At 52.8% G+C, this 107,763-nt stretch overlaps 4 protein-coding genes across 21 annotated transcripts; 1 reads left to right on the top strand and 3 right to left on the bottom strand.

Annotated features, from left to right (window-relative positions):
* Nucleotides 1–298: 298 nt before the first annotated feature.
* On the bottom strand, nt 299–12,727 carry C10H16orf71 (chromosome 10 C16orf71 homolog). 4 transcript variants are annotated; one of them, XM_027611737.2, is made up of 9 exons: nt 12,609–12,727; nt 10,288–10,460; nt 9,474–9,602; nt 7,037–7,549; nt 5,216–5,330; nt 3,835–3,973; nt 2,136–2,279; nt 1,680–1,793; nt 299–924 (listed from the first exon to the last, which is right to left on the bottom strand). In XM_027611737.2, exons 2-9 carry the CDS (start codon nt 10,408–10,410, stop codon nt 642–644), a joined length of 1,560 nt encoding a protein of 519 aa, XP_027467538.1. In that variant the 5' UTR covers nt 10,411–10,460; nt 12,609–12,727; the 3' UTR covers nt 299–641. The 4 variants fall into 4 exon arrangements, with proteins under 4 accessions (XP_027467538.1, XP_027467537.1, XP_027467536.1 ...); XM_027611736.2 differs by having other exon boundaries at nt 12,604–12,707; XM_027611735.1 differs by having other exon boundaries at nt 12,404–12,644.
* Nucleotides 12,728–12,785: 58 nt separating this feature from the next.
* On the top strand, nt 12,786–46,029 carry ANKS3 (ankyrin repeat and sterile alpha motif domain containing 3). 8 transcript variants are annotated; one of them, XR_003523088.2, is made up of 18 exons: nt 12,786–12,992; nt 15,943–16,111; nt 18,287–18,485; nt 18,684–18,805; nt 20,005–20,086; nt 30,656–30,791; nt 35,657–35,815; nt 37,565–37,702; nt 38,222–38,331; nt 38,622–38,798; nt 41,632–41,756; nt 42,219–42,360; nt 42,768–42,940; nt 43,292–43,377; nt 43,845–43,928; nt 44,129–44,220; nt 44,294–44,501; nt 45,548–46,029. XR_003523088.2 is itself a non-coding variant. In XM_027611721.2 (17 exons), the coding sequence occupies exons 2-16, from the start codon at nt 15,945–15,947 to the stop codon at nt 44,206–44,208; spliced, it is 1,977 nt and encodes a 658-aa protein (XP_027467522.1). In that variant the 5' UTR covers nt 12,786–12,992; nt 15,943–15,944; the 3' UTR covers nt 44,209–44,220; nt 44,294–44,760. The 8 variants fall into 8 exon arrangements, 7 of the variants coding, with proteins under 7 accessions (XP_027467522.1, XP_027467521.1, XP_027467520.1 ...); XM_027611721.2 differs by lacking the exon at nt 45,548–46,029 and having other exon boundaries at nt 38,225–38,331; nt 44,294–44,760; XM_027611720.2 differs by lacking the exon at nt 45,548–46,029 and having other exon boundaries at nt 44,314–44,760.
* On the bottom strand, nt 44,909–47,602 carry NUDT16L1 (nudix hydrolase 16 like 1). Of its 4 annotated transcripts, none has more exons than XM_027611738.1 (4): nt 47,326–47,602; nt 46,984–47,244; nt 46,036–46,258; nt 44,909–45,187 (listed from the first exon to the last, which is right to left on the bottom strand). In XM_027611738.1, exons 1-3 carry the CDS (start codon nt 47,473–47,475, stop codon nt 46,037–46,039), a joined length of 633 nt encoding a protein of 210 aa, XP_027467539.1. In that variant the 5' UTR covers nt 47,476–47,602; the 3' UTR covers nt 44,909–45,187; nt 46,036. The 4 variants fall into 4 exon arrangements, with proteins under 4 accessions (XP_027467539.1, XP_027467540.1, XP_027467541.1 ...); XM_027611739.1 differs by having other exon boundaries at nt 44,909–45,182; XM_027611740.1 differs by having other exon boundaries at nt 47,011–47,244.
* A 619-nt stretch (nt 47,603–48,221) lies between these two features.
* Nucleotides 48,222–105,250, bottom strand: MGRN1 (mahogunin ring finger 1). 5 transcript variants are annotated; one of them, XM_027611731.2, is made up of 18 exons: nt 104,950–105,240; nt 83,459–83,577; nt 81,898–81,986; nt 81,098–81,244; nt 78,511–78,628; nt 70,369–70,435; nt 69,596–69,645; nt 67,326–67,373; nt 66,608–66,676; nt 64,787–64,946; nt 63,083–63,192; nt 60,872–60,937; nt 59,013–59,239; nt 57,458–57,575; nt 57,136–57,181; nt 55,972–56,070; nt 53,685–53,729; nt 50,127–51,934 (listed from the first exon to the last, which is right to left on the bottom strand). In XM_027611731.2, the coding sequence occupies exons 1-17, from the start codon at nt 105,035–105,037 to the stop codon at nt 53,689–53,691; spliced, it is 1,662 nt and encodes a 553-aa protein (XP_027467532.1). In that variant the 5' UTR covers nt 105,038–105,240; the 3' UTR covers nt 50,127–51,934; nt 53,685–53,688. The 5 variants fall into 5 exon arrangements, with proteins under 5 accessions (XP_027467530.1, XP_027467532.1, XP_027467529.1 ...); XM_027611729.2 differs by lacking the exons at nt 50,127–51,934; nt 53,685–53,729 and adding an exon at nt 48,222–48,459 and having other exon boundaries at nt 104,950–105,250; XM_027611728.2 differs by lacking the exon at nt 53,685–53,729 and having other exon boundaries at nt 104,950–105,244.
* Between the last annotated feature and the right edge of the window lie 2,513 nt (nt 105,251–107,763).

Below are 107,763 nucleotides of genomic sequence, written 5' to 3'. Positions count from 1 at the left end.
GGCCGGGCGCCGCTCTGTTCCCTGGGGACCGTTTGGGTGTCAGGACACTCAGTACTCTTATCTCTGTGGAAAGGTCAACTCCACCCATAGTTTGGAAGGACCCTAAAACGTGTGCCTTTGTATCTTGGTTAAAGAAAAAAACCTTCAGTCTTCCCCCATTTATCAAAGAGTCCATTTCGTGTGTGAGAGAGAGCGGGTGGTGTGTTCATTTCGGCACATAAATAGCAAGCAGCCAGGGACCCAGATCAGGCTCAATTCTCCTCCAAGACCCTTTCTCTAAACCCTGAAATTCTCTGAATATGTTTTACTTGAGTTTTAGCTTTAGAAAAAGCTTGCATGATGACAATAACAGAGAAGAGTGCAGACATGAGAGAGAAAACACCCGACAGTCCCCCTGTTGGCACGGACCGTGCTCTCCGTGGGGTCTGCTTCCAAGGCGCTATTGTCCTGCTCTGTGTACAACTGTGTTCTCGCATCTTTGCTCTAAGTACATAGAATGATCTGCCCCGCAGCCTGAGGGTCCCCGTGCTGCAGAAGAAGCACCTTCTCACAGAAACAAGGGAGAGCCAGGGGCCCAGGCATGTGGATGGAGAGTGGAATCATCCCGCCCAGCTCCTTCTCCCATCTGGTCCAGGACGCAGCTACAGTTGGTCCAGGGGAGGCACCAGGGCCTCCCTGGCTGTCCCTGGCCCAGGAGCGTCCCCTAGCGCCCTGGGACCTCCCCCTGGGCATCTGGCCTGGGTGCTCTGCTGCTCGGCCCCGGCTGGTATATGTTGCTTTCTCCCAGTTGCGGAGCTGGCTGGATCTTCAGGGACCTGAGCCTTCTGGCCACTGGGACCTCCCGTGGCAAGCAAATTGGGCTGAGCCGTCCCCTTCCGAAATGCCCTGAGCTGTTGGAGAAGCTGACTCTTCCCGGTGCAGTCCCTGTGACACAAGAGACGATCAATCAACACCAAGTGGAGCCAGACCTCCCCACAAGAAGGGGCCAGAGTGCTTCCAGAAGCGTGTTCCCTGGTTCTCAAGACGGTAAGTGAGAGATTTTGGCCTCTCAGCCCGTGCTCAGTCACAGGGCATGTTAGCATGTTTAAGGCTTCTGGGAGCCCACTCGTGTGATGCTTCTCAACTCAGATTTTTCTCCTTTTTTCCTATATGCCTAATCATGTACCACTTTAGGGGAAAAGCTGCATTTGACTGATCTTCCCAGAGGATAGGATCCACAGGCTTTGCAATTTCAAAAAGTGGCCTTAGGACCACCATGTGGGGCCTCTGCATGGTGGGGAGCTGGACTTCTCTGAATGGGACACTGCTTCCTTCACCCAGGCCTTTCATTTCTAGCCAACAACCATCACTTCATTCCATCCCAACAACTTCATTTCCAGTGCTGTCAGGAGTAGGGAGCAAATAAATTTGGGCAGCTGTTTTTCAGAAGGCAAGTACTTATCCCTTCTCAGGAATGAACTAAGGTGTCCTTGGTGATGTCGGGAGGACAGCATTCCAGGCTGGGCCTCAAGTGGGCTCCCATGGGCCACCTCCTAGACCCCCCACCAGACCCGCACGTGCTGGCCTTATGGGTGCAAGACAGAGCTGAAAGCACAAATGTTCAGTGTGCCAGCCTGAGGGCTTGCTGTGGAAAGCAGGGATGGGACGTCCCCAGGTGATGGGAGCCCCTTGGTGGTTACCGTAGGCGGCAGGAGGAAGGACTCTCCTGCTTGGCTGGGCCCTGCTGGTCTCTGAGGGCCACTGTAGCCTCCTCTTCTTCCTCGCTGTCGGAGGAGCTGGAGCTGAGGCTGGAGCTGGAGGAGAGGAAAGCTGGCTTCACGGAATGTGCCCCAGGCTACCCAGGCCACTGGGATTTCCTGCCAAGAGGTGGAGGGACACACCCCAGGGCCATGTACCAAAGCCCAGACTCTGTTTGCTTAGAGCTCCACCTGGGTTCTTCCCTCCCTGCAGGGGGAGCCTGCTGATGGGACCAAGTGGGATTGTCGGCCAGGCTCAGCTCCTGGCTAACAGCACTTCTCCACTGAGCAGTGCTCTGGGGCTAGCCCACACCAGTGTGACTCCCACCTGTATGAGCACCTGCTCCTCCTGAGGCCAGTGGGAACAGTGCAAAGCAGGGCTGTCACCACTCCCAGTACCTTTCCACCGACCCGGGGTCTGATGGCTCCGAGGGCCGCAGATCGATGAAGATGGTGGGAGGCTCTGCGGGGCTCCTTAGCTGCCTGCTCTCGGCCAGTGTCAGGCCCAGCTCAGCCTGGAAGCCTGGCTCCCTCGGAGCAGATCTGAGATGAGAGAGCAGGGTTTCTGAGTCACTTCTGCGTGATTATGGTGTGACCTGATCTAGGCCCTGTAAATGCACCTGCTCTTTTGCTCTTCAGAACCCTCAAGATTTGGCTAGCACTGTCCAACGGGACTGTCCCTGGTGACTGAAATGTTCTATATTTGTGCTTCCCAGTGTGGTAGCCATTTGCCACAAGTAGCTTTTTAAATTTACTTGTAAGCTAATTAAAATTAAATTTAAAAATAAAATAAATTTGGGCTACCTGGGTGGCTCAGTTGGTTAAGTGTCTGCCTTCAGCTCAGGTCATGATCCCAGGGTCCTGGGATCGAGCCCCACGTTGGGCTCCCTGCTCAGTGGAGAGTCTGCTTCTCCCTCTCCCTCTGCCTGCCTCTCTGCCTACTTGTGCTCTCTATCTCTCTGTCAAATAAATAAATAAAATCTTTAAAAAAAATAAATTTAAAAAATTCATTTCCTCAGTTGCACCAGCCACATTTCAAGGGTTCAGTAGCCACATGTGGCCAGTGGTTACCAATTGGACAGTACGAGTCTAGATAGTGCTTTTTTTCTTTTTTTCTTTTTTAAGATTTTATTTATTTATTTGACAGAGAGAGACACAGCAAGAGAAGGAACACAAGCAGGGGGAGTGGGAGAGGGAGAAGCAGGCTTCCCGTGGAGCAGGGAGCCCGATGTGGGGCTCAATCCCAGGACCCTGGGATCATGACCTGAGCCGAAGGCAGACACTTAATGACTGAGCCACCCAGGCGCCCTTCCTTTTTTTTTTTTTTTTAAGACTTTTTATTTATTTGAAAGAGACAGAGCGCAAGCGGGGGCGGGAGGAGCAGTGGGAGAGGGAGAAGGGAAGCACACTCCCCTCTGAATGTGGAACCTGAGATCATGACCTGAGTCAAAACCAAGAGTTGGTCACTCAACCGACTGAGCCACCCAGAGACCCCTAGATATTTCTATTTGTCACTGGGTTGCCAGGAACAGAAGACCACTCCAAATGGCTTGAGTGAAAAGGAGAATTCATTGGCTCTCAGATTCCTAAAAAAGAGTGAGAAGCTAGGTTTTCAGGGATCCTAGTGCCCTGCGCCCACCTCTGCCCCTCAGCTTCAGTGTTTCTCACTACAGCTGGCCTTTCTCTGCCCTCCCACCCCCACCCAGAGACAGGGAGATTGGAAATTCTCACAGAAAGGCTCTGATTGGCCTGGCTTGGGTCAGACTCCAGGGCTGGCCTAATTAACAGCGGCCAGAGGGGCAGGGTCCTACTCTGGGGAAGCCATGTGGATGGTGAAGGGAGGGTTCCCAGGGGGTGTGCAAGAGCAGGTGCTTTGGGGCTTGAGTCCCAGCTCTGCCATGTATGGCCTGGGTAACTCAATCTCAGCCTCAGTTTCCCCATCTATAAAATGGAGATAATAGCACCTACCTGATCAGATTCTTGAGATGAAATGAGAACTCTACATCAAGTGCCCCACCCAGGATACATCTGATACTTGCTGCAAGACCATGGCCAGTTCCACAGAGAGGACACGGGCTGTGGCTGGCAGAAGTCTCACCTGCTCCTGGCCTCCTGCTGCATGGTGTCCTGAGGTGTGTCAGCAGGCACCTTCCAGGCAGAAGGGGCTCTGGAATGTGTGGCACACAGAAGGATGAGCTGTTCCATGAGCCTGTCCTGGCTGTTCGGCAGGATGTGGTCTGATGGGAGAGCAGGGAGGCTGCTGAGTGGGGACACCCACGGTTTGACTTACAGCAGCCTGAGCCTTAGGACCCCTTGGACTCCCTTGTAAAGTAAAGGCCCCGTAAAGTAGGAGTGACTTATTAACGGGTTCCCTCACTTCCTCACTCCCCAGTCCCACTCGTCAGAGGGAACCAGAATTAACAGTTCTGTGTGTTCACTTTTTTAAAAAAATAGCAACAGGATTATCCTCTATAGATTTTTTTTTCACTGAATAGATTATGTCGTTCTGTGTTAATATACATAGATTCTCTTCATTTGAGCTTTAGAGCATTCTGTGGTATAACTGATTTAGCTTGACTCCTATTGAATATTGAATATGGGTCATTTCCAAATTTTCACAATTATAAACAGCGCTGTAATGAACATCCTTGGATACATATCTTTACCCATTGGGGTGTGTGTTTAGGATAGACTTTAGCAGTGGAATAAGTGGACGATGTGGCTTATGTGGCTTTAAACAGAATGGATTCTGCCACATTGCCCTCCAAAGAGGGTATATTGGTTACAGCCCCCGGCCCAGGCCCTGCCTGACAGGAGGGAGGGTTTCTCCACATCCTGCTATAAGGCTTTAAATTACAAACAAACAAAACCACGTTGAAACAGCACCAGGGGCTGTCAGCCACAGAGGAGGTTTGCTCTGGAATTGGAGGCTAGAACCCCCACACCTCCTTGCTCTTTGCCTCAGACCAGCCTCTGCTTACATTTTTGACCCAGGATGGCTGGAGAGGCAGGGAGGAGCTTTCCTTTTATTTACAGAACTGCCCAGAGCAAGGGCACAAATGCAGTGGCAGTAATCACATCCCTGGCTTTGTCGATGGGGAGGTGAGGGGAGGCAGGGTGTGCTTCGTTGCTGGCTGAAGGAGCACAAATTGCAGATTGCTTTGTTCCCAGAAAGAGAGGGAGGAAGCCCTGGAGGTGGGCAGGAGGGAAAGGTGTGAGTCAAGGGTAGGGACCTGTCTGAAGGTCCCCTCTGGGGCTTGTCCACTCCCGACACCTAGTAGGGGGTCATGTATATAATGAGTGAGTGAGTGGATGGATGGGTGGAAGTTTCCACGGACTGGCACCTGTGTGCTTGGGACTGTGAGGGCTGAGCAGCAGAGAGGACATGGTGGGCTGCAGGGCTGACCCTATTTTACTGAGAGGATCTGGAACGAGCTGCTTGTGGGGATGCATTTGGGCCCTGGCATTCAAGGTCAGACCTGGGCCCAGGCGGTCAGCTGCCCACCACGTGGCTGTAGGTGCACGGTCTCCCCTGCTGCCTTCTTGCCCTGCCAAACTCTGAAGGATGTGATCCAAATCCCACTCTTCAAGTTCCTGAAATAATTAAAGCAGTGATTACGAGGTAGCCACACGGTCCTCGCGGTGGGAATGCCCGATTCCGCAGCTGCTGTGACCCACGGAGGTTTGTTTCGGGTTAGAAATCCCCAGGGTTTAGGTGCCTGCCCCCCTGGGCACTCTCACCCATACCTCCTGCCATCTCCTTCCTACGCCTCTTTTGAGCAATACTTTTGTTTTTGGTACAAAGACTGTTTGGCCTGGAAACCCAGTGTCGTCTTAACCTCCTTAGGTTTATACAGGTTTAGTGTTGGGAGATTTAAACGGTTTGCTCTTTTAAGGAACAGATTGTTCTGGGCTGGTGCTATCCACAGGAGGACTTGGAAGAGAGCGCTGGGGGCGCCTGGGTCTGATGAGAGCAGGGAGGAAGCTAAGTAGGAATTGGTGTTTCTTGGGGACCCTCTTGCAGCTCCGTGCAGCCCCAGAGGTGAGTGGAAACAAGTGTATCGGGGCAAGCAGAAAGGAAAGAATGGCTTATTTCAACAGCAATTGATAAGAATGGAAGTGGTAAAAATGACCTTCATGTACAACCTGATGCCAGTTTTCTCTAAGTTGTTAAGAAAATTATCAAAATTTGCAAATAAGGCAAAAAAGAATTGCACAATGTTTAAATGCCATGCTGGAGCTTTTCTGACGAGCCCACCTTCCCTGAGGGCGGTAATTTGGTTTCCGCAGGCGACCAGGGCCCACCTATGTTACGACTTTGTAAAACTGAGAAACAGGTGCAGGGGTTTTCTCTGTCCTGTGGAGATGACCCCAGAGGTAACAAACAGCTTTGTGGCTTGTCGGATGTTGACCAATTTTGTGCTTCATGTGCAATTTTCCTCAGCGTCCCTTTCTTTCTCCCCAGTGTTTTACAAAATCCCAGTTTCTCATAACCTCTCTGAACCGGCTTCATCATCCTGCTGGTTCTCCCGTTAATGAGCTAAGTACAATGTTAACAGGTGCTCACACTCTCTGTATGAAAATGAGGGCTTTACCATTTGGGGAATTATGTTTTAACAAAGTTTGTTCTATGTCTTACATGTGGTTGTCTTGTCTTTATAAACATGCTTTGGATTAGTCTGTCTTTCCTTCCTCCTTTCTCTTTTCTTTTCTTTCTTTCTTTTTTTCTTTCTTTCTCTCTCTCTCTCTCTCTCTTTCTCTCTTTCTTTCAAGGCTGGAGTCTCCTTGCTCTTCCTTGTTCTTGTTACCGCTGCCCGCTGAGACAGGCATGACCGCCCACTGAAGGACCTGGGACCATGGGCCTAGGGGCCTAAGGTCGTTGCTGTAGACTAAATGTCTGCGTCCCTCCAAAATTCACAGGTTGAAATCCTAACCCCCAGTGCGATGGTGTTTTGGAGGTGAGCTGCTGGAAAGTGATAAATAGGTCATGAAGGGGGAGCTCTTATAAAAGAGGCCCAGAGAGCTTCCTTGTCTCTTCCACCATACGAGGACCCGGCCAGAGATGCCATCTTTGAACCTGGAAACAGGCTCTCACCAGACATCAAGTGTACCGGCGCTGTGGTCTTGGACTTCCCAGTCTCTGGAACTGTGAGAGATGAATTTCTGGGGTTTAAGACCCCCTAGTCTATGAGAGTTTGTCACGGCAGCCCAGATAGACTAGGACAGGTATAGTGGGGCCAGGCCTGTGCAAGGGCCCCACCCCCCCACCCCAAGGAAGTGCAGGCTAGGGGGATGCCTACCTTGAGGGAGAGCACCGGAGGTCCTTCCTGAGGCCCCTCCGGGGGTGTTTCTGGTCTCAGACCTGCCACTCCCACGGCACTGGGTGCCTCCTCCACTGGACTTTGGTCACGGCAGGCTGGGCCCCGGGCATCCCAGGTAACTTTATGGAGTATGTCCTTCTCAATCATCTTCCTTCTCTCCCTTTGGAGGGCTCTGTGGGCTGTGGAGTCTGTGCCCCAACGGGCTCGTGAGGCAGCGCCTGGGGCTTCTGTTTTCAGGTCGCATTCCCACGGGGAGAAGGTGGCTTCTCCGTGTGGCCCCCGGGGAGGACCCTGGGTGCTGAAGGGCACAGCCCCACGGTTGCCTTCCTGCCACATGGGGGTGTCCTCAGGCACCCGAAGAAGGGAACAGGCCTCACCACAGCTCTCTACAGGCCCGTCAGGGTCCCTGCCTTGCAGAGAGGCAGAACCCCTTGTCTTTGGGCCCCCCTTACTCCAGGGTTCTGCAGTGAATTCCACAGGCACCACATCTGGCTGTGGAGAAAACAGGTGTCCTTAGCATCCTCAAAAACATACTGCCGGGAATTTTTATGTGTGTGGTAAAATACATATGTAACATAAAATCTGCTATTTTGATTGTTACAAAATGTATCATTCAGTGGCATTAAGTACATTCATAATGTGCAACCGTCACCGCTGTCTATTTCCAAAGCTTTTTTATCACCCCAAAGGGACTGTGCCTCCCCACCCCCCAGCCCCTAGTAACCTCCAGTCTACTTTCTCTCTCTCTGGATTTGCCTGCTCTAGGTATGGCATATAAGTGGAATCCTACAGTATTTGTCCTTGTGTGTCCTTGCTTAGCTTAGTGTTTCCAAGGTCCACTGGGGTGGTAGCATGTGTCAGTACTTGGTTCCCTTTCACGGACTGCATAATGTTCCATTGTATGGATACACCACATTTTGTTTGTCCGTTTTTTGTGTTGACGGACACTTGGGTTGTTTCTACCTTTTGGCCACACAACTATTAAGGGGTGGACAAGAAGAAATCCAGGCCCTTTGACTCCAGAGCAAGCCCACAGTCTCTGCCCCTGTGAGTCAATGCAGACTTTCCCTTCCCAGACTGAAAAAAATTCTCCAGAAGAGTCACCGAGGTAATTATAGAAATGAAGAAAACATGAGATAAGACCATGTGGACATCACTGCACCTGCACTAACCACAGGGCTTAGTAGCCCTGGGAATTTCTCCCGTTTGGGGTTATACTTCTAGGCATGGCTGGGTGAGTGGGTGACGTCTGTCCTAGTGATGGGTAGGAGACATGCCCTGCCTGGTTCCGTAAAATGACCCCGTGTCAGTGCTTGCACTGAGAGGTACAGACTGTGGCACATAACCACTCGGCCCAAACCAGCACGGAGAGACTTGACCAGACTCTAGAATGGCTTCCAGCAGCACATGGCTAGGATGACCGCAGCCCTGCCTGAGAAAGCTCAATGCTGCAGGGAGAATTTAGTGTTTGTTCCAGCCAACAGCTGACCTCCCTTTCTTAGAGCATTTACTAAAAAGGGTTTATTATTGTGAGTATGTGTCTCTTAAAACCGAGAAGCATCTGTCATGGGAGAGCCATTCTTTTGGAGGGACCTGGCTTCTGTCTCCCTTCTCCGTGGGAGGATAGACTGCTGACTTCCATACCTGCCAGTGACACACCTCCTGGCCTGGTAACACCCCCACTGACCCGCTGTCTGTGATCGTTCACGACCCTGACTCTAGTGGGTCTTGCTCTCCTCCTCCCTCCTCCCTTTAAAACCCCAGTCACCTCTGCACAAACCCGACAGCGCTCAGCTCTTTCCCCTGCTGTCAGCAGTTACTGAATAAAGTCTGCTTTCGCTGCCTTGACGGATGTCTGGCTGCGTTGGTCTTTGACAATATCCCCCATTCCCCTGGTTAATGAGTGACCACTAGTCATAATAGTTACAACGGAGCTAAGCCAGTCTCCTGGAGCTTTTAACAAGAGTCAGACAGGCCTGACCGGTTGGGGACCTGCCCAGGGATGAAAGCCTATTGATGGCTTCTATTTATAAAGGCAGCAATTAACTTAAAGCACCAAGCCATTAATTTTAGATAGAGTTTTTGCTCTCTGAGAAATGGGAAGACAAGAAGATAGAAAATTTGCTTTGCCGGTTGGCAATGACTAACTATGATACTTAGTTATAGAGTGTGCTGTGGTGTTTTCTAATTGTTTCTTGTGTTCGCCTTGCCTCTCCAGCTAGGGGCACCTTCTTATCTCTGAATCCCCACTGTCACCCTTTTTAAATCAACAAATGTTTGGGGAGTGCTGGGCTTTTAACCTCTTTGACTCCCACTGCTATTAGGGTCTGGTGAGAGCATGGCCACCCAGACCCATACCCCATTCTGCCCGCAGGGGCCCATTGTCGTGGATCCCCGGAGCCTGCCTCCTACACACCTCAGGAGGCCCAGCGGCCGTAGCAAGCCAGGCCCTGGCAGGCTCTTCAGCCAGCTCCTCTGACAAGTCTGGGATCAGGGCAGTTTGATCTCGCTGGAAGATGAACAGCTCCTCTGGACCGCAGTCTGACTGTGGACAAATGAGAGGACTTTTGGATTATGGGGCGGCAGGCAGAGCCAGGAGGGCCTCAGGCTCCAGGAGCCCTTGCCCTGCTGCTCAGAGTGATTTGGGGAGATCAGTTTTCTCCCAGAGGCCCTTGCCTGGGCTGCGTCCTGCCACTGCTTTAGAAAAGGGCTCGGCCACACAGCCTTGTGAAGGTGAGATCCAGGGCTCCCCGTTCTGCACATACCTGCTGCTCCCTAAGACCCTGCACATAACAGGTGCCCAGTTAATGGCCGGCATCGAATGAACAGGGCAGCGAGGTGGTAGCTGAAAGAAGAGCCCAGCTCTCCCCCTGCCCTGCAACCTTCAGCCAACACTTAAATGACACAGAGCCTTGGTGCCTCTAAGGGGAGAGGGGACACTTAGAGTTCCCAGCTCACCTCACAAGGATATCTGAGGGTGAGAGCAAACGAAGCTGGAGACATGACAAGGCACTGGGGTCACATTATCTACTCTCCATTAGCCTTGCCATGCACAATGGCCCGTGAGGATGCCAAGAATCAATAAATGTATTCAGAGAACAAAAACTGAGATTATGATAAACACAGAAGCTGATAAGCTCCAAAGCTGTTCATGGGGCAGCATCATGTTTGCCATGGGAAGAAAGGGCAGTCGGGGCCTAGGAAGACATAGGAAGAAGGTGTTTGCTTACCGAGGAGGAATCTGAGTCCAGAGATGGGAGCTGCTCCCTGACGGCCTCGAGGATGGCATCCCAGGGCCCTGTCTGGGAGGCCCAGCGAGGTGAGGACTCCTCATCTTTGTCCTGGGATGCCATGCGGGCCCAGGCTCCGGGGTGATTCTCAGCATGCCATCATCCAAGCAGCCCTGCAGGGGACACAGGGTGAAGTGAGAGGGTCCTGGGGCCAAGGATCAAGAGCTCAGGATGGGGCAGGGGGAGAGGGCTGCCTTTTCAAAGCACCTACCACACTGTGGGGGATGAACACAGACTCCCAGACCTCCCACTTGGTTTCCCTTCCGGTTCTGCGGGTTCCTATTCCTGCCAGTCACTGTGTCCGCGCTGTGTGTTTGGTGCAGGTGGAACCCAGATATGGCTGACCCCCGAGCAACACGGGTTTGAACTGTGCCAGTGCACTGGTATGCAGATTTTTTTCTATAAATACAGTTCAGTACTGTAAATGTGTTTTCTCATGATTTTCTTAACATTTTCCTTTCTCTAGCTTACTTGATGTGGGAATACAATATATAAAATATTTACAGAATATGTGTCAATTGACTATGTTATCGGTTAGGCTTTCAATCAACAGTAGACTATTAGCTAAGCTTTGAGGGGAGTCAAAAGTTATATGTGGAGGGGTGCCTGGCTTGCTCAGTCAGTAGAGCATGTGACGCTTGATCTTGGGGTTGTAAGTTCAAGCTCCACACTGGGTAGAGATTACTTAAAATTTTGGGGGAGGGGACGCCTAGGTGGCTTAGTTGATTAAGTGTCTGCCTTCGGCTCAGGTCATGATCCCAGGGTCCTGGGATCAAGTCCCGCATCAGGCTCCCTGCTCAGCGGGGAGCCTGCTTCTCCCTCTGCCCAATCCTTTTTTATTTTTTATTTTTTCAAAGATTTTATTTATTTATTTGACAGAGAGAGACACAGTCAGAGAGGGAACACAAGCAGGGGTAGTGGGAGAGGGAGAAGCTGGCTTCCCGCAAAGCAGGGAGCCGGATGTGGGTCTCGATCCCAGGACCCTGGGATCATGACCTGAGCCGAAGGCAGACGCTTATCTTTTTTTTTTTTTTTTAAAGATTTTATTTATTTGACAGAGAGAGATACAGTGAGAGAGGGAACACAAGCAGGGGGAGTGGGAGAGGGAGAAGCAGGCTTCCCACAGAGCAGGGAGCCCGATGCGGGGCTCGATCCCCGCACCGTGGGATCATGACCTGAGCCGAAGGCAGACGCGTAACGACTGAGCCACCCAGGGGCCCCTGCCCAATCCTTTTTTAAAGATTTTATTTATTTGTCAGAGAGAGAGAGCAAGAGCAGGGGGAGGAGGCAGAGAGAGAGAGTGGAATGATACTTCAGAGCCAGTGTCTGGACATCCCTTGCAGCGCCAGAGGCCACTGTGAGTGGGTAAATGGGAAGAGAGCACTGTCCGGCTAATACCCCATCAGGGTACCAGCAGGAGATGTGAGTGGTGGGGTACTTGCTTCTGTGCTTGGTGCACCCTGAACTGTGAACAGCAGGGTGCGGATGCAACACCCATCAACACACATCAGGGGATGTTTTTTTTTGGAAGCGGCCTCTGTAGGGCAGATTGTAGAACAACAGAATCACCGAAGTGAAGGCGGCTACCAGAGACTAGGTTCTTGTAGGCAGGCAAGGCAACAGAGGAGGGAAAGGCACTACAGGCTACAGGAAGAGCATGTACATTGGCTCAGAGGAGCGGAAACTGCCCAACATGTTGCGGGGTAGAAGGTATCAGTTGCTGGAATATGCGGTGAAAACGGACTACATCGCGCAGGTGAGGATTTCGGACTGGGGTTAATGCCTAAAGCTAAGCCAAAGAGGAGCTCCAGTCTCTTCCGAATCCTGGCGGTACCTCCATGTCCGTTTCTTGGCTGCAGCCCATTAGCCCCGCCCCCAGGCCCGCCCCTGGCCCCTCCTGCCCGGGGCGCCCCGTTGTTATGACAACCAGACGCCAACGGCCTCCCGGGTCAGGCTTTTAAAATCTAAAGCTGGGAAGCAGGAAAACACATCGTCCACCTTCCCAGCCACCCTCACTCCCTGTTTCCCGCCGTCCTGTCCGAATCCCGGCCTGTACCTTCGCGGCTGCGGCAGGCCCGAGGCCACTCACCTCAGGCCTCCGCCTCCCCTCCCTGCGCGGTCCTGACAGGGCTATAAACAGTCCCCAGTGCGTCCCTCCGGTCGCGCTCGCCCCCTCGGGCCGCGGCGCAACTACTGAGGCTCTCACGGCCTTTGGAATCCCCCCTCGGCAGAGTCTTAGATTACTGGACTGCCAACCTCACTTTTCCCGCTGCTCCTCTTTCGGGACTCGGCGCGGCCTGCCTCTCTTGAAACAGGATTGGTTCCCCCGGCCAGGGGAGGGGCGGGGCAGGGCGAGCTCCGCCTGTTCATTGGCTGACGTGGGCGTCACATAGCCAGCCAGGCGAGCTGACCGGAAGGTTCGGGTGCGGGACGGACGAATTGCCCGGCGGCGCCGGGAGCTGCCCCGCTGCCCGGCGAGCGTCCCGGCGTGCTCCGCGCCTCCCGCAACCACTTCCGGGGCGGGAGCGGGGCCGCGGGGTCCGGGCGCTGCGGCGGCAGTCCGCGCGGAGGGAGTCCGGGCGAGCTTGGCGGAGAACGGGCCGGCTTGAGGGAGTGCGGCGGCGGCTGCCCGGGGCCCAGCGCAGGTAGGCTCCGTGGCGGCCGGGCTCCCCCGCCTGGTGCCGGCACCTGCAGCCCGCCTGCGGGGCCCGGCGCCAGACGGCCCGGCCCTGCCGCTTGCTCGCCGCGTGAGTTTCTGACTGCGCTTCCGCTTCTGCAGCGGTGCGGCGGGGACGACAGAGCCACGTGCGGTGTAGGGCTACCGGGAGGAGGCGTCAAGGGACGTCAGTACAGTCGGGGCTCGGGGTATTCCCGAAGGACCCCCCCAGGGCTTGAGAACCAGGATGGGTACCCCGGTTCCTGTGAAAGGCATACGCGCCGAGACGAGACTTCCTCCCTTTAGGCATGGCGGCCGACCACCAGCGTCATTATTTTTTAGTTAAGATTTTTGGTTTAGAGGAACGGCCGCTGAGCGAGTGTACAAATATATGGATGAGCATAACCGTTTTATTCATAACAAATACCCCGTCATTGTAGAGTATGGCATGTGGTGGGGTGATAAAAGAAGTAGCGGTAGCCTTGTGGCCCCTTGGCATCCGAATTCTCCCTCCCTAGGCTCCTTGAGCCGGGTCTGGTTCTGATTGCCACCCTGCAGGGTGTCAGCCGTGTGAGCCTCCCTCCAATAATGGGAGAGACCATTTGGACTCCACCCTGGCATTTGGAGTAGAAGAGACACACCCATTGGAGGCTTGAGCGGTGTATTGAAAGGGGCCCTGGACTGGCACTAGGCTTATTTGGGTTCTGAACCAGTGTCTCTTGGCCAGGACTGTTCAGGTTGGGGTTTCTCACCTGCGCAGTGAGAAATCTGGTTGATCTCAGGCCTTGCGGGTGTGAGGAGGTGGTGGTATCAGAAAGCAGGGCTTTGCTCTGAACTTGGTTACTTAACAGCCCCCCTCATATGTACACATACTGGCCAAGGGCTTACAAATTCTTTGTCCCCCAAATTGGTGGCTTGTTGCTTGTTTGGCTATCTCAGCTGTTCCTGGAGTTTGGAAGCATTCTTTAGTAAAGACTGAGGTCCTAGTGGCATCTGTGAATTGCTGGGGCACCTTTAGGCCATCTGAATGGACCCGACCGTTGTTTTCTCCTTTTCTCTCTTTTCTATACTTGCTTTCTTGTTCTTTCCCACCCATAGTAGAGACGGAGACAAATGTTACTCTTGGACCTAAAGGTTCTAACAGGAAGCTAAGGGCTTGGCATTGATTTGGTTAGGATTCCCAGGATAAGGGACTGTCATAATCGAAAACTTTTTTTTTTTAAAGATTTTTATTTATTTATTTATTTGAGAGAGAGAATGAGATGGAGAGAGAGAGCATGAGAGGAGGGGGGAGGGTCAGAGGGAGAAGCAGACTCCCTGCTGACAGCAGGGAGCCCGATGCGGGACTCGATCCCAGGACTCCAGGATCATGACCTGAGCCGAAGGCAATCGCTTAACCAACTGAGCCACCGAGGCACCCCAGTCGTAGACTTTTCATCCTGGTGGTGTTGCATCTCTGGGAAAGTTCCGTCACCCCACAAATTTACCAGTCTGTCACATCGCCCCCCCCCATCCCTGCCCACCATCTGTCCCACTTTCAAGGAATTCATAGGTGGATTCCTGCTCAGTTAACATTCACTGAATACCAATCACATCCTAGTTTCTGTGCTGGGACTTTCTTTTCAAGATTTATTTGTTTAAAAACTTTTTTTTCTTAAAGATTTTATTAATTTGAGGGCGCCTGGGTGGCTTAGTCGTTGAGTGTCTGCCTTCGGCTCAGGTTGATCCCAGGGTCCTGGGATCGAGTCCCACATGGCTCCCTGCTCCACCCACGGGAAACCTGCTTCTCCCTTTCCCACCCCCCACCCCCGCTTGTGTTCCCTCTCTCGCCATCTCTCTATCAAAATAAATAAATAAAATCTTTAAAAAAAGATTTTATTTATTTGAGAAAGAGAGAGGGATCATGAGCAGGGGAGAGGCGTAGAGGGAGAAGCAGACTCCCCGCCAAGCAGGGAGCCCAATGTGGGGCTCGATCCCAGGACCTGAAGATCATGACCTGAGCCGATGGCAGATGCTTACCTGACTGAGCCACCCAGGCACCCTATTTGTTTAAAATTTTTATACAGTAAAATTCACTCATTTGATGTTTGGGTCTATGGGTTTTGATTAACGTATAGAGTCAACATACCCACCAATCAAGATACAGAACAGGTACGTCACCCCCAAGTTCTCTCTTGCTGTCCCTTCGAGGTTCCCCTGTTCCTAATCCCTGGTACCACTGATCTGTCCTCCAGCCCTTCAGGTTTGTTTTTTCTAAAATGTCATATAAATGGAATCATATAGTAGGTAGCCTTTGAGTATGGCTTCTGTTTGCACAACTGTGTTTGAGATTCGTTCATATGTTATGCATATCAACTGTTTCTTCTGCTTATTACTAGCGTTCCATTATATGCTATTCTGCCATTTATTTATCCATTCTTCCATGTGTTTTAACAGCAGCCCTTTAAGCTATGTCCCCATTAGACAGCAAGGAACTAGGGACTGGAGATGTTAAATAGCAGAGCTAAATTTTGATATGACTCCAAGTCCAGGGTTCTTTCCCACCCCACCCAAGAGGTGATTTGGTCCAGTGACTCAATTAGCATTTCTTGACTGCCCATCCAAGAGGTTGTCAGGCTTCCCGAGTTGCTGGAGAATTCCCTTTGCAGAACTGGGGCCCGAGGATTGATGAAGGAAAGTATATACCGCAGTGTGTGACTCACCATATGTGCTCCTCTTTTTCTGTCTGGTGACAAGCTCACCAGTATTAGCAGGATGGAGCTGCCCAAACCCATACGGTATTTAATAAAAATTTTCTAAGTCTGTCCCAGGAGTTGACTGCATTGAGTCTGCTAGGATAGTGACATCGAGGCCTACTGCAGGTAGGAGTGTAACCATCGTGTTTCACTCCCTGGAACAACCGGGAAGGAAAGACCTAACCCCTGGGTCTCCCTCCACAGTGATGTCGGAGCTCAGCGATGAAGCTAGTGAGCCAGAACTGAACCGCAGCTTGTCCATGTGGCATGGGCTGGGTGCTCAGGTCAGCCGGGAAGAGCTGGCCGTCCCCTTGGATCTTCACACAGCTGCTTCCATCGGCCAGGATGAAGTGGTGAAGGAATGTGTGCAGCGGTAAGAGATCTTGGGAAATGTTCCTTCTGCTTAGATTTTGAGTACCGTCTCTGTACTGGGATGCTTCACATCCCAGACAGAGCTGTCAGTAAGCTCATGGGGCCTCACATAGTTGTAGACATTTCAGACACACAGATCAATCCCCGTGTCTCTCGGACAGTGGTCAGTAATGATTTATGCTGGACACTAATAAGGAAGTCAGTTTGTATTCCTCGGAAGAAAGAAAGGCTTTAAACTTTTTTCATAGGCTTATGAAACGTTTCGGGCTTTCTGTAGAGTCACTTAATGGTTTTTATGAATTGCAGAAATGTTCAAACAAAACAAAAATAAAGTTAGAAAGTGATGCTGTATGGCCTTCTTTCCCCAGAAGGTTCATTTTTTTCTTTTTTGCGTTCCTTTCCCTTCTAGCTTTTGCTATAGAGGAGGAAGTGGGGTTTATCTTCCTCTCTGGGGGTTGCCACCTGCAGTCTTATACATATGTTAATGTAGTTTTTGGAAAAGGACCCATCTCCTCCTCTCCACCCCCTTACTGACCTACTTCCTTGTTTCAGTTTTTCATCAATAACTTGGAGAAACGACCTGTACGGACACAGGTCCGTACCCATATGTGCCTTTTTCAGTTCCTGGGGAGCCAAAGCAAAGCCTCATTTGAGTCCCAGGTTTCTGTTTCCCAAGTCCTAGCCATCACTTATGAATATCTGGCCAGTCGAGTACAAGTGCAGGCCTGTGGTAAGGGACATTCTGTCATACTCCTGTACCAGGTGGCCTTAGGAATGTGCAGCTGGGCACACAGGCAGCACATTCCCTCATAGGGTCACTGAGACCCCAGTTACAATTCTGCTTCTTTGGCATTCTTGGGCTTTTAAGCCTTTGGGTGTGCTGTTTAAATTCACGGTCCCAAATGGCTCCACAGGGGAGAGGGGAAGTGTCTGTGCTCTGACTGGGATTGTGGCCCTAGCTGACACTGAAGCTTGGCCACAGTAAGCATAGACCAGGGGCCTGAGGGCAGGAGAGGCCTCCGAAGGGAGGATTGGGCCCACCTAGACATGTCAGAGCCTCAGAGATGCTCTGCCAAGGGCTAGGCTCTTCTCCACGTGGAACTGAGCACTCCCACAGTGAAGGTCGTGTGGCCAGGATGAATTGGTCTCTGTGCGCTCTCCCAGCCAGTGGCCGCCACTGCATTCCTGGGATCAGGACCTTCTGAAATGGCTGCGTGGGCATCCCAGAGTTACTAGAAGATGCTAGTGAATGGAAAATAATTGTCTGTGTAGCTTCCTGTGTGCATACCTCTGAGAGGCACAGACTGGATTGATTGTCAGTTGTTGCCTCTGCTGGAGGCAGGGATTGCGTGAGAAGAAAGGCTGTGGGACATGAACTATTCAGGGTGTCCTGGAAGTGGATGTGATTTCCATGCCCCAACCCCAGACTCTGGGCTTGGAAGCCCATGGTTTTTCCCTGCGGGAAACGCCTTTCCAGAATTTTGATGGACATGAATGAGAAAGATAGGATTCTCTGGTCAATGATTTTCCAAGAATGTTTCTGTAGGATGAGGTGACAAGGGAGAAATATTGTCCATTTTCTGAGTCCCTTCCCATTCCCCTTTCCACCCAGCCCCACACTAGCAGATTCTGGTCTTTTGGGAGAAGAAGGCAGTCAGGGCTCAAGGTCACAGTTCCTTGACTCTGGCACTCCGGACAGCCCGAGCCAGATCATTCTCCGTTGGGGACCTGTGCATGTAGGATAACCGGTTAGCCACGTCCCTGGCCTCCACCCCCTAGATGCCAGTAGCTTTTCCTTCTCCAGTTGTGACAACCAGTAATGTTTTCAGACTTTGCCAAATGTCTCTTGGAGCAAAAAATCACCCCTGATTGAGAACCATCTGTGTAGCTGGGGTAGGAAAGAAGAGTTGCTGGCCTTGGGGTAGGCGGAGGGGCCGATGAGAATGTGCAGTCGGAGGAGGAAGATGGCTCTGAGGACTTTGCAGAGGCAGCTGTGTGGCAAACCTAATGGTTTCCCCGTCTGCCTCCCCTCCCCCATGACGTTCAGGGTGGCAGATAAGTTCTGCTTCCTGGCTGTATTTCCCGCTCTTTCTCTTGGCCCGGCCTTGCTGCCAGCTTTGGTAAACCTCACATGTGAGATGGCTGGACATGTCTGGCATATCTTGTGTTTGTTTAGGAGAGAGTTAGATTTGAATAAGAAGAATGGTGGTGGCTGGACCCCGCTGATGTATGCCTCGTACATCGGACACGATACCATCGTGCACCTGCTGCTCGAGGCAGGGGTGAGCGTGAACGTGCCGACCCCGGAAGGGCAGACTCCGCTGATGCTGGCTTCCAGCTGTGGCAATGAGAGCATCGCCTACTTTCTCCTCCAGGTGAGGGACGAGGGGACTCAGGCCCAGAGACACGAGGGGCTCCTGGCTGCTCTGGCGGAGATGGGAACCACTGCAGGCCATGGCGTACGTGTGCTTGCTTGGGTCATCACTTTGATTCTTGCAGCGTGACGGCCCGGAGTGCGCCTGCCCCACACAGAGGAGCTGAGGCGGTAACGAGCATTCTGTGTTCTCTTAAAGCAAGGTGCCGAGCTGGAAATGAGGGACATTCAGGGCTGGACTGCTCTCTTCCACTGCACCAGCGCTGGGCACCAGCAGATGGTCAAGTTCCTCTTGGACAGTGGAGCGAATGCCAACGTGAGGTGATTACCGGGTCGTTAGTGGCCGCTGTAACCAAGGGGGGCAGCTGGGGAGGCAGCCACGGGCCAGAGTGCAGGGTAGCCTCTGCCGTGGGCGGAGGGGACAGGCCTGCCCAGGCGTGGGAAGCTTGGGGCTGGTCCCAGCTTTTTTCTGCATCTGTCAGGGGACACTGGGTGCAGCACTTTCTGAGCCTCATTTTCTTTATCTGAAAACTGGGGCCAGCAATACCAGTGTCATGGGGTTGTTGGAGGAATTACGTGTTCTGTCACACACCAGCGGCCTGGCATAGTGAATGGCCCTTGATTGACATGCATTAAATGCTAATTCCTTTTTCCTTCCTGTCTTTTGTCTATATCGGGTGAGGTGATGCTTTGAAAGCAGTCATGAGTTTTACAAGCTGGAAGGGGTGTTGTGTTGTCTAAAGCATGTCATGACGATAATCCCCTTTCAACACAGCAAGTACCACCCCAGCTTCTGGCTGGCACGGTGCCCGCCCCTGGCTGAAGTCACCCCCTGTAAGGTGCATCATAGTTTCACACGCCACTGAGAAAGAAATGCCACTGATTAAAATGCCACTTGCCTATTGGTTTTAAGATAAATTCTGACTTCAGAGATGTGAGAATGTGAAAATGGTGTGTCTTAGAGTGGGTGCAACCCAGGATTTAGCTTGGTTCCTGTCTTCTAGACCAGCATGAGAGAAGGGAGGGTCAGGAGGCATCTGGAGACAGCGCTGAGCCCAGAAATAAGCATCAGATAGTGGGTGAGATAAGGACAAGGTAGATGATTAGTCTCAGAGCTCTTGGGAGGGCTCCTGGAAGACGCTGAGCTCAAAGATCATCTGGATAGGTGGGTGGGAGACACTGGCTGGCTGTGCGCAGTGAAAGGCAACAGGTGCTTTTTGCCTGTAATTAAAACGGAGATTTAAGAGTCAGCCAGTGGAAGCAGCTTAGAGGGAGTGAAGATGGGGAGACAGATTGTCTTCAGGAAGAGAGACTAGAGCTGGTGGTAGAAGCAGAAGAATTTATGAGGCTCATGTGTTGATAAGAACTCTTTTCGTGTCACCCTGTTCATTCTGGCGAGAGGGAGACCTGGATGCCTTGGGATGGGTGACGAGCTGGCTTGGGTTTGTCTGCAGCAGGAAAGCTTCTGCCTGGCTGAGCTCCTCTCCGCTCATCGTCTGGCCATGGCCTCTGTCTTGCAGGGAGCCGGTATATGGATTTACTCCTTTGATGGAAGCAGCTGCCGCTGGCCATGAAATAATTGTGCAGTATTTTCTCAATCATGTAAGTGACCCTGTTGATTTGCTTACGATTTAGTCATGGCAGGTGAGGAGTCCTGCCCCTGAAGCATGAGCTGTAACAGAATTTTCTGCTGCACAGAAATAGCTGCTCCTTATTTACTCGGCACATTTTCATTGTATCTACTGATGCCAAGTATTGAATGGCGCTCAGTGGTACAGTGGTGAGGAAAAATAGACACCTAGTCCTGTAATAATTTTGAAAATGCTATTATTTGAGAAGTATGGAAAATATATTTTAAAAAGTAGGTAACACTTATCATCCCATCACTTAAAAACAACATACAGAATAAGAATGCTAAGATATTCCTTCTCAAGCACCCGCGGTTCCTCCCCAATATGCCCACTTGGTTTGATAGAGACAGCCCAGGACTTCTCTGCTTAGGAAGGTCTGTCTGTAGACAGGTGCACACAAGTTGCTCTTCATTTTGAACAGAGTGGGATTCTACTGTGTGTTTACTCTACAGCTTTTAGAAATTCAGTTAATATGCCATAGACATTTTTTCCTTATGGTATCCCATGTATAATCCGAGCCATAATTAACTTAGTTCCTTATTTGTCAAAATTTAGGTTTCTGACCTTTTACAGTTATAAACAGTGCTCCAGGGACTAGCTCCGTACGAGCAGCTTCAGCCTGCATGCAGGTATACTCTGTTTCTGTAGGGGGGATTGCTCGTGTTCACATGTGACACTTAATAGGTCCTAATAAAGACAATAAAAAATGGGCAAAGGATCTGAATAGACATTTCTTCAAAGATGATTTATAGATGGCCAATAAGCACATGAAAAAATGCTTGACATCATTAGTCATCTAGGAAATGCAAATCAAAACTGCTAGGATGTCTGTAACATAAAAAGACAGTAATAAGAGTCGGTGAAGATGTGGAGAAATTGGAACCTCACACACTGCTGGTGGGAGTGTAAAATGATGCAGCCTCTCTGAAAACAGTCTGGCAGTTCCTCAAACAGTTAACATAAAGCTACTGTATAACCCAGCCATTCTCCTAGGTATATACCCAAGGGAACTGAAAATTGGTCCACATGAAAACTTAAACACAAATGTCTATAGCAGTGTTATTTACAGTAGCCAAAAGAAAGAAACCCACATGTCCATCAGCTGATAGATGGTTAAGGTAAGTGTGGTCTCTCCACAAACAAATATTATTCAGCCATAAAAAGGAATGAAGTTCTGACACCTACAATATGGATGAACCTTGAAAGTATTATACTCAGTGGTAGAAGCCAGACACAAAGGACCACATATTGTAGGATTCTTTTCATACGAAATATCCTGAGTAAGCAAATCTGTAGAGATAGAAAGCAGATTAATGGTGGCCTGGGGCTGGCAGCAGAGGGTGGGCAGGGAGGGTGGGATGGGAAGGGATGACGAGAGATGAAGTACTAGGGAGAGGGTGGTGGTTAAGGGGTACATGATTTCTTTTTAGGGTGAGGAGAGTGTTCTGAAATTGATTATGGTGATGGTTGCATGCCAGTGAGTTAACTGTGAGTGGGTGAATTGCACGATAAGTGAATTTGTCTTAATAAAGTTGTTAAAAAGTGCAGTGGGGTTGAAATAAGTCTTAACAGATTCCCACTAGAAAGGTTGTCTCTTTTGCCTCCCCGCCCCCCTGCCAGTAATATGTGAAGGTGCCCACTTTTTCATGTCCTCACCAAGCCCTGAAAGTTACTTGTCTTAGGTTTTTGCCAATGTGGTGGGAGAAAAGTGGCATCTGTTTTGGTTTATACTTACTAGTGAGGTTGAACATTTAAAAATGCATTTATTGGCCATTTGTATTTATTTTATGATTTTTCTCTTGGGGGGTCCAACTGGATATTTTAGCATAATAAAATGTTAACATGCTATCTTTCTTTGAAAAAAGAATTTGGGGGCACCTGGGTGGCTCAGTCAGTTAAGTGTCTGACTCTTGGTTTGCTCAGGTCATGATCTTGGGGTCGTGAGGTTGAGCTCAGGCTCCGCACTGAGCGTGGAGCCTGCTTGAGATTCTCTCCCTCTCCCCTTCCCCCACATTCTGTGCTCACACTCCCAATAAATAAATAAATAAATGTGCCAGCTCATAGACTTAAAAAAAAAAAAAAGGATTTGGGAACGGTACCCTTACATGGTAAAACTAGACATGAGACTGAGGGGGTACAGGAGCCTGCCTGCCCCCTTTGCCTCGGTCTCCTGGTCTCTCCCCACGGCTGCTCCTCAGCCCGCCCACCCTCCCTCCCTTCCTTCCTTCTCTTTCTCTCTCTCTGTCTCTCGGAGATTGTTCTGTATTAGTGTATGTTAATCTCTCTCTCTTTTCTTCGTGGCGGCACAGCATTTCCTTGTAGGGATGAATCAGAGTCGTTGGAAGTGAGTCGTTGCCAGCCTCTGGCTGTCACACACAGTGCTGTGGAGACTCCGCACATACATCTCTGCACACGCGTGTGACCACATCTGTCCAATTCAGTACCGAAGGTAGAATGTTGCATGGAATGTGAGTACAGTCTTAACGTAGGGTTGCCCACTTGCCACCTGAAGAGCAAATTGTACCAACTTATACTCTTTCCACAGCAGCAAGAATTATGAATCTTAAATTTGAAGTACTTTCAACATACAGAAAACTACAGAGGATGATACTAATACAACCCACATGACCCCAGAGTGACCCCTAAACAGATGTTGATCTGCAGCTTTCCTTCTCCTGGTTTTATGCTTGCGCCACGCACTGTGTGTCCTTAAGGAAGGCACAGGTTGTTTGATATATTTTAAAGATTTATGTAAATAACGTGTCAGACTGTGTCATTTGACAGAGTGCCAGTGCGTGGGGGCCTGGTTCACTCATTTTGACAGCTCTCTACATATTGAATGTATGAGTATTTTACGTTTATCCATTCGTCTTTTAGTGGACATTTCACATGTGTCTACATTGCTATTCCTGACAGGGCTGTGGTTCCCATTTTTTACCTGTCTTCTCGAGCATGTAGGAAGGGATTTTAAAGAAATCAGGATGTATTCTTCAAAGTAGAATTTTTGGTGTGTAGGGTAGGGTGATCTTGACTGGAGAGTATTAACTTACTTTCCTCCATAGTCATCCTGATTGATGTTCTGATAGTATTTTATAGCTCTCTTCTCCACGCCCTCAGTAGCACTTGGTACCTGGTATCAGATGAGCTGTCTCCTATTGATTTTTGCCTTTCCCGGATTTCTGGTGAGGTTGAGCATCTTTTCTTATATTTGTCAGCCATTTGGGCTTCTTTGCTGCAAATAATTATTCTTTGAAGTAATTCCACTTACACAGACTAGGCACCCTTAAGACCTAACATAGGGTCAAGAATAGATGGGTAAGAGCTCAAACCTGTAAAAAGCATAACCTCAGCTTCTGAGTTTAGAATTTTATTTTATGTATTTATTTTAAAATTTTTTATTTAAACTCAATTAGCCAACATATAGTACATCATTAGTTTCGTATGTAGTGTTCAGTAACTTATCAGTTGTATATAACACCCAGTGCTCATCATATCATGTGCCCTACTATGTATTTTTTTTTTTTTAAGATTTATTTATTTTAAGAGAGAGAACATGGGTGCAAGGGGCAGAGGGAGAGAGAGAATCTCAAGTAGATTTCGCTGAGTGCAGAGCCTGACGTGGGGCTCAGTCTCATGACCCTGAGATCATGACCTGAGCTGAAATCACAAGTCATATGCTTAACCGACTGAACCCCACAAGGCACCCCTAGAATTTTATTTTATTTATTTTTATTTATATATTTTTTGAAGTTTTTTTTTTTAAGATTTATTTATTTATTTATTTATCTGAGAGAGAGAATGAGCCGGGAGGAGAGGGAGAGGGAGAAGCAGACTCCTGGCTGAGCAGGGAGCCTGATGCGGGACTCGATCCCGAGATCCCGGGATCATGACCTGAGCTGAAGGCAGACACTTAACTGACTGAGCCACCCAGGCGCCCTAGAATTTGATTTTAAATTAGGTAGAACTGGGGCACCTGGGTGGCTCAGTTGGTTAAGCGACTGCCTTCGGCTCGGGTCATGATCCCAGAGTCCTGGGATCGAGTCCCACATCGGGCTCCCGGCTCAGTGAGGAGCCTGCTTCTCCCTCTGATCCTATCCCCTCTCCTGCTTTCTTTCCCTCTCTCTCTCAAATAAATAAATAAAATCTTAAAAAAATATATATTAGGTAGAACTAGAAGTCATGAGAGACATTCACATTGGAAAACATACTGGAAAATCAGAGATTTTATTTATTTTTTATTTTTTTATTTTTTAAAGATTTTATTTATTTATTTGAGAGAGAGAGAGAGCACGAGAGGGAAGAGGGTCAGAGGGAGGAGCAGACTCTCCGCCGAGCAGGGACTCAATCCCGGGACTCCAGAATCATGACCTGAGCCGAAGGCAGTTGCTTAACCAACTGAGCCACCCAGGCGCCCCGAAAATCAGAGATTTTAGATCATTTATCTACCATGCAGATTATGCCCTCATTTGGTACCTTTACTCCCCAGTTGGGAATGAGATTGTGTGTTGTGGGCAACTTGTATTTAACAAACTGAGCCACCCAGGCGCCCCCCCCCCTTTTTTTTTTTAAAGATTTTATTTATTGGGCAACTTGTAGTTAGAGGAAACAAATTATATTGGATTTCTTTCAGAAAATTTTTAAAATTTTAAAATTCTGAAATGATTTCAGACTTAAAGAAATGTCAAAATAATACAGAGAATTTGTGTATCTTCACTAGATTGCCCAGTATTAACATTTATTATTATTAACATTTCATCTCATTTTCTTTATTAGTCTCTATATACATACTGTCTTTTTGGGACCATTGGATAGTAAGTTGCTGACATAATGTAATGCCGTTTTCTTCCTAAATACTTTATTTAGTATGTATTTCCTGAAAACAGTTTTGTCTTCATGATCACATACAGTGATCAAATTCAGGAAATCAACTATGAGATCTCCCCCTAGCACTAATCAGGAGTAGAAGGTGTTGGGCAGTTCGCCATGATTGCTTTGGCATTGGGGGGCAGGGGTGGGGGGGCTGGCGGGCATGGCTGGGAGCATGTGGCTAATGGGCCACGTTCTTCCATTGCTGGGGAATCCGTGTGGCTAACCCTGCACGGCTTCTCCTCTGCTCCTCATTTCCTGCAGATTTCCTCCTCTCAGTCAGGGTTAGACCTGAGGGAGCCAGAGGGCCGGGCCCACCGGTCTCCCGAGCTGGCCCTCCAGAGCCAGGCCCCATTCCTGGAGATGGGGGACTGCAGGACGCTGGGCTCCCTGTGCTCCGCAAGGATAGGAGAGGACTGTAGCTGCCTCCCTTCCACCCCATTCCCTTCCTGCTGGCGGGGCAGGATGATCTGGGCGTGGTTAGGCCTCTTAGGGGACAGCTGAGCTGATGGCCTGGCCCCCACGTGACAAGTGTGCCCGCCATCCTCTTGGGCCACAGTCTCCGAAGCTTTGATCATGCTTTCCTGTCAGAGTGAGTTTTGATCATGTACGTCTCTAGGAATATGTTATGTACATTACAAAATAGGAAGAAAACCCCCCAAAATGTAAAGGATAAACAAATTCTAGTATTTTCTTCCCTCACCTCGGGGACCTTGTTCTTGGTTCTATTTTCTTCCTCATTTACTCACTAAGGGATAGTATTACTGCTTTTTCCCCCTTTAGCTGTAATCTGAGGTTGAAGACTTCTGGGCTTAAAAACGTGATAGTTAAAACCCTAACAGTGAAGATGGTGTTTTTTTCCCCCCGCCCCCGCCCGATTTTACCGAGATGTAAACACAGACCTCCCTGTAGAAGCTGAGGGAATGCAGCGCACTGCTGTCACTCAGCGTGTTGTGAAGTGATGACCACACCCCGTCTGGTGAGTGTCCATTGTCTCATGTAGATGCAGGCACAGAGAGGGAGTGTTTCCTTGTGGCCAGAGCTCTGGATTTACCCTCCGAACAGCTTCCGTGTTTATCATGTGGCTGTGCTTGCCGCGGTTGTCATGTTGTATCTTACAACCAGAAGTTTGTGCCTTTTGACTGCCTTCACTTTCCCCTTCCAGACCCCTCTAGAAGTGATAAAGGCTGAAGGTTTCAGAGCTGATTTCTAACCAGAGCTCTTGGAAATGGGGGATTATAGAAAGTAAAGCTCAGTTAAGGTCTTGTAAAGATGCAGTTTTTTTCGGGGCACCTGGGTGGCTCAGTCATTAAACATCTGCCTTCGGCTCAGGTCATGATCCCAGGGTCCTGGGATTGAGCCCCACATCGGGCTCCCTGCTCCGCTGGGAGCCTGCTTCTCCCTCCCCCGCTTCCCCTGCTTGTGTTCCTGCTCTCGTTATCTGTCTCTCTGTTGAATAAATAAATAAAACCTTAAAAAAAAAAGGCAGTTTTTTCTACCAGAGGACGTGTGATAATCACCTTCTATACTAGGCTCAACCAAGACTGTCATAGGCTTTCTTTTTTTTTTTTTTTTAAGACTTTTATTTATTTGCCAGAGGGAGAGCACAAGCAGGGGGAGTGGCAGGCGGAGGGAGGAGCAGGCTCCATGCTAAGCAAGGAGCCCAATGCGGGACTCGATCCCAGAACCCCGAGATCATGACCCGAGCTGAAGGCAGATGCATAACCATCTGAGCCACCCAGGCGCCCCCTTTTTTTTCTTTTAAGATTTTATTTATTTGACAGAGACACAGTGAGAGAGGCAACACAAGCAGGGGGAGTGGGAGAGGGAGAAGCAGGCTCCCCACCTAGCAGGGAGCCCGATGCGGGGCCCGATGGATCATGACCTGAGCCGAAGGCAGACGCCTGATGGCTGAGCCACCCAGGCGCCCCAGTCATAGATTTTCAAAATAGGGGAAAGCGTGCATAAGTAAATGTTTATCATACAGTGTTATATATCTGCTATAAAAGAATTAGGAAGTACAGGGAAACACAAAGAAAGCCAGAACTGCTCATAATCCCGTCACCCAGAGGTAGCATGTTTTAACACCCTGACGAAGGTCCTCCTGGTTTAACAGATATTTTAAGTCCGAGTAGAGTCCCATTATACAGAATGTTTTGTATTACGCTTTTTTTCCTTTTAACGATGTCCTGTGCACCCCCTTCCATGTTAATACGTACACTTGGATGGAACGGTCATATAAATGGGGGAGTGGTATTCCACTCTAGATGTGTTCCCCCTTCACTAATTCCTGATTTTACGTTCTTCCTAGTTCTCACGATACTAAATGCTGCTGGGAAAATCCTAAATGTTAGCGTATGTCTTTAATTCTTTCTTAAGGTTAAATCCCTAGCTGGGTCAAAGGGGTGTGCACGTTTACTGTTTCCCCTCCAGAGCACTGAGCTCCAGTGGTCCAGCCCTCAGACCCCGGAGTGCGTGGTTGAAGCTTTTAAAATGGAAAGTTTATTGTCTTTTCCACTTTCAAAGTAAGTGTGCTCGTGGTAGTAAATTTAGAGAATATAGAGGATTAGGAAGATGGGGAAAATCCCCCTATCCTACTGCTTAGAAATAATATTAACAGTTTGGGCACACTTTCTTCTAGTGTTATACACATTTTTGTCTGTCTTGTTTTGCTGCTGTTGTAATATAGGTACAGTGTTGTATCATGGTCCTTTTTTTAATCTTTTATTTTTAAAATACTTTTTCTAGTTTTCTTGAGATACAATTGACATATAACATTATATAAGTAAGGTGTACAACATAATGATTTGAATTTAGTATACGTTGTGAAATGAATACCACAATAAGGTTTTTTTTTTTTTAAGATTTTATTTTATTTTATTTATTTGACAGGGAGAGACAGCGAGAGAGGGAACACAAGCAGGGGGAATGGGAGAGGGAGAAGCAGGCCTCCCTCAGAGCAGGGAGCCCGATGCAGGGCTGGATCCCATGGCCCTGGGATCATGACCTGAGCTGAAGGCAGACGCTTAACGACTGAGCCACCCAGGCGCCCCCACAGTAAGTTTAGTCAACACCCATCACCTCTCATAGTTACAAAGTTTTTCCTTTTTAAAGAGCTTTTTTTTAAAAAAGATTTTATTTATTTATTTGACAGAGCGAGACAGTCAGAGAGGGAACACAAGCAAGGGGAGCGGGAGAGGGAGAAGCAGTCTCTCCACTGAGCAGGGAGCCCGATGCAGGACTCGATCCCAGGATCCTGGGATCATGACCTGAGCCAAAGGCAGATGCTTAACGACTGAGCCACCCGGGTGCCCCTTTTTAAAGAGCTTCTTAAACAATGATTGGGTAACTTCCTTGTGCCTTTCCATGAACCTGTAAAAGTGTATCAACAAGTAAACTCTGAAAAATATTTTAAAATATAAAACTTCTCTTAAATCCTCAATAGTAATGGTATTATAGGGAAATTTTCCTATAACTTATGAATGTGAACAGGCACACCTCATTTTATTGTGCTTCACTTTATTGCATTTCACAGATACTGCGTTTTTTACAGATGGAAGGTTTGTAGAGACCTTGTATCGAGCAAGTCTACAAGTGCCATTTTTCCAACAGCATTCACTCACTTTGTGTCTCTGTGTCACATTTTGGTAATTCTTGCAACAGTTCAAACTTTTTCATTATTGTCTTTTTGTTTTTAAAGATTTTATTTATTCATTTGAGAGAGAGGGCAGAGAGAGCACATGAACAGGAGGAAGGGCAGAGGGAAAGGGAGATGCAGAAGCAGACTCCCTACCTAGCAGAGAGCCCAATGCATCTCGATCCCAGAGGGATCACGACCTGAGCCAAGGCACGAGCCTAACCCACTGAGCCACTCAGGCGCTTCTGTTGTCGTATTTGTTACGGTGATCTGTGATCAGTGATTATGACTTGCTGAAAAGTCAGATGGTAGCATTTTTTAGCAATAAAGTTTATCTTTTTCAAGTAAGCTCTATGCTGAACATGGGGCTTGAACTCATGACCCTGAGTTCATGCTCTACTGACTGAGCCAGCCAGGTGCCCCCATAAAGTATTTTATTTCTTTAAGGTATCTACATTGTTTTCTTAGACATAATGCTGTGGCACACTTAATAAGACCATGGTATAGTGTAGATATAACTTTTATATGCACTGGCAAACCAAAAAACTTCCTTTGGCCTGTGTTATTGTGGTACTTTATTGTGGGGGGGTCTGGAGCTGAGCCTGCAGTGTCTTGAGGCCTGTACAGTGCATGTTGTTTTTGATTTAAAAACACGTATGAAAGTAATATAACTTACAGGCTTAAACAAAGCCAAACAATAACAGAGGATAATTAATCAAAAATCTAGAAATAAGCATTAAAAAACCTCTAAGTTTTCTTACATCGTCTCCTCCCCCCAGAGTGTTAACAGCTGTGAATAGATTTCTCCATGAATGGAATCCTGCTACATAAATGGGATCCATCTACTTCTGCAGTGTGTTTTTAAATGTTAGCAAAATATCACAAACTTATTTTCACATGCGTACAGAGAAACCTGCCTCATTCTTCCTGATCCAGTACTTGATAGTAGCAATGCGCCATAATTTGAATAATTTCACACAGAAATGAGTGCACTAGTTTCTTGCTTTTAACAATTTACCATAAAGTTGGTGGGCTTAAAACACAGAAATTTATTTTCTCACAGTTCTGGACGCCAGAATTCCAGAACCAGGTCATCAGCGGGGCCACAGTACCTCCAGAGGCTTTGGGAGGAATGCTTGCGTTTGGCTTTGAGCTCCTGTTGGCTCCTGGTGTTTCTGGCTTCTAGATGCATCCCTCCAATCTCTGCCTCTGTCTTCTCATGCCATTTCCCCCACGTGTCCGTGTCGTCTTCTCTTCCTCATGAGGACACTTTATACCTTTGATACCATAAAGACGTATCATGGTCCTTTCAAAAACTTGGTTCTACCAATTATTTGTAAGCGCCAGCATTAAGGTAATAACATGGCTGCCTCTGCCCACATTCACAAGGTCTCCAGGTTTTCATTATTGCAGATACGTTCTACTGAAAACCTGCATCACAAAAGCTTTCTCTGTTACTTGGAGTTATTTCTTTAGGAGAGAGTCACAGAAGTGGAGTTAACTGTGCAGAAGACTATAGGTATATTTTAGGGCTTTGGGTAAAAATGACCAGACTCATCTTCAGAAGGATGGTGCTCTGGTGGTGGTTATGATTTTTAAAGGCTGCTTCTCTAGTGCATCTGTTGTCTCCAGTTTTCTCTGGTGGAGAGAAGTGAGGCGGGCCTGCCCAGGTGGGAAGGGTGAAGGCTGGGCTGTGGCCCCAGTGGCCTGCAGTGTGCCCTTCCCCAGCTGGAGCCCATGACCGCAGATCCCGGAAGGATCTGCCTGCGGGGCGTGGGGCCCGAGAGCTGCTGCAGCCACCAGGTGGCTGGAATCCTGCCACTGAACCCCTCCCCAGCGCCGCCCCCATCCTAAAGGACAGTGAGGGCCCTTACAGGCCCTCCCCTCTTTCTGGCGCAGATGTGGGGTTGTGGAGGGCCCGGGGCGCTGAAACCCCCGTGCATGTCCTAGCTGGGGTCTAGAGCCCACGTGAGGGAACAAGAGTGAGTGCCTTACAGGGGAAGTGCCCAGCTCCTGAACTTCCATGAACTTTCACAGGGAGTCAGAGTGGACACAAGAGACCACAGTGGAGCCACAGCCCGGATGCTGGCCAAGCAGTATGGACACATGAAGATCGTGGGGTTGATAGACGCTCACTCGCCTTCTCTGCCCAAGAACCTCTATCGGAGCCCAGGTACCTGCTCCTGTGCTGCTGGGTCCTCTGCTAGGGTCCTGCTGCCGGCTCCCACCGGCCCTGCTGAAGTGTGGCTCCTGCGGCCTCGCCAGGGCGCCCCTGCCTTCCCCGTGACTCCACGGTGCAGTCAGGGTTGAGGCTAGCTGGTCTGACAGGACAGAGATCCATCAGTGTGGAGTGGGACCAGCCAGGCTGAAGGTGTGCCCAGGATGCTGGCGGAGGCCACGGAGAGGTGGGCACGCAGCCTCCCAGACGGGACTGCTTACAGCTGTTGTTTCTTGACTTGGCTTAGGGTGCCCATTGCCATACGAAATATTTTAATTTTGTATAGTCACATTCATCAGTCTTTTATTGCTTTTAGATTTGGGGTCACAGAAGATCTTTCCCTGTTTCCTGGTTGTACAAAAATTCGCCCATTTTCTTCTGGTACTTACATGGTTTCATTTTTTATGTTTAGATCTCTGATCCTTTGTACTTTATTTTGTCATGCGTGGTGTGAGGTGTGGTGTTCTCAGATGGCTTCCCCATTGTCCTGGCTTCATTAAACTATATAACAGTCCATCTTTGACCTAGTGATCTGAGAGGCTGTCTTTGTCAGTATTCTGAATTTCCACCCGTGCCCAGGTCTGTTTCTGGACTTGCTATTCTGTTCCCCGGGTCTGTCTGTCCACACACCAGACCCACACTGTTGTCAGCTTGCAGAGGCTTTTTGTAGTACATTGGACTGTCTGGTCAGCCAGTCCCCCTGCAGCTTTCCCTTTTCAGTGTTCCCTAGTATTGCTCGTGTATTTTTCTGTGTAAACTTGAACATCAGCTTGTCTAGCTGCTTGGAAACAGCGTGTTATTGAGACTGTGGCAGATTTATAAATCAACTACCCCTTTATGCTTTTGAGTCGTCCTCTGTAACAAGGGATGTCTTTTGTTCAAGTGTACTCCTGTGTCTACAGGAGGGTGTAAAATTTTTCCTCCGAGACATTGTGCATATAACTTTTTTTCTTCCTAAGTGTCTGACTTTCTTTGTTGCTGTTGTAAATGGGGTTTCACTGCCTTCACATCCTCTGCCTATTGTGTGTGAGTGTGAAAGCTGTTGGTGTCTGCTTTCCAGTTTCATTTTATTTATTTGACAGAGAGAGAAAGAGAGAGCAGGAGCACAAGCAGGGGGAGTGGGAGAGGGAGAAGCAGGCTTCCTGTGGAGCAGGGAGCCCGATGCGGGGCTCGATCCCAGGACCCTGGGATCATGACCTGAGCCGAAAGCAGACGCTTAACTGACTGAGCCCCCCAGGCGCCGCTGCTTGCCAGTTTTATATTCTGCTGTTCTACTGTATTCTTTCATTGCTTGAATTTATTGAGTTTCCAGGGTTTTCCAGGTATGCTACCAGACAGTCTGCCCAGAGATAGATTTACTGCTTCTTTCTGACTTGTGTACCTCTGATTTCTTTCATTTAGTTGCATTGGCTAATACTTCTCGTAAGGGGTTGAATGTGTTGGGGAGAGTGGGCATACACCTCGTCCTAACCTTAGTGGAAATGCCACCTTAGGTGAGATGCTGGCTTTAAGGGTAAGGTGTACATGTCTTCTATCATGTTAAGAAAGTATCTGGCATTTTTCTGTATTCGTGACTTTTTTACAGGAATAAGTGTAGAATTTTGTCAAAGGCTTTTTCAGCATCTACAAAGACAATTGTTAATTTTCTCTTTAGATCTACTAATAGAGTATATTAGTGAATTTCCTAATAATGAACCAACTTTATGTTGTTGGTATAAATCCGATGTGGTGTATTATTTTCTTAAAGTGATGTTGGATTCTGTTTGCCAGTATTTTATTCAGTGTTTCTGTATGGCTATTCATTTATAAATGATACTGGTTTGTGATTCTGTTTTATCGGGTGTAGGCATCAGTGTATCTCATACAGAGAATTTGAGTTTTCTTTCTTTTTTTGTGCTCTGGAACAATTTATACAGCATGGATGCCCTGTGATTTTTGAAGGTTTGGCAGGATTCTGTGAAACCATCTGGACCTGGTCTTTCTTTGTGGTACGTGTTTCTGTTTCTTTCATAGAAATTGGTCTGCTTATGCTTTCTCATGTTTCATGGGGGCCAGGTATGGTAAACTGCATTTTCCTAGGAAATCCTTTTCTCCAGGATTTTAACTTCAACTCTCATAGAGGTGTGCAGAACCATTTCTCTGTCTCCTTCTAAAAAGTTCCAGTGGTTATTTTCCTGTGTCGTTGCAGTCTCGCCCGCCTCCCGACTCAACCCTCTCTCTCCCCTTTCTTGTTCAGTCTTTGGTGGTTTTCTCATTTTTCCTGCAGTACTGCTTTTCCACTCAAATGTCTTCTGCCTTGAGCACCTCGTGACTGGGTCTTCATTTAAAAAAATTTGACCTTTATTTTGTTTTTTGTTTTTTAGCGGTTTACAAGCTTCTCAGAGATCATCACTTGCATTCTTTTTTTTTTTTTTAAGATTTTATTTATTTGACAGAGAGAGACACAGCGAGAGAGGGAACACAAGCAGGGGGAGTGGGAGAGGGAGAAGCGGGCTTTCCGTGGAGCAGGGAGCCCGATGCGGGGCTCGATCCCAGAGCCCTGGGATCACCTGAGCCGAAGGCAGACGCTTGACAACTGAGCCACCCAGGCGCTCCTCCCTTCCTTTTTTTTTTTTTTTTTTTTTTTAAGATTCTATTTTTAAGTCATCTCTGCGCCGAACATGGGGCTCGGACTCACAACTCCGAGGTCAAGAGTTGCCTGCTCCGACTGAGCCAGCCAGGTGCCCTATTGACCTTTGTTTTCTCTTTACTGAGTTCCATTTTCCTTTCTCACCATTGCGAGTGTGTGCCTGTGTCTTTCTGTTTTCTGTTTTGGATTTCTGAACCAGGATGCTTTTTCCACTCCTCCACCCTTGTTTAAGGACGTATCCGCGCAGAGTGTCGTGTTAGCTTTCTTCTACCTTCTACCTCTACCTCTTCTAACTCTTTCGGAGGGAGGGGCGTCTTTACTCGCCGTGGTGTTTTGCCCCCAGTTCCTGTGTCCTCTTTGGAGTAGCTGTGTGTGGAGAGGGCTGGAGCTCCGGGGCTCAGCAGCCTGGCTGGTGTGAGCGTCCTGCTTCAGGACTCCCTCCCCAGGGTCTCCAGGGGAGTCCTTGCTAGATGGGTTTTTGGGGGTTGCTTTTGTTTTGGGAGGGGGATGTAGCGAGGCCGGGGCGTGTGTGTCCTTGCTGTTTTTGTCTTGCCCGATCCTGGAGTTCCCCTACTTGCTTTCCTGTCCACTTCTCAGTTTCCACAAGGTGTCGGCCAGGAGTGGGGCTGTTCTGCTCCCTCATATCCCGTGTGCATTTTTAAGTTGCTTCTCTGGGGCTGTGCTTTCCTCTGCCAGGACGATTTTTCTGCCACAGGATGGACTCTTTCTGGGGACAGCACGGCACTTCTGTCGCCTTGTCTCTCTTCGGGTGTGGCTTTCTTCGGGACCTGCTCGCTCCCTGCGGAGACTAGGTGTGCATGAGCAAGAAGTCTCTCTGTGAGAAGAGAAATGGACGTGGCTTCTCTATGGAGCAAGGAACAGGGCAGTTGGGGTGCTGTCATCCCACTTCTGGGGAAGGGGTAGGATTCGTGTGGCTCTGTCTGTTGCCCTTGCTGACTTGTCAGGTTCGAGAGGATGTGCGGGGAGGTTCAGATTCACAGAGCTGCCTTTGCGTCAGTTACCCCTCTTCCCTTGTCCTTTTCTTTTTTTTTTAATGAAAAAAAATTTTTTTAAGTTTTTATTTATTTATTTGACAGACTCAGTGAGAAGGGGAGTGGGGGAGGGAGAAGCAGACTCCCCACTGAGCACGGAGCCCGATGCGGGGCTCGATCCCAGGACCCCGGGGTCATGACCTGAGCCGGAGGCAGACGCTTAACGACTGAGCCCCCCAGGCGCCCCTGTCCTTTTATTCTTTAGGACTCCTCCATTTTCTGCCTGGGCGGGACCACAGTCTCCTCCTGATGGTGTAGATCCTGGACCGCATGGGAGCGAGCTGAGTGGGGAAGAGGGTGACTGGCCCGGGGTCACTGGTTTGGAACCTGCCTCAATAACGCCCTCATTCGCAGGTAGTCACTGACCTGAGCTCTCCATTCACACCAGTCCACGGCCTGGCTCCCTTCCCAGGCCCGGGATCATTGGTGACGGACACCAGCTCTCAAGGGGGCAGTGGGCTGAGGGGCTCCTTCAGCATCTGAGCCCCAGTGTATCAGCCCGAGAATGAGGTCTTATCAGATGGGAGCCTTATACAAATATGGTCATGAATGTTGCCTTCCAGGTATGATGAAATAAGGAAAACTGGGAAAAGCTATAGGATGATAAGGGCTGTGACCGTGTCAAGCTCTCAAACCGTGACAGGTGGCATGCAGAGTGTTTCCCCAGACCTGGCACACACCTGGCACGTGCCCCTTGTTTCCCAAGACGTGCAGGTGGAGAAGAGACAGTTGACAGAAGTTGTGACTGATACTGTCTATGTCTATGAAGAGATGGATCTTCTTTACCATCTCAACTTGGAACAAAATTTATTTCTGGTTTTAAGTATATATTGCTATAAAAAATTCTGGAACCCAAAGAGCAGAATAAGAATTAAGACTCCCCCATCATCATGAACTTTTTCAGTTGAGACTCATGTTTAGCAGGCTTGCTTTCTCCCCAGATCTCCCCGTGGCCCCTCTGAGCAGTGGACTGGCCCATTATTTCTAGTGATGTCCTGGGAAACAGTTTTTTTTTTTTTTTTTTAATCTCCTTAATGTGAGAAAACCAATTATGATGACTTTATTCCCACGTATTATGAGGGTTACTAAATTAGTCCATCACTGAACAAAATGTCTTAATTCTGGTGTTTGACCCACAGACAAATTTGAAGATCTAAGCTCTTCAGATGAATCCTGCCCTGTTCCCCAGAGACAGAGGCCCTGTCGGAAGAAGGGCCTCAGCATCCATGAGGGGCCTCGAGCCTTGGCAAGGATCACAGCCATCGGACTTGGAGGCAAGATGCAGCGGCCTTGCTGTGGTGAGTGCCCCCATGTCCTGCTGGCTCTTCGGCTCTGCCTCCCCAACAGTTCTTAGCCTTCTGAAATGTGGGCCCTGGGGGGCACTGCAGCTTAGACTCGGAATTGATTAGAGGGATAAAAGACATTGATCACTGGCTAGCTTCTGGGTTCATCCTTTAATTTTCCTTTCCATGGGTTATGTTACAAATAGAATTTTCTCTCCAGCGGTGGAAATACAGCAAAGCTGGGATTTCATTTATCATGTGGTAGGTCAGCTAGTGCAGAGAAAATGTTTAAGTCTGGTCCCTGCCCACTTCACCAGCTGGAGGTGGATGTGTCTCTGGGCAGGCTGTTGCTCTCTCTTCTCAAAGTGCTAGATTGGAGAATTGTCAGATCATATACTTTGTGGGCCAGAATCAGAATGAGTTTACTCTCCCATTGTCAGCGCCTCATGGTGAATGCAGGGGGCGCTGACACTCTTGCTCTGGCCCTGACCAAGTGCTCAGTCTCGGGTGTGAGTTACATCTTTGACGTCTTGCCACCCATCAGTGGCCGGGCCAATCCTGCTGGTCCAGCAAGGTGGGTGGATGGGTCCATCTCGTGAGCCAGTACCCCTGGGCTTAGAAACCAACTTTCCCAGTCAGTGGAGATCATGCTTCCGTCAAGAATATATAAGTTGCTCCATTGCCTCCCATGACCCTTGGAAGGAGTCTTAGTGCTGGGTTGGGAGCTCCAGGCCCACCTTTTCCCATCTGGGCCACGGGGGAAGCTGCCCCCAGCTGTGGTCAGGCTGCTGCTGGGTGAGAGCAGCATGCTCTGGGGCATGTGGCTGGTGCTTCTCTTGTGAGGAGTCCCTGCTACCCGTCCCACCTGAGGTATGGTGGGCGCACACCGGAAGATGGGTCTTACCCAGGGTGGGGGGGGGGGGGTTATTAACTTGTGTTGCTCTACAACACATGCTTTTTAAAATGGAATTTGTTCGAGTTCCCAAAATAATCTGGCCGAAGCCCATTTATACAGAAATCTTTTTATGCACCCACACAGGCAGAGAAACATTCACCAAAGAATGATGCTCGTTGTCCCTTAGTTGTGCTATTTCATAATTTTGGTTTTCCTCTTATACCTTGTGATATTTAAATTCTCTATATGTGTGTATATTGTTTGCCAATGATGAAAAAACATTTTCTTGCAGGCAGATGCATTCAGAGGTTATGTAACTTGGTGTTACTGCTGTTAATCTTTAGCCTGGGGCCTCTTGCCTCCCTGCTCAGCCAGATCTGTTTAGCTGGGGCTGACTGACCCGAGGAGCAGCACCCCTAGATGTGTGTGTTGAAAAGTCACAGGGAGCATGAAAGCTGGTGTGTGTGAGATTTTGTTCCCAGCTACGAGGACCACTTAGTGGTCTGGTTTTCCTTCGCCTCAGGAACCTGTGAACACAGCTAACCGTTTCCTGCTTTGTCCACTCGGCAAAGCGGCACATGGTGTGATGGAAGGGGCGCCAGGCTGGACTGGGTACTGGTCCCCATCCAGGTGCTCTTGCTGTGGGACACAGACTGGTCCCCATGCCCCTCAGAATCTTTCTTCACCTGCAGACCGCGCAGTTGGAGCCGATAGGGGTAGTGGCCAGCTAGATAGCAGTTTTCTTTCTGCTTGCCTGAATCCTGGGCCTTCCCTCATGCCCAGATTCGTCTGGGGTGGTTGAGTTTGGAAGGAGGAACTCTATCCCTTTTGTGCTCACGTGGGTGTTATGTCCCCCATTCTGTCCACAGAGCAGGTGCCTCTGCCGGGCTACGTCACCTTCAACAGCAGTGATGAGAACCCTCTGGAAGGGGGGGGCCTCTGCTACAGGGATGTCACCTCCCCGATCAATGAGCGGGATGTGGAGAGCAGCAGCGGCAGCAGTCGGGGTGTGTGGGGGGCCCTGTGGGGAGTCCCCGTGCATCACCCCTCTACCCACCCAGCGGGGGCACGGAACTGTGGCAGGTCCAGCCAGTGGAGAACGAGGGGGTGAAGGGTACCGCAGGGCCTGGCTTTTGTGAGGACCACGAATGTGGCTCGGACACGGGGGGGTGCAGCTTCTGGCCCGGTGTGTCCCAGTGCAGGATCTGTGGGAGTCGTTCCTAACCAGGGAAGCTCCTTGACTGGCAAGCCCTCGGGGAAATGTCCGTTCTATTACATGTACCATTTGTTCGGGAGCTGTTGACAAGAGTGTCCGCTGGGCCAGGCACTGCTCTAGATCGACGCTTGGATTTAACAGTGAACAAAACGGGCCAAGCTCTTGTCCACGTGCTAGGGCAGGAGGGCTTGGGCCAGCATCAGAGGAGACAGTGAGCTGTTTCAGGAGTTGGATGCAGTGGGTGTGGGGCTCTGGGGAGGCCCTGCAAGGGAGACCTGTGGTCAGCTGCCCTTGTCTTGACTGTTGTCAGAAGAGCACGCCTTCGGCACCAACCTGGGGGTCGGGAGGTGCAGCAGCAGCAGTGAGGGCCTGACAAGAGCCCCGGGAGTCAGCAGTGAGGCCTCTCTGGAGAGCAACGAGGTGAAGCTTCTCCTTTCTTGATCTCCCACCTCCCTCCCCTTTCTTTGTGTTGTGGGGGCTGCCTCCTCCGAGAGGGCAAGTCTGGTGACAAGGACTTCGTGCACGTCAGACACACAGTGTCCTTGGCTGCCCTCCATGAGCAGCGACCACTGTGAAAGTCACCAAGGAAGCCTGTGTGTGGCCGGTGGGGGGGTTTCCCAGCTACAGTTTTGGGACAGAGGGCAGAGTGGATGCAGCTCCGTTAGCTGTGAGCCCCGTAGTGTTAACTTCAAGCACACTTCTTGCCACAGGATTCAGATCATGCCTGTAAAAGTTCGGTTCGCAAGCAAACTAAAAGTTATATGAAGACCAAGAATCGTTATAGCAACAGCGAGAGCCAGTGGCCTCCCAGCACTGGGACTTCGGGGGCAGCCTCTTCCCCAGGATCGATGCCCCAGACCGAGAGGTCCCGCCATTCAGGACCTCAGGTAAGGCCATCTGTGAAGCAGGCATGTAGACCTCTTGTGCTCCGTGAGGCCCGCACTGTGTACTCAGGATGGGCCAGGCACTGTGGAGAGCAGAGTGTGGTGATGGTTTTCCCTCAAATGATCTGGGAAGCTAGGCTGAGAGGAGTCCTAAGGGCTCCAAGTGCCAGTCGTAGGGTTTCTGTTCCATCCCTTTCCATGGGAGGGATCTGTCTCTCCCCTTAGTTTCCATACTTTACTCAGCCTCCCTGAGCCTGGGGCGGAGAAAAACAGGACCAGTCTTATGGAGCTGCTTTCAGAAGTCTGTGACAAGATGCATATGAAGCAGAGCTAAAGTGGTGCTTAAGGAAATTTGCCATCTCTGTCGTCCTCATTGTGGGTCACTCTGGCTCACCAGCTTCTTAGGGGTGATGGGTCCGGCACAGCAGCTCAACTGTTTATTGACTTCTCCTGCCCTCTGTAGGCGTAAGTAGTACAAAGATGAAAGAGAGAAGTACATTTTTGCCATTTATTAAAGTCACAGCTCTGCTATTCACTAAAAGCCTACAGTTTTGCTGGCTTCTCCTTGTGGCCCCTCCAGAGAGCTCTCTCGAGGGCCTATGTTTCCAGGCTCAGTGAACAGCTACACCTTTCAACTCCTTAAATACATGTTCATGGGGGAGTGGATGGTGGTGGTGGTGGGATCTTAGGCTGTTTCAGAAAGTAGGTTAAGGCAAATGGCAGAGTAACGACCTTTGAAAATTTGCTTTTCCTTATTAAAGGCAATAAACTGGCAGAAGTGGTCAGAATAATTTTTTTCAAAACTCTGAATCAAGCAAAAGCTTGGAGCAACCTGGAAATGTTCATTCAAGAGAAGTGGCTGAATCCCAAAACTGCAAGCTCTGTAGCACTTCAACTCGCGTTAGTCCCATCTGCACTCCCCAGTGCCAGGGTATCTGTGACAGCCAGTGCAGGGGCTCTTTAGTGCTTCATTCTCAAATAACTGGCATGATGGGATGCATCTGATGACTCCCTAGGAGGCCATGCTTACAAAACTGTGTTTGAGTTGACTGAGAGCCTGTCTACCCAGTATAACAATGTGTGTTGAAAATAATTACAGGTGTATGTTTTAACTTTGCAGCTGCCTGAGGTGTTGGATAATAGTTGGGGCAAATAAGATTAACCACAAAAGCTGAAAAGGAAAAACTGGGGAATGCGATGTCCATAGGAGGTTTGTAAAGCTCTGACATATTCCTGGGAATCTGGGAGGCCACACACTTGCTCAAGGCTGTGTTGTGTGGATGGTCAGGAAAGAAGTGAGAATATATCTGATGGCCTTGAGGCTCTAGCAAGGAGGAAGTAAAGGCTAAGATAGGACTGTCATCTGCCTAGCTGAGTGTTGAAGATATGCCCCAGCCAAGCCTACAGAGCTATGCAGCAAAGAGGGGGAGACTGACTGGTCTCTGGTGTTTACGGAAATCTGTCCAGTCCTTAGCTGACCACTAAGCTAGCCGAGGAGAGACTTCTGTGGCCACATGGGAGAAAGAACACAGACTTTATCAAAAAGGCACTAAACAAATAACTTCTACAACAAGCAGCAGCAACAAGCTGTGGAGAGGGAGGAGAATTCAATCTCCAGAGCCACCACATTTAAGATGTCGAATTTGAGGGGCACCTGGCTGGATTGTTTGGTGGAACATGTGACTCTTGATCTTGGGGTTGTAAGTTCAAGCTCCCTGTTGGGTGTATAGATTACTTAAAATCTTGGGTATGTCCAAATTTCATCAAAAAGACAAGATGTGCAAAGAAGGAAGTATGGCTCATAGGCCGTAAAAAGTCAACAGAAGCAGTGCCTGAGGATGGCCACTCTGGGACTTAACTGGACGAAGACTCTAGATCAGCTTATTCAAATACGCCCAGTGAGCTCAAGAAAACCTATCTAGATACAGAGATTATCAATAAAGTGATAGAAATAAAAACGAACCAAACAGAGATTCTGTAGGTGAAAAGTACAATGACTGAAATGAATGTTTCACAAGAGGGCTCCACAGCAGACTGGAGCATGTGGAAGGCCCCACAAACCTGATGTTGATCAATTGAGATTATCCCGTCTGAGAAGAGAATGAAGAATGAACAGAAACCCCTGAGACCCCATTAAGCAGCCAGCATATACATAATTGGTGTTCCAGAAGGAGAGGAGGTAGGAAAGAGCACAAAAAAGTGTTTAAGAAAATAGCCAAACCTTCCTACATTTGATCCAAGAAACCGTATGAACCCTAAGTAAGTTAAACTCGGGTCCACAGCTAGGCCTAAAGTAATGAAACTGTCCAAAAACAAAAGGCGAAGCTTGAAGGGAGCAAGAGAGAAGTGAGTCCTTTACACATAAGGAACCCTCCTAAGATTAACAGCTAATTTCCCATCAGAAACCATGGGACCTAGAGGACATTTGATGACCGAATCAGAGTAATGAGATGAGGAAAACAAAACACCAAGAATGCTATATCCGAGCAAAAACTGTCTTTTCAAAGTGAAAGAAATTAAGACGGTTGCGCAGGCGCAGGTAAACAGACTCCAAGTTTGTTGCTAGCAGACCCGCCCTCCAAGAAGCACTAACACCGTCCAGGCTGAAGTGCAGACAAATGGGCTGAGGCCCTCTGGACCCATCTACTCCGCCTGAGGGCACAGGGAGGGGGCTGGAGCCCTTGGCGCCCGCAGCACCATCCCACTGGGGGGGGGGGGGTTCGGGGACTGACAGCACCAAGGAACGCACGCCTGGCAGGAAGGGCCCTGCGTTGCCGCAGTGCCTTTGTAGGTCCCCACCCGCCCTCTGACCCGCCCTGGCTCCTCTGCCCTCCAGGACCTCGCCGCGCTGCTGGAGCAGATTGGGTGTCTGAAGTACCTGCAGGTGTTCGAGGAGCAGGACGTGGACCTCCGCATCTTCCTGACCCTCACTGAGAGCGACCTGAAGGAAATTGGCATCACGTGAGTGCAGAGGGGCCCTTGGTTTCCACTGAGCCTGAAGGGGCCAGCTTAGCTTGCAACGTCCCAAGGCTGCGGTGGAACGAGCCACCCTGTCCAGAAGTCCGCTCGCTCCCTGCAGCCAGCTGGCCTCTCCAGCCCCCCAGGCTGGCCCGGCTGTCCACCTGAGAGCTTCCCAAGGTGGTGGGAGGCCATTCACAGCCTGGCCCTGGCTGGCCTGGGCTCCCTGTTGAGTGAAATCAGCAACAACCAGGCAGGGGAGGCAACCAAGCAGGGGAGGCCAGCCCCAACTGGGGTCACTGCTTGGAACCCTTTGTTTCTGTCATCTGTCCCGGGATCCTGGGGGTCACTCTCCCCCTTCCAAGCTGGGACCTTGCCTAGGGGACCGTCTTGGTGGAAGGATAGTCCGTGGCACCTCTGCACACCCCGCCGATCTGTGTACTTCTCTCAAATTCACCCCTGCAGGCTGTTTGGGCCAAAGAGGAAGATGACCTCGGCCATTGCTCGATGGCACAGCAGCGCCCGTCCCCCCAGCGATGCCCTGGAGCTGGCCTATGCTGACCGGCTCGAAGCCGAGATGCAGGAGCTTGCCATCCAGCTGCACAAAGTAGGTGGGGAGCAGGGGAGGGGCCGTGCAAGAGAGGGGTTGTGGAGACACGGCTGCAGCGAAGGACGAGGAGAGCGAGCAGTGGGGACAAGTACCCAGGGTCAGCAGGGGAAGCAGCCAGGACAGGCGATGGGACAGCAAGGGCAGAAAGCGGCACTGTTCCTGTGCCCGAGGGGAGATGCACAGGCAGGAGCGCAGACGGACCCAGAAGATAAAGGGGGAGGGCGGAGAATGAGCAGCCGGCTCGGACTCCACCACGCTTGGGCAGAGGCGGCTCCATCTGGAGATGGGCGTCCCCATCCTCCTGCCCAGGGGACGGCAGAGAGAGCGAGCCGGGGTCGGGGGCACCCGGCCTCGCATACCCCTGGCTCACTTAGCCACGCGGGCTCCTGCGTCTCGCACGGCAGCGCTGTGAGGAGGTGGAGGCCATGCGAGGCCAGGTGTCGCAGGAGCAGGGGCTACGCGCCGTGCTGGAGAGCTGCCTCCTGGAGCAGGACGGCGCCCGGAAGGACGTGCACGCCCAGCTGCAGGAGACCCGGGCCCTCGCCCGGGACGCTGCTCTCATCCTGGACCAGCTGCGGTGAGTGGGCATCTGAGCTGCCCCCAGGCCCAGGCCAGACCCTGAGTCACCGATGCCTCCAGATTCAACCAAGGGCTTGTTGGTAGGGTCTCTTGGGGTCACTCACTGTCGTCCTCCATTTTGTTCTGGGTCTGTCTGCAGAGCAGACCGAGGCAGCAAACAGGGCCCCGAGAATCTGCACACTACGTGCAACTCATCCTCTGCCCGGGTCTCAGGCCTCGAGAGCTTGCCGTGAAGGCGGAGCCCCACCTGACACTCAGGGAGGTGGGGGTGTCTGCCGCCCCGCGGGGGCGAGAAAAGGCACTCTTGCCAGGCCTCTCCCTCACCAGCACTTGGCCTTGTGTCTGGCAGAGCCTGTCAAGCTGAGCTGTCAGCCAGAGTGAAGCAGGAGGTGTCTACCCGAGGGTCCCCCCTGGGCACAGCCCTCCCCACAGCTGGTAAGAACAGTGTTCTGGCTCCAGATTACACAGATGCTGCCCTGGGCCCAGTGTTAGCACCTGTTCCAGCAGTCACCACACTGACACTCCATCCCTCCTCTACACCATCCCAGGCTCCAGAGTGAGGGCACCCTGTCACCCCCATTTCCTCCCCATGGTGGGAGGCAAGAGCCCTCGGGCCCTGGCCAACTGTGCTATCCAGGATCTGCAGTGACTTCTGCAGCCTACAGCTGGGGCTGCCCCAGGGCAAGACCTCACTGTAGGCCAGGGACCCTCACACTTTCATTCCTGGGGCTGGACCCTGACAGTGCTTTGGAGAAACAGGTGGGAGAACATATTTTGGTATAACGAGGTCACGCAGGAACCAACAGCTGGGTGGGTCCCCTGGTCCCAGCAGCTCAAGACAAAGAGGCAGGAGCTGTGGTGACCACACAGACCCCAGGCCCACCTGGTTCTCTATCCCGCAGACTCCAACGGCTGGCCAGCCTCCCTGCAGGCCCTGAGCCTCCCTGAGCTGTCAGGAGCATTGGAGGATCGAGTCCAGGAAATGGGTGAGTCTCCAAGAGGGCAGCCAGTGGCCTCACCCCCAGCAGGGGCCAAAAGTGGGTGAACAGGGAGAGCCCCGCCCGGTTAGCTCCGACCCCTGGGTCAGCCCTGCCCTGGCCTACTACCCCCACCACCACGCAGTCCTAGGCATCCCCCCCCCCCTTCTCACACTTGCAAAGCAGTAACTAACTGCTCCTGTCCTCAGGGCGAGTGCTATGCTCAGTGACCCAGAGCTTGGAGAAGCTGCAAGTGCTGAACGGGAAGGAGAACTGGCGGGAGCCTTAGCTGGGAGGGACGGTGAGTGTCCGCCAGCCCAGGTCCCGGGCTGGGAGAGCAGGGCGCCCTGGGCAGCAGTGAGCTCTCCCTTCAGTCTTCCCTTTCCCTTCTCAGAATCCGACGTTGGGTGACTGATCCACCCTGAAGCTGTGTGCCTGGAAGACAGGAGCGCGGAGAGCAAGCGGCTGCAGCGGGCCAGAGGATCAGGCCCCCGGAGCAGCAAGCAGGACAGGGCTGGAGCCGGGGCGAGGAGCGAGGCCCACACCAAGGCAGGACGAGGGCCTCTAGGCCAGAACCTGGGGGTGAGGCCCAGAGCGGGCAGGGCCACGGGGAGAGAGCGGGTCCCCGTACACCGCAGGTGCCACACGGAGAGGACTGGGCACTTGGGCAGCGTATGTCATTGGCTGGAAAATAAAATGTAAGCTCTGCTGGTAAGGGGCTCCATTCTGGTCCCACCACATGCAGTGCTGGCTGACAAACCAAAGCCAGGGGCAGGGCAGGCCGAGACCCCCACTTCAGTAAACCCACTGGGACCCAGGCCCCCTCAGGACAGAGACCACTGCGTGCAGAGCAGGGCAGACCGCCTGACCCCCTCCTGCGCTGCCGTCCCCTGCATCGAGGGCTGCCTTTGCCCCGAGCCCCATCGAGTCTACAGAAGCAATCTGAAGAGTGATGCACACCCCCAAGCCCCAAGGAAGTAAGAGAGGAACAAGGTACAGGTATTTTATTTACAGAATGAAGTGCCTATGCCCACACGTGCTGGCCACTTCATCGAGGCTCTAAGGTGGAACAGACACTCAGGCTGGGCCGGAGCACAGCTTTCCTTACCAGGCCAAGCAGGTGCTATGGAAACTTTGTTAGCTTCATTGAGGAGTCCTTCCGGACATAAGGCCAGTGGTGACCTTCCCGTCTGTGGTGGCTCTGTGGTTGTCATTCTGCACACTCGGCCTGCTTCCACACCATGTCCTGAAGCTGCCTGCAGCCTGTGCTGGGAATGCAGAAAGGGAGGCTTGCAAAGCAAAGCAAAGAGCAGTGAGCTCAGCCCCCGTGTGGCCAGAAGCCCCGGACCAGGCTTGGGGCCCAGAGAGGCCTGAAGCCGGCAGTCCCACAGCAACCACAGGGAGGCAGACACCACCTCCCCTTGGGACAGGAGGCCTGTATCAGCTCCACGCTGAATGGAGCCCCAGCACTCTTGCACGTGGCTCCCGCCCTTAAGTCCCTGGGTAGTGGGAGAAACCCCCCCCCCCCACCACCACCCCCCCGGTGCACCCAGCCCCAGGCCTGTGGCTGGGACCAGAGAACACAGAGCAGCTGAGAATGGACTTTCCTGTCCTTTCTTTTTCAACAGCTCCAGCTTGGCCTCATGGCCCCAACTAACCTTAGGGACCAAGACCCAGTGGGGTAAAGGGGCTTCAAAGCCTCATTCCCAGTTCACACACCATAGAAAAAATTAAGGCTAACCACCACCAAAAGTGAGCCAGCTCTTCTCTCAGCCCTGAGGCCGGCTGGTGACAGGACTCAAGGCATGCTCCACAAGAATAAAACTGACTTCTCGATGGTCTTTGTGTGTCTACCTACCCACCTGAATGAATGGGGGATACCTCCACCCACCCGAGTCGCATGTGGAGAGTTTGCATCTTGGGGTAGGAGAAAATGTCCTGAGCCTGGAAAGCCAGGCCACCTACTGAGCAGGGCGGGCTCCCAGTAACCCAGCCACCACCCAGTAGCTGCTCAGGGTAGCGGAGAGGAGTTGTGAACACACACAGGAGGAGATAGTCTCCTAGGAGTTCAGGGCACAGAACCAGGGGAGGGTAAGAGACATGCCGCAAAGACAACCTCAGGAGGAAGACGGGAGAAGCTTCTCCAGCGCTTTCTTCTGCTTCTCAGTGGCAGCGGCCAAAGCCTCAGCTAGTTTCTCTTCGGGCATCATGTTGAGCACCTTGAGAGCGAAGAGCAGCTGGTACTTGGCGGTGCTGGTAAAGGCGTTACTCAGGAAGTTGGGAAAGCCACCGACTCGGTCCTTTTGGGTGTAAAGTGGGACTCGCACAAGCCCCAGCACCTGCACAGAGAGACCAGAGTGGGATCAGGCCCCCACACCAATGGTGCAGCCCTAGCAGGAGGAGCCTGTGAGCTGCTAGGCCAGGAGAAGGGCAGCCAGGTTGCCAAGGCTGTAATGCGAGACCCGGGCAGGGTCTGGTGAGGCAGAAGCCAGCCGTACCCTTGGAGCAGTGCAGCCCCTCTACTCTCCAGGCAAGTTTCAAAGCTGACCCCATGCACCCATGACCACCCTTTGCACTCTCAAGTCCCAGCTCCCATCCCCTGGTACAAAGCCCCCCAGTTCATACCCCATGCTCCCCCTTCCACAGGTGAATCCCAAACATCCCAAGTACGACTCCCAGCCCCTCCAGACTATAAAAACCCAGACCCTAAGAGCCTTCATCACCCCAACCCTGAGATCCCAGCCCATGAACCCACCCTAGTTTCCCACCTCCCCAGAAGGTACTACCCCATCCCATCCTCCCACCGATCCCACTCCCCGCTCCCAGGATTGGCAATGGCAGGCAGCAAGGCAGATGGAACACAGCCCCGAGGGAACCCCCAGCCCCGGGCCCCTCGCTCCCACACCTGCCCCCACTTCCCTCTCCCCACCCCGATGCTAGAGACAGCGACACCCCACCCAGCCCGGCCAGGGGACCCTCAGGGGGACGTGTTACCCATCGGTGCCTTCCACGGAGCCAGAGCCAAACCCTGGGGCGGGGGGCGGGGCCCGGGCGGCGGCCCCACCTCCAGGCCGTGGTCGCGCGAATGTACCGCGCTGATCTCCACGGCGTGCAGCTGCTCCAGCGTCAGCTGCCGTGCGTACAGGTGCGCCACGACGCGGTGCGGGCCCTCGGTCAGGTGCGAGCTCAAGTAGTCGGCCTCCGTGAGGCGCAGGCAGCCTAGGCCCAGGCCCAGCACCCGGTTCAGACCGTCCTCCAGAGACCAAAAGCGCCGGTCCACGAAGCCCCCGGGAAAACCCAGTAGCCCGTCGAAGCGCATCTGCATCTGCAAGGGAGGGCCGGGTCACGGCGCGCGGGGTGCGAGCGGCGCCCCGTCCCCCGCCCGCCCACCCACCCGCGTCCTCACCAGCACCGAGAAGCGCATGGGGATGCGGCCGAAAAGCTGCCCGGGGTTGGCGGCGTACAGCATGGCGTGGCACGAATGGCTCCAGCCCGGTCCCAGGCGCATAGCCTCCACCCGGCTGATCTGCTTCAGCTCCGGCACCGCCGCCGACATCTTGACACTGCCCCGCCGCGGCAGGGGCACCGCTCCTTAAGTGCATGCGCGGGCCCGCCCCCGTCGGGCCCGGCCAATCCGAGGGCGGGCTCGCTCTTAGGTCCGCCCCTCCACCAATTGCCGACGCCCATCGGGGCCGAGCCCTTCCCGGCGCTCCGTCGCGTCGTTGAGGCGCAGAAGGGGCGTGTGCAAAAGGAGGGGGCTGCGCGCGCCCCCGCCCACGGCCCTCGAGAACCACGACGCCCAGGAGGCACCGCGCCCGGGCTGAGCTCTCCCGAACGAGCGGGGCCTCGGGGCCCTCGGGCGGGCGCTGCTTCCGGGCTGGGGGCTCCCGACTGCCCGCAACGAGTCCTGTGCCTTCCCCCAGTGCCTCCCTGGGAGCGCCGCCCCGCAGGCTTCACATTACCAGCCCCCGCCTCGCTCCCCGGCCGGCGCCTCCCCCAGGAGGGCTCCGCGGAGCCCCGCGACCGGAGGTTACGACCCTTCCCTGCACACGCGCCAGCCAAGCACTCCCATCTAAGGTCACTGACGGTCAGTCCGACTCCAGAAGAGCAAGGAAAGCAGGGCCCGGCAGAGCTCCGGCTGCCCCCACAGTCCGTGTCCACGCACAACCCCTGGGGCTCCTAGACCCATCGTGCTGGGGGAGGAAGTACCTTAAATCCGAGCCCAGCATCCCAAGTATCCTCCCAGTCAGACACAATGCCAGGTTCGGGGGGAGGAAATGGGGTCTCCATTTACCAAGGAGAAACTTGGGACACAGAGGAACAGGACTTGCCTGAAGAGCGCCCAGCAGTTGGTGCCAGAGCCAGGATCCCACCCTAGATTCCCACCATGTCTCCTCCCGTGTCCTCAACAGAAGACCTCCCAACTTTCACAAAGGGGGCCTGAAGTACTTACCCCGTGTCTGCGGGAGAAGCAAGTCGCTGGGGATCGGGAACACGGGAAGCAAGTGTCCAAGAGGGAGCCCCGGGGCTCCTTGGAATCCTGCAATGGGGCCACTCACTCCACTGGTTGGCCCAAACTCCATTCCCCTCCCACAGTGGGCACGGATTTAATGAGTGAAGGAACTGCCACCTGCACTCACAGGATGGGCGCCCCAGTCACAGCCTCGGAGAACTGCATGCAGTGAGCGAGGGCAAGCGCTGTGGCAGAGAAGGCTGCCCTGAGCAGGGCTGAGGAGAGGAGAGCAGGGGCAGAGGGCGGGCAAGGGGTTGGTAGGACCCACTAGACACTCGTTCACACAGTGAGTCCGTGCCGGTACTCTCAGAAATGGGGAATAAGGATCCAAAGAGGCAGGCTCTGTCCCTAGCCATGGCCTCTCCCGGGGTCAGGACTCAGAAGGGGCAACCACAACTGGCAGGGAGGAGCCAGATTCCAGGGCAAGCAACCGTGTCTGAAGAGAGGTCAGCGAGAGGAAGGGCCCATCCCGAAACAACCACATCTCCAGGCCACAGGCGGCCACGTCTCCATGACCCAAACCCAGGGCTGGGGGAAGGGGCAAGTAAGGGGGTACAGAGGAAAGGTACCCCATGCCCCCAACCCCTCCCTGACACAAGATGTTAACACAATTTCTGGTCCGTTGGCAAAAGAGGGAGATCCAGCGCAGCCCATGCAAGAACTCGTCTGACACGGAACACCTTTCCACCCACCCTGGGACCATGCCAGACCCAAACATGACAGCCGCTGCAGGGCTGAGGGTGGTAGGCCTGCCCCGGGGCATGCTAGCTGAGAACAATGATCTCACCAGTAAGCACTGAGTCAGAGGGGACTTGAGGAGGCAGAGTGGGGCCAGTGCTGCCTGGGAGCTCTGGGGCGCTAGAGCCTTTCCCTACTGGGAGGCCGCCTGCAGGGCAGGGAAGCCAGCAACCAAACCTGGCCCTCTAATCCATTCCACACGACAGCTGTGGAGAGTTGCTGCCCTGTGTAAAAACCTCTGACTGTTCTCAGAATAAAACTGTCCCTACAAGGTCCTGAGGCATCTGCACCCCACCAACACTCCTCGATTCTGGCACTCCAGCAACGGGAGCCACTAGGGCTTCTTTCTGCTCAGGGGTCATACCAGACTCACTCTGGCCCCAGGGCCTTTGTCGGCACCAGCAGGGCTCAGCTGAAACGCCCTTCAGAGAGGCCCGCCTCTGTCACAGGTTAAATCAAGTACTCCATGCAGCTCCACCTTGTCACCAGCTGACTCTTCCAACAGTCACCCAACCTGGGAAGATTCGGATTACTTGCACAGTGTCCCAGTGCCTAGAACACAAACTCCCAGGGCTGGGGCCATGCGGGTCTGGGCCCCCTCCAGCCCCAGCACGGTAGGTGCTCAGTAAATATCTGAGGGAGCGATTGGCAGTGAAGACGGGGATTGCTCCGCCGCTCAGAAGACGAGCCCCGTCCCCAGAGTCCGCTTCACTCCAACCCAGAATCTGCACGACGGCCACAGTTGTAACAAACAGCAGCTTGCGCGCCTCACGTACCACCTCATGCGCTCTCGCCCTCTTGGAAGTCACGTGCCACTGACAACTCGCGCACACGGACGTGCTCACGCTGCGGTGGCGGCAGCCAGAGCTGCCCGGAGCCGCTCCGCCGTCCTGCCTCCAGAACAAGCAGCAGCTGAAGTCCCTCGGTGCAATGCGCAGAGGAAGGAGCGGACAAGATATTGCTGCATGATTTTATTACTATAAATATACAGTAAAAACGAACAGAAACTAGCCAATCAGAGTACATCAAATGATAGCACATGTAAGTCCAAGACAGGCCAGTCTGCATCCTGGCCTTCAAACAGAGCACTGGCACCAATACCAAGGGCCTGTCGCTGGGGTTGGCAGTTCGGGAGCAGAAAGGGGAGGGAGGGAAGGAGGGAGGCAGCCAGGCTGTGTGCGCGTGTGCCTGCACTTCTCTGTGTGCGCGCTGGCATTCGCCCAGGCTTGAGCGCACAGCAGGCAGCAGGGGAGAGCAGGGAAGGGCCAGGGAGGGACGTGGAGGGCAAGGAGTCAAGTGGCTGGGAAAAGATGGCCTGCGCATGGCCGAGAGCTATGTCTAGGGCAGCGCTCTGTTCACAGGCTCAACTGGAGAGAAGACGAGTCCTCTACTGCTGGATTCTCTCCTGAGCATCCTGTGGGGCGAGCCACAGGGAGAGTGCCGGGGCGGGGTCCAGGGCTTTGCACACACAGGCCAGCTGCCCCAGAACCATCCTTCCCAGGGTAGCCCCTCAGAAAATGCGCTGCGCTGCACCCCCCACCCCAGACCAGGACAGTGTTCCCACCTCGGGGAGCTGCACAGACCCAACCACCTGGCTCAAGGTCCCTGCTGGGCAGCTGTCACCCTGGGCCACCACGGCTGGATGCCCCCTTTGCCTTGCTATTGCCCAGAAAGTTTTGCTTTAAAAAAAAAAAAAAAAGACGAGGTCACCTTAGATGGGATCTGCCATGTGCGTCCCCCAGGCAGTCCACTACAGGGACCCCAGACAGAACAAGTCAAAGAGAAACCAAGGGACACTTCAGTGGCCAAGAGGGAGCAGGGAAGCTGCTCAGATCCCTCCCTGGGGCAAGTGGGCAGCAGCTAGCCCAGCAGAAGCCCCTGCACCTGCAGGGACCTGCCATGTGAGCAAAGCCGCTTCAGAGAAGGCGCAGGGCCGAGAGAGGGGCCACGGGTCTCTGTCTGCTGCCTCTGCCCCCGTGGCAGACCCAGCCCCCAGCCCCCAGGGGGAGGGGGAGCTGTGGGAGGCAGTCCGCCTCCCCCCCCCCACCTCCACCGGACTGGACCAGGAAGGGGAAGCAGCAGCAGAGGGTGCGAGCAGCAAGAGCTGGGCTGCCAAGGACACAGGCGCACATGGGGCAGGGGACAGGCACTGTTTCCTTCACTGACCATGACTCAGTCCCCACTTCCTTTCCTCCTCGGCCAACAAGGTCCCTATAACATCTCCTGTGAAGATACCACCTCACCCACCAACACACTTTTCTTCAGAGAATTTGTGAGTTCTTGGGATGTCAAGTCCCCAGTAGCTAGGATGCTGCAAGAAGCTGGTCCAGGCTGCACAGGGGTGGTCAGGCCCCAGTCCGAGCCACTTAGCCAATGGGGCGTTTGGGGGAAACCCCAGAGCTCAGAGCCCAGAACAGAAAGCTGCCGTCCTTCATCTTGTACCATTTACAAATACATCGACTGTAGAAAAAGGAATTTGTCAGAGGAGACAGTCCACTGTGCTCTTCAATCAAGGGTCGTGTGGCCCCTCAGAACCAGTGGCCACGCAGAGCGTGCAAGACAGGAGAGGCCAGGGGTCACGCTGGAATCCGGTGGCCCCTCAGCAAAGTCTGGGGAGCTAAGGGCTCCATGCTGCCAGCCTGGCCAGGCTCTCAGAGTGGGGTCAGCTCAGTGGCCCCAGGGTCAGGACTGGGGCCACCGAGCACAGGCCAGGGCGGGCCAGTGGTACGGAGGCTGTGGGGCGTCTCCATGGAGGTGGACCATCCTGCGGGCAGGAGCAGAGGGCGAAGCGGTCATGGGTGGCCGAGTCACCCACCTCACCCATCAGGCTCAGTTTTCACCAACCATGAGCCTCCCACAGAGGGCAGGGCCACCCAGAGACCTGGAACTCCAGCCCCAGGAGAGTAAGGAGGAGTCTGTCTCTCTTGGAGCACATCCCAGGCAACAGGACCAGCTGATGCCCCAGAACAGAATGCAACGGGGCGCCGTGGGCTCCCGCCTCCTGGGGTCTCCTCGCTCACCTCCTCCCTCTCCCAGTCCCTGCTTCCTGGGATCTGACCAGCTGTTGTCCTTCACTACTGAATTATACCAGGACTCAGTCAAGCCCAGGCAGAGGGGGAGTGGACTTGGACCTGGGGGCATCTCTGCGCTCAGAGCAGCCCCCGGAGTCCAACCCTGCCTTCTTCAGGGGCCTTTTCCGCCATGATCACACTGTTGCCTCACGATGCCACGAGGCGCTCTGTCCCTGGACTAAGTGTGTTCCCCAGGGCGCTGGTGCTGGAGCTGTGACCCGGGCCTGCAGCAGCGAGTACCAGCAGGACTGTCAGAGATGCAGAGGCACGGCTGCCGGCCGCCTGCCCACTGAACACGAGCTCTACCGGACAGCCTTCAAATCACAAACCAAGGAGTGCATCTGCCCCATCACCCACGACACAGACCCTGAGGTGGAGGAACTGATTTCCTAGGATCTGTGGCTTTGTGCAGGGCGTCAGCTATGCTATGCAGCCTGCAGGCAAAATACAGCTCCCTGGAGCTCAGCCTGACCCCTGTGCATTTTCTACTCCTGGAAGTTTCAGATCACAGCACTCAACATCCACTGACATGGAGACCAGGGCTGACTTTATAAAAGCGTTGGGCCCTACTTCAACAGAGGGAAAGATTCATCAGAAGAAACATTCAAGGAGAACAAGAAAGGTTTGTGCAAGGACGTAAAAGCAGCTGTCAAAACGAGCGGACAGACACCAAAGCTGAGGACAGCTGGCTAGGAGGAAGGCCGCACACCAGCCTGGGGCACATGTCCCCGCGGGGGCTGCCAGACTCTCGCTGCCAGGACAGGCCGGGAGTCCTGTTGGAGCGCTCCACCCCACACGCATCTGGGAAAGATCGGGCCACCAAAGGCACCGGGTTCTCCCACCACCAGACTTCCCAGAGCTGCTACCGTCATGTGAAGAAGGGGAAGAAGGTCCTAATCGCATTCGCTTGTTTGGGTGGTGGTACTCTTAGAACGACCTTCCATAAACAATCGTTTGGCAAGGTCACGCAGGTGAAGGCATCTCCCAATCAGGGTGGAGGTCAACCTCACATGGCCTCCTAATGGCCTGATTTCAGCCTGTGCTGGTGTTCCGAAAGTTCCATACATAGGCTGGGGGACAGGTTAGTCAGCAGCAACGGGGATCTCAGCAAGGGCTAAGTCACCATTCCTGGGGCCCTAAAGGCTAAAAAGTCCTGGCTGGGCCACACAGTCCAGACAGAAAAAGCTCTGGCTCCAAAAGTAGGCCAATGTCAGACCCCCTGGGACCACCTCTTAGGGGCAAAGGTGTAGCACGTTTGGAGAGCTCTGGATTCAGAATCCAGGACCCCAAGGAAGACATGGATGTGGAGAAGCCCAGAAAAGGGCAAGGAACCCCCAGGGAAGAAGCAGGAGAGGGAGAGGGAGCTGGGGAGGTCCTCAGTCCAGCACTGTCAAGGATGCCCCTCAGAGCCACCCCACAACACGGATGAAGGCGATCACGTACCAGCTTACTCCTCTATACCAACAGAGCAGGAGTCAGGCCCCAGGGCTGTGCAGAGGAGGAGAAAGATGGAAGCTCAGTTAGCAAAGCACTCAGACAGACCAGCACATTCCGCAGCAAATGCACTGCTTTAGGACAAGATTCCCTGGGGTGGGGGGGGGTGGGGGGGGGGGACCGGACGAAACCCCCACACAGACTCCTGTGCTGAAACAAAGGAGAACAAAGCACTGGGCCACAGTCCAACGCAGAGGCACTCAGCCCAGGGAAGCATGCACAGGGCAGGGGCCGGGGCGGGCGGGGCTCACCTCGAGGGAGGCGGCGCCCAGGGGGCCCCCACCCCCACAGGGCTACCCGCATCTAGCTTTCCAACATGGATTTGCCCAGCCTCCTTATCATCCCCTTATCAACACTATGGACATGAAGCTTCACTACATTGTGCCCGTCCCTCCAGGGGACAGCTGTGCAGCTTCTGTAAAGAACGAAGACACCCGTGGGCATGTCCCTGTTCTTGAACACAGCCCGATGTGAAAGATGTTTAGCATCTCGGCTAAGCGAGAGCCAGTAGCAGGACAGAAGGTGTCAGCTCGGGAATAAAGGAAGACAGGTACACCTATACTTATAAAGGTGTGCGCATCTGTGAGGACCCCTGCCCGGCCCCCACGTCGGGGGCAGCCCCCGGGTGCTCACGGCGCTGCTCAGGGCACAGCGTGCAGCATGCACACCCCGGTGGGGCGCGGGCCCCAGAGCCACAGCATCGCCCCACCCTGCCTCCTCATGCTCCGTGGCTGGATTCGGGCTTCTGCTGCCCCGAACACGGATTTCAGCCTCTCCTTTACCACCTCCACAGTCAACTTGCCCCCCCGCCCCATCTGTGGAGCTGAATGAAGCAGGCCACGTCACTGGCCTGGGGTTGGGGGGTGAGAGAGCCACAGAGCCTGGTGTCACCTGTCCTGACCTGCAGACACCGCGGGGCAGGTGGCCGGCACTGCTGGGTGGGGTCAAGGTGTCCCTTCACCCGCAGAATCACAACTCTCACTCATGCTTCTAGGAAGTCCCTCTCCGGGCTCTCCCCATCACCCCAAGCTTGTAATTTTAAGAAAATCCTTGAAAGAACTTACTGGAATTCTGTGTTACTCTATGGAACGCTGGTCCTAAACATGGCTTTCACCCATGGTTTCTCTTTGGGTAGGCGCACAAGTGCCGACGGCACTTACTGCCCTGCCCTTCCTACCCCTGGTGACCGTGCCACCCTCTGGGCTAACTGGACCCTCTGTCTGCACAGGCCACTGCTTGTCCAGATGCTGGGGCGGGCAGGACAAGGCACCTCCAAACCAAAGCACATCACAGCCAGGCCCGATGCACAGGTCAGGTCACCGAGAACTGGGGCAGGCAGGGGGCAAAGGTGCTTCCTAGCCACATGGCAGGAGCCGGACTTTGAGGGTATCGTGGCTATTTATCTTGATTTTGGACCCTCCGATGGTATCTTAGCAGGCAGCAGGCACCAGTCTCTGAGAGGCCTCAACTCCTGTCCCCCATCTTTGGAGCCCGGGACTTAAAGCTGAAGATCTTGACCCAGAGGAGCAGAGAGCAGAGTTGGGGACAGGGGGCAGAGGCCTTTGGAAAAGGGGGGCAGAGAAGCAAGACCCCTTCCCCACTGCCCTTGGGGCTCGCAGGTGCCTTGGCACCCCACCTGTCCTCCCAGCGCTGGCCTGCGATGCGCCACATCACCTGGGCCCTGCGAGTGCCCGTTAGCCCCTCAGGCAGGTGGCAGACGACTGGTGGCCAGCATCATGCCTGGGGCACGCAGGTGGCTTTGTGTGTGTAGCTCCCTGGGGCAGAGGCCCTGCTGTTGGGGCACCCGAACAGGGCCTATTGGGCCCACGGGTGAAGTAAGAGTGGGAGATTGCAGCGGGGCTAGAGCGGCCTACCAGGCTCCACGCAGAAAATGGATGGAAAGAAGGACCGTGTCCTTGAACAAGAAGCCCTTCCTGCCTTCCAGATCCTGAGCTGGCTCTGGGTGTGAAGGGGCCTCACGCACAGGCCCTGCACCAGAGAGCAAGGGGCTGCAGGGGGGTGACTGTGGAGCCAGGGCCAGGCTGTGCTTTGGGGTCAAAAGGAGTGTGAGTAGAGCCAGGGAGAGAAACCTGGGCTCCTAACAGGCCAGCCCCTCCCCGAGCAGTCACACCAAATCCCCGCCATGGGGAGAGTCAGCGCAAGCTCCATGGGGACGGTGACAGTATATACACCCCCCGCCCCACCCACCCCCCGGCCCACCGCCGAATGCCGTTACCTGGTAGGTAGATATCGGCCGGCAGGCGGGGCTGGCCATGGCTGCAGGGCTCAGGGCTGCCATCCTGCAGGACGTTCTCGATGGACGGCACTTGGCTCCCTGCAGAGGAAGGGACAGGTCAGAGGCCCAGAGGCGGAAGGTGGCCACTATCCCTCTGGTCAGGACCCCCAGGAGCCTGTCTTTCCTCCCTGAGGGCTCTGCAGCCACTGTGGGCCAGACCCCACCCTGACTCCCTCCTCCGCCCTCTAGGTCTGAGAGGCCAACATTTGCTTTTCTTTGCTATCATTCTCACCCGACCCCAGCCTGGGGCTTTGTTTTTCACTGGAGAAACACTACATACTCCTGTTTATACAAAAACAAGAAGGTAATAGATTTAACGGTCTCCTGCTTCTCCTTCCAGCTGGGCCACAGAGTGGAGAGCTAGTGGGGCCCGTGTGTGGACACCCCCTCTCTCACAGGTCCCAGTGCTGCCCAGAGTGTCCTCAGGGGGAGGTCCCCTCTGGCAGAAGGGGGACCCGGGCCCTGGGACAGGCACAGTGGAGAGCCACCTGGTCTGGGCGCATGCTCTGCCCAGGAAGGAAGGGATGTCGGGAGAGGGTCAGGCTCATCCTGAGGTGGAGGAGCCCAGGCCTAAGAGGCAGGAAGTGAAGACACCCAGACTGGGCACCCTGCCCTGGGCGCCAACACTCAGAACCCAGACCCAAGGCCCCAGGCCCAGCAACCTGCAGGCGGACCCCACATGCTGGGGCAGAGGGAGGCCCACAACCACTGGGAGGTCAATGCCCGTTAGTGGCAGCTGGGACTCAAGCCCCAGCAGGCTGAGCTATGCTAAACCCTCCACTCCAGAGAGGTGCAAGGCCCGCTCCGCGGACACAGGGACACACAGAGGAGGGCCCTGGCTGAGCTGTGCATCTGCACCCGGTGGTCCAGCCTACAGCCCCAAGAGGGACCCTGGGTCCCTCCAGGCGGTGGCTGGGCAGCCCGTATGGGACACTCATGAGCAGCTGGCCACGTGCAGAAAACCAGGAGCAGCAGAGGGCTGTGCTCTAGGAGACAGTGCAGTAAGGAGCAGAGCCGGCACACGCCCTGCCAAACCCCTGCAAGAGTGGCCTGGGAGGCCTCTGACAGGAGGCCGGGGACACGCTCCCCGAACAGAGGGCTTACCTTCCTTCAGTGCTGATGCCTCATCTGCCTCCTCCATTATGAAGCTCTAGGAAACAAGGACAAAGTGTGCCCACAGCTCCGGAGCTGCGAGCAGGGAGCAGGCTGTGCACGGCCAGGGGAGGGGGCGCGGGGCGAGCTGCGGCCGCCACTCCAGGACTTCCCGCACAGCCCCCCTCCCGGAAACAGGATGCAGCCCACAGATGAGGGAACCAGCTGAGGGTGCCATGTGAGAGAGTGCTGGAGGGGGACCCAGGCACACCTCACCCCCGGTTTGGAGGCCCCCCCCACAGGCAGTGGGGACAGGGTGACAGAAGGGCCTTACCTCGGGGGAGCTGCTGAGTGCCAGCCCCGCCCCACTCAGTGGGGGAGGGACGTCCGAGGCCTGGGACAGCTTCTCCTCATCCTCTTCATGGATGGGGGATGACGGAGACCGCAGGGTGCTAGGGACAGAGAAGACGGGAGTGGAGGACGTGTCGATGATAAACACCAACCCACAAAAGCCAATGCCATCTGTGGGTGAGACGGCACAGCCGGCAGAGGGCCCCAGGGAGGTGTGTGCGCCCGCAGAGCGCCCACCAGCAGGCCCGGTGGTAGGACGGACTCGGAGGCACAGGCCTGACCCCAGCTCTGTGTTTCCAGGAGGAGGAGAGCATCACAAAGGTAAACTGCTGGAGTGGGGGGCGGGGGCAGCAGGAGAGACCCCCACGCTTCTTTCTGGATCTGGAGTGGCCCGGCCACGTGTGCAAGTCCCCGGGGCCGTGGCTGGTTTTACACAACTTCCAACTTTACTTAAGAAAACAGCACACGTGATGGAACCAGAGGGTATTATGCTGAGCAAAGTCAGTCAGCCAAAGAAAGACAATTATCATCTGATCTCACATCCGTGTGGAATTTTAGAAACAAAACAGAGGATCATAGGGGAAGAGAGGGAAAAATAAGATAAGATAAAATCAGAGAGGGAGACAAGCCATAAGAGACTCTTAATCACAGGGAACAAACCGAGGGCTGCTGGGGGGAAGGGGGGGTAATTGGGTGACGGGCATGAAGGAGGGCCCATGATGCAACGAGCGCTGAGTGTTGTATGCAACTGACGAATCGCTGAGCTCTACCTCTGAAACTGATAATACACTCTACGTTAACTTGAATTTTAATTAAAAAATAAACAAAAAAAATAAACAGCACGTGTGAGAAGAGACTGTGTCTCGCATGTGTCCAGGGGAAGCATGACTGGACTCTCTGTTTGTTGGGCATAACAAGGGCAATGACATGCGCCTGGTTTCGTGCCAGCCCGGGTTTGGTGCCATGGCTGCTCACCCAGGATGTGCCCATGTGACAGCCCCCAGAAAGTCCTGGGACCCTGAGACTCAAAGGGCTCCTACTGTGTCCTGTGTGGCCTGGGACAGGGAGGGACACTGGGCACCTGTGGCCTCCACCAGTGCATCTTTCCGGCTGCTTTGCTCTCTCTCCTTTGCTGTAACCAGCCTTAGCCATAACCTAACATGCTACTGGTTCCGCGAGTCACTCTGATGGCTCACCCAACAAAACATTCTAAAGCCGCAGATACTACCTGCTTTGCACTTTTTTTTAAAAATATTTATTTAGAGTGAGAGAGAGCGTGCATTCAAGCAGGGGGATGGGCAGAGGGAGGGCAAGACAGAATCTCAAAGCAGACTCCTCACTGAGCGTGGAGCCCAATCCCAGGATCCCGAGATCACGACCTGAGCCGAAGTCAGACGATGAACTAACTGAGCCACCCAGGCGGCCCCCTGCTTTGCACTTCTTTCATGATACCGCATGTTTCCCTGACCCCCGCCACAGAACAGGCAGCTGGGTTCCCACATACCAGCCCCCAAAGGGAATCCTGGCACCAGCCTCACCTGTCAGGGGATTTGCTCCTCGGCTTGCCCTTCTGGTGGCTGCTTTCCAGGATTCGATCGATCCCAGAGAGTGGACAGCTGGCCTGGGACAGGCCATCCGAGACGCCTGAGTAGGTGATCTCTTCATAAAGGGGGGCTGAAGGGATGGCCGGGGAGATGGCCCGAAGGCCGTTGAGCGCTTCAAGCAGGGAGATGGGCTCATAGCCAGGTGGGATGCTGTCAGAGCTCTGTGGGGACAAAAGCGGGTAAGGGACGGGCTGGCCACACTCCCTGCTCAGTACCCTGGGCCACAAAGCCCCAGACGCTGGCCTTGTGCCCCAGGGATGTCCTACTCCCCAGAACCTGCCTTCTGGCCATCTCTTGTCCACTCCACCTTCCAGGGACCTAAATTACCCTCCCTCAGAGGGGTGCCAAGAACACCACAGCAGCATCAGACACCCCCCCAGGGCTCCCTTGGCCATCAGCTGCAGCACACAGCCTGGGATGCCCGAGTGGCCCGCTCTGTACCCCAGACGAAGGAAGACAGGGCAGCTAAAAGAGCCTCCCCACCCCCGGTCTCGGCCAGCCCCTACCTGGCTTTCTGTTCCTGCCTGGCAAGGGTGGAGAGTGAGGGATCAGAGAGAGCAAGGAGGCTCAGGAGCAGGTGGAGAGCAAAGCCATGCCAAAGACGGGAGAGGCCAGTGGAGCCGCATGTGTTCTAGACCAGGGAGGGCCTGGCCCCGCAGGGAGCTTTGCCCCATACAGGCATCTGGCCCAACTCGAGATCCTGTGTGCCTGGAACAAGCGTCCACTGGAGGTGACGCGTGTTCCAGGTGGTTTTAATGGGCACCCCTGGTTCAGAACCAGTCTTCCCCCTGGCTGGGAGTGAGGCAAATCAACAGACTGAGTCTTGCTTTAGGGTTAGGGTGGGGAGATGCCCAGGTGCCGGGAGATGTTAGGCCCCCAGGCCGCTGTGCAGGTGGGACAGCCACCTGCCTTGCTCTCACTACACAAGGCCAAGGGCAAATGCCCAGTGGTGCTCCCAGTGTGAAGCTCCCGCCCGCTTGACTGCTCTGCCGGGAGGAAGGGAGAGCTGCCTTTCTGGGTGACGACGGGACAACCCTGTGGACCAGGGGAAGGCAGAAGGGCCAGGGTAGGGGTTCCCTGCCCTCAGCGAGGACCTCCTGAGTCCCCTGGGCCCCTGGACCCGTGGTGCCCTGCATTTGCTCCCAACTTGCCTTCCACTTAAAGGCCAGTAATTACTGTGAACCTCCTTGCCCTCCAAACAGGAAAAACCTCTACCTCCAGGTTGGGCCTCCAGGGACTTCCACCTAAGTTCTGCCAAGGGGCCACGGGGTTCAGGAGAGGCTCCAGGCAGAGGTCCCCACCTGCTCCCCGAGATGCAGGGAAAATGCCAGAAAACCAAGTCCTTGGCCCAAAGAGCTACCATCCAAGGGGGAGAGAGCAGGGGATGCGGGACAAGCAGCAAGCGCGAGGAGGACGGTTTTTGCAAAAACTAGCAGCAAGGGAGCTCCACCTCCAACGTCATTCCACTGCCAGCAAGAAAAAAAAGGGAAACGAGGCCACTGGGGACCACGGGCAGAAGCAGAGCTGGCGAGAAGGGGCGGCCCGAGGCCGGTGCTGCTGCCGCTTGGCAGCGGGGAGCCGAGACACTGGCTTTTTGCCGACAGACCTTGAGCTTTGCTTGTTCCACAAAACTCCCTTCCTGGGCAGGGACGCCGGGACTGGGGAGAGTGGATTGGACAGATTAAATTAGCCAAACACGTTAGCCTGGGGTGAAAATGACTTCCCATACTTGTCATTGGTTGAATCATTAGGGTGCGGGGCAAAGATGTGGCCATAGGGCCAAACACACTTACTGTTTCCCTTTTAGGTTTCTTGCTGGCCAGTGAGGCGGGGTGCGCCTTTGATTTTTTAAAGGGACACTGTCAAGATAAAAATCATACGTTTTACAACTGCCACCCCCCAAACGGCACTGGAGCTGGCGGGCTGGGGGGGGGGGGGTCTCTCAGGTTTGCTGGTCTCTAGGTGTGCTGTGAGCCTGTACTTGGCAAATGTAACCTGCACATGAAGTCCGGGGACCTGGCCAAGTACAAGATTCTGCAGGGACCTAGGCCTGGACATCTACACAACTCCCAGGAGTTCTGCCGCTGGGAGAGCCCATCCCTGTCCCACTGCCCACCCGTGGTCTGGGTCACCCCGAGAAGCAAGTCCTGGCCAGCACAGGTATGAGGTTGGCCAGGCGCTCCCCACAAGTGGGCCCAGCTGAGCAGAGGAAGGCAACACTCCACCCCATACCTCTATGAGGCTCAGCACTGCCTCATAAACTTATTACCAATGTCCAACTCCTAGAGGAAGCTGGGGAGAAAAATCAACCTCAGATCACCCCCACTCCTCAATGATTGTAATGGTCTCATGGAAGAAAATTTGGGTTCTCTGTGGCACTATGTGGAAATTGCTCGTACAGGGAATGTGGCAGAGAACAAGAGCCCGTTTATTTGGCTATCTTAATCCTCTGGAGGGGAAGTCACAGGAGCATGTGAAGCTTACAACTCAAACCCCAGTGTGCCTAGTAGTGTGAGCAGCATCTCGGCTCTCTCAGAGTAAGAGTGAAAGTCAGGCCGGATGCTCAGACTCCAGGGCAGGGCCTGGGAGGGGCACAGACAAGCAACAAGAAAATCCACCATCCATCCCCGAGCCCCCATCCCTCAGAACAGTGACTTCTCTCCCAGGAACAAATCACATCTCAGGGCTACTCCAATCTCTACTAAAACTGCATTGCTGGGGAAAATATTCAGTGTTCCTAAGTCAAGCCCAACATTAAAGTCACTGGAAGGCTGTTTTGGAAGTAGTAAGCCCTGATGCCGACAGGGGTCCAGCAGGCAAAACACCCAGTCTGGCTGGCCCAGGAAGAGTGGGGGTGATGGGGACCCCACCTCCGAGGCAGCCTTGTTCTGCTCCAGCTACGAGACCACAGCTACAAATTTCGAAAGAGAAGCCAGAAATCTGAGTCTTAAGGAAAATGTCCAGACTTTTAAACACCGCTGGTCCAATATTCAGAATCACCATAGAGGCCAAACACATGACACCCACTGGCCCAGCACAGAAGGCCATCTTGTGGGTGCGTGAACCACAAGGTTTGGGTCCTTTTCCTCTAAGAATCACTGAGTCCCAACAACGGATCCACTGGCTGACAACCGCTGTGGCCGGCTGGGGCCTACGAGCTCAAGACTTGGGCCTACCCCTGCCCGCCCCACCTGCCCACGCCAGCCTCCCCTTCCTGCCCCATCCCTGTCTCGTCCTGTCTCTCTGCCAATGTCTCAGTACCTGCTTTTCTACTTTCATCCCCATCTGTGTCTCTCTCCATGTCTCCGCCCATCTCTCTCCATGCCTTTCTCTGTCTCTCTCCGTCTCTCTTCAGCCAAAGAGCCATCTCTCTCCCCAAAGCCGGAGCCTGTCTTCCCTTATCTGCCTGCAAGCTCTACCTGCCGGTTTCCTAGGAAGCTAGTGAGGTGGATGGCTGCCAAGGTGCCCTCCTGTGTCCAGGATGGGCACCACCTCCAGGTGGGCAGAGAACGTCAGGGGGACATGTGGCAACTGCCCGCTGGGCGAGACCTCACCCTCTAGGACCCATGCAGTGGCCCTGGCTGTCTCGCTGGCAGAATGACGGTGACAGACACTCACACTCAAGGCAGGGTTGCGTGCCGTCAGATGGCCCTTGCTCTCGGCAAAAACAACACTCTTGGGACCCGGGGCTCACTGGGCCCAGCCTGGGTCACCCCTTCCACCTCACCACCACCTGTGGGGACCAGCACTGGCCCGCCAGACACAGGAGGCCCATGGAGCTGGCAGGCAGAGAGAGGTAGACAGTCTGGCCCTGCCGTTCCTTCTGGCCACCGACCAGGGCCTCCTGACACGGCCCCACTGGGAACCTGAAGCCGTCCTACCACAAAGGTAAGCCCTGAGAGCATGTGGACACCTGATGGGCTCTGCAAGTGGGCAGGGGCTTCCTCCAGACCCCCTCCTCTCTCTGCCCCACACCCCCCAACACAGAAAAAAAAGGTACTTACTGAATGCTCGTCGTGGTCCATGTTCTGGGCCAGAACAGGGCTGAAGGAAACAGGGGACAGGGCTCCTGGCTTCTTCCTCACCGCCCGGATCTGCAGAAGGGCCCGGAAGGCTGTGGCAGAGGGAAGGGCTCACATGAGGCAAGGGGCAGCCAGTTCCAGCACCACTGAGGCCCTCTGGGCTCCAGGGACACTGGCCACCCACCCACCACACAGAGGTCCTAGAACAAGCCACGTTTCCAAATCAGAGGCAAAACAGAGTCACAACAGAGTGGCCCGGAAGAGAGACAGATGAGGCCAGGAGTGCACAACCCTGGTTCTGGTGGAGCTTCTGGGGCAACAAGCAGGGTGCCACCAGCCTCCCACAGGCCGAACCCTGGACTATACATGCAACAGTGCATCTGCGTCACACCTGGCGACCAGCTAAAAGCGTAAGGTGTGCCCCGGGCACTGGCCAGTCTCCTCCTGAAGTCATACCAAGGGCAGGCAGACGCACGTATGTGAACGCCCGACAGCACAATCTCTACACTGGAAAACCAGCAGCAGCAAGAACTGGGAAAATAAATCAGGACGCAGGCTACTGGTCGTCCTGGACCGTCAGTTCCCCTAACAGGAGTGTAACGTTGACGAAAAATGCAGGTTGCACACAGTCCACAGCTGCACACCGTACCAGCACCTGCCAGGGGCACCCATGTCCCTAGCACTGACGGCGGCTGCCCCAGGCTGCAGGCCTCAGAGACAAGGGCCCCCCGGGGCCTCCACACCAGGCCGCAGCCGAGAATGCCCAGGAGCCAGGGCCCGTGGGGGAGGCTGGCCTTCGGCCCCCCGCTCCCCCGCTCCTAGCATGTTCCTCCCACGGGAGGGGCTTCTGGCCCTGCTGCCTGACCCTCCAGGGCCAGCACACCGGCCCCCTGCAGCCTCCCCCACCTACCCCTGAGGTCTCATCAGGGCTGGACTCTGGACCCCCAGACCCCACAGCCTCATCCTCTACTTCCACACGCTTGGCCTGCCCTGTGGCCTCTGCACACACCCGTCTATCCCAGGGGGACAACAGGTGTAGACCCACCCCTGCGCCTTACTAGGCTGTGAGCCCCAAGACAGTGACAAGACAGGCATGGCAGTTGGGGCTGCAGGGCTGCGTGCTGCCTCAGGGGCGCGGGGTGAGGCACGAGTGCCCCAGGAGACCCCAAGGAGGCCGACCAGCACACTGAGGTGAAAGGGCAGGAAGGCTTTCTCCAAAAAGCCGTCCTCGCTCCTCACCCACACCCTGGGCTCCCTTGCTGCCGGGACCCACCCGCCAGCTTGATGCTCATTTTGATCCAGTGGGATTTTCTGCCCTGAGAATGTTTAGATTCCTCCACTGGAGGACAAACACTTGATTCAGAATTAGCTTTGAGAAAACGTCTGCAGTGCTCCAGGAAGCCTATCCCTCCTCAGTCAGCTTTCCACATCACCAGGTCTGGTCTTTAAACCCAGACATTTTCCACGTAACACTTAAAAACTTGAGTCACTACCAACATCTATCTGTCCGGTTCCAATTTCACTGCAAGCACCTGCCCTGGCACAGCCTTCCAGACGTTAACTCCCGAAGTCTAATTTTCAGAGGATGAGAGCCACGCACGGGCCCGCGCGGTCGCCGTGGGTCCCAACCACCTGTGCCCAGGGTGGGCGGCCGACAGCCCCCGGCCCCCCGGCCCCCCCACTCACGCAGCCGGCAGATGGGGCAGTTGCTGGCCTGGTAGCGCAGTGTGTCTGCACATGAGTTACACAAGCACAGGTGCCTGCAGGGCAGGATCAGCGTGTCCCGCAGGTCCGACAGGCACACCACACACTCGCTGCTGTTGTCGCTGTTCTCCTCGTCCGAGGGCTGTGGGGACACCGAGGGACAAGCGTCGGCGGCTCCCAAGGGCCACAGGCAGGGGCCAGGACAGGGGGCGGAGCAGGGAGCTGTTCCCGTCCCCGGCCGCCCCACCGGCTGTCCCCCATTTCCCCAGAGGGAAGCCCAAGAGGGCGGAGGAAGGTCACCGTGGAGCAGGACTCCTCGGGAGATGCAGCCCAGGGCTGACCCAGCCCGCGCCGGCCCCCAGACAGAGAAGAGAATCTATGCCCCACCCCCAACACACTCTCCAAACCAAGAAACTCGGGTCTCGTTCCATGCCTCAGAACCACAGAGAAAACGTGGAAACGACCCAACAGTACGGAGCATGTCTTGCAGAGGGCGCCCACTTACGGGGCTGAAACTGAAAAAAATCAGACAAGTCTAACTTGTCTAATCAAAACTAGTATCTGGATCAAGAGTCAGCAACAACGGCCCCACCACCAGCTTCTGTAAATCAGGTTTGACGGGGGCCCGGCCTTGCCCCTGTGCTTCGGAACAGCTATGCTGCTTGTGCATCTTCTGTGAAATCAGGGCACGGAACAGATCAGACAGACGGCCAGTCAAGGCAAAGACACGCACTCCCAGGCCATTTAGGGGCAGCCGGCCCACCTGTGGTGTTAACGCAGGAAGCAAGCACACCGGGGGCGCTCCTTCGAGAATAAGGGCCTGACCAAACTGCCCTGACTTCAGCTTTCAACCCGTCTCAGCTGTCACAGAAGCTCACGTGTAAGACTTCCAGAAACTTCCAGAAACGTTTAAAAAGAGATGGTAGTTTCCCTCGTGCCTTTCAAACGATGACAAAGGTACAGGCTGATTCTCTGCCACCCTTCCCTGGCCGGACCAGACCAGAGCTCCGTCAACCACGTGCTCTGGCTACAGGCACACAGAGGGCTTGCGACTGGGCGGGGGGGGGGGGGGGCCCCACTGGCGGGGGCAGTGTGGGCTCCCCTGAGGGGGTGCAAAGGGGCCCCACACGCCAGGCTGTCCCTGCCCACCCGACGGCTAGCAACCCAATGATGTTAACAAGTCAGGGAATTTGCTGGAAAAAGAACAAAATGCCCGCAGATTCTGTTAACTCTTCTATTTATTCATTCATTACTCTTATTATTTTTAAGTCATCTCTACACCCAATGTGGGGCTCGAACCTACAACCCGATCAAGAGCCGCATGCTCACTGACCCAGCTAGCCAGGCGCCCCTCCCTATTAACTCCTTTAAAAAATTAAGGAAAAATGGGCGCCCGGGTGACTCAATCAGTTGGGCATCTGCCTTCAGCTCAGGTGATGATCCCAGGATCCTGGGACTGAGTCCCACCTCAGGCTCCCTGCTCAGTGGGGAGCCTGCTTCTCCCTCTGCCCTTCCCCCCTGCTCGTGATCACGCTCTCTCTCTCTCAAATAAATAAAATCTTTAAAAAAATAAATAAAAATAAAATAAAATAAAAAATTAAGGAAAAATGGAGTCTGGGGTCGCAGGGCCTCCCGGGGAAGGCACACAAGGGACTAACTCATTTACCACCAGCCCACGGGGCCCTGGCCAGGGCTGGGGGACCCAGACAAGCCCCTCCAGGAGCCTGTTTCCGTGTAGGTGGAAGGGAAGCTGGGGAGCGAGCTCCTCCTGCAGTGCCAGCAGATATCACCACAAGCACATACCTTTGTCTCCTGGTTGTTCTTGTTCTCGATGCCGTAGATCTCCTGCAGCAGGTAGCTGACCCGGTCCACCTGGAGAACGGAGAGGAATCTGGGCCCTTGCCAGCCCCCACTTAAGGGCTCCACTGCACCCACATGGCCCAACACCACTTTCCAGGGACCAGGCTCAGGTCCTAGAGCAGGTGTGGTTTGAAAATCTGTCCACCTGCCCCTCAGGGAGTGGGCCCAGTGCCAGGAGAAGGGCAGAGAACCTGCTACCTGCCCAGCCCACCCAGGAGCACAGGCAGTCGGGGGGGCGGGGGGGAGAGTCCAGTGGTTCTGCCCACCAGGGGGCATGGAGCCAACCTCTATACGGGCCAGGCAACCATACCCCATGCCCACCTTACTGTCCCCCTCCCCAGAGAAAAACCACTTTGGACCCCCAGTCACTAGCCGCACAAGAGTGACCAGAGTCAGACCTCACACTGACCATGTTCAGAAGTGGTCTGAGTCGCTGCATTTCCCCCATAGCCCTATGGACGCAAACACTCCTTATCAAGCCGGACAAGACTTGGGGCTACAAGTCAATACTGGGACACGATGGGGGCACACATGCACCTGAGGAGGCAGAGCCGGATTTCCCAGAGCCCAGACAATGACTCTGCAGAGTGAGACTGTGTGTGTGTGTGGGGGGGGGCTTTTAAATCAAAAGGGGCCACAATATTTCTTCTATCAGACTTACAATCTGCTTCTGCTTTAAAGGTTTCACAGAGAAGCTGCCGTCAACATGCTACAGGGAAGAAAGACAAAGGTGAACTCAATCAAGTTGGTATCACTTAGCACTCCCGCCAGCAAGCTGAAGGCCCTTCCTCGGCCATTCCATATCCATGGCTGAAGGACGGCGCCCGGCCAGGTCTCTCCAAATGTGGCCCTCTGACTGGGCCTCGAAGCTACCTGGAGGACTGCCTCCTAGGTCCACCCAACTCTCTGGGTAGTGCCCAAGCACACTCAGGCTTGCAACCATCAGGCAAGTTCTGACAACAGAGCAGAGCCCCCCAACAGCAAGCAGCAGCACCTGGATGGCAAGAACTCACACGGCCCACTTCTGACCCAAAAGGGCTTGGCTTTGTTGAGAAGACAAACATATACACGCATACTTACACGGGAAAGCCCCAAATCCTAAAAACTCTAACAACTAAAGAGGGTAAGTGTGTTTGGTGGCATCTGGGGAGACACACCGCCCAGAGTTCGAGGTTAATGAAGGTATGAGATCTGAGATCTTGTGACAACACCATTTACCCCTCAGAATCAAATGATTCCAGTGCTCAGCATTTTCAGTATGATGGATTCCAAATATAAAGCAGTTTCTCACTGGGCTCTAAACCGGAAGTGCAGGTGGAGTCTGCCTTCGATGGCCCACCCAACCTCACCAGAGAAGCACACAGCAAACAGTTACCATCTCTTCTGACAAGGCCGGGCTTGGGCAGTGCAGCCGGCGAGGGAGAGGCCCACCTTCTGCCCTGGGCGCTCCGTGCCACCACAGCCCCAGGGGCCAGGGGGAGCACAGGACAAATGGGCCACAGGGTCCTTGGGCCCAGCTGTCCTAACTCCCCGGGGAGTCTGGAAAGACCCAGATCACAGGGAGGAGCTGGGCGCTGCCCTCAACGCTTTCAAGGCTGCAGACGCACACCAGGCTGAGGAAGCATCAGCAGGATGCCCATGTGTGGTGCAAAGTCCAGAGAAGCAGCCCGAGCCTGGTTTCCTCATGGGAGGCATCCCTGATCCTTGTCCACCCAGGCCACAGGCTGATGCCGGAACCACTTTACAACTGCAGAGTCCAGGCCAGTGTCACAGAGCCCCGGGGGGAAGGGGCCATCAGACATGACATTCTCCAACAAGGGACACAGCCCACTACCTCCAGCAAGGGTCTCCGTGAGCAGGGATTTCTTCCCTGCTGCATTAACAAACACACACACAACTGCCTGGCCCCCATGAACAGCAGTGACTGGTAACTGGGACCGTCCCTAGACCCCACGACATCCTAACGCAGAGACGACGGTGAGGCTGACCCTTCTCTCCCCACTGCACCCTACGTAACGTGGCCACAAAACATGAACACCTGGGGAGACTGGGGACTGGGATCTCCATGGAAGAAACGGGCAAACATCTAAGTTCAAATATGCATCAGGCCACAGGTAATATTAAGTGAATCCTTGCATGTAAATGGCCTCTTTGTATGAGAGGCACCCACCACTCAGGGACTCCAGGAGGGCCTGGATGTTTTCTTTTTGCACCACAGCGGGTCTAGGGCCATGCTAGACAGGTGGCAGACCCTCAGCAACCCCACCAGCATTCACTGAGCATCTACTGCGTGCCAAGGACACAACAAACAAGGGGCTGTCGGCCTTGAAGCTACCTGGAGGACTGCCTCCTAGGTCCACCCAACTCTCTGGGTGTCCTCACAGACATCAGAAGAGTAAATACCACAAATGTCTGTCCCGGAAGTCTGAAAGGGCCCAGTAGGGAGTGAGGTCAACGCAGGCCTGTGGGACCGGGTGACACAGCCACCTGGAGGCAGGGCAGAGCATGCATGTGAGGACCAGGCCAGGCTGAGAGGCTCCAATGGGACTGGTGGGAAAGGCAGGGGTCCTGAGAGGTGACAACCTGGATGATCTGTCTACATCCCAGAGAAAAGCTGGTCTGTGATGAGAGCCCTCCACATGGGTGTCCGGGCCCCTGTGCTGGCAGGTTATAGGGAGTTCCAAACGGCTGGCCTCCCTAGAACACGGCCCCTCACCACACACTAGATGCCCTTTGAAAACCCTTCCAAAGGTGATGCTATCTTGAGGCCCGGCCTCCTGGAGCCCAGAGTAATTGGAGTGCCTCCCACCTGCCCTGAACCTCTGGAACTAGGCCCATCTGGCCAAGCCCAGACCCCCAGTTCAAACTTCTAGTCCCAAAACACCCACGCTCCCTGGTCACGGGCACAGGCAGGGGCAGGATGGCACTTACCTTTTCAAAGGCAGCCAAGAGCACGTGGGCGTGGCCAGTCACTTCCACAACTGCCGGGGAGAGAGAGGAGGGAGTGGTCAGAGCTGGCCTCAACCCCTCCTCTGCCCCCTACCCTGAACTTCTCCTTCTGAGCTGCAGCTTCCCTAGGCTCTCAGCTGGAGAGCCCAAACCCACAGGAGGAGCGTCCTCATTGTGCCTTCCTCTGTCTGGGGGGCCCGCTGCTCCCACTGGCCATACCTCCTCCAACGCGCCTCCACGTGCTGCCTGCTGGCTCTGCACGGAGGAACATTCCGACAAGGCCGAGAAGCCAGGACTCAGCCGGGGAGGGGGGGTGTGGGGGGGGCCCATGCTCTAGGCTGGGGGACCAGAGCCCACAGCAGTGGCACGGGAGAGACCCAGCAAGACCGGCAGAAGGAGGAAGGCCGGTCAGCCAATCAGCGTGGCCTGACGCGCTGACAGCCCCCAGCACGGGGCCCACACTGCTCTGCACCTTCTCTGCTGTCTCCCGTCATCCCGCTGAGCGTGGACGCCACAAGCCAAGGCCTGGCTAGCTGCTGTCACCGCGGTGGTGAGTCGGTGGGAAGGAGCTGAGTCAGGAGAAGGAACTCAAGAGGGAGCCCCGCAGCCCAGCTCAGGGCTTGAACCCCATGGCCCTAAATGTGCTGAGTGGGCTGAGCTGTCTTTCACCACTTCTGGAATAAACTCCTCCCTGCTGACTGAAGTGAGAATGGCCCACAGCCCGAAAGGGAGACGGACGAGGAAAGGCCGCTCACCGTCTCCTTCATCCACCACGGCCTGGATGACCACTGGAAACACGCCCCGGTCCAGGTCAAAGTTCAACTGAGGAGAAAAGGAGGCAAGAACAGTCAGACTGAGCTGGAGGGTGGAGGCGCGGTGAGCAGGATGGCACCGCAGTGGAGCTCACAAAGTCAGACAAAATGGCGAGAGAAGACAGACAGCTGGCTGCACCTCTTTTTCCCTTTTGGCAAAATCGATAAAAATGATTAAAATGGGGCGCCTGGGTGGCTCAGTTGGTTAGGCGACTGCCTTCGGCTCAGGTCACGATCCTGGAGTCCCGGGATCGAGTCCCGCATCGGGCTCCCTGCTCGGTGGGGAGTCTGCTTCTCCCTCTGACTTTCCCCCCTCATGTGCGCCCTCTCTCTCCCTCTCTCAAATAAATAAATAAAATCTTAAAAAAAAATGATTAAAATGGCAAATCTGTGTAACTCAGTAGCACTAAGTGCATCTGTAAGGCCACATTAATTACCACCGCCACCATCCATTTCCAGAGCACACTCATAGTCCCAACGGGAACCCTGTCCCCATGACCACACACCCTCCCCACCGGGTAAGCCCCACGCCACTTGACGTCCACGGATTTGCCTGGTCTGCACATTTCACGAAGTGGGACCTCACAGCACGTATCTTTCCCGTCTGGCTTGTTCACTGTGCACCACGTTTTCGAGGTTCGCTGCACACATCAGTGCTTCCTCCCTGGGCTGAGTACTCCTCTGCTGCACAGCCAGACCATGCTCACCCATTCGCCTGCTAAGGGACACCGGGGCTGTCCCCCTTTGGGCTGCCACGCACACCAATGGACGGCATCGGTCTGAGCCCCAGGGGACCCGGTGTTCAGTGTCGTAAAGAAAGTGCCTGGCTTGCCCCGACCAAGGGCAGAAGGAAAGTGGCCACAATATGGCACACAAGCTGGCTGCGTGGCTCCCGGCTGCTCCCTGGCCAAAGGCCACTCTCCTCCCCACACACATCTACCTGGGCATGGTCTCCACATCTGCTCAGCAGCGGGGGCCACAGGCCAGGACCCACAGGACAGACGTGACCAGCTGAGAACACCCCAAGAAGGGCTGCAAAGGGAGGCCCAGAAGGTGCCTGTGGGTCCCAGACTGCCAGTGGGGGGCGGGACTGGGAGGGACCAGGTACTGGGATCAAGACTGGCTCCACCACCTGAGCCTCAGTTTCCCCGTCTGTAAAACAGGGATAAAAGCTGTGCTTGGTGCGCGTGGTGGCTGAGAAAACACGCAGTGAGCACCAGCCATGCAGAGTTTGGCATGTTCAGGCAGCAGGAGCTAAGGAGGAATGTGGCCCAGAAGGGCCTCACGGAGAGACACAGGGCACGGACTCCCAGGCACGCAGGACTCTAGGAACCCATGTGCACACTAGCTGCATGTGGGGAGGTGGAGGGCGTGTTCAGGCCCCCCAGGACCCAGCCAGGGCTCATGCTCGCTGTAGCCTCAGGGTAGAGGGCTGTACCACAGAAATCCAGACTTTGAAGAGGGAAGGGCCCCTCTCTGCAAGGCCTGCCTTGCTCTGGGGTGACTCATGGGGGATGGTGGAGGTGATCACCTGAGATAGGAGATACAAGTCATCCACAGCTATCCAGGGCTACCCCTGGATAGGTGATCACCTGAGACAGGAGATACAAGTCATCCACAGCTACCCCTCTGCAAGCCTGTTTCTGCCCTCCCCCCCCTCAGTCAGGGCACAGGGGGCCATCCTGCCGTGACCATCCTACAGTTATCCTGGTGACGTGGACACTGGGTGATGTGCAGGCACTGCCTTTCCAAGGGCTGTAATCAAGCCCAGAAGGGGAGGGTTCAAGTAAGAGCCCGATGGGGAGCAGAGCTTTGTGCACACAGCCCACTTGCCCCTGCATGTCCGGTCACTTTCTGGAATAGAATCCCTGGTGCTGCTGTGGGGCAGGGGTCAGTTAACAACAAGCTCAGGGCTCTGAGAAGCCACGAGTGACTGGCATTTTCTTTCTTCCTTGCACACTGAGTGCAGCCTCAGCACCAGTCTTGTTTCGCTGGTCCTGGTCTGGGGAGGCCTGCGCGGTGGCTCCACCAGCAGTCAGTGACCTGAGCCCTGCTCTCCGGTCTTGCGGGCACACGGGGCTCACAATGGACAGACCTCGGTCTTCATTTCTTAAGTCATACTGAGATGTGTTTTGGCTGCTCAACCAAAACCGTCCTGACACAGACACCGTCCGAAGGCTCTGTGGCGGCAGGTCTGCTGGCGCCTCCTGCTAACGTTCACCCAGCGACCACGGCCACAGAGCCCAGGGCAGCGGCAGACGCTTGGTATTCCTTAAAAAGACTCGGCAAGGCCTGAGAGAAGACCCGCCCTGGCCGGCCCAGGCTGAGGCCAGGGGACCGTGACAGAAATGAAGGGACATGGGACCCCAGCTCTCCCTGGCACCAGGGCCCGGCACCGTGCCGCCCTCGAACGCCCAGCCATGACAAGCCTCCACACAGGGAGCTGCCACCCCCACCTGCCAGCCGGTTACGTGGCCTGTGCCTCTGAAGCTGGCGCCACAGCCACATCACACCGGGGCACCAGGGGCTGTGGGCTCAGGGGGTGAGGACCATCTCCCCTAAGACACCCCGCACCTGACTCACTCCCTGGAGCTAAGTACGCTGGGGGAGGACAGCAACTTGCACCCACCCCACAGTCTGAGGGGAATATTTATTTTTAATGCAGGAAGAGAGGCTTTTCTTTGGGAAGAGCGGCTGCCCAGGTCGGGAGGAAGAGCCAGTACTGGCCGGAGCCACACCGGGCTCTCCAGCCCAGGCCCCACTCTTCCCCGACGCAAGCACGGGTGGGAGCCTCGCCCCACGGCAGCTTGGGCTCTCCTGCCCCAGAGGGGCGTCCAGAGAAGGGTCTCTGCAAGCCCCAGGCCAGACGGACACTGAGAAATAGAGAAAAGGCAAAGGACGGAAGAGGAGGGGGACGTGGCTCTCATGAAAATAAACGGAAGCCATGAGGGGTTTGGTAGGGAAACCCAGCAAAGAAGCCACTCCAGCCACCAGGCCATCTCCAAGATGTCCACAATAAGATTCAGTAAATAAAGTTACGCATGTGTGGGAATGGGGGGATACGGGAAATCTTCATGCCTTCCTCTTAATTGTGCTGTGAACCTGAAACTACTATAAAAAAGTCTTGGGACCCCTGGGTGGCTCAGTCAGTTAAGTGTCTGCCTTCAGCTCAGGTCATGAGCCCAGGGTCCTGGGATCGAGCCCCGCATCAGGCTCCCTGCTTGGCGGGGAGTCTGCTTCTCCCTCTCTCTGCCGCTGCCTCTGCTTGTGCGTGTGCTCTCTCTGACAAAAAAATAAACAAAATCTTTAAAAAAAAAAAAGTCTTAAAAAAATAAAATTAAAGGGAGCTAGGTAGCTCAGTCAGTTGAGCGGCTAACTCATGATAAATTCAGGTCATGATCTCAGGGACCTGGGGTCTGGTCCTGAGGTCCAGCCCTGTGCTGGGCCCTGCGCTCAGCAGGGAGTCTGCTTCTCTCCCTCTCCCTCTGCTCCTCCCCCTGCCCCCTTTCGCTAAAATAAATTGTTTTAGGGGAGCCTGGGTGGCTCAGTCGTTAAGTGTCTGCCTTCGGCTCAGGTCATGATCCCAGGGTCCTGGAATCGAGCCCCGCATCGGGCTCCCTGCTCCGTGGGGAAGCCTGCTTCTCCCTCTCCCACTCCCCCTGCCTGTGTTCCCTCTCTCACTGTGTCTCTCTCTGTCAAATAAATACAATCTTTAAAAAAATAAAATAGGGCACCTGGGCGGCTCAGTCGTTAAGCGTCTGCCTTCGGCTCAGGTCATGATCCCAGGGTCCTGGGATTGAGCCCTGCATCGGGCTCCCTGCTCGGCGGGAAGCCTGCTTCTCCCTCTCCCACTCCCCCTGCTTGTGCTGTCCCTCTCTTGCTGTATCTCTGTCAAATAAATAAATAAAATCTTTAAAAAAATAATAAAATAAGGGCACCTGGGCGGCTCGGTTAAGCGACTGCCTTCGGCTCAGGTCATGATCCTGGAGTCCCGGGATCGAGTCCCACATTGGGCTCCCTGCTCAGCAGGGAGTCTGCTTCTCCCTCTGACCCTCTTCCCTCTCGTGCTCTCTCTCATTCTCTCTCTCTCAAATAAATAAATAAAATCTTTAAAAATAAATAAATAAAAGTTTTAAAAAATAAATTTTTTTTTTAAAGATTTTATTTGATAGAGAGCGAGCGAGCATGAACAGTGGGTAGGGACAGAGGCCAGAGGGAGAAGCAGACATCCCGTGGAGCAGAGAGCCCAACGATCCTGGGATCATGACCTGAGCTGAAGACAGATGCTTAACCAACTGAGCCACCCACCTAGGTGCCCCCAAAATAAATTAAATTAAAAAGCAAACCATAGCCAAGAGAAATGAATACATCCACACAAAAATTTCTACAGCATGTCCATTAACAACCCAAAGCTGGAGACAACCTGAATGCCCACCCACTGATGGACAGATAAACAAAACGTGGTCCAACCACACAGGGGAGTGCTATGAACCACAGGAAGAAACAAGGTACTGACGCCTGCTACGACATGGATGAAGACACGGTGTTCAGGGACAGAAGCCAGTCACAAAAAAAGGTCACATACTCTGATTCTGTTTATGTGAAACATCCCCAACAGGCAAGTCCAAAATGACAGAAAGCAGACGAACGGCTGCCGGGGGCTGAGGGACTGGTGGTGGGCACAGCGTCTCCTCTGGGGCTGATGAAATCAGATGGCAGTGATGGCTGCACAACTCTGAATACAGACCTTCTTCAACTTATGACAGGGTTACAGCTTGAGAAGCCCCTCGTAAGGTGAAATTATCAGAAGTCGAAAATGCACTAACACACCCTGAGGAACTTAAAACGTGCTCGGAACACTTACATCAGCCTACAGTTGGGCAAAATCGCCTCCCACAGAACCCATTTCATAATGAAGTGCTGAGCAGTATCTCATGTAATATAGTGAATACCATACTGAAAGAGAAAAACGGGATGGCGGTCAGTCTGTCGGTCATTTACCCTCGTGAGCGCGTGGCTGACGGGGAGCTTCAGCTCCTGCCCCCGCATCCCCAGGGAGGACCGTGCTACAGATCACTAGCCCAGCGGAAGATGCAAATTCAAAATTCGAAGTACAGTTTCTACTGAATGTGTTATCACTTTAGTGCCATCGTAAAGTTGAAAAATCAAAGTCAAACCGTCTTAAGTCAAAGGACCATCATCTATCTGGTAAATATCACTGACTGTACACTTTAAAAGGGCAAACAGTACGGTACCTGAATTAGATCTCAATAAAATGTTTTTAAAAACTACAGAATAATATGTATACGGCATGACCACATCTTTACAACAAACAAACAGATGCACATGGGAAAAAAGTCTGGAATATACATGCTAAATGGTCAGAAGCGGTTGCCTCTGAAGAAGCAGCTTCAACTGGGGGGCATTTTGCCTTACAAATTCTGTATAATTTGCACATTTTGCAACAAGCATACATTACCGTTGTAATCTTTAAATAGGGAAGTCCGGAGAAAATGGCTAAAGAAGGGAGGCTGGCATGATGCTGGCGGCAAAGGGGACACCTGCCTGTGTCACAAGACATCCCTGGCTGTCACAGCTGCAGTGGGGGTGCTCCTGACACCTGGCGGCCAGAGGCCAAGGATGCTGCTCGAAATCCCACGGTGCACAGGACGGCCCTCACTTCAGAGAATGACCGGGGTCCCAAGGGTCAACAGCACTGAGGCTGAGAAGCCCTGACTGAGTACAAGTCTGGGTTTGGGGCCTGAGTATCTGTCAGGCCTCAAACACCTGCCAACATCTGCTTCAGCACCTCCGGCAGGCAGCGACACAGGGAGAGGACGTAATAACTTCCGGGACCTTCTATCTATGGCAAGGCTTAGTTTCCCAACCACGGTAATAACGGATAAAAGTTTCCATTTAAAAATACATCTAACGGGATGCCTGGGTGGCTCAGTCGGTTAAGCGTCTGCCTTCGGCTCAGGTCATGATCCCAGGGTCCTGGGATCGAGCCCCACACTGGGCCCCCTACTCAGCAGGGAGCCTGCTTCTCCCTCTGCCCCTCCCCCTGCTTGTGTTCCCTCTCTCACTGTATCTCTGTCAAATCAATCAATCAATCTTTTAAAAAAATACATAAAAGAAGAAGTGAGCTGATTTTGAGAACATATTAGCTGAGGAGATAATCAGAGAAGGCAAAGACGAGGAAGGGACCCTGGGATGAGTTCATCCGAGACAGGCCCACGTGGCCGCCCACCACACCCACTGCGCCTTCCACCACCCCCCCCATGTCCACCGTGTCACACGCTGACAAGTTGGAATGTGGGCCCCTGATGCTCTAAGGGAGGAAAGGGGGTGCCCCTATGTGGCACTTCAGACCGGTTTATGAGCCAAGTGTGCCCCCAGGACAACTGACCTCACCAGGAGTCTGGAACCCAAACTGTCGGCCTGACTCAGCACATCTGCAAATGCACAAAGATCTGTTCTGCGGCCAAAACGCCAGGCAAGGGACTGCTCTATGAACAGAGGTCACCAAAGTGAGATGCAGCCTCAGCCCAATCCTCCCCACAAGCAACCACAGGGTGGGGACACCCACTTGTCTGCCCAACCCCCTTTTGCCCACCCAGCCCCCTCCTTTCTTTGGGGAGCACCTTCCCCCATTCACAGGAGGGTGAGCAGGACCACATGCACCTGCTGGGTATACCGACCAGGAGTGTGGACATGCAGGGATGGAACCATGTGACAGAATGGGACTGGGGGCAGGGCTCCAGTGGCCCCATTCTTCTTTCAGAGGACTTTCTCACGTAAGTGATACAACGGCAGCTTCTGCTGCCTGTCATCAAAGCACCCTGACAAGCAAACACATACACAGCCAAGAGCAAACACCGTGGCGTGCCTTCACCTTCTGACACAGTCCACAAGCCAGAACCTTCCTGCCCAATTCCTATACCACCCATGCCCCATTGCCTCCGTTCCTTCCCCCTAATTTATTTTAGTGATATACGACTGCCTTCTTCAAGAAACCACAGAATTCAGCTAAATGAGAGCAGCCTGATACAAATGGCCACAAATCATATGACTCCATTTATATAAAACATCCAGAAAAGCCAAGTCCGTCCAGAAAGTAGATTAATGTAGGGGCTGGGACTAGGAACAGGGATTAACTGCAAGTGGGCATTGAGGGACCCTAGTGGAGGATGGAAATGTTTGAGAACTGGATTGTGATGATCATCACATAATTCATAAATTTACTAAAAATTACTGAATTACATACTTAGGAGGGTTTTATGGTATGTAAATTATACCTTAACAGACCTACTGTAACAATTCAGACACGTTTACAGTATTGGCACACACACCGTTCACGTACAGTGTGTATGTGTGTGCATACATGTGTTCTAGAATTCTTTGTTTTTTCCCAAGACCCTGTGCAGCTTCACGGGCATCTTCCCTAATTTCTCCTCAAGATTTATATACACGTACATGTACCTGCAAAAATGGCTTTGTGCATTTTTCTTGTTGTCACATACATGAAATTATACTGTATCTGTCTGCAATGGCCCTCCAAGCCTGTAAGGGGATATCAGTCTGTACAGTACACACACATCCCTTTCCCCTGCGCTAAGGCTGCATGGCATCCATTATAGAAGTGAACCACGGGGCCCGTATTATGCAGACAGATGGTTCCCATAACCTCAGTGAACAAGCAATCAGACATACAGGCTGTTTGCATTTTTTGCTATTACAGACAAAGCTTCGATCACCATCCTTCACATGACATAAATTACCGTCCCCAGCTATGGAACCACACGGTGGAAGGGGTCCTGCCATCCTGCAGTCCCATGGCCCTGACAAGGCACCAAAGCTGGGTACTGGAGCCTGTAACTGCCGCCAACACGTGAATCAAACCCCGCTCTCTGGTCCAGCACAAGCCCGACTGAGCACACAGACCTGAGTCAGCAGCCACTCCTGATGCTTATCAACCACGCAAGGAATCTGAGCAGACAGGCCCCGAGGTGCTCGTCCCCCGCCACAAGGGGGAGGGAATTTGGGAAAGGGGCCCGGGAAAGGGGGGCCTGGCCAGAAGGTTACCTCATCATCCTTCCACTCGCAGAAGTCGATCTTGAAGGAGGGCAGGGAGAACTGCTGGCTCACCCCTCTCTTGTAGTGGACGGTCTCGGACTGCAGGGCGGGGCTCTTGGGGCTGTACCTGAAGGGGCAGCCGAGAGAAAGGCCGCTGAGACTCTGCTGAGAGCAAACGGTCTGCTGTGCCTGGTCCTCAGGGCGAGCCCCCGAGCACAGGGGCCTGTGACACAGGGGCTGGCAGCCACTGGGCTTTTGGGACCGAGAGGTAATTGGACGTGCAGGACCCACACTTCCTTTCTCTTCCTGCAAATGCCAGCCCTCCTGTGGCAGGGCAGGGCACTCAGCCTGCCATTGACTTCAGCGGACCCATTCTGCTCACCACCAGCTCTGCCTGGTCACAAGTCCTCCAGAGCCCACACCTGCCCAGTAACTGCCTTTCCAGATCTAGCTACACCTTTCCATTTGGCTTTTATGGTGTGTTTACTGTGCCGAACAAACATGGTACAAACATGTACTCAGTGGGAGGCACCCCCACAACCCCCACGCCCGAATGCACGGGAGTCTGCTCTTCCATATTCCAGCGGCAGTCCACCCACACCTGCTCTCGCGACTGCCGGGCCCCGAAGATGTCCCCTAGCCGACACACAGAGCTGAGTGCTCTGCAAACACTGCACAGCCTTCACCACGGGGTGAACGCCAGACGATCTCCAACATCTTGCTACTGCACACAACACTTCCAGGACCTGCTTCTACATCCATCTTAGCCACATATTACAAGCACATTCCCAGAAAAGGAACAGCTGGGTCAAAGAGGACTCACATTTTCAATTCTGATCAACTCTGGCTTCTCCCCATTCAGGAATCCAACACACCACCCTGAAAAAGCTTCCTCCACCCACCCCACACCCACCATTCTTGGGGCCTCTCTCAGTCTCTTAGACAAAAGACACTCTGGAGAGCCTGACAGACTGGGGGGCGGGGGGTTGTTCTTGTACACACAAAGAGAGAGGGCCCCTCCGCCCACCAGAGGCCAGAGGCCCTTCCTTCCCTGTGAGAACCCAGGCCTCGGCCCGTCGTAAAGACACAGGCTAGGACTCTGCTGCCATGCAAACCTGAGATTTTTCTCTGGGACCTCAGATCTGCCCCCTTTCTCGCCTGTCAGGAAGCAGAGAGGGAATCAGGGAATGCAAACAGAATTTCCAGGCTAAGGTAAAGGTCTCTGGGCACAGGCTTCCGGAGCCTTCCTGCTTCTCTTTGTTCCGGTGACTTTTGTGCTCACACCACTCAACTCCAGCAAACTCAGAAGGGAAGCATGGCTCCCAGCCACTCCAGCCAGGTCTCAGGAAGGGGACAGAGCAGCGTTTCTCCCCCCCCCGCCCCCCGCCCCAGAGGAGTCTCCCAGGGGTCCAAGACGAAGGCTCCAGGGGCTATGCCCTTGGCTCAGGCATCTACTGTCCTTCTGGGGGCAGCAGACTCTCTTCTCAAGCATATGGAACCTCTTACCAGCCCAAGTGTGACAAAGACAAAAGCTGGGGGAGTGTGGGGTGGGTGGGACGCTCGCCCGCACCTGCCGGCCTACCTGTCCCTTGCCCCTCTCTGTGGCAGCCCTCAGACCCCTCCCCACTAGCCAGGACCCCTCCACTGTGGCAGCCAAACTAGAAGAAAACAGAGAACACAGAAGCTTCACCCCAACCAATGTGGCACTGTGGCCCTCCCACACGTGTCCTCCTACCTCCTGGTCAGGAGCCAGAGGTGAACATGGCTGGGGACAAAGGTCAGGCAGGCAGGGTCACAAGGAAAGAGCCAACAGGGCACCAGGAGGGCCAGGGAGTGACCTGAATGGCCACATTAGCGACAGCACCTGCAGGGCACCACGCTTACCTCTGGGGGGCAGGCCCCCAGATACTCCTGGATCTTCTCATTCTTGGCTTACGGTAAGAACACATTGTAAACGGCTTGTGTCATTGAAAAAAACAAAAGTAATTCAATGTTTGGGTCAGCGTGAAGCCTCAAAGAAGAAAGTACAGGAAAAGGAACCTTGTCCTCTTGTTGCTGCCAGGGCGGGTACGAGTGGGGGGTGCGTGGGAACATGGGGCGGACGTTAAGGGCAGCCCCTTGGGGGCCCAGGCCCCCAGCCCACTGAGCCCCACAGAGGACAAAGCGTTCACTCCCTGAAGGGGGTGCTCCCCACAAAGCCCCACCTCTGAGTTTTCTCCAAAAAACGGCAAGCAGCAGCAAGGTCCTTATACCAAACACGAGGGGGCCACTCCAGCCACTCCCACCCCCAGCTCAGGAAACTGAGGCACAAGCGGTCCTAGGCCAGGAGCTGTTTGGCAGGGCAGGGCCAGCACCTGAAGCCTTAGTCCCAATCCCAGATCCAGTCAGGCCCTCAGGTGGCTTTCCCTAACAGGACACAAGCAGGTGCATTTTCCCTGGTCTGTCCAAATCTGCTGCTGAAGTTGCAGATTTCAAACTTCTGGGGCCAGCAGGACCCTTACTGCAAATAAAACCTCTAGAAGCTCAAACACACAACACGGACCACAGAGGCAGAGCTGCTGGGGCCCGCCCCACTCCCCCAGGCCCAGAGACTCACACCGCAGTCCCGTTCAGGAACTCCTCCACCGCCTGGCAGTAGATGGTGATGGCCACCCGGGCGTCGGCATCAAAGGTGAACTCCAGGCTGTAGAGGACACGGGGCTTCTCACTGTCCTCGGAGGGGCTGTCTGCACCATCTTTGTACCTGCCCGGGAGGCAGAAGAACAGGCAGCAGGTCAGGGGTCCTGCCTGTAAGCGCCCCCAGCCTGCACAGCATGCACATCCCGCACCCCCCCCCCCAGCCGGGGTCCTCAGAGGTGGCTGCCTGGAAATGTGCAGACCTGCTCCCGGGTGGACAATAAGGCCCAACACTGCAGAGCTGTCCTTCCCTCACCTCCTGCCCACAGAAGGGGAGGAGTCCTCCTGGTTTAGAGACAGCCCCAGACGCCTCAAGCGGTCCAGGTTTAAAAGCAGTTTCTGGCCTGCTGATGCTGGAGACTGGATCATTCCTGGCTGGGAGCTGTCCTGTGCACTGCAGGGTGTTGAGCAGCATCCCTGGTCTCTGCCCACTGAGGGCCTGCAGCACCCAATCCCCCAGCTGTGACAATAGACACGGGCCAGGGTCCCTGGGGGCACAGCTGCCGGTTGAGAAGCCCTGGTTTAAAGACTAGAGTTTCACAAGCAGAGCCCTGCTGGCCTCCTCTCCCTCTGCACCCACCCCCCAGGAGCAACTCTGGGGCTCGAGACCTGCCTGCGACCTTCTGGCTTCATGCCCAAGGTTAGCAGAGCCGAGGGTCGCTCGCCACTCCCCTCTTCCAGGCATCAGGGGCCAGAGAGCAGGGCGGGGCGGAGACTTACCTCACAAGCCGCAGGGAGTCTTTTCGGATGTTCACCAAGCTCCTCAGTGTCTTCACTGGCTCATGGGGGGCAGGGGTGACGTAAGGAAACTAGAAGGGAAAAACCCAAAGCAGTGCCCAGTGACTCCCTAAGGTGCGGCCAGGGCAGAACACAGGAATGATCGAAGCAACAGTCACAAGTCTGTACGCCCCGGCCCTAGTGCAGGCAGCGCAGCTGGTGAACGGGGGAGCAGGGCCCAGGCCACCCTGGAGGTTCTGGCCACACAGATCTCACCACGGTCCTCCAATTCCAGGAGGACCCTCAGCAAGCATAACCTGGCCCGAGGGACCCTGGGGCAGTGGGGGCTGGGGCTCTCAGGCCATGCTCCCACAGGTGGGACCTGATGCCCACTTCTGCCCGGAATAAAATGGGGAATAAAAAAGGACCGATGCTCAGCAAACATTCTGGAGGGGACTAGCACACAGACACACACAGATGCATGCTGGACACTGGAGTCATCTGGAGAGTTCCAGCCTGTGATAGCACACTGGAGCTTTATTAGATGTTGTCACTGGGGAAACAGAGGAGAGGGCTTATAGGATCTCTCTGCATCACTTCTCACCACTGCAGGTTGAGTCTATGATGCTCTCAAAGCTTAAAAAATAACAGATTTATGGAGGTCTGTAAGAGCCAGGCCCTACATGTGAGCTGAGGCTTCAAAGATGGAAGTGAGGTTGCTTTCTTGTTCTCGTGGACTCAGGAGGCTGGGGGAGACTCAGCACCACCCGAAAGCCCCAGTGGTCCTATGGGTGGGGAAGGATGGTCCACCAGGCCCTAGCTCCTTGCCTCCCATCCACTAAAGGATCAAGATTTCAACTAGCTGCTCTGTTGTAAAACAGCCTAAAGACTCCTGGTCCAGAGGACACCCCACCTCCTGTCAGGCCCAGAAACACCCCAGGACTCAGCAGCCTTAGGGAACAGAGTTCAATGTCTCCTGAAAGAGAGAGCCTCCTGCCTGGCCCCTCACCCACACTGGGGACCATCATTTCAAAGTACAAACCCCAATCCCCTGCTCGGCATCCCCCTCCCCACTGGCCCTCACTCATCCTTCTCCCTCTCTCTTTAGTTTCCATTCATGAAATGTTCTCTTCTTCATTGTCAGCACCCCCTGCAGGGAATGGGGTGGGATCTGTCTTCCACCCCCCAGCCCCTGGAAGAGTCCTAGGCACACAGCAGGTGCCAAATGTGTGTTGAATAAATGGACAGCAGTGTATAAGCGTGCACTTCTCTGGTGACTAGTGAAAGCGAACCTGAGGTGGTCCCATAGCCTGGATGCACTGGGCTCAGCAACAGCCGTCCTGTCTCCAGTGACCAACCTGCAGCCATCCAGGCTCTCAGGGGGCAGCAGCAGGACATGCCCCCGCACACACACACACACACACACACGTCCCACCAGCAGCTCTGCCCGTCTGGGGCGACTCAGTGCCCGCTTGTCCTCGAAGCTGGCTATGGACAGCGGAGGGGAGGCACCTCACCACTGCCACCCACGTGCCTAGCCCGGGCGAAAACCACCTGTACCCACCTGGACTGGGCGATTGCCCAGGAAATTCAGATCCATGTTTTCTCCAAAGAGGTAACCTTCAGGGTGGGGGGTGTCAAATTTCTCACCTCCCATGAAAAAGTGCGAGGCAAAGTAGTTTCCTGGTTGAAAAAGAAACACAGTTGTAGATAAGGAGGCTTGACACAGCCTAGGGGAAGCATGGCATGGCCAAGAGGCTCAGCCCTGAGAGCAGCTCCATTTGGAAAGAAGCCTCACAGATGGTCCCTCCCACTCGCAGCTGTAGCCTGGGCTTCAACCCTTCAACCCTGTCAACCCCTGCACCCCGACACCCTTCCTGCTCCTCCTCCCTGCTCAGGGGCACACCCTGTCCTCTGCTCAACTCTCCTTTCCCTCTGGGGCAGCCCGAGTTGTGTCCTCCTTAAGGATACGTCTCAGTTCCTGCCCTACACCCGTGTGTGTGACCTTAGTTGGAAACAAGGTCTTTACAGATGAAATCAAGAGGAAGTCAGTCTGAAGTACAAAAGTGGTAAAAATACGTATGTTGGTAAAACTCAGTCAACTGACTCACAAAATAAAAGGATGTAAAGTACAACACCATACACCTAAACTGTGGGGAGGAGAGGAGTAGAAGACTGGGCTCAAACTTAAGTGGCCACCAACTTAATACAGACTGCTATATGCAGAGGATGTTACATACAAACTGAATGGTAACCACAAATCACACACCAGTAATAGATAAGCAAAAAATAAAGAGAGGAATCCAAGTACATCATTAAAGAAAGCCAACTAGGGGCGCCTGGGTGGCTCAGTTGTTAAACGTCTGCCTTCGGCTCAGGTCATGATCCCAGGGTCCTGGGATCGAGCCCCCAATCGGGCTCCCTGCTCCGCGGGAAGCCTGCTTCTCCCTCTCCCACTCTCCCTGCTTATGTTCCTGCTCTATCTCTCTCTGTCAAATAAATAAATAAAATCTTAAGAAAGAAAGCCAACTAATCATGAGAGAAGAAAGTGGGAGAAGAGAGGAATAGAGAAAAACCACAAAAACAACCATAAAACAAGTAACAAAATGGCAATATATACATACCCACCAATAATTACTTTGAATGTAAACGGACTAAACACTCCAATCAAAAGACAAAGGGTGATGGTATGGATAAGAAAACAAGACCGATCTATAGGCTGCCTGCAAGAGACTCATTTGAGACATAAAGACATGCAGACTGAAAGTGAAGGGGTAGAGAAGCATTCATCATGCAAATAGTGTGAAAAGAAAGCTGGGGTAGCAATACTTACATGGGACAAAACAGACTTTCAAACAAAGACTGTAGAAAGAGATAAAGGACACTATATCACCCAACATGGGCGCACCCAAAGACACAAGTTAATAACAACTATAAAGGAAGTAATTGATAGTAATTAACCCACTTACATCAATGGACAGATCGTCCCAACAGAAATTCAACAAGGAAACAGTGGCTTTGAATGACACACTGGACCAGATGGCTCTGACAGATATATTCAGAACATTCCATCCTAAAACAGTAGAATACACATTCTTTTCAAGTGCACATGGAACATTCTCTAGAATAGAGCACGTTAGGCCACAAAACAAGTCTCGACAAAGTCAAAAAGATCAGAGTCATTCCATGCAGCTTTTCTGATGACAACACTATGAAACTAGAAATCAACAAGAAAAAAATCGGGGGCGGGGGGGGCGCCTGGGTGGCTCAGGCATTAAGCGTCTGACTTCGGCTCAGGTCATAATCCCAGGGTCCTGGGATCGAGCCCCACATTGGGCTCCCTGCTCTGCAGGAAGCCTGCTTCTCCCTCTCCCACTCCCCCTGCTTGTGTTCCCTCTCTTGCTGTGTCTCTCTCTGTCAAATAAATAAATAAAATCTTTAAAAAAAAAAAAGAAAAAAATCTGGGGAGACCACAAATACATGCTACTCAACAATGAATGGGTCAACCAAGATATCGAAGAGGAAATAAAAAAATATACAGAAACAAATGAAAATGAAAACACAGCGGTCCAAAATCTTTGAGATGCTGAGATGCAGCAAAAGTGGTCCTAAGAGGGAAGTTTATAACAATACAGGCCTACCTCAAGAAGCAAGAAAAATCTCAAATAAGTAACCTAACCTCACACCTAAGGGAGCAAGAAAAAGAACAAATAAAACCCCAAACCAACATGAACAAAGGAAGTAATAAAGATTAGAGCAGAAACAAACGTAATAGAAACTAACCAAATAATAGAACAGATCAATGAGACCAGGAGCTGGTTCTCTGAAATGATGGACAAAATTGACAAAACATTAGCCAGACTCATAAAAAATAGAGAGAACTCAAATAAACAAAATCAGAAATGGAAGAAGAGAAATAAAAACCAATACCAAAAAATATGAAGTATCGGGAAGCCTGGGTGGCTCAGCTGGTTGAGCGACTGCCTTCGGCTCAGGTCATGATCCCAAGGTCCTGGGATCGAGCCCCACATCAGGCTCCCTGCTTGGCCAGGAGCCTGCTTCTCCCTCTCCCACTCCCCCTGCTTGTGTTCCCTCTCATGCTCTCCCTCTGTCAATTAAATAAATGAATAAAATCTTTAAAAAAAATATGAAATATCACAAGAGAATATTTTTAAAAATTATATGCCAACAAATTGGACAACCTGGAAGAAATGGATCAATTCCTAGAAACATACAAGGTCCCAAAACTGAATCAGGAAGAACAGAAAATTTGAACAGACCAATTACCAGCAATGAAATTGAATCAGTCATCAAAAAACTCCCCACAAACAAAAGTCCAGGACCAGATGATTTCACAGGTGAATTCTACTAAACATTTAAAAAGTGTTATTGCCAGGGCGCCTGGGTGGCTCAGGTCTTGATCCCGGGGTCCTGGGATCGAGCCCCACGTCTGGCTCCTGGCTCGGCGGGGAGCCTGCTTCTCCATCTCCCCCTGCCTCTCCCCCTGCTCATGCTCTCTCTCTATCTCTGTGTCTCGAATGAATAAATCTTTAAAAAAAATAAAAAATAAAAGAGTTAATGCCTATTCTTCTCAAACTATTAAAAAAAAATAGAAGAGGGGCACCTGGGTGCCTCAGTCAGTTAAGTATCTGTCTTTGGCTCAGGTCATGATCCCAGGGTCCTGGGATCGAGTCCCTACATCAGGCTCCTTGCTCAGCAGGGGTCTGCTTCTCCCTCTCCCTCTGCCTCCTCCCCACCGCTTGTGCTCTCTCTCTCAAATAAACAACATCTTTAAAAAATAAAAATAAAGAAACAGAAGAGGAAGGAAAGTTTCCAAATTCATTCTATGAGGCCAGCATTGCCCTGATACCAAAATCAGATAAGGACGGTACAAAAAAAGAGAACTACAGACCAGTATCTCTGATGAACATAGATGCAAAAATCCTCAGCAAACCAATCCAACAACATTTAAAAAATCATTCACCATGATCAGGTGGAATTTATTCCTGGGATGCAAAGGTGGTTCAATATTTGCAAATCAATCAATGGGATATATCACATCAAAAAAAAAAGAAAGGATAAAAACCATATGGTCACCTTAATAGAGGAAGAAAAAGCATTTGACAAAGTACAACATACATTCATGACAAAAACCCTCAACAAAGTGAGTTTATAAAGGGGGAACATACCTCAACATAATAAAGGCCATATATGACAAACCACAGCTAACATCATCGTTAATGGGGAAAAACTGAGAGCTTTCACCCAAGAAGAGGATCAGACAAAGATGTCCACTCTCACCACTGTTATTCAACACGGTACTGAAGTCCTAGCCACAGCAATCAGACAAGAGAAATGAATAAAAGGCAGCCAAATCAGTAAGGAAGTAAAACTTTCACTATTTGCAGATGACCTGACACTATATATAAAAAACCCTAAAGACTCCACCAAAAAGCTACGAGAACTGATAAATGAATCCAGTAAGGCTGCAGGATACAAAAATCAAGGTACAGAAATCCACTGCATTTCTATACACTAAGAATGAAGCAACAGAAAATTTTTTTTAAAGATTTTTATTTATTATTTGAGAGAGCGAGAATGAGAGAGAGAGAGAGAGCACATGAGAGGGGGAAGGGTCAGAGGGAGAAGCGGACTCCCTGCTGATGTGGGACTCGATCCTGGGACTCCAGGATCATGACCTGAGCCGAAGGCAGTCGCTTAACCAACTGAACCACCCAGGCGCCCAAGAGAAATTTTTTTTAAAAATCCCATTTAAAATTGCACCAAAAATAATAAAATACCTAGGAATAAACTTAACCAAGGAGGTGAAAGGCCTGCACTCTGCAAACTGTAAAACACTAATGAAAGAAATTGAAGATGTCACAAACAAATGGAAAAATATTCCATGCTCGTGGATTGGGAAAACAAATATTTTGTTAAAATGTCCATACCAAAGCAATCTGCAGGTTTAATGCAATTCCCATCAAAATACCAACAGCATTTTCCACAGAACTTGAACAAAGAATCCTAAAATTGGTACGGAACCATAAAGACCCCGAATAGCCAGAACAATCTTGAAAAAGAAAAAGCAGAAAGTATCACACTTCCAGATTTCAAGATATACTACAAAACTATAGTAATCAAAGCGGTCTGGTACTGGCACAAAAATAGATGTGAAGATCAATGTAACAGAACAGAAAGCCCAGAAACAAATCCACGATTATACGGTCAACTAATCTTTGGCAAAAGAGGCAAGAATATGCCGTGGAAAAGGGACGGTCTCTTCAACAAATGGTACTGGGAAAACTGGACAACGAGATGCAAAAGAATGAAACTGGACCACTTCCTTACACCATACACAAAAATAAACTCAAAATGGATTAAGGACCTAAATGTGAGACCCAAAACCATAAAAATCCTAGAAGAGAACACAGGCAGTAATTTCTCTGACATTGGCTGGAGCAACATTTTTCTAGATATGTCTCCTGAGGCAAGAGAATAAAAGCAAAAATAAACTGTTGGGACTACACCAAAATAAAAAGCTTCTGCACAGCAAAGGAAATAATCAACAAAACTCAATGACAAACTACCGAATGGGAGAAGACATTTGTAAATGACATATCTGATAAGGGGCTAATAATATCCAGAGCATATAAAGAACTTATACAACTCAACACCAAACAAAACCAAATAATCCAATTTAAAAATAGGCAGAAAACATGAGATGTTTCTCCAAAGAAGACATCCAGATGCCCAACAGACACAAGAATGCTCAACATCACTCATCATCAGGGAAATGCATATCAAAACTACAATGAGCTTTCACCTCACACTTGTCAGAATGGCTAAAATCAACAGCACAAGAAACAACAGGTGTTGGGGCGCCTGGGTGGCTCAGTTGGTTAAGCATCTGCCTTCGGCTCAGTCATGATCCCAGGGTCCTGGGATCGAGCCCCGCATCGGGCTCCCTGCTCAGCGGGAAGCCTGCTTCTCCCTCTCCCACTCCCCCTGCTCATGTGTTCCCTCTCTCGCTGTGTCTCTCTGTCAAATAAATAAATAAAATCTTAAATAAAAAAAAACAGGTGTTAATGAGGATGTGGAGAAAAAGGAACCCTCGTGCACTGTTGATGGGAATGCAAACTGGTGCAGCCACTGTGGAAAACAGTGTGGAACATTCCTCAAAAAGTTAAAAATTGAACTACCCTACGATTCAGTAATTGCAGTACTGGGTCTTTACCCAAAGAATACAAGAACACTCATTCAAAGGGATACACGCACCCCGATGTTTACAGCAGCATTATCTACAAGAGCCAAATTATGGAAGCAGCCCAAGTGTCCATCGACTGATGAGCGGACAAAGATGTGGTATGGATATGTATGTGTGTACATACATGTACATGCACGTGCACACTCTGGAATATTCCTCAGCCATAAAAAATGAAATCTTGCATTTGCAACAACACGGATGGACCTAGAATATTATGCTAAGCAAAATAAGTCAGAGAGAAACAAATACCGTATGAGTTCATTCATGTGTGGATTTAAGAAACAAAACAAACGAACAAAGGAAAAAAAATAAGAGAGACAAATCAAGAAACAGAGTAACTACAGAGAACAAGCTGATGTTTACCAGAGGGGTGGGGGTGGGGGTATAGGCGAAACAGGTCATGGGAACTAAGAGGCGCACTTGTCACAAAGAGCACGGGGTCATGTATGGAAGTGTTGAAGCACTATATTGTACACCTGAAACTAATATAACACTGCATGTTAACTAGCTGTAACTAAAATTAAAAAAAAAAGAAGCGGTCAGCCTAGACTGGGGGACACTAAATCCAGTGACCGATGTCTTCATACAAGAAAGAGGGAGATCGGGACACAGAGGCTCACACAGAGGGAAGAAGGCAGGGTGACTTGGCTACAAGGGAAGGAGCACGTGGAGCCACCAGCAGCTGGGAGGCAGGAAGGACGTCCCCCTAGAGCCCTTGGAGGGAACCATCCTTTGTTGACACCTTGCCTTGGGACTCCCAGCCTCCAGAACTGTGAGAATAAACTCTGTTGTCTGAAGCCACTCACCCTGTGGTGCTTTGTTACAGTAGCCACAGGACACTAACACGGTTTCCCCACGGCCCTAGACTAAGTCAGTCCCCCCATCCCACACCTAAGCCCTGAGTACATTTTCACCTCAGCACTGACCACAGTTGAAAACTTGTGTGGACCTGAGTATCTGACACCCCCCCCCACCATGAGAAATGAGGCTCTCAGCAGTTCCCCATTATGTCCCTGGCATACTTAGGCACTAAATTCACATTTTTCGTAAAAATCAATGGATAAAAGGGTCAGCTTCAAAGAAGAGAGCTCACAGCTTTGCTGGGGAAACATGAGAGTATCTATCGCCTCTCCCAAGATTACTGATTTGACGCTCACCCTCTGTCCCCCATTTCTCTCTGGCACAGAGAACCCAGAGAAAAGCCCAGGTGGCCACAGGGCCCTGTGAATTTTGTGGACACCCAGGCCATGTATCCTGCAGGCACAGCAGGCACATCTGAGCACCTGAGCCCATGTGGGTCCTTCCTGGAGCCCCCAGAGGGAATCTTGAGCACTTCAAACTCCAGGGCATGCCCGGCCTGGAGGTGTATGTCCTTCCTGAGAAGCGCAGCCCGGGTTATGAGCACACAGCCCTGGCTGCCCAGGCAACCAGGCCCGGAACCAGGGGTCCAGCCTGGGGGCTCTCGCCTGAAGGGAACATAACCAGGGAACACTGGGCAAGGGCATAACCCCACCCAGCACACATGTGGCCAGGACCCAGACAGAGCCAACTGCAGTGAGAGAGTCAAGTGGTGACTAAACATAACACTCCTGATTTTATGCAAAACCAAGTAGCGGCTAAAGAGAGTCAAACACTTGGATATGCACATGGGAAGACGATCACGGAGTATTTGTTATTAAAAAAACAAGCTGAGGATGTTCCCGGATCCCATTTGAGAGGTAACTGCACACAGATATATACAACACAAGTTGTGAGTTCACACAGAATGGTCAGGAAGGACGTACACAAAAAGCTGCTGAGAAGTCAGTCGGGACTGGAGGCAGCAGGGACAAGGGCGCAGGCATTCTCACACCTCCCGTCTCCGCAGATAATGACATGCGCAAGCAGACAGGGGCCGTCACCAGATGGGACCACACGTCAGTTAAAAGGAATGAGCCAGGTCTCCACGTATCAGCACGGAGCAAGCGCACAACAAACACGACTCAAACACAGAGCAGTGGGAGACCGCATCATGCGGAAAGCAGCCCTGTGGCTCCAACGTGAAGAGGCAACACAGGAGGGCAGCACGGGGGCCACGACGGGGCTGCTCGAGAGAGAGATGCAACATGAAAATGGGAAGCGTGGATTCTGAAAGGAGGGTGTTCGCTTTCAATTTCTCTGCTTTCCCAGGTTTCTTAAATGCTCATGTTTTTTTTTTTTAAGCTTTTATTTATTTATTTGACAGAGACACAGCGAGAGAGGGAACACAAGCAGGGGGAGTGGGAGAGGGAGAAGCAGGCTCCCCGCGGAGCAGGGAGCCCGATGCGGGGGCTCGATCCCAGGACCCTGGGACCATGGCCTGAGCCGAAGGCAGACGCTCAACAACTGAGCCGCCCCGGCGCCCCTCAAATGCTCACGTTAAAGGAAGAATGTGTGCAACAGAGGACCAGGGAGGGTGTGTGCTAGTGTGTGTATGCGTGCAGTGTGCACGTGTGGCTGGGCGTGTGCTCGTGTGTACACGTGGGCGTCTGTGTGCCTACACTTAGTTTAGGACCAAGAGGACCAGGCGAAGCTCTGAGGAGGAGGGAGGGAAAAGAGCAAGGAAACACCATGAAAGGGCAGGAACAAAAGGCAGACAGACCGGAAGATGGAAGGAGAGAAACCACCATCACCACCGGACTCTTCCTCCATGCCCCCCAGCTACAGAACCCATCGAGGGGGCACAGATGCCACCACTATTCTCCACATGGGGCGACGAGCTCAGAGGTGGTTCCCAGCCCCACATCTCAATCCCCTGCTGGGCCTCCCCTCCCGCCATGGGGACAGCAGCCAGGGGTGTTGTGGTGTCATGGTGTCATCTCAGGGCAGACTACAAAGGGCTGCTGTTCGCACACAATGAATGAGCCACATGGGAAGGCCTTCCAGATCAGACCAGTTGAAAAGCCCTCTAAGGCCACACTCGGAAGCCTGCCAGAGGCCACGATTTTGACCACGATTTGGCCCTGGCTACTCGGCACCAACACGCTCAAGGGCCGCACGACCTCTGAGGAATTCAGCCAGTTCACCTCCTCTGTAGCGGGGGATATTCAGACTCCGTCCTCCTTACAGGCATCCCAGTGACCTGGAGAACCCACAGGTGGCCAGCCACCAAAATAAAGACCAAGGGAGGGGACCTCCCCTGGAGGCCTCCCTGCGCTCCCACACATGGCTCGGTTTTCCGATGTGGATGGACACGCATGTTCATCATTTTTTACAGACGAGGAAAATCAGAACCATGGGCTCCAGTCAGAGGCTGCTACAGTGACGGCCGGGCTTCTGGGGTTCTTCTGTCTGTTCTGCTTTCAAATGTCTGGCAGTATACATGGCGGACCACGATCATCACTTCCAACCCCCAAACGGAAACACTCTCAATTATGTAAGTGAACTAACCCTGCTAAGGGGCCAGGCACCATGACAAGCTCTCCAAAGCCCAGAATGATCCACACCCAAATCCCCAGAATCCCCCAGGAGGCAGGGCGAGGAATGGGGAGAGTACAAGTGGGAGCTCGAAGCTCTCCCAGAAGACACCTGCTCTCCCCTTAGCTACATACTCACAAATCCCAAGTTTCATCGAGACCAAAGTTTGGGACCCTACTACAGATCGAATGTTCATGTTTCCTCCAAATTCACATGGTGAATCTCACCCCCAGTGTGGTGGTACTAGGAGCTGGGGCCTTCGGGCAGCCACCAGGTCATGAGGAGATGCTCTGAGGGGTGGAATCAGCACCCTATCAGGAGCTCCCTCCTTGCACTGCAGATGCTTCAAACCAGCGATACTGATACCATCCCCAGCAACACACATTCCCATGCCTCGACCTCAGGGACAGCCACCACCCACCGCCCTGCAAATTAGTGACTGCCCTGTGCTGCCACCTCGCCCAGCACCACCTTCCTGGCCTGTCTCCCAGGATTCCGGAACTTCCTCCATTCCCTGTGACCCAAAGGATGCTCCCACCCTGCCACTCAGTAGCAAGGCCTCCTACAGCCTCCCTGCAAGCCATCTTGCCCATTCGATAGCAAACCCTCCGCCCCCCATTGTCTTCAAAGTTTTTCTTCCTGTGCTGGTTGGTTCACACTCCAGGCAGGGGTCACAAGTTTGTCCACCATCCTGTACCCCAGCAACCACCACCCTGGCCTGCACACAGGAGCTTGATAAAAACCGGCTGAATGAAGAGGGGGAGCATGGATGACAGCTTACTACTGACAGTTGAGGAAATGGGAGGCACAGAGAGGTCATGTGACCTGCTCAAGCCCCAGCACCAGCCAGAGGTGGTGTCCTCACTGACCCCAGAGCTGTACACTCAACTACACCAGCCCCCTGTGTGTTCTACCCACACCCCCCAGCAATTCTCCAATTCCCAGTGCACACTGACTGGGTGGCCTACAAATTCAGCTCAATCCTGACACTATCCACCCAGAGACAGCATCAGATCCCATAGATTAAGGGCTCAGCCCCACACCACTGCCCTCTCCCTTCAGATGCCAATCCCCAGTCCAGTTGGTCACCTGTCAACTGGCTATAAACTGGACATTCCCATGACCCCCAATTAATTTGCTAGAGCAGCTCACAAAACTCAGGGTAACAGTTCACTTACTAGATCTCCAGTTTATTATAAAAGGATAGGACTCAGGAAGAGCCAGACAGAAGAGAGGCCCAGGACAAGGCATGTGGGAAGGGTGCAGGTGCTTCCAAACCCTCTCTGAGTGCTATACCCTCCTGGCCTCTTGCTGTGTTCACCAACCCAGAAGCAGTTTGAACCCAGCCCTTTTGGGTTTGCATGGAGGTTTTGTTATATAGGCACGGTTAATTAAATCCCTGGCTGCTGGTGACCCTTTCAATCTCCAGCCTCTGGTCACAAGGTTGGGTCCAAAGGCAGCCAGGACCAACCCTTAGGTGCTTTCCAAAATCTCCTCATTAACATAAATTCAGGTGTGATGGAAAGGGGCCCAGTTACGAGTATCAAGACTCTGATTTCACTTCTGGGGTCCCTGGGTGGCTCAGTCGCTATGCGTCTGCCTCCAGCTCAGGTCATGATCCCAGGGTTTTGGGATCGAGCCCCGCATCAGGCTCCCTGCTCCACGGGAAGCCTGCTTCTCCCTCTCCTACTCCCCCTGCTTGTGTTCCTGTTCTCGCTGTGTCTCTCTCTGTCAAATAAATAAAATCTTAAAAAAAAAGACTCTGATTTCACTTCTATCACTCATTGCTTAGGAAATTCCAAGGGTTTTAGGAACTCTGCGACAGGAACAGGTGAAAACCGAAGATTTATTTATTTGCATTTTTTTTAAAGATTTTATTTATTTACTTGACAGAGACAGCGAGAGGGGATCACAAGCAGGGGAATGGGAGAGGGAGAAGCAGGCTTCCCGCCAAGCAGGGAGCCCAATGCGGGGCTCGATCCCAGAACCCTGGGATCATGACCTGAGCGGAAGGCAGACGCTTAACGACTGGGCCACCCAGGCACCCCCCAGATATTTCTTACTATAAATCACAATGTCCCTGCCAGTAAGCCATGACAAAACTAAAGACTCTGCCCCCCCCCCCCCCCCGCCCCGCTAAGACACACAAGACCCGCTCAGCAGCCCCAGTAGGGGGGAAGAGAACTGAGCAGGCCTGTGCAATGGCTGGGGACAGTTCAAGAACTCCGCAGGCCGAAAATTCTTCTCATTCTCTACCAGGACAGATGTTCCCAATAACCAGTTTCCCGAATCTGCTGCCACTAAGCTCTGGCTGGGCTGGACCAACGGGATGAGAACATCACAGTCCCCAAAGAGTGATCTCAGGAAAGGAAAGCATCTTCAGGCTTGTGAAACTCCTGGCCAGGTGGGAGGCCCTACAGCCTGGAAGCAGGTTCCCAGGCAGAGAGAAAAGACTGACCCTAAGGGGGTCACCCACGTCTAACCACCCTGCTCCCTGATTCCCCCTGGGCCAAGGTCCTGCGTGTACACAGAACAGTGCTTCTCCACGCAGCCTAGGTGACCTAGGGCAGCCTAACCTCTGTGGGCCTCAGTGTCCCCATCTGCAACATGGAGGCCTTAGTGAATAACACCGACAAGGACCTTTCAGGCTGCCCTATGACGCGTGTACATGGTAACACAAAGAGCCTTGCACAGGTGAAAAGATTCTGGTTCACTGAGTTCCAGAGTAAGTGGCTGCAACCACCTTTTTTTGGGAGGAGGGGTCCTTGCCTTTTCTGGAAACAGCCTCCACAACCCAGTTTGGTGGTAGGCCCCAGCTGCCAGCAGACCGCGCAGCTCCCACCCCCTAGACACTGCTGGCTGGCCAAGGTGGACACCTGACCGTGCTGGACCAACACGTGGATTCTCTCTCCTGTGGAACTGGACCAGAGACCAAAGGACTTGGTCCTTGAGGGCCCCAGATGGGTGGCAGTCAGCTTTGGGCAAGTCGCAGCAGAAGGATGCTGAGACCAGAGGGGACGAGAGGCTTTTGTGTTCAGTTGGCTTCCACTTATTGGCTTCCCACCCTTGGGTTCCAGAGACCCACCCACCACCAGCTTTCCAGTACATTCTGCCTCCTGCCTAAGCTAGTCTGCATAAACGCCAAAGTGACAGCCAATTTCCTTAGAATTAAAAATGTAATAAAAAGCACTTAAGAAAGAACTCCTGCAAATCAGTGAGAAAGGAGACAATCCAGTATGAAAAACATGCAAATGATTTCAATAGACACCTCACAAAAAGAGAAAGAGAAATGGATGGTAATTTCCATATGAAAAGGTGCCCAACCTCACGGCCATCAGGGTAAAGGAAATAAATTAAAACTCCATGAGCTTGGGGCGCCTGGGTGGCTCAGTCGGTTAAGCGGCTGCCTTCAGCTCAGGTCATCATCCCAGGGTCCTGAGATCGAGCCCCGCATCGGGCTCCCTGCTTGGCGGGGAGCCTGCTTCTCCCTCTCCCTCTGCCTGCCTCTCTGCCTACTTGTCCTCTCTCTGTATCTCTCTGCCAAATAAATAAATAAAATCTTAAAAAAAAACAAAACTCCATGAGCTTTCCTTGGTAAAGTTAGACAACAACAAACCACACGCAGCTGACACTCCCCAGGGTGGGTGAGAATGCACAGCAGTCAGCACCCGGCTCCACCGATGGGAGTGTGAATCGGCTCAACAACTCCAAAAACCTGTCTGCAAAACCCGCTGTGGCCGAACTCGCGCCTGAGGGCCCCAGCACCCACTGCCACGTGTGACTGTGACCCAGAGAGGGTACCGGGGATGGGGGAGGTCAAAAGTCGCTAACACCAAGAGTGGTGGCTGCCCGGGGCTGGGAGCGGGGACCAGGGAGTCAGGGTGTAAACGGCACAAGGGGGAAAGAGTTGTAGAGAAATGATGGTGGATTGGTGCACAGCTGCACAACATGGTGAAGGTACTTAATGTCACTGAACTGCACACTTCAAACGGTTAGAATGGTCACAGTTACGTGTATTTACCACAATTAGGAAAAACACGGGGGCGCCTGCGTGGCTCAGTCGGTTAAGCGGCTGCCTTCGGCTCAGGTCATGATCTCAGGAGCCCCACAGAGCCCCACATCGGACTCCCTGCTCAGCGGGGAGTCTGCTCCGCCCTCTCCTGTGCTCTCCCTCCCTCTCTCTCTTTTTCAAATAAATAAATAAAATCTTAAAAAAAAAAGAAAAGAAAAAAAAACACGGACCGCAGGAAATCTGACTCCTGGGCACCAGAGCAGCCACGGGAGGGTCCATGGCAGCATTTTCCGTAAGGGCCCAAACTGGAAATGTGCCCAACGCCCCTGCACATGAACGGATGAAGACACAGCGGCCTCAACAGACAATGGGATGTAACACAGCAGAGACCAAACCGACTACGGCCCCCACGAACAGTGTTAGGGCCTCTCTCTCATCACCGAGTGTGGAGCAAAGAGCAGCCAGTTATTATAGCAAATTCAGAAACAGGTAAAATCACCTCTAGTGGAGTCGGAAGGTTTCCCAGGGAGGAAGAAGGCAGAGATTGGGAAGGGGCACCAAGGGGCTTGGGGGGCTGCTACTGTTCTACTCCTTCAATACATTCACTGTGTCATCATTCATCAAGCTTATGCTTTGCACAATTTCTAAACACCTGTTACGCTTTGATGTTAAACATATATACAGTCCCCGACTTACAATGGTTCAACATACAAGTTTTAGACTTTACAATGGTGCAAAAGCGACAGGCATTGGTTCAAACCCATACTCCAAATTGTGAATGTGGATCTTTTCCCGGGCTAATGATCTGTGGTGGGATGGTGGGATCTTCTCTCGGGATGCTGGGCAGTAGCAGGAGCCCCAGCTCCCAGTCAGCAATGCAGCCACAGGGTCTACAACTCATACTCACCGCCCTTCCGCACCCAACCATTCTGTGTTTCACTTTCAGTACAGTGTTCACTAAGTTACATGGATATCGAACACTAATATAAAATAGGCTTTGTGTTAGACGATTTTGCCTACCCGTAGGCTAATGTAGGTGTTCTGCGCACATTTAAGGTAGGCGAAGCTAAGTTACAATGTTCAGTAGGGGGCCACCTGGGTGGCTCAGTCGGTTAAGTGGCTGCCTTCCGCTCAGGTCATGATCCCAGGGTCCTGGGATCGAGCCCCTCACCAGGCTCCCTGCTTGGCGGGGAGCCCGCTTCTCCCTCTCACAAGCCCCCCTGCTTGTGCTCTCTCACTCTGTCAAATAAATAAATAAAAGCTTAAAAAAAAATGTTCATTAAGTTAGGTGTATTCGATGCATTTTCAACTTCTAGGCTTTTCAGCTTACGATGGGTTTATGGGCACACAGTCCCATCGAGATCTGAGGAAGAATGCATATATGTGTATACACACATATTTCTTAAGCCGTGAACCAAACACAATTCCTTCTTTTGATTCCCCCTAGAGACACCCAGGGAGTCTGGTCACTCGGGGATATCATCTGGGGCAGGAGGTGTGGATGACAGAAAGCTGCAGTTATCAGAACGGTGGACGCCAGGACCACCTGGAGGGGGCCAGTACGGCAGTCTGCCCGCCCTGCGGGTGCCGAGCACCCAGGACCAAGCAGGAGGGCCCAAATCAGTATCAGGCAGGAGGAAAGGACAGAGGAAATCCTTCAGACACAGAGGTGGAGAGATGTTCCATCAGTCACTCCTCAAGCCTTGTGCCTCCTCACCTGGCTCTATGACTAAGCAAGCCAAGGGATTTCGGGTTAGACAGCACAGGACCCTCTCCCACACGGTTCCAGACCATGTGCTTTTCTGCACATGGCAGAGGGTGTAGGCCTCACTCCTCCCTCTCACTCCCATCCTGGTGGGATGGCCACCCCCTGCAGCACAGGCCGGGGCTAAGCCCAGATCCCCCATCTCTGAGGAGCTGGGCAGATGCAGGGGCAGCTGGTGGAAGTAAACAACTGTACGGTTATTGACTGAGGCCACATCAGGCGCTGCATGGGGCACAGGGCGCCTGTGACACCATCCACCCTTTTATGGGACACCATTTTATGGAATAACACAGAATAGTGAGGCTGGGTGACAACACAACCACACAGGAAATGCACACAGGAAATGCCAAATGGAACACGGCCCCATGCAAATGTCTGGTCTGGGCCACACTGGGTTTGGGAGGAGAGGCAGACGGCAGTGGTCACTGCCTGTTGGGACCATCCAGGAAGTACAGGACATCCTCCAGGAAACTTCTGGGACTGCTGAAAAACAAAGGCTGGGCAGGGCAGGGCGTGGTCTCACTCTGCCAGCTCCCGTGGACTCTCAGAGTCAGATCTGGAAAGAGGCCTGGGGCAAGAGGTTCACCCCAGTGAGTCAGGGAAATGGGGCCAGAGAGCAAGCTCCTGGCTCAAGGCCACAGACCAGGGCCAGAGTCAGGCCTCAGGACTCAGAATCTAGTGCTCCTACTGCCGCACCTCTACTGGCTGGGGGGGGGGGGGGGGGGGGCAGAGGACTGCTCCTGGGTTCAATCTCCTGCGCTAAACTAATCCTCAACTTTCCATGTCTGTGGATGGGTGTGTTGTAAACACAATAAAAGTCACCCCAACTGTGAGGAAGACACACACATGTGCACACAGACTCATAAGCACCCACATCCTCTTTACCCCCGGCAGCTGGGCCCTGGGAGCCATGGCGGGCTGTGGAATGGCAGCAGCCACCTCCTCGGGCAGGGGTAAAAGGCCCACTGGCTCTGCGACCAGACCAGAACAAGCTCCGGCTTTCCTCACCGGGAGCAACAGGCCCTATAGGCCTGTGTAGTTGGCCCATGCACAGGGAAGTCCAACAAAGCTCAGGGCAGGAAGGCTGGCAGGAGTTGGCTAACAGCCAGGTTATGTTCAGGTCAACAAAAGGTGACAGTTTCTCAACAATCCCCAGAGAAACTATGAAAGGTCCCCAGACACATGCCCAGAACTGAGTAAACGATGCAAAACCTCAGAAACAAGCACACCGAGCTCCCGGCCCCATGGGCAGGCAACACTCCAACGGGGAGACCCACCAAACCTCAGCTCCCCGCGGCCCCGGGGTCTGGGCACCAATCACAGGCTTCTAAACCCCAGCAACCCCAGGCTGCTGCTTCCCGGAAGCAGGGGCTCAGATGCCCACCTACTACGGCCCATTTAAGAGGCTTCTTGTTGCTTTTGTTTTTACTTGAAGTAACAACTGAAGCTCAGAAAATACAGTTTATTTATGCAGCTATTCCAATGATAAAATCTGAACCCAGTTAACAAGAGCAGAAGCACAGAACTAGTTCTCATCTGTGAATGGCACAGGAAACACGGGGAAGCTGAACAGGAACCCAGTGGAGCCGCACCACGCTCGTGATGATGGTGTGGGTCTCGGCGCAGGAAGGTGAACTGCCAGTGTGCAGGAGCCCCTTCTCCCCACCCTCCATCCTACTGCCGCGGGGCTCAGCACAAGCTCACTCCCTTGGACAGGGATGGCCCAGAGACCCAGAATGCCCCTGGTGATAGAGACTGTCCTCTCTCATCTGCAACACCAGCCTCGGCTCTCTCCTTCAGATGCCAAAGACATCAGTCAGCAAGGCCCTACTCTGTAAAGAGTAAACCCCAACACAAGTGCTCACGAGATGTTCCTAGACTGCCAGCAACACCAAAGTACACACCAAAAGTCTTGCACGCGCCTTGGGTGGCTCCATCACATGGCAGGAGGCCCAGGAGTCGTCAGACCCCGCCCGACACACCGAGGGATAAGATGCAGCCCAGTCTGAGCGGCCCATACACTAGGGAGATGGGGTTGGTTTCCTTCCGGGCCTATTGCACAAGCATTTGTTAAGTGCCTACTGCACACCAGGCTCAGATGCTGCGCGACAAAAGGCTCAGTCTGATTTCTAGTTCCTCCACCAGAGGACAAAAGTTTGGTGTCACAAGGATAAGGCAAGGCTCCCATAAGATAAAGGAGGTGAAAACATTCGGAAAGCACACGCACACACACAAGGTTTAGGTCTGGGGCGTATCTCCCCTCCACTCCGTCCCCTCCCTGGGTTGGTAGGTCACATGTCTGATTGCCTTCCCTTCCGACACTTTTCCTGGGTGACCCGGTCCCAGCACGACCTCCCTCAAACACCAGCACAGGGCAGACAGCATCGCTCCGAGACACACAATTAACAGTAATAATCTCAGTAGGAGGTTTGACGGTGGCAGCAGCTGCCCACAGCCAGGTACTCCACGTGGGCACCTGTTACACTCCGGACCCTCTCCTGCATGTCTGCACCTCCTCTGTACGGACTCAGCCGTGGTGTCCTCGCTCCTGCTCTGACCCTCGGCTGAAGACAGGCCAGCTGTGTGATCAGGGCAACAGAGTACAGAAATAAACCCTCACCGTTTATGGTGAACTCATTTTTTACAAAGGTGCAGAGGCAGCTGGATGGGACAAGAATAGTCTTTACAACAAATGATAATGAAATAATATCCATATGCAAAAAAAAAGACCTCACAGTTTTACCTGGAACTACACATGAAAACATTACCTCAATATGGATCACAGTGCTTGCTTCGGCAGCACATATGTAAATTGGAACCAAATGGACCACAGACCCAAACGCATGAGCTGAAACTGTAAAACTTCTGAGGAAAAAAACATAGAAAATCTTTGTTACCTTGGCCTAGGCAAAGATCTCCTAGATATAACTCCAAAAACACTAACCACTAAAAAATTGATAAATTGAACTTAACCAAAATTTAAAAACTTTTGATCCTCAAAAGACACCATTAAGAAAAATGAAGACAAGTCACAGACTAGGAAAAAATATTACCAAGTCAGAGCTGATAAAGGAATTGTGTCACTGTACCCAGAATAAGGAACTGTTACAACTCAGTAAGACAAACAATCCAATCTTTAAAAAATGAACAAAAGACAAAAACAGACGTCTGGCACGTGTGCTCAGGCTGCAGGCTCTCTCTCTCTCTCTCTCTCTCACACACACACAGTATACAAATGGCTAATAAGCACGTGAAAAGATGTTCCACATCAATCAGGGAAATGCAAATCAAAACCACAATGAGATACCACCTCACACCCACAAGCCCACAAGGATGGTTATAATGAAAAAGGCAGACAAAGGAGCGCCTGGCTGACTCAGTCAGTACAGCACACGGCTCTTAATCTCAGGGTTGTGAGTTCAAGCCCCACATTGGGCGTAGAGCCTATTAAAAAAAAAAAAAGGTAGACAATAATAAGTGTTGACGAGGATGTGGAGCACCTGAACCCTCACACACTGCTGATGGGAATGTAAAATGAAACAGCCACTATGCAAACAGTCTGGCAGTTCATCAAAAGGTCAAACATAGAGTCACCATCTGACCCAGCAATTCCTCTCCTAGGTGTATACTAAAGAGAATTGAAAAGAGCCATACAAACGTTCAATGTTCATAGCAACATTATTCATTATAGCCAAAAAGTGGAAACAACCCAAATGTTAACTGGTAAATAAATAAAATGTATGGTATCTGTACAATAAGGTACAGACATCTGTTACAACATGGATGAGCTTCAAAGAAATTGTTCCAAGCGCAAGGAGCCAGACATAAGAGAGACTACATGTTGAATGATTCCTTTTATATAAAGTGTCCAGAAAGGGCACATTTCAAGACAGAAAGCAGATCAGAGTAATGGGGTGGGGGTCAGGTGGGGGCACAGACTGACTGCAAACAGACACAAGGAAACTTTGGAGGGTGCTGGAAATGTCTAAAACCTGATTGTGGTGATGGTTGCACAGTTCTATACATTTACTGAAAGTCAACAAATCATATGTTTACAATGGATGCGTTGTATGGCACACAATTTATATCTCAATAAAGCCACTTAAAAAGTAAAATGAATAAATATAATGAAAACAAGGCAAATGTTATTAAATTTGAACTAGGAACCTTTGCAGTACATGCTGAAAGTTCCACAAGCAAAAGAAAGAGATCTTAAAAGTTCTCAACACCAAAAAAAAAAAAAAAAAGTGTAGAGATGAGGGTGTTAACTCACCCTATATTGTGGTGATCATCTTCCCATGTGTACACATATCAAATCATTAGGGTATACACATTAAACTTGCACAACATTATATGTCAATTATGTCTCAATAAAGCTGAAAGGGATCTGACAGTATTATATATGTGTTAAAAAATATTAACATCCAATCATTTTCCTCTGCTTGATATTATCAACAAAATTAACGGACCTGAAAAGATAACTTTCTCACCAAGTGTTAGAAGGGTCCATGGGGCCATCCCTTAAAAATCATCTGGAACTCCCCTGGGGTCCCCAGTCCACACTTGGGGAAATATAGGAAAGTACCGCTAAGGTCATTTCTCAGACTGACCCTCCTCCCTGAGCATGGCGGCCCGAGGGACAAGGAATCTGAGGGGACAGCTTTCAGGCTGGACAAGTCCAGGAGAGCACTGTTGTCGTGCTCTAAGGTAGCCTATGACATTCATCTTGGGTGACAGACCCAATCGATTAGTTGTGGCTGACCAGGGTGTTTATTAATGGATTCTGAAACCAAGTCCAGGCTTGGTGACAAAGAGTGTCCTGAATGATTAGCAAGGTCTACCACACAGAATCTGAAAGTGGTGTTATAAAGGCCTTGTATTTGTGGTTTCGTCCAAACACCCAAGTGAAGGGACATCAAGTGTGTCCTAGCCCCAGGTTATACAGGAAATGCCACATAAAACTTTGATATCTCTGCCATGCCACTGCTAACAGCTATTAGGGTCTGAATTGGCCAGCTGATTTCCTTTTTAAGCCATTGTAACAATTAATTAATATTTTATGAGGACTTTCGGTGCCAGGCACTATTCTGAGCACTGTTCAAGGATCAACCTATTGTACAGATGAGGAAACTGTGACCCAGGGGGCAGAGCAACTTGCCTAGCGTCACTCAGCCAAAGACAGGCTGGAAGAACAACAGAGATGGAAGAGGATGAATTCAAACAACTGCTTCAATCACATCTGGGGATGTCAGCCCACTGGCCTCCAGGGGATCCCCACACCAGGCTGGGCTGCCCTGCACTTGTGCCTGGGACACAAGCAGGCAACAGTGCCTTCTGCCCACTCTGTTCCAAAAACTGTGCTAGTCTCCGCCCCTCTATTTTCCCAGACACTCTCCCTCTTGGGCTTCCAAAATCAGGGCAAAGCAGTTCTCAAATATGAGTGGACATCAGACTCACTTGAGAAATGGGTTTAAATGCAGCTTCCTAGGCCCCAGCAGGTCTGAGGCAGGGCCTGGGAAATGCGCCTTTAACAAGCTTCTCCACTAGTGGCAGTGGGTGCTCCTGGACTACACTGGAAGGAAACTTGGCCTGGTGGGTGTCCCAGGGCCAACTGTGAGGTCTAGGAGACCACCATAACAGATCAGATTCTTCAGAAACCAGGATCAGGAGACCCAACCTCAAAGTCCCCCTCATGTCCAAATTCTCTGTCCTTTTTCTTTTCTTTCCACAACAAATGACCCCCATGAGGAGATGGAGAGGGAGGAACCCAAGCTGAAGTTCTGGGTCAGGCCACACTCTTTAGGGGCACCAAAACAGAGTGGGAACAAATCGACTGGGAGTCCGATCTGTGGTCCTCCTCCCAGAGGCACTTCCATCCAGCTCTTAGACCTTGGAAAAGTCACTTCCTCGCTAGTGTCTCAGGTCTCCCTGCCACAAAAAAAGAGACCAGGGAACCAGGTAGGTCCCCTCCAACCAGTCTCCTGTTTTCCAGCAAGGACCCCATTGATCATAATCTCCTTGGGCCCAACGTCACTGCCCCTACCCACCACCCACCCACCATTCACAGGCACCAGAAGGTCACCAGAAAGCTCAGCTTCTGTCCAGATGGCGAGTGTTCAGTACCACGGGCCGGGTCGTCACACTAAGCCACCAAAGAAAGCCAAAACTGGCGATGGTGTGATGTCAATCCCTTTGACAATGACCACTTTGTAAGCACAAGCGAAGCGCCGGGTACCGTGCTAACCCCTCGCCAGCGTCGAGCCACGAACCTCACCCCCGCCCTGGGGTTTCCTACTCAGTCTCCTCTGTGTGCGGACCAGGAAGCTGAGGCGCGCACGGGCGAAGTGACTGACCCAAGGTCACCCCGCCGGGACCGGGCAGGCAGCCCGGGGCCCCACCCACGGTCTGAGTGGAGGTCGCGCGGAGCCCCAGACCGGGAGACGCAAGGAGGGCCGCGGGCCGAGCAGAGCCCACCGCACCCTCTGCGGGGCGCACCGCGCGGGCGCGCCCTGCCCACCCCGCGTTCCGGCCCAGGCCTCGCCCTGCTGCGCGCCCGGGGCCGCGCCGGCCGCTCACCGGACTTCGGCGGGTAGCGATAGGCCGAGTTCGCCTGGATGTCGATGTCCTCCACACCCGCGATGCGGCGGCTCAGAATGGAGCCCATGGTGCGCGGCGGGCCGGGCCGGGCCGGGCCGGGGCCGGGACGCGGGCGGCGGCGGCGTCCTCACGCGGACATGGCCCTGACCAGGCCACACGAACACCCGCCCACGACCGCGGGCACCTCGGCCTCCAAACCCCAACCCCCAGCTCGGCCGGGACCCGACGCCACGGCGGCCCTCCGCCCCCCGGGCACGAGGCACTCGGGAAATGGAGTCCCCTCGCCGCCGAAGCCGACGGGCTGCGGCGCAGGAAGCCCACCAAAGAACCACATGTCCCAGGATGCCCTTCGCCGCGGCCCAGTGAAGATGCTGACCGGGACTCCGGGACAAACCAAATGGACCTGAATCCAGAGGGGAGGAACCATCACCCACACCACAAACTGACTTTTCCTCTGCATTGCAAACACGTCACTAACATCCTAACTCTTTAGTCTCCTGATAATCTGTTCGTATATAGATTCTTATAGGAACCCAGCGCCTTCCATTTACCCCCTCTCTAAAATATCTCCCTGAGCCACGATGGTTCTCCCCACTTCCCAGGGTCGATCTCCTGCCCCGTCCAGAAGAGGGCACATCTTTACCTGCCACCCGGCAATAGCTGGGATGGAACCCAAGCCGACTAGGAGTTGGGGTTCACAGAAGGTAAACACTTCTTTTAGCCTTTTCCACAACTCAAGGCTTCTCTTTGGCTCCACGTCCAGAACAATTACTTTGAAGACATAATTTTACAGCCCCACAGACCTCTCCCCATTTTACATATAGAGAAACTGAGGCACAAGGGATGGCTGCATATGAGGTGCTGAAGGCATGTTTAAAAAATTGGTCATGATTAAAGGCTTGCAGGTTGCAATGTATTTTCGTGGCTCTTGATTCACATAAAATTCTGTAAGCAGGCCAAGTGGAGATTGTTCTCACCTACTCTTCAGTTGAGAAACTGGGGTTCCAAAAAGAAAGTGGCTTCCCAAGGCAAGCCTGCTCCACCAGGAAAGCAGCTGGGGAGGGCGCAGCTGGCAAAGGGTCTCAAATGGTAAATGCACCCCATTCCACATTAAAACGAGTCCTGCCCCTTGGGAGGCCAGAGTCCAGAATACAACCTTCTATTGTCAGGGAACCTGGGAAGCCAAAATTAATAAAAAAGGTGAAAGATTTATGTGCTTATGAGTAGAGTCCAGGTCTTGGAGGGGCCTGATTAAATCTCTGCTTTACAATTAAGATTCCCATTTACTGAGCACCTACTATGTGCCAGACATCGTGTTAAGACATAGTCTCTCATTTAATTTTTTTTTTTTTAAGATTTTATTTGACAGAGACACAGCGAGAGAGGGAACACAAGCAGGGGAAGTGGGAGAGGGAGAAGCAGGCTTCCCACAGGGAGCCCGATGTGGGGCTCAGTCCCAGGACCCTGGGACCATGACCTGAGCCGAAGGCAGACGCTTAACAACTGAGCCACCCAGGTGCCCCCTCTCATTTAATTTTCTGATGTAGCTTTTATTTTCATTCCCAATTCATGAAAAAAGGAAAGTGAAGCTGGAAGAAGTGAAGTACTCACTTAGGCTGCAGTAGATAAACAGTAATGAAGCTGAAACTTGTACCAGGCCACTCCTTTTTTTTTTTTTTTTTAAAGATTTTATTGATTTGAGAGAGAGAGAATAAGAGATAGAGAGCACGAGAGGGAAGATGGTCAGAGGGAGAAGCAGACTCCCCACTGAGCAGGGAGCCCGATGTGGGACTCGATCCCGGGACTCCAGGATCACGACCTGAGCCGAAGGCAGTCGCTTAACCAACTGAGCCACCCAGGCGCCCCCAGGCCACTCCTTTTACTGCCATACTCCCCTACCACCCCAGAAGCAGAAACATCCCGATGTGCTAAGTTTCATGTCTCTTGCCACCAGATGGGCCTGAAGACACACCCCCCCCACCACCGTGTGATCTTTCTTCCCTTATCTTTATTAAGTCACATAACACTCGTGTGTATACACACATACATATACCAACACTGAATTCAATTTACTGGCCTCCCTGATTGGTGGGGAGGCAAGGAGAGTAGGACAGACCCTGATGTTCTCATTGAAAAACAACCCTAGGAGCGTGTCCTTCCTATAGATCCTGGGCCAGGGCAGTCATTTCCATGGGCTGGATGTTTGATTAAACATTCCTCTTAATAGAGCTTTGGACTTGTTCTTTCTGTGCTTATCCATGCCCTGCTGGGAGACAGGTCCTTTCTGATTTGTTACTAGTTCTACTGTCAACATCTGTGCTGATTCATTTATTTATTCAACAAATATTTATCATGCAGCTACTATGTAACAGGCAATGAGCCAGGCTACTAGCCAGGCAACTGGGATCAAATGGAAGAACCCTAGATGTGGAGCATGCAGGTTAGTGAGACACACTTAAAAGCTTAACAGGTACACAAATACAAAATGTGGTGAGTGCTATAGGAGAATAGAAGTGCAATGAAATAATAAGGGAGACTTATTATTGATAGGGGTGTCAAGGAAGGCTTCTCTGGAGAGGTAACATTTAAGCCAGGATTTGAAATACAAATAAGAGCAAACCAGCAGGGGAGCAAACTCTAAGGAGGTAAGCCAGTTCAGGTTCCAAGCCAGGGAAACACTATATCCAAAGGCCCTGAGGCTTCAAGGAACTGAGTATGATCCAAGGGCTCAAAGGTCAGTGTGGTTAAATTCAAATTGGGGGGAGGGTATAGGAACAGAGGTCAAGAGTGAGG

This window comes from Zalophus californianus, chromosome 10 (assembly GCF_009762305.2).
Source record: "Zalophus californianus isolate mZalCal1 chromosome 10, mZalCal1.pri.v2, whole genome shotgun sequence".
Classification (NCBI taxonomy): domain Eukaryota; kingdom Metazoa; phylum Chordata; class Mammalia; order Carnivora; family Otariidae; genus Zalophus; species Zalophus californianus.
This window is presented reverse-complemented; position numbering and strand designations above follow the sequence as displayed.

Bases quoted from the DNA above. Each gene is read 5' to 3' on its own strand.
- C10H16orf71 (XM_027611737.2), bottom strand. From the start codon at position 10,410: ATGGCATCCCAGGACAAAGATGAGGAGTCCTCACCTCGCTGGGCCTCC. The intron at 7,550-9,473 runs GTGTGTAGGAGG...TTTTCTCCACAG, and splicing joins CGGCCGCTGGGCCTCCTGAG to CCAGATGTGGTGCCTGTGGA. The intron at 1,794-2,135 runs GTACTGGGAGTG...CCTCTCCTCCAG, and splicing joins GACCCCGGGTCGGTGGAAAG to CTCCAGCCTCAGCTCCAGCT.
- ANKS3 (XM_027611720.2), top strand. From the start codon at position 15,945: ATGTCGGAGCTCAGCGATGAAGCTAGTGAGCCAGAACTGAACCGCAGC. The intron at 38,799-41,631 runs GTAAGGCCATCT...TCTGCCCTCCAG, and splicing joins CCCGCCATTCAGGACCTCAG to GACCTCGCCGCGCTGCTGGA. The intron at 42,361-42,767 runs GTAGGTGGGGAG...CTCGCACGGCAG, and splicing joins TTGCCATCCAGCTGCACAAA to CGCTGTGAGGAGGTGGAGGC.
- NUDT16L1 (XM_027611738.1), bottom strand. From the start codon at position 47,475: ATGTCGGCGGCGGTGCCGGAGCTGAAGCAGATCAGCCGGGTGGAGGCT. The intron at 47,245-47,325 runs GTGAGGACGCGG...CCTCCCTTGCAG, and splicing joins CCATGCGCTTCTCGGTGCTG to ATGCAGATGCGCTTCGACGG. The intron at 46,259-46,983 runs GTGGGGCCGCCG...CTCTCTGTGCAG, and splicing joins CGCGCGACCACGGCCTGGAG to GTGCTGGGGCTTGTGCGAGT.
- MGRN1 (XM_027611729.2), bottom strand. From the start codon at position 105,037: ATGGGCTCCATTCTGAGCCGCCGCATCGCGGGTGTGGAGGACATCGAC. The intron at 66,677-67,325 runs GTAAGTCTGATA...TCCGTTCTCCAG, and splicing joins CTTTAAAGCAGAAGCAGATT to GTGGACCGGGTCAGCTACCT. The intron at 59,240-60,871 runs GTAAGTGTGTTT...TTGTCCCCACAG, and splicing joins AGAAACCTAAAAGGGAAACA to AGCTCTGACAGCATCCCACC.